This window comes from Coccinella septempunctata, chromosome 4 (assembly GCF_907165205.1).
Source record: "Coccinella septempunctata chromosome 4, icCocSept1.1, whole genome shotgun sequence".
NCBI lineage: Eukaryota > Metazoa > Arthropoda > Insecta > Coleoptera > Coccinellidae > Coccinella > Coccinella septempunctata.
The window spans coordinates 34824678-34965993 of record NC_058192.1 but is presented as its reverse complement, the minus strand read 5'-3'; the positions used below and the strand labels follow the sequence as shown (position 1 = coordinate 34965993).

The 141316-nt window shown below is 36.5% G+C and overlaps 4 protein-coding genes and 1 long non-coding RNA gene across 6 annotated transcripts; 4 read left to right on the top strand and 1 right to left on the bottom strand.

Annotated features, from left to right (window-relative positions):
* The first annotated feature begins 12715 nt into the window (after positions 1–12715).
* LOC123311668 lies at positions 12716–15502 on the top strand. Its single transcript, XM_044895735.1, has one exon. It carries the CDS (start codon positions 12716–12718, stop codon positions 15500–15502), a length of 2787 nt encoding a protein of 928 aa, XP_044751670.1.
* A 10686-nt stretch (positions 15503–26188) lies between these two features.
* Positions 26189–27854, top strand: LOC123311830. The gene is made up of 4 exons (XR_006537523.1): positions 26189–26322; positions 26459–26632; positions 26744–26911; positions 27012–27854. It is a non-coding gene; the product is annotated as an uncharacterized LOC123311830 (long non-coding RNA).
* A 955-nt stretch (positions 27855–28809) lies between these two features.
* LOC123311824 lies at positions 28810–32836 on the top strand. The gene is made up of 3 exons (XM_044895933.1): positions 28810–28839; positions 28892–29280; positions 32804–32836. The coding sequence occupies exons 2-3, from the start codon at positions 28963–28965 to the stop codon at positions 32819–32821; spliced, it is 336 nt and encodes a 111-aa protein (XP_044751868.1). The 5' UTR covers positions 28810–28839; positions 28892–28962; the 3' UTR covers positions 32822–32836.
* A 31522-nt stretch (positions 32837–64358) lies between these two features.
* On the bottom strand, positions 64359–141046 carry LOC123311815 (lysine--tRNA ligase). 2 transcript variants are annotated; one of them, XM_044895920.1, is made up of 5 exons: positions 140930–141046; positions 140272–140708; positions 105143–105964; positions 88844–89193; positions 64359–64494 (listed from the first exon to the last, which is right to left on the bottom strand). In XM_044895920.1, exons 1-5 carry the CDS (start codon positions 140968–140970, stop codon positions 64414–64416), a joined length of 1731 nt encoding a protein of 576 aa, XP_044751855.1. In that variant the 5' UTR covers positions 140971–141046; the 3' UTR covers positions 64359–64413. The 2 variants fall into 2 exon arrangements, with proteins under 2 accessions (XP_044751855.1, XP_044751854.1); XM_044895919.1 differs by lacking the exon at positions 140930–141046 and adding an exon at positions 140757–140923.
* Positions 64904–66471, top strand: LOC123311820. The gene is made up of 2 exons (XM_044895929.1): positions 64904–66257; positions 66316–66471. Exon 1 carries the CDS (start codon positions 64941–64943, stop codon positions 65964–65966), a length of 1026 nt encoding a protein of 341 aa, XP_044751864.1. The 5' UTR covers positions 64904–64940; the 3' UTR covers positions 65967–66257; positions 66316–66471.
* Positions 141047–141316: the final 270 nt, after the last annotated feature.

The window sequence follows — 141316 nt, the reverse complement described above, 5'->3', positions numbered from 1 at the left end:
TTCTACAAGCATTACGTTTGGAAGTTGAAGACAAAAAGAAGGTCATAATGTCATAAAGTCGGCACATAAACTTCATCCTCTCCTGCACCCGATCGTTTGAATTCCAATACTTTTTTGAATTTCCGTCGGAAACCACCACGAAGGGTGTTAATTTTTGATTTTACAGATTCAATTGTTGCGGATTTTTCAACCTCTTTCGACTTAGCAAGTAAGACATTATATGCGTAATTCTTCTTCGATCGGTCCATATATTCTTTCGATTTTGTTTTCCACAAAGATGGGAAGGACCTATAAATTTCTATGAACTCCGAAAGGAATTCGCTGGAGAGATTTCTCAGGTCCGACATCGTCCTTGGTATATTTCGAGCCGAAACATTACTGAAGCCTGAAGCTGCAGCTGCTCGATTCGATTTGCTGTATGTAAATTGACTACTGCACTGGTGTAGAAGTCCGTTCGTGCATAAAATCGGCCACACACGGGAGTTCATGCTACGCGCATCATGCAAGTTTTCAGGATGGTTCGGAAGAGATGAATGACGGACAACATGCAACATTCATGCCCACACACGAGCGTTGATGGTTGTCATTCTTTGCATGTTGCATGTTGCACGCCGTCTTCTCTCTGTGTCTGTGGCCGGCTTAACGATCGCCGAGTCTGAATGTGAATGAATGATCTTTGTTTTACATTTGGGTTCTTTTTATACCATTTTCGGGACATTTTCCCCGCACCAATGAAATTGTACGACGAAGGAGGAGTGGTTTTCTATGTTTCTCCGTTTTGATTTTATCGTCGAATTTGTTGTAGGAATTCGGCATGTGAATTTATTTTCGTTCGAGGAAATTATTACATTTCCTACACGAGGTTACAGTCCTGATGGAATATGATGATATTGTGGTTTTTCTAGTTTTCACAACCAGTTTTTAAACAAATCAGCAAATAAAAGCATTCAAGTGCTTATCAGCCTACAAATGCTCGCATTATATCTGGGTTTTGCTGTTTGAAACAAAATATTCTGTGAGAAGTTCTTCACAAAAGGGTCAGTACAGATGAATTGGTGGTGTACATGTAAAGAATGGAATAATGACCATTTTATGATAAAATGCTGCTATGAGGATTGTGAAATATATTGGATCCGATCCATGCGGAAAGTGTTGGGCTGACCATTGTTCCTGACCATTCGTTCAGCAGCGTTTGTACAAGCAATTTACACATGGATCGAATATTTTTTTGAAAATTTATATTGTAACGTTTTCTTTGCTGAATTAAAACGTCCAACTGATTAATTAAAATTATTTATTTACACTTAATAAACTTATAACTCACAAACTAACTCTTTCACTACTATTTATTTCCACTAGTCGCTTGCACTGTAACTGTACTTGTACTTGTCTACCTGCTCCTCCGCTGGGCTTATATAGGCGCCGGAAACATTCAGGAACCATCGTGGTTGTTCTAGAACCTCGCGACCGCTCTGGTTCTCGAAAGGTCCGACCGCAAGGGCCGGACTGGTTACACTGTCCCCTCCTTAAGCCTGTTCTGTCCCAGAACAGATTTAGTGAATCGAGGACCGTGGCGAAACTTGCACTCATCACCATTCCTACAGTAGCCATTCTGATGGAAGTAGCACTCCACAGTTTTTCCAGGCTCCCTGGCCTGCTTCGGGTTGAAACTGTACACCAGGATCCGTATACCAGTCCCCTGAAATACCACCTCCAGCATGCTTCGTACAACTCGCCAATTCAGCTGGTCCAATCCACAACCGAGCTTGGGAACAGCTAATTTCCTAACTCCAAATCGTTGAAGGTCTTCTTTCAAGCTATGCAGTGCCGCCCATAGATTCTGATAGGTTGGCTTCTGATAGGAATGTTGCTTGGTGACTAGGTAATAAATGAACCGATCTTCAGGCTTCAATTTCAAAACTTTTCCGATTCTTGGCTGCTGTCGCAATAGTTCTTCCTGACGTCCAAATTTATTTCTGAATACTCTTGCTATTCCTTTGCTCATACGAAGGTCATTCGCTACGCAATGAGCGAGAGAGTATTCCTCAGACACGGTAAAGAGATCTTGATGTACTTCCTGTGTAACACCGAACCGTGCAACGCGTGTATCACCATAACAATCCATAAACTTCTGGTGATCGCTGCTACCTTGCATCGGGGCTTCCACAAGACGTACGTCTTCTTTGTCCTGCGCGTACGGGGCTAATCGGTTGAAATGGACGACCTTCGGTTTTCCTCTGGGGAGCTTCCTTATCCGGTAAACTACATCATTTATCCTATTGATTATTTCATACGGCCCTCCCACTGTCTCTGCAGCTTTGGTGAAAAACCTTTCCTCCTCTGTGGATTATGTAGCCACACCAGATCTCCAGTGGTGAATCCACCTTCAATGGCCTTGATGTCGTAGCGCATTTTCATTCGGTCACTTGCTTGCTGCATTTGATTGCGTACCTTGTCATGAATGTAATCCAGCTTGTTCCTTAATTTACTAACGTAGTCCTCCCCAGCTACGTCTTCTCCAGGCTTACATCCAAACTCTAAGTCGCAAGGCCGCCGAACATTATACTGGATGGCGTTTCTTTGGTAGATTCTTGAACCGAAAGATCTATATGCCATGGTGAATAGATGTAAATATTCATCCCAATCCCGCTGGTGATCATAAACTACTTTGGCTAGATGTTTTCCCATGGTCCGATTCATTCGTTCGACCATGCCGTCTGATTGTGGATGAAGAGGTGTAGTCCTTGTTTTGTGAATCCCCAATTTGCTGCATACTTCTTGGAATAACTTCGATTCAAAATTTCGGCCTTGATCACAATGCAGCTCCAGAGGTATTCCAAATCTGCAGAAGAATTCTCTGACCAATTTATCAGCTACTGTACAGGGTGGGCAAATTTCGATGTTTTAGCACTACAGCTTTTAAACCAGAAGAGATAGACAAAATCTGATACCCCATTCTCGTTCTCTTTTTCTGAGAAACTTACAATAGTAGTAGTGATTCTTGGCCACTTGCTTTTGTTTTCGAGTTATAAGCAAAAATTGGAAAAACGGCGATTTCGAAATAAATTTATATCTCCGCTAATTCTGATGATAGAGCTCTGAAATTGAAACATTATACAGGCACTTTTTTACGTAGAATCCAGTGGCGTGCTCGCCTTTTTAGCAGAATTTTTAATTACGAAGCTATGACCCAAAGTTATGTCTTCTTAAATGGGAACATAAGGTTTCTGTGCAATTTTTTGAAAGCTTAATTTTTACTGATTTCAAAAATATATAACATCATATGGTTTGTGTCAATATAAATAATAGAAAATGGTCAAAAACACTTTTTACCAATATTTCTATGGTTTCGACTTTTGACGAGCACAGAAAAATAGAGTTTCCTATAACAAAAGCAGTCTCCTTCCGGCAATGTCATTCTTTCTATGCTTTTTACCAATTTTCACAAAATTTTAATCAAGATATATTTCATGAATTTTCATAATAATGAAAGGACTTATAGAAGGAGACAGTGGTAATCATACGATGCTATATTTTTTTATGCTCATCAAAAGTTGAAACCATAGAAATATTGAGAAAAAGGGTTTTTGACCATTTTCTATTATTTAAATTGATACAAACCATATGATGTTATATATTTTTGAAATCAGTAAAAATTAAGCTTTCAAAAAATTGCACAGAAAACTAGTGTTCCCATTTAAAAAAATATAACTTTGGGTCATAGCTTCGTGATTTGAAATCCTGCTAAAAAGGCGAGCACGCCACTGGATTCTACGTAAAAAAGTGCCTGTATAATGTTTCAGTTTCAGAGCTCTATCATCAGTATTAGCGGAGATATAAAGTTATTTCGATATCGCCATTTTTCCAATTTTTGATTATAACTCGAAAACAAAAGAAAGTGGCCAAAAATGACTACTACTATTGTTAGTTTCTCAGAAAAAGAGAACGAGAATGGGGTATCAGATTTTGTCTATCTCCTCTGGTTTAAAAACTGTAGTGCTAAAACATCGAAATTTGCCCACCCTGTACTTGCCTCTTGATTAGGAATACCGTAGGCTTGTAACGTTAAATATCATGAATTCCAGGCGGTAATTGAACGCCCCTGTAGGCTTCGAAACTAGGCAATTAATAAAACATCTTCAATCTAACAAAAAAAGTTGTCCTCAAGTCCTCACTTCCGTGCGCCATATGAGTTCGAGAATTTTCGATTGTATTCACGTCTTCTTCTGAAACAAGTGTTTGAAATTTGACATTCAAGTTTGTGAAATTATAATCACACGATTCTTTCGGATATTTTGAATTGTTGAATTCATTGAATTCTGTTGATTTAATTTGGATTTTTTGGGAATCAAACAGAATTTCCGTTTCATACGGGATAGATATTCACTTACTGAAGAACATTCTAGAAAGCCGACCACCATCTTAGGTAACGTTATGAAAGTTATCGATTATATCCAAGATCGTTCAACAACTGACTCGATTTTAGGCTTTTATTAATATAGACCTTCAACATTTGGGCGTTTGGTATATGCAGCGAGAGCAATTAACAGAAAACAAGAACACGAACAACAACCATTTTTCAACATCTTCGAAAATCCAGTGACTTCAAGAATTTGAACAACCCTTGACTTCGTTTGGGAGATCACCCCTTGGAATTGACCTTGAGGCCTCTCCAGGGCAAGAATTGACACTGGATGAGTACAAATTTCTTTTCATTCTCTCCAGACGTTTTTTTCTTAAATTACAGTTACCAAATTTCAAGAACACTTATAATTGATATATTAAGAACTGGACCACCTATTAGTAAAATCTATCAAATTCATTATTTTCAATTCAAGTAGCGAATATTGGATTTTTATCACCTTGAAATAATTTCACCTGATTATTTTCATTCATTGTACTCAATACCTGTAAATGAAAGCCGGCCTTCATCTCCTCAGCTGAAATTGCCAGGTTGACTAATAATAACTAATGGTTTAACTTGATTATGAGATTCGTTTCTTGATAAATATTATTTCAATCATAAACTTTTGAATAAATACCAAAGATCTAATTTAGGAAGAAAAAAAAAGACTTTCATTGAACAGCTTTTTCTATTTTGTTAGTTTTGATCTTAAGTGAAAGTAACCAATTCGAAAGTAAATTTTAAAACTAACTGGCGCCCTCTATTTTTCAAGAAACCCACCCCCTTCTCCACTCAGAGCTAAGTCGCGAGCCCAGCCAATTTAATTTGTGTTACTGTTTCCGATAAAATTATCCGTAAATCAAAATCTATACGTAACAGGCTTCCACCCATTTCGTGAAATAGTCCATCGCTACCAAAATGTACTTGTTTCCATGGTCTGTTCCGGGAAAGGGGCCAGCGATGTCGATAGCTACTCTTTCCATGGGGATCCGACGTTATATTGCCTCATGGGTGCTTTTCCTTTACCATAAGGTCCGTTAGCCGCAGCACAAACCGTTCATCTTCTACACCCATCTTTAACGTCCTTCTTACAATTTAGCCTATAAAATCGCTGCCTGACTTTTTCCAATGTCTTAGTTATCCCGAAATGTCCACCTGAAGTTCCATTATGTAATCTGGTCAGAATGTCTGTCACACGGCTCTTCGGCACAATCAACTGAAGTCTCTGCTCAGTTCCATCTTCATTTTCCCAACAACGTTTCAGAGGACCTCCATCAATCTTCAACGTTTCCCATTGTGCCCAATACGACTTTATATTCTGGCTCAGTCTGGATACTTCTTCCCAAGTAGGTCGTCTACCGCTCTTCTTCCAACTCAGGATTATTTTCAAGTCGTTATCTTCCTCTTGTGTTCTTTGAATTTCTTCAGGTAGCCAGTCGTCTTCGATTACGGTGGTCCGCCTTAAATAGATCTTTTCTTCCAGGCGTGAACAATGGCTGCAATTCTCGGGACAAGGACTTCTTGATAACTCGTCTGCATTGCGATGGCTAGTCTCCGCTCTGTGTTCAGTGTCAAAGTCATACTCTTGCAGCCTCTCAATCCATCTAGCCACTTGTCCTTCCGATTTCTTAAATCTCAGGAGCCATTTCAGAGCAGCATGGTCCGTTCTTAGTAAGAATTTCTGTTACGGACGGCGAGTGAAAAAGAAGAACCAACTTACCTACCGAGATGGACGGCGAAAGAAAGTTTTGAAATTGTAAATATTGTGTAAATATACCCATGAAATATTAGAACTGTAAACCTATAGGTCAGCCGCCCCCACCAATACGGTGCCTCTGAGACCCTAAAAAGGGGCGCATATTGTATAAAGGGCGACGGTTTGAGATAGTCTGCAGGCGATTCCGTCTGTGGAGTTTTTGTAGGTTCTATATTTGTTATCGGAATTTTAATTCGTTAAAATTTCCAAAGTTGGTGTTCATCCTAAGTGTCCAGGGATTTTTTTTTTCTCGTTGGTACTGCAGAAAACATCAGGTGAGCTTATTTTTCGTATCTTTCTTTCTGATTTTTCTCATAGCGTAGAGAATTTTTGATGAGCCGTTTTGTTTTCATGCATGAGATACATTTTTCTTTTGTCTTGAAAAATTTTATTTCCAATTTCTTTGAGTAGCAAAGTAATTATTAATTAGATTCTAAAATGTCTGACCATTCGGACTGCGATTCCGTAATGGAAGAAGACGCGCCAGAAATCGCTAATGTCGTGTCCGAACACGATATTTTGAGAGAGGAGAACGCAAGTCTGAAAGCGAGGGTGAATGAGTTAGATAGATGCGTATCTAGCTTAGTTGCTGAGATTAAAAATCTCAGGGAGAGGCTCGAGTTGCAGGAGGGAAATAAGGGAAGTTACTCCAAAGCACTCAAGAAGAACATTATTTTGAAAAATGTCCAAGAAGTGAACTTACCGGTTCCAAAACAGAAGATGGAGGTGGTCAAAACCCCTCAAACCAAAATTTCCCCACCCGCCAAAAGAGTGAGAAAGGATAGCTCCTCGTCAAATGAAGATGCAAACAAGAAAAGAGTCTTGGAAACCCCAGACCAAGAGAAAACCACTCCAGTGGAGAGAAAAGAAAAAATCCCCCCTGTCACCCTGAGAGGTACGTCCGAATGGACTTCAATTTCGAACGCGTTAATGCGAAACGGTATTAAATACCAAAGAGCGACGACAGTAAAGGACGGTATAAGAATCGTCCCACAAAGCGCCGATGATCATAGAAGGATGACGGACTTCCTTCATAAAATAAATAGGGAGTTTTACACTCTTCAACGGGAGGAAGAAAAGAAAATATACGCGGTAGTGAGATACCTACCGCTGGATGCAGATATCCCGACGATCCTTGACGACCTCAAGGATCAAGGGATCGTCGATGCTGAGGTCATAAGGATGACCTCAAATAAAACAAAACAGCCGATGCCCTTATTGCTGGTTAAAACCCAGAATAAGGGTATCTTCGAGGTGAAAAGGCTCTACAACATGAACTGTGTTGTTGAACCTAAGAGAAGGACGATTGGGCCTGGACAATGTTACCGCTGTCAGCGATATGGACATGCCCAAAGTAAGTGCACTTTTCCATGGAGGTGCGTGAAATGCTCCGGTAATCACAGCTCCAAGGAGTGTACGCTTACCAGGGAGAACGAGGAGCGAAATGCCTCTTGTGTTCTCTGTGGAGAGCAAGGACATCCAGCTAGCTACAAGGGATGTAGCGAATGGAAATTGGTCACTAAAAAGACCAAGAGATCGCCAAGATCGAACCAGACCAGCTCGAGGCCAACACAAAATACACCGAGGCCATCCCAAAACTCTTCGGAAGTGAAGAAACCCCAGGAAACTGCAACCAAAGTGGTCAAAGAGACGAAGAAACCAGAGAAAAAGACGGAAAAGGCAAAAACCGTCAAAAAAGCCGAAACCAGAAAAGGAATTTCTGGAATCACTGAGGAACTGGATAAGTTCACGAAAAACCTCCTCAGCACGATGATGCAGAATCTGGAGAAAGAGATTGAGAAGAAGATGCAGCAAATTATTAAGAATATTTAATGGCTGACACGACGATAAAGAACAATCTCATAATCGTCTCTTGGAACGTCGAAGGATTGAGAGCCCGCAGATCAGAATTCGAAGAACTGATTGAAGAGAAGAGACCGGATGTCATAGCTCTCCAAGAAACGAGACTTAACCCCAACGTTCGGATAGCATTTCCCAATTACGATATTTACAGAAATGATAGACCTAACAGCACAGGTGGCGTTGCTATACTGGCTAGAAGGAATATGGATCACCATTTCGACCAAATATTCAATGGACAAGAAGTAGAAGCAATATCGATTATTGTGAATACTAATCGAGGGCAAGTGAAGATTATTTCAACTTATAAATCACCGGATAAGGACATGCTGGAAGAGGATCTAAAAATGCTACTAGAAGGAAGACACCCGAAAATCATAATTGGTGATCTTAACTGCAAATCGCAGGAATGGAACAGTAGGGTGGAAAATACAAACGGGAGAAGACTGAAGATTTATGCTGAAAAACTTAATGCAGTTGTGATAGGACCTGATATACCGACCTACATACCAAGAGTAAATGGACTACCCGATGTACTGGACATTGTCGTAATGAAAGACATCACTGAAGAAATCAGCATTGATACAATAGAAGACGGAACTTCAGACCACAATCCCATAGAATTCATAGTGGGACATGGCCCAAGAAACGAAGAAGAGACACAAACCAAGGATCGCACAGACTGGGAGAAATATAAGAATTTACTTCAGGAGAAAATCAGGGAAATTCCCCAAATAAACACCCAGGATGAATTAGATGAAGCAGTTGAAAAATTGGAAAATCATATAAAAGAAGCCTATGAAGAAAGCACCAAGAGAATAAGGAAACCAATTCCGAAACATTCACACGGAGATACGCCAAGGGATATAAAGGAACTTATAAAAAAGAACAGAAGACTCAGGAAAATCTACAGAACAACAAAAAGAGAAGAAGACAAGAAGAAACTGAATAAGCATAGTCAAATATTGAAAAATGCTTTAACAGAACTGCGTAATAACAGATGGAACCAGAGATTAAGGGAACTGAATACAATAGATCACTCGGCTTGGAAAATGCAAAAACGCTTACGACGAGAACAGACAGTTATACCTCCACTGCATGGAGCAAACGGAATGGTATATACGAGACTTGAAAAAGCCGAAGCACTTGCCGACACAATTGAGAGAGAAGCCAGAATAAATTACAGAAATGATGATGACAATGAAGATCTAGAAGAAGAAGTGGAGGCAAACGAAGAACTGATGACGGAACCACCGGAAACCGAAATCATTCCAAAACCGGCTTCACCAACAGAAATCAAAGAGATCATAATGAAACTGAAAAACCGGAAAGCACCGGGAGAAGATAGGATAACGAATTATATGTTGAAGAAATTGCCTAGAAAAGGAATAGCAGCCTTGACGAATATAACAAACGGAGTGATGAGGACCGAATACTACCCAAAGAGATGGAAAACTGCAGAAATGATAGTTTTCAACAAGCCTGGAAAGGAACGGAAATTTCCTCAAAATTATAGACCAATCAGCCTACTATCAGCACTAGGAAAAGTCGTCGAGAGGGTTATCGCCAAAAGGCTGAATGAGGAAACAGAAATGTTGAAGATAATCCCACCCGAACAATTTGGATTTCGACGACAACACTCGACTGAACTCCAATTACTACGGCTCATAGAATACGTCACCGAAGGAATGCAGACAAAACAGGCCACAGGATTAGTTCTGATGGATATCGAGAGAGCTTTTGATAGAGTATGGCACGAAGGCCTAATCTACAAGATGAAAAAAGCAGGATATTCGACCAAGCTATGCAAGATTATAAGGAACTATCTGAGGAATAGAAACTTTTATGTGAAGATAGATGGAGCAACCTCTCAAACCAGACAATTGGAAGCGGGAGTGCCTCAAGGATCGGTACTTGGACCTCTGCTTTACGTAATATACGTTTATGATATCCCGAAGAATGCTAGGAATATGCTCACCTTGTACGCAGATGACACAGGAATAGCGTTCAGACATCGACGCCCAGAGATCATACACCGGAGACTGCAGGAAGCCATAGATGAATTACTCAAATGGTGCATCAAATGGAAAATCCAAATCAATGGAAGAAAGACTCAAGCAATATTACTGCAAAAGAGAAGATTGAGGATGGAAGAAAACCTTGAAGTTGATGGACAAGAGGTTGAATGGAAAAATGAAGCAACATACCTAGGAGTGACGCTTGACAGAGGACTTACATGGAAAAACCACATCAAATGTGCTGTTGATAAAACAAAAGCCGCAATGAGTAAACTTTATCCACTCATAGGCAGAAGAAGTCATATGAATAAGAACATCAAGTTGACGATGATTAAAACTATTGCGCGACCACAACTCACATATGGATCGGCGGCATGGGGCTTCGCAGCCAAGACCCACATCAAGAGAATACAGGCCACTGAAAATAAACTCCTTAGAATGGCGATGGACGTACCCTGGTTTGTTAGGAACAAACAAATCTACAAGGACTTGGAATGGGAACCAGTTACAGAATTTATGAAGAGAAAGGCGGAAAGGATATTCGACAAAGCCAAACAACATCCAAATGAGGAACTACGAAGATTAGTTGACTACGATCCAACAGAAGAAGCTAGAAGGTCAAGAACCTACCACCGAAGACCGAGAGATCAGTTAAGGATTTAAATGTAACCAAAGAAGAGCTTAACCTATAAAAGCTATAGGCAGCAAACAACTATCAACACGACTATGATCGTGTGAGAGTCCAGAAACCATAAGAGTCAACTGGTTAATAGGCAAAATGCCCGGAACCTATGAAGAAGCAGTTAAGGGTTTTTAGTGGGTCTCGAGCTCAGAGAGTGAGAATCCCCACACTGTTCCCCCTCAGCAGAGGGTGTGTTCGTCTGTTTGCAGATTTTCCCCCTGCTACACCAAAAAAAAAAAAAAAAAAAAAAAAAAAAAAAAAAAAAAAAAAAAAAAAAGTCTGCAGTCTCCAGTCATCGTTTGCCCAAGTGTGTTGTAAATAAGAAACCGTTCTTTGATTCCACGACCCGAGAAACAAATACAGTCCACTACAGTCTGGTCCTTCAGCCGAATCAAGAAAACCATCGAAGATTTGAAGAACGAAAAGATCGAAGATTTGAAGAACGAAAAGATCTTTCAGAGCTGAGCGCGAGCGGATCAATTCACTCTGAAGTAACGAAAAAGATCTTTTCAGATCTAAAGGAACGAATAAGATCTTTTCAGATCTAAAGGAACGAAAAGATCTTCTCAGATCTGAAGTAACGGAAAGATCTTCTCAGATCTGAAGAAGCGAACAGATCTTTTCAGATCTGAAGAAACAATCGGATCTTTTCAGATCTACGCAACACGAAGAGGCGTCGGTCATTGACTGGAACTCGTATACACGCTGCGAAATGGTAATAACAAGAAGTCAGGTGGACGCAGCAGAGATGGAAGAAAAACGTCGTCTCCAAGCAATCGAGAGGGAACAACTGAGGAACGACTCCCTGGATCGGTTGAGGAACATTCCCCTAGATCAGCCGGCGTCACCATTGTCTGGGTTGGTAGAACCTAACATGGCTAGTGACAAAAGACGCGAGAGGTCGCCGGCAAAATCCAGCAGGTCACATCGATCGACAAACAGGTCACATCGATCGAATGTCAGTGTGACTACAAAAAGGCGGCTCGCAGAATTAGAGGCGGCGGAGAAACTGGCCGAAATTAAGAGACTCGAGCTCAAGATGGAAGCCGATCTCGTGAAGATGCGGTTGGCCGCAGAAGTAGCGGCAATTCAAGAGGATGAAAGTGGCGAAGAAGAGCAGCAGGCGGAGCCCCCTTTCAAAGAAGAACCACTCCAGAAAGTAAACGAGTGGCTGATACAAAACCCAGTCAGCCAACGGGGGGAGGGGCTACAACGAGAGGAACCAAGGCAGACGCGTCTCGAAGCAGGACGAGAAAGGTCACCAACTCCAACAAGGACGAGAAGTAGCATCGAACATATGGCAGCTACATTGGAGAAGATGGCACGACCAAGGACTGCGCCTCGCCGCGCAATCTACGAAGGAGAGGACGTACTGCACATTTACGAACGGGCCCATAGTGCTAACCCAGGCGAGAAGGAACTGCACGATCTCGTAGAAGCACACTTCAAGATCGAAGCACTGGGCGTACAAGGGAAGCCTAGAATGAGCGAGGCACACCAACGAGCCGTCACTATAGTCGAACGAACCATCAAGAAGACTGACGTCGGCTACGAGGTGGGGCTACCATGGCGTAGGGACAAGATGAAAATGCCGGCAAGTTACAATCAGGCCTTGCGTCGTCTCAAAAGGAAGGAAATACAGATGGACGCGGACCCGGTTTTCAAGATGGAATACACTCAGCAGATTGAAAATCTATTGAAAAAGGGTTACGCGACGCCATGTGACGGTTCGGAAGACGATAGCCCAGTGAAGTGGTTTCTGCCTCACTTTGCCGTGACGAATCCAAACAAACCGGGTTATCGATTGGTGTTCGACGCAGCGGCGAGAAACAATGGGGTGAGCCTAAACGACGAGTTACTGGAAGGACCTGATATGCTGTTGTCGTTGCCGGGCAAATATGCCCGGCATATATAGCGACGGCCCCTTCTCGAAATCTGAATAATAATTCAGATTTCGAGAAGGGGCCGTCGCTATCACGGCGGATATCCAAGAGATGTTCCTGCGAATCAAAGTACGACCCGAGGACCAACCAGCTCAACAGTTCCTGTGGAGGGGAGAAGACCGAGAAAGGCCTCCGAAGAAGTACAAGATGACCAGTGTTTTCTTCGGCGCAACAAGCTCTCCGTACATAGCTCACCATGTCCGTAATCACAATGCAGACATACACGGAAAGGAGTTCCCGCGTGCACTGGAAGCCATAAAGAACGCTCACTACATGGATGACTGGGTTGCGAGTTTCAAAGATGCGGAGGAAGCACGAAAGGCTGTCGAAGAAACGAGAGAAGTGCATGCTCGTGCTGGCTTCAATTTGAAGGGATGGAACTCTAGTGACCCAAACATTTTGAAAGGAATTCCCTCAGAGCTGCACGCAACAGCCCCTACGCAACTGGGGGGAGAACAGCCCGGAAGCAAGATACTTGGGTTGTATTGGAATGCTCAACGAGACGAGTTGGGATTCAACACCTGCATGAGCCGAGTTCCTGAAGATGTCAAAGCGGGGAAGCGAGCACCGACCAAGAGAGAAGCACTCAGCGCTGTCATGTCTGTGTACGACCCGCTGGGGCTATTGAGCCATTACACCATCCGCTCTAAGATCATCCTGCAGAGCTCATGGCGACTCCAGATGACATGGGACGAACCGATCCCGGCAGAAGAAAACGAGCTCTTTACATCCTGGCTGGCGCAACTTCCCGAGATCGCGATGCTACGACTGCCACGCTGCTACACGTTGAATGGGTATGAACGGATCGATCTTCATATACTGTGTGACGCAAGTGAGCAGGCATTTGCGACAACGGCATACTGGCGCATCACGAGAAACGACGGGACCATCGAAGTCGTCTTAATAGCGGCAAAGGCGAAGGTAGCGCCAAAGAAAGCGCTGACGATTCCCCGGTTGGAGCTCCAGGCAGCGGTGATAGGTGCTCGTCTCGCCGAAACCATCAAGAGGGAGCATCGCATGGAAGTAGACCAGACGACGTACTGGACGGACTCGTCGACGGTGGTCCATTGGGTCAGGAACGACATGCGACGATATACACCTTTCGTTGCACATAGACTCGGTGAGATTGCTGAGCTCACCCAAAAGGAAGAATGGAGATGGCTGCCGACCGACCACAACGTGGCTGACGATGCCACACGGTTGACCAATGCGCCCATCAGCTCGACGGACCGGTGGTTCCAGGGACCAGATTTCCTCTATCTACCTGAAGACCAGTGGCCCGGGAAGACGGCGTATGAAGAAACAGAAGAGGAAGTCCTACATGTGAGTGAGAATCCCAGAAGATCCAGCTGCGTACCTGATCCTGCCCGCTTCTCCAAATACGAAATTCTGGTGAGAACTATAGCAAGAGTCCTAGTCTTCGTGGATATCTGTCGACGACGAGCGATTAAACTGGAACATCGACACATCGAGCGCGCAGAAAAGGAGCTGATACGACGTGTTCAAGAAGACAGCTTCCAAGACGAGGTAGAGCGAATCCGGTCAGGTCGAACCATACCAAAGGCGAGCCGGCTCTACCGACTAGATCCCGTGATGGAGGATGGAATTCTGAGAGTAAGAGGCCGTATTGGAGCATCCGCCGCACCAAGTGACACGAAGAGACCTGTGATACTTGATGGTCGTCACCCAATCACAAAACTGCTCGTTCTACGGGAGCATTGCTCTGCGGGACATGCCAATAGAGAACGAGTGACCAACGATCTACGCCAACACTATTGGATCATTCACCTTCGACCCACGGTACGAGCCATAGAAAAGAACTGCGCCTTTTGTCGAAGAAGACGAGCAATGCCGACAACCCCAGCAACAGGAGACCTTCCACTTGCTCGCATGGACCCTTTTCACCGTCCCTTTACCAACTGTGGGGCGGACTACTTCGGGCCAATGATGATCAAGATAGGGCGCCGGCGAGAGAAGAGGTGGGGTGCACTTTTCACTTGCCTCACGTCACGCGCCGTACACATCGAGATCGTCGCGTCACTCTCAACGGACTCAACAATCATGGCATTGAGAAGGATGGCAGCACGCAGGGGTTGGCCGCGACTCATGTACTCAGACAACGGTACCAACTTCCGCGGGGCAGACCAAGAACTCCGTCTGGCTTATAAAGAATGGCTCCCAAAACTACAAGATGAAGGGTTGCTGCATCGCATGGAGTGGCGTTTTATACCACCTGGCGCGCCAAACCAAGGCGGCGCGTGGGAGAGGATGGTACGATCAGTGAAGACGGCACTCAGGGTGACACTGCGAGAGAAGGCGCCGACGGAAGAAGTACTGCGGACGCTCCTTACGGAGGCAGAATTCTCGATAAATGCCCGACCACTGACCCACGTGAGCGTGAATCCAGCAGATCCCGAAGCACTCACACCCAACCACTTCCTGATAGGATCATCGACCGGCATGCCAGCCACGGGGCCCTGTGATGAAGCCGATCGACGAACATGGCGAGCAAGTATGGCTCTCGCAGACCACTTTTGGAAGCGCTGGGTACGGGAGTACCTACCCACTTTAGTACCTCGAGGAGACTCCAGTAACAAGGCGCGTCCCCTGCGCATCGGAGATGTGGTCCTGATCGTTGACAGCACACTGCCAAGAAACACATGGCCGATGGGGTTAGTGAAGAGTACATATCCCGGACCAGATGGTGGCATCAGGGTCGCCGAAGTACGAACGAGAACCGGCGTTTTCCGACGACCAGTGAGTAAGCTCGCCGTCGTTTTGAAGGAAGAGGACTACGCAAGCTGCGCCGGGGGGAGGACTGTTACGGACGGCGAGTGAAAAAGAAGAACCAACTTACCTACCGAGATGGACGGCGAAAGAAAGTTTTGAAATTGTAAATATTGTGTAAATATACCCATGAAATATTAGAACTGTAAACCTATAGGTCAGCCGCCCCCACCAATACGGTGCCTCTGAGACCCTAAAAAGGGGCGCATATTGTATAAAGGGCGACGGTTTGAGATAGTCTGCAGTCTCCAGTCATCGTTTGCCCAAGTGTGTTGTAAATAAGAAACCGTTCTTTGATTCCACGACCCGAGAAACAAATACAGTCCACTACAATTTCCTTCCGTACAAATATTTGTAGAAATGTTCTACGGACTTGATGACTGCTAAAAGTTCTCTCCTGGTCACACAATAATTCCGTTCTGGTTTGGACAACACCTTGCTGAAGTACCTGATGACTCTTTCCTGTCCATCCTGGACTTGCGATAGAACGCACCCAATGGCTGTATTACTGGCATCGGTGTCGAGCACAAATTTACCTTCAGCCCTTGCGTAACTCAGAACTAGAGCTGTGACCAGAGCCCTTTTCAATGGTTCGAAGGCTTCAGCGCAATCATCGGACCATAAGTACTCCTGTCCATCTTCCGTCAATTTCGTCAGCGGCTTGGCAACGTTGGCAAAACCAGATACAAATCTTCTATAATAAGTGCAAAGGCCTAAGAAAATCCGCAACTCACTTTTGTCTTTCGGTATAGGCACTGCCTTGATCTTATCCGGGTCAACTTTCACACCTCCCCGTGAAACTACGTGTCCTAAATATTTCACTTCTGTTCGAAACAGATTACATTTTTTAGGACTTAGCTTTAGGTTGGCATCACGAAGTCGCTGGAAAACCTCGGATAGGTTGCGTAAGTGATCTTGGAATGATTTTCCCACTACTATCACATCATCCAGATACCACAGACCCGTTCCAATACTGCAGGCAGTCTTTTCTTTGTCTTTTGGATCCAAGCCAACCTGCCAATATCCACTCTTCAGATCCAAGGTGGAAAACCAACGTGATCCCGAGAGTGTATCCAGGGTATCATTAATTCTCGGTAAGGGATAGCTGTCTTTTTTCGTGGCCTGATTGAGCTGCCTATAGTCTACGCAGAATCTAGTGGTTCCATCCTTCTTCTTCACTAATACAACGGGAGATGTCCAGAGGCTATCGGACGGTTCGATTACACCCTCTCTCGCCATGTCTTCAATAATCCTTTCAGCTTCATCTCTTTTTGCCAGAGGGAGACGTCTAGGATGCTGTCGGATAGGTTGTGCATCACCAGTATTGATTTTATGCTGCACAACATCGGTCTTCCCTGCTCTTCCGTCAGTGGCAAAAACGTCGGAGAAGGTTTGAACCAATTTTCTCACTTCGAGTAGTTGGTATCGGTCAAGCTCTTGACACTTTGAAGTGAGGAGGGACACCAGTTCTTCAGAATTCCTTTGCGATTTTGAGACTTCTGTAGTACTTATCCCACCCGAAATATGGTACACAGGCACACCACGTCCAATCAAGGTATCCTTCTTCAGGGTGACTGGAAAACTGTTGACATTGAGCAATCGGATGGGAATACTGTCTCTCACTCTTACCTAGGTCTTCCCAAGTAATAGTCTTTTAGCTAAGGTTGTATCGTCACAGGGCTCAATTACTCTCACGCAGCCATTCCTCGTTACATCGTCACATCTACCAGTCACTATGCCTTCAGTTCGCCCTGGCAACGTGATGTCCTCGGTCAGTCGAATCCGATATATCTTGTCCTCCACATCATTGAATGGAATCTCTTCACTTCCTAGCCGAAGTACATCACTCTTCATATCCAATTGGCATCCAAGCTTCTTAACAAGGTCCAATCCCAGAATAACTTCTTCCGTGATTCCAGCTACCAGAACTTCGTGGCTAACAGTTGTGTTTCCCAATTCAATAGTGGAGATGATCGATCCATAAGTCGGTATTTCTTGTCCAGACGCAGTTCGAAGATTGATCCTAACTGGGCGAATCTTGAATCCTTCAGCAATTTCTGGACGCACAATTGTTTTGGTCGAGCCAGTGTCTACCAGTATTTTCACATTTCGGTCATTTATCTTTCCGGGGATAACTATGCTTGATAAATCCTTAGACATTATTCCCTGGATTATCACTTCGGGGGCATTTTTGGCTTGGGTCGATTTATGCCCCTTATCACCGACCCCTTTTAGTTTCCCTGCTGTGACTCTTTTTCCAATTCTGGACAGTTTCGCTTGAAATGCCCACTTTTGTTGCAGTTCCAGCACACAGTATCCTTTTTCCTAGTTTGTGATATTCTGCGGATTACTTCTCTGACAATGTCCTCAATAGATCGGTCTGTTTCTTGGACTTGTCTTACACGAAGGTGTCCTCTATGCGAAGCTTGCTTCGCTGCCTCTATTTCCAAAGCCTGGGCTTGTGATGTTCATGTTCCAATACAGCATCCGGATGGTAATTGTAATAAGGAACCTTTTTCGAACTTAGAAGTTGGTGTTTTAATGCCACTCTTGTACTCCGTGCCCGCGAACTTCTGACATCCCCTGATGATGTGCTGGATAGTTTCATGTGTCGCACAGCCATAATGACAGCTATTGTCCTTCACTGAGGGATCCTTGGCGATATATTTCATGTATTTCCTGGTCCTTATTGGCGAGCCCACTGTCTCGGGAAACAACCTTCCGGAAGCAGTTCGACGCAGATATGGTTTGCCAATTAGTTTCTGCATTTTACTTTCTGCAGATTGTTCGACAGCTTCCAAGTGGTCCTGTTGTAGCTTCAAGGGAGTAAAACTATCAGCAACACAAACTACTCGATGGAGTTCTGACGAAGCAGCCTATTACTATTCATATTATTTCCACGTAATAAATGAAATCTAGACTTTATTACCCTTTCAAACATTAATTTTGCCGGCCGGTGACCTATTTGTTGATGAATGAACCATACTTCTATATCTCTTCATAAACTTTTTAGGGTTTTCACTCCCAATCTCTGAAACAAAATCAATTAAAAATGAAATCAACGATTTGCTCCTGCGTAAATTCTTGCACTAATTTGTCAGGAGCAAATTAACTAGAAAAAATTGTTGCCTGACAATGAACTCAAAATAAATAACGTTGAAATAATTCTAAGTTGAAACGTTTCGGAGTCTATATCAGACTCCTTCATCAGACGAAAAATCTCTTTTTGAAAATCTTCTGAATTGTGGCTTTTGTTTGACATTAATTGTCAACACACAGAAACAGAGACTGCATAGAAACGTTGATTCATTTAATTTTGAAATTACCGGATGACAGTTCCTTCTTTAGTAAATTGATCCAAATATGATCTATTCCTACCGAACAATTTGCCAAATTATTATCTTGATCTAATAGAATACACGTAGACTCTTTAATTTTTCGTTTAAAATGGTCTGGTTCCGTCATTAAAATTTTAGTGTTGTCCCAATCCATCATGTGGTCTCCCGTATTAGAACAAATGTGATCTGCGATTTGTGATCGATTAATTTCTCTATTTTTAATATTATTTTTATGTTCGCGTTTTCTTATTTCTAGAGGTCTGGACGTTTCACCTGTATAAGTTTTACCACAAATACAGGGTATGTTGTAAATACAATTTTTTGATTTTTGTTTTTCGTTCAAAGGTTTAGTTTTTGTTAATATAGATCTTAAATCATTTTGCGTTTTAAAAACAGTCCGTATGTTGAACTTGGAACCGATTCTTCTTATTTTTTCTGAAAGGCCATTAACATAAGGAATTACATTCAACAAATTTGGTTGTTCTTGACGGTTTGTTGGTTGTTCCTGATCATTATTACGATTTTGGTTAGTCATTTTTCTCTCTAAATTTAATATTGTTTTTTCAATAAAATTTTTCGGGTATTGATTATCCCTAAGAAAATGTTTAATGAAGTCAACTTCATTATTTCTAATTTCGGGTGTAGATGAAATTAAATTAGCTCTATCATAAAGTGTTTTAATGATACCTCTTTTGACACTTACTTGGTGATTGGAATCAAAATTCAAATATCTATTAGTATGTGTCTTTTTTCGGTATACGCTCGTTTCAAAATAATTCGAAAACTTTTTTATTGAAACATCTAGGAATGAAATTTTGTTATCCTGCTCTAATTCCATTGTAAATTTTATTGTAGGTTCTTTCTTGTTAATATGATCGAAAAAATTCTCTAGTTCATCTCTTCCATGTTGCCAAATCACAAAAATATCGTCTACATATCGCCACCAAGTCTTTGGTTTTAGTGGGTATGTGTCTATATATTTTTGTTCGAAAGATTCCATGAATATGTTACTCATTACTGGAGATAAAGGAGAACCCATAGCCATACCAAATTTTTGTTTATAGAAAACATCATCTAATTGAAAATATGTGGAATTCAGGCAAACTTCTAATATTTCCATTATATCATCAATAGTCAATTTCGAATTTTCATAAATGGTTCTATCATTAATCAATTTTGTTCTCACTATTTCAAGAGTTTTAACAACTGGAACATTTGGAAAAAGATTTACTACATCAAAACTTACTAAGATGTCTGTTGCATTTAAATTAGAATTTCTTAATTTTTCAAGAAAGTGTTGAGTATTTTTCAAAAAACTAGTTGATTTTCCTGTTAATGAATTCAAAAATTGTAATATATATTTAGCAAAATTTTGACAGGGGGATCCGAGTGAAATTACTATTGGTCTCAAAGGAATAAAAGGTTTATGTATTTTAGGTAGGCCGTATAAATGTTGGGGTTTGCTATAAGATGGTGTGATAAATTTCTTTTGAGCATATGTGAATTTTTTGGAATTTTTTGAAATAATTTTCTTCACTTTATTCTCTGTGAGAGAAGTTGGATCTTTTTTGATTTTGGAATATTTATCGGTATCATCAATAATTTCTAAAAGTTTTCTTTTATATTCACCTGAATCCATAATAACTGTTGCATTTCCTTTATCGGCAGGTAGAATTTTAATGTTATTATCATTTTTCAATGAAGTTATAGTTTTATTCTCAATTTTATTTAGATTTGGTTTTATTTTAAAAGGTTTATCAAGTAACTATTTATTTAGTACTCTAAATTCATTCGATTTATCAAGCGGAAGTTTTTGGGCTGTTTTTACAATAGCTGTTATTATATCTAATGTTGGAATGTTTTTTGGAGTTATAGCAAAATTGAGTCCTTTTGATAATATTAATTTTTCATTTTCATTCAAATTTCGTGAAGATAATTTGATTACCGTTTCATTAATGAAGTTGTTACTGATTTTTGTATTGTTGAATTTTTGTTGGTTTTCTTCCATTAGTATATTAAATTTTTTGAAATTAGATCGTTTGCTCTTCTCATATTCATGGAAATACGAAATATTCACACAATGTAAAATATGTTCAAAGTCTTCCTTTGAAAGGTTACGGAAAATTTCTTCTTCTAACCTTAATATATTTTGTTGAAATCTTACCTTATTATATCTGAGAAAATTTATTCTTTCTCTTACCAACGCATAACCGAACTTGTTTTTAATCTTTTCCGAACCATTACTCCGAAATGGTAGCCTAATTCTCAGGAATTTTGGAATCAATCTATTATCTCTGCATCTACACATGAAGGTGAGACTGTTTTCCATTTCGGAGTAATGGTTCGGAAAAGATTAAAAACAAGTTCGGTTATGCGTTGGTAAGAGAAAGAATAAATTGATACCGATAAATATTCCAAAATCAAAAAAGATCCAACTTCTCTCACAGAGAATAAAGTGAAGAAAATTATTTCAAAAAATTCCAAAAAATTCACATATGCTCAAAAGAAATTTATCACACCATCTTATAGCAAACCCCCATATTTATACGGCCTACCTAAAATACATAAACCTCTTATTCCTTTGAGACCAATAGTAATTTCACTCGGATCCCCCTGTCAAAATTTTGCTAAATATATATTACAATTTTTGAACCCATTAACAGGAAAATCAACTAGTTTTTTGAAAAATACTCAACACTTTCTTGAAAAATTAAGAAATTCTAATTTAAATGCAACAGACATCTTAGTAAGTTTTGATGTAGTAAATCTTTTTCCAAATGTTCCAGTTGATAAAACTCTTGAAATAGTGAGAACAAAATTGATTAATGATAGAACCATTTATGAAAATTCGAAATTGACTATTGATGATATAATGGAGATTTTGCCTGAATTCCACATATTTTCAATTAGATGATGTTTTCTATAAACCAAAATTTGGTATGGCTATGGGTTCTCCTTTATCTCCAGTAATGAGTAACATATTCATGGAATCTTTCGAACAAAAATATATAGACACATACCCACTAAAACCAAAGACTTGGTGGCGATATGTAGACGATATTTTTGTGATTTGGCAACATGGTAGAGATGAACTAGAGAATTTTTTTGATCATATTAACAAGAAAGAACCTACAATAAAATTTAGAATGGAATTAGAGCAGGATAAAAAAATTTCATTCCTAGATGTTTCAATAAAAAAGTTTTCGAATTATTTTGAAACGAGCGTATACCGAAAAAAGACACATACGAATAGATATTTGAATTTTTATTCCAATCACCAATAATGAAGTTGACTTCATTAAACATTTTCTTAGGGATAATCAATACCCGAAAAATTTTATTGAAAAAACAATATTAAATTTAGAGAGAAAAATGACTAACCAAAATCGTAATAATGATCAGGAACAACCAACAAACCGTCAAGAACAACCAAATTTGTTGAATGTAATTCCTTATGTTAATGGCCTTTCAGAAAAAATAAGAAGAATCGGTTCCAAGTTCAACATACGAACTGTTTTTAAAACGCAAAATGATTTAAGATCTATATTAACAAAAACTAAACCTTTGAACGAAAAACAAAAATCAAAAAATTGTATTTACAACATACCCTGTATTTGTGGTAAAACTTATACAGGTGAAACGTCCAGACCTCTAGAAATAAGAAAACGCGAACATAAAAATAATATTAAAAATAGAGAAATTAATCGATCACAAATCGCAGATCACATTTGTTCTAATACGGGAGACCACATGATGGATTGGGACAACACTAAAATTTTAATGACGGAACCAGACCATTTTAAACGAAAAATTAAAGAGTCTATACGTGTATTCTATTAGATCAAGATAATAATTTGGCAAATTGTTCGGTAGGAATAGATCATATTTGGATCAATTTACTAAAGAAGGAACTGTCATCCGGTAATTTCAAAATTAAATGAATCAACGTTTCTATGCAGTCTCTGTTTCTGTGTGTTGACAATTAATGTCAAACAAAAACAAAAGCCACAATTCAGAAGATTTTCAAAAAGACTAAAAGAGATTTTTCGTCTGATGAAGGAGTCTGATATAGACTCCGAAACGTTACAACTTAGAATTATTTCAACGTTATTTATTTTGAGTTCATTGTCAGGCAACAATTTTTTCTAGTTTTTGCTCCTGACATATTAGTGCAAGAATATACGCAGGAGCAAATCGTTGATTTAATTTTTAATTGATTTTGTTTCAGAGATTGGGAGTGAAAACCCTAAAAAGTTTATGAAGAGATGCAGAATCCTCCCAGAATAAATTTCAATCGATACATACTTCTATAGTCAAATAGAAAGAGGTTAACGGCTGAACTGAGAGGTCTACCAGTTTTAACTATTTTTCTCACTTTAAATTTGAAGGTTTGAACAAAATTCACTGCAGCTCCATTTGTAGCTGGGTGATAAGGAGGTGAATAAGTAGTATGCACAACTCCTAAAAGACTTCATGTATTCTTCGAATCCTACACTCTTATATTGGGGACCATTGTCCGATACTAAATGATTACACAATCCAAATCACGCAAATATTGAATCAAAAACTTCAATTGTTTTTTTGTTGTTGTGATATTCTCTTTCATATCTTTAACTTCCGGCCACTTACTATGAGCATCGAATATAACGATAAGATAAACATGTGACTAGAGAAGGGACCTGAAAAATCTTCACTTTATTCGACTCAATTCTATTTCTCACACATGTTTCATAAGAATCAACTAGTTTCTCGATTTCTAAATCTATGCCTGGCCTCCAAAAAATGATCTAGCAATTTGTTTCATCCTGACAATTCCGAAATGAGATCCATACAATTGATTTAAAATCTGTTTTCTCAATTCACGTGGTACTATTACTCTAAAACCCCACAACACACACTCGTTCTCTACACACAATTCGTCTCGTCTATCATACAACACTTTTTCTTTGCCTTTCAAATCTGCAACATTCTCATTCCAACCAAATATCAACTTTCGAATGATTTTTGAAAGTGATTTATCCTTTTTAGTGAATTTCTTTATCATATTGATATCAATTAATTTGCAGTCCCTTTGAATAAAGCTTGAACTGTTAATTTCTTAATCAAAAACCTGAATAACATCTGAAACAGGCAATCTTGAAAGAGCGTCAGCCTTTTCATTTTTTACTGATAGAATAAACTCAATTTTGTAACGAAAACTTGACAAAAAATAAGACCAAGGCAACAGACGATGCTGAACAATCGTACTCACTTTCTAAGAATCACCAAAAATATATTTTAAGGCCTGACTGTCCGTTTTTAAGATCACTTCATTTCCAATCAAATAATGATATAATGTTTTGAATCCGAACACTTTGCACCTGATATGTGGGAGAAGGTGAGAGTTGATGGACAAAGGAAGTTGAAACATAATGCTGTTCCTACAATTTTTCCTTTCGTTCGCAATACTGAAGCAATATTTAATGAACCATTCAATTATGAAGGTAGGTTATAATTTAAAGAGCCTCTTTCAGGTGAATTGCTTTGAATATTTATTATTTTGAATAAAAATATCAACTTGCAAATTTTTTTCAATATTTAGGTATAATACCTTGAATTTTTGTCTGAATTAAGTGGTCAGACCACATAGTATGGTTGCACATGATGTTTTGGTATGTAAATGAATTACAAAGATTTATTTGCAGGTGTTCCTGAGGCTGATGTGATTTCATTGCAAGTATAACTGGTAAGCAGGAAACCATAGTTGAAGTATCAACGAAAAACATAACATCGGATAGCAGCAATGGTAACATTACCGTACCTGAAGCCAACATATGGAACAAAGGGATTTATTTGCTGGTGTTCCTGAGCCAGATGTAATTCCAAGTGTTCCTTGTAACCAGGAAACCATGGTTGAAGCATCAACTTCAAATACACCAATGGATAGCTGCAATGGTATAATTAGTGTACCTGAGGTCGATGTGGAAAAAAGAGAACTGATGCAGAAACTAGCCAAATATGAATTATTGTACCTAAGGGAACGAAAAAAATCTATTAAATATAAGAAAGAGTTGCGGCGAATAAAGATTAAGCTAGCTAGGATCAAACTGAAATGTAAAGAGAATACATTACTGAGTCAAATATACAATCCTGATCAGATTGAAGTATTGATCGCTAGAAGGAAAAACAAATCGACAAGGATGACAGAGAGTTTCTATCAGGATTTTTAGAGACTATTACCCCGAAGGTCCATATTTATGACGAAGTGAAAATTCCTGAAAATACCAAACCTAAAAATATACATTGGAGTGATAGTGAGCTCAACTCTTTTTATAACTCATGCGGATACCTCATAACCAGCTTCAAAAGAACCTCGAGAGTGTATAACACCTGCATCTCCTCTGTTGGATCACAAACTCCTATCATCAATGAAAGATATTCCAATTTCACAAAATTGAAAAGATTTAGTTCTCATGCATTGTTCTTTTGCAATGAAGCAACCTTAAATTTTTTTTTAGAATTAGAATCTATCTTTGTTCAATATATAAATGTTATTGAAAATCAACATATAGATCTAAAAAAGTTTTATGTTGATAAAATGTTAGCTGTTGGGTCAGATATTGTGAATAATTGTCATAATTCGAGACATAAAATTATAAAACGTTTTGTTGTCTACAGACTAAGAATAAGGTCTAAAAAAAACAACATCTTTCGAGAGTTATGGCCAGTAAGTCTATGGCTGGTCATTCAAGGTGAATTTATAAGAATTTTCTTCTTAATTGATAAAATCTTTGCTTGTGTATGTAGTTCTTGAGTTTTTTGTTATTATAATTTAAAAAGAATGATCATGCCTAATAACAGGGAGGCAATGAATACAATAATAAGGATCAATTCAGATGCATACAAATGAGACCAAAACCATGGTCAGCATCTCCTTTTCTTCGATGGAGCGTACTCCATTTGGGGCCTTGACGATGGCAAATTGGCTAGTTCAATTCAGATCGTAACACTTGTTGATATTCATATCGTCGGGTGGTATGCATCTGAATTTATCCTTATTATTATAATAGTAAGTTCACACATGCATGGATTTACCGGCGCCAGTCTTAACGCCAGTTCAACTTTCACGCCAGTAAGCGTTTACACGGTTTCCAGTGTTATGCACGCCAGTTGCTAGTATCAAAGATATTACACACCAAGATAGAGCATAGTGAGAGAGAAAACGTCCTCGAAATAAGATAGCTATATGTTGATATTTTGATCAAAACCAAAACAATAAACCACATACAGCGATTGGTTGAAAGAATCGTTTTCTCCGAAGCTATCCGAATGATGCCGAATTGGAATGGTCGACATGTTTACATATTCTTAAATCTAAATAAACCATTGAACTCTATGGGAGTTCAATGAAATAAACAGACGTTGTTATTAGGCGATTTATGTGAGAATGGTGGTAGGCAATGATTATTTGGAAGGATAAACTGCAAAAATGGTGAATTGCTGTGTGGTTTGCAAAAAAATCGGCAGTAAAGGCAGTGGGAAATCCATGCACTGGTAAGTAAACAATAACAAACGTTATTTTTCCATAGGCGTAGCTTGGGACAGAGACAACAGTTGTCTCTGGTTTGGGACTTAGCTCTTTTTATTAGTATTGTTTAACTCATCACCAAAGAATTTTTCCTCTCTTTAGAATGCCTAGTGATAGTGCTCGACAAAGATTGTGGATGGACCAGTTAAAACTGAAAATTACAAAATCTTCCAAATGTTTGCTCTGACCATTTCTATGAAGATTTCATCCTTATATTAGAAACAAAATGTTTGAAAACTGAAGCTATTCCATCCAGGATTTCATCGCCTGATCCCAGTGAGTGTACTGAATATTTTGAATGTATTAAGTAAAATCAATCATTTAAATAATGTTACTATTATAAATCTTGGGTAATAAGAACCCTAATATTTAATGTTTTGATTTCAGTTCAAGTAACACATTAGCAGCTTCAGACAAAAGTCCTATGACCCCCAGGACTCATCAGATGTTGGTACAGTTGGGGAGTCCTCAAAACCAAGTGGTTCTGAATTATCGAAAACTTCAGATACATAATGATTCCAAGCCTTAGAAGAAAAATACATTACATAGTACAAGGTTGGTCAAATGGCAGTACTTCAAACGGAAAAATTAATTATATTGAGCAAATTTTGAAATAAAAAATTGAATTTGTTGAATCTGACATTACAATTTTCAGCATCGAGAATAGATTTATATGCTATTTCACTGGAATAAGAAGGCAGCTGAATATGGAATGATGTGCTCCATTGGCAGATAATGCCAACAAACTGTTGAGAAGATATTTTAGGAATGTTACCTTTTTCTTGCATAAGATCAAGCTGTAGATGAAAAGGTGCTGCAAAGTCATTTATTCTATTTCATATTTGAATACAACAAAATAGTGGTATACAATTATGATTATTTTAAGACATGGATTGTTATTATTATTTTCTTTCAAAATTGCAATGATTGCACCAGTCTGTTGATACCCCTCATCAAAGAAACTACATGTATTTCCCTCATTTTCAAATTTGATAGTATCTGTCCATTGTCATGTTGTCAAACTTTCAGAATCCTATTGTTTCGTTTATATATTTTATTTTCTAGATCTATATGTACTAAAGATGATTGATAATTTTTATCTTGTAATAGTGTGGTACTCACCACATATTCAATTGTGCAATATAGTTGAAAACAAAATAATACTTGATTCAAGTTCAGCAATGAATTTAGTAATTTTCAACGAAATGAAAGAATTATGCTTTCTAATTAGTCCGTCTTATTATTAATGTTGCATATAAATGTTGAGCTACATGATTATTGTTTTTATAAAGGAATTTTTTGTCAGTATTAAGTTTTCAATCATTTAATAGGATATTCAATCACTTAAATTCTAAGTAAAATTTTGATAAAGATGCATTAACTATTTTGAGAATTGTCTGACTCTTAGTAAATTTCGTTACCTCCTTATTGACCTATTAATTAATGTCATTGAACTGTAATGTTTTTCTGGGTGGAGTTGTATTATTATTAAAAATTGTTCATATAGGATTTTGTTCATTTTTTCTATAGGAATATTTCTTCTATTCCTGTTCGACTATAAAAGCAAATAATGAATTATTGTAATTGTAATTAATTTCTAAATTAAACGTAGAACACAAAATTTAAGGCTATATTACATATTATTTACTACTGAAGTAATAGCTATCAACATGATCGAATCTTTATTTTTGGTATTATTGAAAAAATAAATTTTTCCTCACATAATTGGTTTAGCAATTCTTTAATTGGGAATCTACCTTTATCAAAAAATTTCCCTTGACACAAGAAGCGAACGGCCTAGTGTGAAACCTGAAATACGTCGATGTATGGCAATATTATGGACCATACTAAACAAAATTTTTTTTTTTTTAAGAAATGCCAATCTGAGTCCCGGAGTTTTTTCACGTAATATGAATTTTGAATAGTCGACAATAATTTGTGAGAATATTTCGTTTTCACACCCGTAAAAACTTAGGAGATATATCGGAAAAACTTCGGGCCTCAGATTGGTAACCCGAATTGATATCCCAGGATTGAATAGGGGCAGTCTGCAAGCAGTAAAATAAACTTTTTTACGAAATATCTCAACCATTTGTACGAAAATTTCCTTAAAACTTTGGAGTTATATCGAAAAAAATTCGTGCCTCTGGTCATTTCAGTTCAATTTAAGGAGAAATTATATAAAACAATTTTATTTTTCAAACGAATTGATGGAATTATCGAATTCATATATACCCATCATTAATATTCTTCACACCGCTATAATCAAAGATATTACATATTATTATTTACAACTTTTCAACTACGCCACTGGTTTCTGTTTACTGTTGACGCGTTTGTTTGTAAACATCCAGTGTTTATTATGAGGACAAAACATTCTATGCATTCATGGATGCTCCATCTTGGTGTGTAATATCTTTGGCTAGTATCGATACTCTCGATACTATGAAGTAGGTACCTACATCATGTCAGGAAAGGAGCTTGTAAGAAATTGTCGAAAAATTGCAAAATCGATAATTGATAGTATGATTGAAGATTTGGAACGGAAGAAACGACATCAAAGAAAAGGTCGCTTATGGGTGCGCAATTGGATTTCCCAGAGACCAATGATAGGTGCTTCATATTCTCTTTCAAAAGAACTTTCAATGGAAGACCCCCAAAGCTTTCGAAATCATTTAAGTATGACAGAAGAAGGATTTAATTTTCTTTTACAACGTGTCACACCACTAATTGAGAAAAAAGACACCCATATGAGAGATGCTTTCTGTGCTAGACTTGAACTTCAAATCACTCTAAGGTATTTAGCCAATGGTGACTCCTTTGCTTCCTTGCAATATTTATATCGTGTCCCAAAATGTACCACATCGAAGTTTCTGCCAGACGTCTGTGAAGCTATTAATATTTCTTTGGAAGAAAATATTAAGGTGAGCTGTTTTAAACCATGGTAACATTGATGTTTATAGCTGTAATAAATCGGAATAAGAGAATTCGAATTAATTTGGGATAATTGAAACGAGGTATCGCTGGAACCTTCATACATTGTTGCAGCCGTGCTGCAGAGGCAATTTTTAGTTGGAAATATGACACTTTGAGGCGCTTGAGATCAGGCGGTATCGAGTCGCGGGAATTTAAATAATAATCAGTTCGATAAGAGTTGAAAGAGTTAGTGTCACTCAGTCAGAAAATCGGCAGATATTGATACCCTACGTTTTCAGAGAGCAACCGGCGATCGGCGGCCTATGTAATTGATTCCAATATCCGGTGATAGGGACTTCGGAACAAGCGAAAATGGTTAGTCATGTAGATTAAGAAAGATTTATTAGTCTGGAGACTCTGAGAGGAAAACAGTTCTCAGAATTCGAAGTACCCGAAATTTTCTTGTAACCGCCGAGCTTGGAAACGCTGTTTTTTCAACTCAGCAAGAATGATCGTCCAATGATTTCGATTTTGGGACGTTTTGGTACCACCCATAGCGTGGGAGAGAAAGACCGGGGAAAGTACCTCGGAAAAAGTCAGTCAGTCGATCCGGGGACGTGATCTGTAAAATATCGAAAAAATATACCCCTTCGAGTAGGTACGGAATAGTAGAGAAGTTATAAGTCTTTTGTAAAGTCAGTCAGTAAGGAAAGAGTATAGGGACTTAGAGTAATTAGGTTGGCACGAAGTAAGAGAAAAACTAGAGGTAGATCACGGAATAGAATCGGAGACTCGGTCGGCTCATAAATTTGGAAAAGTTGCGTATAAAGAAAAGTCCAGTCCTTTGTTTTTGTTGATTTTGTTCAAGTAGAAACGGAATATCGGGAAATAGGTAGTTGAAGAGAACGGAAATAATTTGGAGCTAAAGTCAGTTTTATCGGGAATCAGTAAAGTAGTAGTCGAGGAGTGATCGTTGATTTTTGATTTGTAGTAAGACCATATATAGAATTGTGTTGGAATTTGGATAGGGAAACTCAAAGGGAAAAACGTTTGCGACGGAAAAGTGCGGGAAGTTCGGTTAAGTGCCGATTGGTGCGGGTAAAGTTCTTCATAGGCAGCGTCCATAGACCTAATAAAATATGGACAGGCCCTGAGAGAGAGAGGTCACGAGTAGTACGTTAGAAAGAGATGGACATATGGTAGAAAACGTCAAAATCATATGTTTATTGTTTACTGTTCAGCTACTGTGTTTTCAATCGATATTTCATTCTCCTCACAAGCAATAAGCAATTTAGCAGAAAACTAGGTTTTTAGAATCGACTGCTACATGCTAATAAAGCGAAAGAGATTTATTTTTGGAAATAATAGACCAATATAGGAGTTTCTTTGTTATTTCATATACATATACATATAAGACATAATTTACAAACAATCACAAGGAATATACCTAGACTTCCTATATTTCATAAGGCCACAGCAAGAATTTGTAGAGGTGACTTGAATTTCGTGATAGTATATATTATTGAATATTATAAAGAATGTTGTTCTAAACGAAGTGGTTACATATCTACCATCACATTCTATTTCAAGGCATGTCCGAAGAAAATACTAAACTCCAATCTGGATTTAATATTAGAAAGAGAAGAGATGTGAATCATGTTGATATTCAGTAAGCTCTGTGACATCGGCAAACTCAAAACTCAATATTTTCTGTTGATCAGTGTAACAGAAATCTAACACTGTAAAGCCACACGATAAAGAAACAGGAGCAGTAAAATATTAATGCCAGGAGTGCCAGAGAAGAGCAACTAAACCACCTGATGGAGAACCTATCAAAATAATTGAAAAAAAATTGTGAATGATTAATCATCATATAAATATTTCCCCAGCAGGAAATTTTATATTATTTGTGAAAGTATCAATAAACACACTTAAAATTATTGCCCTTTTCTCTATACCACACATGTTTTTGCTCAAGGAAGGTGAAATGCTTAAAAAAATTCACTTCAACGATTAATTTTTCTCTGTGTAGCCAGAAAAGGAAGGGGTCCTTTTATCTTCCCAAATCACGAGTAATTTTAGTGTATATAAAATCATACCCTGGCGAATGAGATAATATTGTTGTTTTATACAACTCTCAAGTTTTTCTACATCAATGAAAATCAGAAAAAAAAATTTCAGGTAGTATTTTTTTTTAATAAACTTTTTAGGGTTTTCACTCCCAATCTCTGAAACTATTATTTTATCAGCACTTAAAAGTTTCAATACGAGAAAAATATAGTTGATTTGATAACATTTTCGAAGTTGATTTCAGTACAAAAATTGCTACAAATCAATAGAAAATCTATAAATCTACCGACAACCACCCGAAAATGCAACATGGAGGATCAGCGGACTGGTAGAATTCCTGAGTTTACTCGATAACTTGGTTGAAGCGGCAACGTTGATTTATTCTCTACCAGCTACCAGCTTGACGTTTACTACCAGGGACTGCTGTTATCTCTCTTTTCTACCACCCCCCTCTCTCTCGTGGGAATTCCTCGATGCGGTGAACGGGAAAACCACGTGAAGCGTGAAGGCCTGTCCATGTATTATAGGTCTATGGCAGCGTCAGACAAACAATAGTCGCAGAAAAGGTAGAAAGTTCCAATTTTATTTGTCCAGATTCCTGAAAGCTCCTCTAAAAAATTCATTGATTAAGTATTGATTAATATTGCGCGCTAAGTTGGGAAGTTGAATTTTAACCCAAGATTTTTGGTTGCGAAAAATATGTTTTATGGTTTTGCACTCATTGCATAGGTTTAAGAAATTGAAGTTTTTTGTTGGTCATCTTCGACCGAGTACGTATTTGTAGAGAAGAACCAAAATTGTTTTATTTGAGAAGTTGATTTTTAAAGTTTTAGTTGTTTCTGGAGCGAGTCGAGATAAAATCCAATAATTCAGTCGGCGCTATTGTAGAAGTATTGAGAGAATTTTGTTTTAAAAATTTTGTGGTTGATTAAGGGTTGATTGATGGATTTAGTTGAGAGTATATCAATGAAATTTGAGGACTTTCGAATGAAGGAACTCTGAGTTATTTCTATTGCCAAGAATAAGTTCAGTTGCGTCGAGTTTTGTTTATTTCAAGAGAATAATCGAGTTATTTTGTGAAAAGTGATAAGTAGAGTTGTGAACAGAAATTTTTGTTTTCGTTAAAGTCTAGCTGCCGTGATATTAGAGAAAGTTGAGTAGAGTTGGAAATAGTTTGTTATTTACTCTTCGTTGTGGTGGATCCGAATTTTATTTCAAAAATCGGATAAGTTATCAAGTTTTTAATCGGGAAATAGTTGGAAAAACTTTTGTGAAGAGCGTTGGTGTTCAATAATTTGTGAAAGAATTAATTTATCGATTGATGGAAACGTTAAGAAAAATTGATAGAGAAGTTGATCAGTATTGAAGATTTGAATTTAATTTTTCGCGATAATTTTATTGTTTTGAGGGTGCATTCTTGGCTGATGGTGAAAGATATTTTTTTTCTTTTATTGTTTTCAGGTGAATTATTTTTTTTAAAGTGTATATTACTGTGTGTTTCTGAAAATTTTGATTTTGTAGGAATTTGATGGTTTTGAAGTGAATAATTTTTGAAATTTTTTTTGATGAGTATCAATTACGTAGGATTTTGCACGCAAAGTTGTGTGCGCGGATTTATTGAATTTGGACTTGTAGTTTTCGGAATTTTAGAAGGAAAGTCGTCAATTTTTTTTTTTTTTGCGAGCATAGTAATTCATTTTGTGTTTATTGATGACTAGTTGAATGACCGGCTATTTCGTTACAAAAAAAAAGTGGATTTAAGAATCAGTTAGTTTCATTCAAGTATTTTTTTTTGCGAAATTAAAATCAATTCAGGGAAAGCAGATAATTAAAATTAAGACGTTTGTTAATGTTGTTTCATCAAAATTTGAACACGGATTTAAGGGTGAAATCAGTTGAATTATTATATAATAAAATAATTTTGAATTTCGGTCATTTGAATTTAATTGTTTCAATTAAGTGAAATTTGGAATTTTGGTAATTTCAAGTTAAGTGTTTTGATCAAGTGAACGTCAGAATATTTCGTCAGTTGGATGTAATTTTTGGATCGGTTTGATTTACAGAATAATTCGGAAAGGTAGGACAAGATAGGGGTTGCAGGTTTTTTTTTCAGGACATTGTTTAATGAATTTTATTTTTGCTCTTGAGATATAATTTTGTTTCAGGTCGTTGTTTATTTTTGGGACAACAGTTGCGTTCAGAATAGTATTTTTTTTGTGTGATATAATTTTTCTTCCAGGACGTTTCCATATAAGGTGGATATAATTTGAATAGAGAGAGTATTTGGCGTTTATAGTTCGATTAATTCTATCGTGTGTGCGCAGCGTATTTTGGGTTTCGAAATAGGGATACTAGATTCATACTTTGAAATATCGGAAACCTGATATAATTGTTTGGTTTTGCTCGTTTAATTTGCGGAGTTTAAAGATAGTTTTCGGATTCAATTGTTCTTGAGGTTGTTCACAAGGTTTTGAAAATGTTGCCGGCGGCTAGTGCTAGTACTACCACCCCTGCGGTGGCTGAGAAAGATGTTAAGAGGTTTCATTTTATGTATTCGTTGGGGATGATTGCGACAACCCTTGATGGTTTTTCGGGAAAAGACGCAAAGCGGTACTTCGACAAATTAGAGTTGATGTCGAAATTGGACGGATGGAGTGAGGAAGAAACCCTTACTCTATTGAAATTAAAACTGATAGGCGCGGCGTACGAGAGAATTTTACGAAAAATAGAATACAGAGAACTACACCCCCAGGAGGAGGGGGTGAAGCAAATATGGCCTGGGGTCAACGTGAAAGCAAGGAAATGGGAAGAAATGTAGATAAGAAAGGGGGGCGAAATACGGGAGCTATTCCTAAACGATCGTCTCCATTTTCGAGGGGGTCTCAGTCGAAGAGACAAGAAGATTTAAACAGGGAGGGCCAAAATCCAACTGCCGGGATAGTGGCCGGAAATTTTTAAAAGGGCAGGTTTATTCGGGGATGCCAGAGGGGCATGTATATAAGGGGGAAAGTAAGAATCGTTCGGTAATGGTGATCCCGGAAGTGAATTCCGGAGGGTTATTTGGTGCACCTCACATGATTAAATTAAACATAAATGGAAGGACGAGGCGTTGTTTGGTAGATACGGGAGCCGCGGTGTAAATAGGGGTATAATAAGATGGAATAAATAGAGAGGAGGTCGACTATCGGTTGACGAGTGTAACAGGTCATAGTTTACGTATCTGGGGTACGGCCAATATTTTGGTGGGACCTGTGGGAGAAAAGTTAGGTACAACTTGGACGGCTATTTTGTGTGATGACGCTATGTTAGGAAACGTCCAAGTTATTTTAGGGAGAGATTTTCTCAGTGCAAATGAGGCACTTGTTAGTTATGAGGGGGAGCCGTCCGTTATGATGTGGGGTAGGAGATTCGAATTTTTGAATAAACGGGATATAGAAAGCGAATTATGTGTAGAAGATGAAGATAGGGAAAGATTTACCGGAACGATTCAGGTCAACGGAAACTTCAGGGAAGTTGTTCGTAGGAAAACCGGGTTTTAGAGGAACGCCGGGAAAATTGTATTGGAGGAAGTCGTACGCGGAAGATAATGTCAAAAGTGACACAAATGGGGAATGGTTAAGGAAACCAAAGGAAAATGTAGAAATTAGGACACATTTTAAGGAGTCCGGTACGCAGACGGAAAGTTTCGAGGGTATAAAGCCAAAGGTGAAATTATTTAAGGATGCTAGTGCCCAAGTCGGAGCTAAGGGTAAAACGGAAAATGAACAGAATAACAAGGGAATCGTTGACGGAATTGATAGGTTAGTCGGTACAGGAACAGGTGGTTGGGTCTTACCAGCTAGTTCCGCGGTAGGAATTGCGGAAGGAAATCAAGAGAATTTAGGAATTCGTAATGAAAAAGTCAGGAGGAGACCGGAACAGGACTTGGAAAAAATACTTCCAAATAAAAATATTATGAATGATAGTAATGGAGCGAGAAATACGGAAATGGCTGGGAATAACATTGGGAACCAACGTGAAAAGGGGTCAAGGAATAGCGAACGCGTGCCAAGGACGGTCGCGACGGAGGAATGCCAGTCGACAGAATCAATTGATAAGGAAGAACAGATGATCGACGTAGGTCAGGAGCGTAACTGGGAAACGGATGTATTAATAGAGAATGGGGTAACAATACCTGCCCGTTCGGAAGCGTTAGTAAGGGCTAAGTTAGTGGGAAATATTGAAGGGGCAGTTATGGTATGTGAGCCCACACCCTTGGGAAACGAAAATATTCTCGTCTCAAATTGTTTGATGGAGAACGCGCAGAAAATATGGATTCGGGTTGTAAATGTATCGCGCAGTGAAGTAAGACTGGTGAAAAGACAAAAGATCGCCAAAGCGGTCTCCGGCGAAGTCGTAGATAGGGGTCAGGAAAATTACGAAATCGGAAGAATTGATCTGGAACGTGGAGATTGGAACGAAATTGGTTTTAGTGTAGATCATTTAAAGGAAAATATTCGGAAAAAATTGAAAAAGTTGATACAGGAATATCAGGATTTATTTCTAGAAGAAGATGAAAAAATGACCAGTACGACGAAGGTGAAACATTCCATTACGTTGGAACCTGGAACGCAACCTGTTTGTAAAGCACCGTATAGAATTCCTTATCATCAGCGGGAAGTATTAAGAAAAGAAATTGATAGATTATTGGAGGCTGGGGTGATTCGGCCCTCTTTTAGTCCATGGTCTGCTCCGGTGGTAGGGGAGACTAGGGAGCATTGATACATGGGGAGGCTTGATACAGGCTTATATCCGCGGTCTGTAGCCGTTTTCAAAAGTATTACACTAGTGAACACTATTCTTTGGCAGAGGGCATTGCGTGACGTTAATATGTAAGGCTAACAGTAGTTTGTTTGTGAAATATTAAACAAAGAGTGTTTCGAGGTGAGAAATTGTAAGTTTTAACTCAATTTACAGTTTTATTCGGTTTTCAAAATATATGAGTGTAAGATGATAACATAAATCACTTTAAAAATTGCTTTCAGGGAGGTTTGAGACATTTCTCGTGGGGAGGCTTGATACATGTATCATCTTCAAAAAATATTCCGTAGCTAGTTGGATAGGCCTACATATGTAGGCGTTTTCACCATCCAACATATCAAGGGGATTTTTAACAACTGGAATTTATCCGTACAATCCCCATGTATTTAACGAGGCCGACTTTTCTTGTGCGGAAGTGACTAACCGACCATTTCCTGATTTTTCTACACCTATGGGTCCAAAGCAAGCCAGTATCATTGCTGACCTACCTACTGAGCTAAATAATCCTAGTACATCCAGCAGCATACATAGCCGAGGCAGAACAAGAACCAAGAAAATCAATCAAAAGAGGTATACGAAGGAAAGAGTATGTAGACCGGGGTATTTCGGACAATGAGGATGACACAGTTGAAGAATATGACTGAGTGGGCGAAGATGTAGCCTATATATATATTGCAATGGTTCATTTTCATCCTCTAGATCAAACGAATTCTGGATCAGGTGTCAGGTGTGCTCGCAATGGCGCGCCGAAGAATTTGCCGGAGTTAGAAAAGGCACAAAAATGTTTATATGTGACATTTGCAAGTGATGCCAATGGAACTTATATTTTCAATTTGTGTCTCATACCTCCCAGTACATCGTATCAATCCTCCCATATGTGGGGAGGCTTGAGACAGTTTGCATGTTTTTGTGTTCAACGTTCTGTACAGAATGAGATGTTTATGTTTTGAGACTTCTATATTTATTTTGTTGAACGATTAATTGAAGAATTATATAATATAAGAAATTTCCTGTTACTTCATATAATTCAGTTTCCAAAATAAAAATTCCAAAAAACGTATCAACCCTCCCCAGTCTTCCCTACTTTTATTACCAAACGGTTGCCTAATGGGGAGGATAAAATACGAATGTGCATCGATTATAGGGGACTTAACAACGTGACAAAAACGGAATATTACCCCTTACCCAACATTGCGGACTTGATTCAGGGATATAGTGCAGGAAATAAGACACTATTTTCGGTGATTGATGTGGCGGAAGCATATCACCAGATTGATATGGACTATGGAGGAGAAGGATATTCCACTGACTGGGTTCAGTACCTTCCAGGGACATTTTGAATATCTAAAGATGCCTTTCGGATTGAAGAACGCGCCCTCGACCTTTCAACGTTTTATGAATTTGACATTAGCAGGACTGACCGGACAATCTTGCATGGTTTATTTGGATGATATAATTATTTTTAATTCGGATGGGGAAGAGGATCATATTGAAAAGTTAAGGGGTGTTTTCGATCGACTTCGTGAAGCCAATGTTAAACTCAAACCAAAAAAGTGCAAATTTATGATGATGGAAGTTAAATATTTGGGTCGCATAATCACACAAGAGGGGGTCCTTCCGGATCCGGAAAAAATCGAGGCGATACAAAATTTTCCTATACCCAAAAATGTAAGAGGAGTCCGTTCTTTCCTGGGAATAGTTAACTGGTATAGAAGGTTCATTCCTAATGCGGCTGACTTAGCAACTCCGTTAACAAATTCAACAAAGAAAGAGGTAAAATTTGAAATAACTGCGGAAGTATTGGAGTCAATAAGGAAGTTGAAGTCGATATTGACTTCAGATAAGGTTTTTGTTTATCCGGATTTTAGCCAACCTTTTATTGTGGCTACGGACGCGTCAGGACTAGGGGTTGGGGCTGTATTGAGCCAAGTGCGAGAAGGTTATGAGCGTCCCATAGCATATGCGAGTAGGAGTTTTAAAAAGGCCGAGTTAAATTATTCGACAACAGAAAAGGAATTGTTGGGGGTTGTTTTCGGAGTAAAAACGTTTAGGTGCTATCTTTATGGGAAGAAATTTACTGTCGTGACGGATCACCGCCCGTTGAAATGGTTGCTTAGTTTGAAGGATCCGGGATCTAGACTCGCTAGATGGGCCATGTCCCTAGCCGATTATGATTTTACCGTAATAGATCGAAAAGGGAGGCTTCACGGGAACGCCGACGCACTGAGTAGGAAATACAATAGGGAAGACCACTTTATTGATATGGAGTTCGAGGAGTTTCACGAATATCGGAAGGTTCATCAAGTACCGGAAATGCCTACATTATGTTCGAAAAAGGGAAATATTTTTTTCTACAAGCGTGCGCGTTCAACCTTTTTCCCGCACGCATTCCAAGTTGCAAAGAGTCACTTTCCCAAAGCGTGCGGGAAAAACGCCTGCTATTTCTTTCCCGCACGCAAATGCGTGCGGGATTAGCAGGGGTTTTTCCCGCACGCAAATATTATAGAGTACATTAAATTCTATCATATCTCTATGCACCGAACGCCAACGATGAGAAAGCCATGGTGACGACATGCAGAATTACGTCTGTCATTATATATGAATTAATCAAATTAATGAGATATGATCTTTTTCGTGAAATGGTAAATGGATATATTTATATATTTCAAGCGCTCGTAGAAAAAATATTGTTCCTAACTCTTGCGGAAAGTGTCTTGCCGCACTCAACTGCTTACCCGAACTCTGCTTCGCATCGTTCGGGCAACGGCAGTTTCGTGCGGGCAAGTATCACTTTCCGCACTTGATAGGAAAATAACCATTACAGCACCGGAGTCATGGGCTCTAGCCCATTGTGTGTCAGAGGATTTAGCTATGGGAGCAGGGATAGCACTGCAGTTCAAAAATATATATGGATCAGTAGATAAATTACGTCAGCAAGGAAACTGAATTTGCCAGAAAGGAACATTTATTATCTGGTAACGAAAGTTAATTATTTTGATAAACCAGTGTATAGGGGTATGTGGAATACTATGAGGAGTTTGAGAGCATGTTGTGAGAAAAATCGGGATAGTGTATTAGCCATGCCCAGGATAGGGTGTGGGCTAGATAAGTTAGACTGGGAAAGGGTTCTAGAAATGATTAAATTCATATTCCATGACTTGGACATTAAAATTGTAATTTAAGAATTGGATTCGGCACTGGTATCTTCAGTGGAAATTCATGAGCAGGGTTTAGACGGGATGGAACCGGAATGGGATAGAGAAAATTTAAAAGGCGCGCAGAAGAACGATCCCTACTGCAAGACGATTATTGAGACGATACAGGCTGGTGGGGAATTTACGGAACCCTATTATCTATCTAGGGATGGGGTACTATATTTTTGTGAAGACGGAAACGATAAATTAGTGGTGCCCCGGGTGTATGTACCAAAGGTAATACATGATTTTCACGATTCGCTAATGGCAGGACATCCTGGCCAACAGAAGACTCTCGCCAGTCTAAAACGAAGGTTTTACTGGCCAAAAATGCGGACGGACGTTATCAAGAATTGTACCAGCTGCGATGCTTGTAATAGAAGGAAGACGTCGCCTCACCAGAAGAAAGCGCCACTGCAACGGTTCACTTCAACGACCGAACCCTGGGAATTGACATCGATTGATATTGTAGGGCCATTAATAACATCTTTTAATGGGAACCGTTATATTCTTACCTTCCAGGATTACTTTACAAAGTATGTAGAGGCAATAGCAGTACCGGATCAGAAGGCGGATACAATAGCTCGAGCTTTTGTGGAAAATGTCATCGTTCGACATGGCGCCCCGCAGAAATTATTAACTGATAGGGGGACAAATTTTATGTTCAGTTTATTTAAGGAAGTATGCGGCATTTTAGGGATACGAAAAATTCAAACTTCGAGTTACTTGTAATGGACAAATCGAGAGGATGCATAGGGTATTAAAGGATATTATCATTATCATTATATATAGATTAACGATATAGGGGTTAATTGTGATTTGCTGATGGATAATTTTAAATATCATCCATAAAGAATATCGGGAACAGATGGAATGAGAAAGAAATAATCCTCGACGGAAAAGGATTATGAAGAAGCGTTGTGGTCACCCTTTAACGTGAGCACAACGTTCTGCATGCTTTTACGATAAGGTCGAGTTTTGTTGATATAGTTATGATAGGTAGTTTTATGATTATTGTTTTCTCCATGATTAAATTGCATGCTCATGGGAGATGAATTGTTTTGTACGTTAAAGAGATTTTTCAGCTTGGAAAGAAGGCTTAGCTCATCTCCAGTTCTCAAGGAACAATATATATATTGTTCCCTGAGAGAAAAAAAGCATTGTGGCAATTAAAAAATTTAATAAATATAGCCTCAAGTAGCTAAGTTAATAGAACCAACTGAATAATTGTCATTGCTTTCAAACTATTGAGACAATAAATTTTTTTAGTTGTATCAATTCAATTTTATTTGATTATATGTATTACTTCATTACTTTATTACAACTAATTCGGTTTATTTGACCTTACTAAAATAGTTTAATTATTAGAACCATCTTTCCTCTTCCATCAAATAATTCATTTGATTATCACAATGAAACCACTTATTTGCATCGGAGACTGCATTCAATTATCACAATAGAATCCCTGTATTACTCCAATGCAATTTGTTATGTTTGCGATAGGGGTGGTAGACAAAAAATTGATTTATGAAAAATTATAATATTTATTGAAAATAAAATACATAAGGAATGTTCAAAACAATGAAAAACTCAAACTATCCTCCAATAAATAATCTATAATACATATATATGTTAGCAAATGTTAATTTGACCCCCCTTAAAATATACTGATAATGTCCGACGACGAATGTCGAAGGAAGAATAAGAGCTAGAACCTATGCTCTGTGAACTCTGTGCTCCAATGTTACCTGCTTTCTCTTGGCACAGGCCGAGCACATAATTTGGCGAACTTCCCTGTCCAGCGGTACGCTTTTACCTGACCCTTTTGTTAGTGCACCTAAACGTGTTAGATAACCGACCGCCATTTTACCTTGTGAATAAAAAGTACCAACCACGTGTTTTACTTAATTCTAACATCAGAAGTGGGATTAAATTTCTTCTTTCGAGAAAAGAAATTGAGGATCCTATTTTGTGAGTGAAAATCGTTTGTGTTTTGTGAGAATCTACAAGAATAAGCCGAAATGGACCAGCAAAATCTCAACAAAGCTCCCGAAGAAAGTGAAGCCATTTCGGTAATGCGGATAATGGAGAACCAGGCCCAACTTCAAATGAAGATGATGGAGTTGCTAGCCAACATGTTTAGTTTAAGGAACGACACCGACCACGTGGTGACCGCATAATTATCGTTAGCCCAGTTTGACCCCGACGATACATCCTTTTCAACCAAAGAGTGGATTGAGGAAGTTGATCAAATTAAATTCGTAAACAGGTACGTCTGATACTGTTGTGGGCAAGCCCTGAAAGGCCGTGCAGCCAAAATTTATCAAAATTGGAAACCGATAGTTAGAAATTGGTCAACATTTTCTAGGAATTTAGAGATAGCGTTCCCTGAGAAATGAACTCAGGCCACGAGGCTTAAAGCTAGCATGTTGATAAGTAGTGCAAATTTTAGTTCGTTAGTAGAGTATGCTCATGCCAAGTTGAATTCGATCAGGAAACTTTGTGAAAAGTTTCCGTGGGAAATAGTGTTGAGCTTGATAGCACATGATATCACAAATGTAGAAGTTTAGAATAGATTATTAGTGCAAGAATCTAAGAATGAAATGCAGCAGCTGAAATTGCCTTCTTCATAGGATTCCGACGCTCCATATTAGTGGATAATAGTAGAAAACTAGAAAAATGAAGCAGCTACTGAACACAGAATCAGACAAAACCTTTCATGGGAATTGTAGGAACTGTGAAAAATTTAGGCATAGAAAGTTAGATTATTGTAAAGAAACGTTGTTTTAATTCTAATCCTGAAAATTCCAGTCTTGAATGTAATTTCTGTGATAGAAAGGGACATACTGCAGATTTTTATTTTGTTAAGAAAAAGAGAGAAACAAGTTCAGTCAAACTCTAGTTACCCAGTGTTCGTAACAATCGATTAGCACATTAGATTAGAATCTAGACTTGTCAGGATTGGACGAGCGATTAGTAAAGTATTGAATAAATCGAATGTTGTCAAATAACAAAAATATCAAGCATGTCGACTAACTTAGTCGAAACATACCTAGTGAAAATAAGATACTGGCGCTTTGTTATGTTTCAGGAAAATCAAAACCAATTGCAAAAGTTTGATCTGTTTTGTACGTGAATTCTTATGAAGATTTACACAAGACAAGCGCTCTCAAGAATGTAAAATGTTCCCGTTGAGCAATCCAGGAGTATAGTATAACGCTGGCAGGTCTCGAACATCAGGTTAGGTTACCGATTGATGTTAATCAGAAAATTCCCATGAAGGTGACATCTATCGAATGAAGAAAAACTGAAGCCAACATTTATTGGACCTTTCGAAGTGCAAGCAGTCCTACCAAACGATCTATATGCCTTGAGAAGAGTAGGAGTCCAGAATAGAACCAATGAGATCTTGGCCTAAAAAAAGCAAATAGTGATGAGTGAGTGCTAGTTTCAATGATGCGCCATGATGAAGTGAAATATTCTCACGTCCATCAGATTTTATGTCCTATACTGTTCCTTATGAGATTCTTATTGTTATGTTATGATCCATTGTATTGTCTCATGTTCATTTTATGTTGAATGTTTTCCAAAGCACTTGCAATTCCATGATAAGTTTTCGGTACTTTAAATACGAATATGTAAAATTGACAAGTAAGGCCCAGACGGGATGTCGCTAGTGAGGCTAACTCTGTGCAATTGACCAGTAAGGTCCGGACGGGAGTCCCTAGTTGAGGCTAACCTCTGTGCAATTTCACAGTTGTGATATTGACAAGTAAGGCCTAGACGGGAGGTCGCTAGTGAGGCTAACTTCTGTGCAATTGACAAGTAAGGTCCGGACGGGAGTCCCTAGTAGAGGCTAACTTCTGTGTAATTTTATAGTAGTGATATTGACAAGTAAGGCCCAGACGGGATGTCGCTAGTGAGGCTAACTCTGTGCAATTGACAAGTAAGGTCCGGACGGGAGTCCCTAGTTGAGGCTAACCTCTGTTCAATTTCACAGTTGTGATATTGACAAGTAAGGCCTAGACGGGAGGTCGCTAGTGAGGCTAACTTCTGTGCAATTGACAAGTAAGGCCCGGACGGGAGTCCCTAGTAGAGGCTAACTTACATATGTGCAATGTCACAAACCTAATTTAACAGTTTATATGTTGTAAATGACAATTTTATCAACTTTTGAAATTCCAAGTGTTTTGCTGACCTGATTTGTAAACAGTAAGCGGTGGTGGTTTTTTTCTCGCTTGGCCCTTTTTTCCACCTATAATAATTCTCTTGGCACAGGCCGAGCACATAATTTGGCGAACTTCCCTGTCCAGCGGTACGCTTTTACCTGACCCTTTTGTTAGTGCACCTAAACGTGTTAGATAACCGACCGCCATTTTACCTTGTGAATAAAAAGTACCAACCACGTGTCTTACTTAATTCTAACATATATATAATATGGATAATGAGGTTGTTTCCCTCAATATAATCATATATAATTATACATGAGTATATTTATTTATAAATCAAAATGTGAAAGGTGAAACGTTATATAGCAGTTTGGTCAATCAAAATGAAGTTTCCACTAATGAAGTAAGAATCACGTCCCTGGTTGTTCATGCTGAGTATATTTACAGGAGCTAGGACAGGTGATGTAGAAGAACAAGACTAAGTTGAACTAATGCCGTATATTCTAACTTTTTCAAGGCTATATACAAAAAAGATGCAATCATAATGACAGCAAATAACAATGATAAATTACATACATTCAAAATGATAGAACAATTATCAACCAACAAACATGATAAATAGACAACAACATTAGTTTTCACTAATACTGTTTTCGTTCAAGTCAGTAGGATAAAACGAAACATTTTTTTTCTGATAAATTCACGAATTCATCAAATTCAATCCAGTAAATAATAACTCTCACCTTTCAATTATAATTTTTAAGCAACCATTGCACAATAAGATAATTTGAAATCAGTTCCTTCAGTCTGCTCATCCAGTAAATCGAAGGTAGTGTCATCAATACATTTATCTGTAAAAAAAATCACTTATGAAAAACTTCTATAACAAATATAGGTAATATTCAGACAAACCAGCTCGATAGTGAAATAGCTCTTTTCGTGATATTTGATGCAACATCGGAAAATATTTTTTTCAAAACCAAAACCATGCACCTGTTAAAATTGATACAGTCAACTCACCTTCAAATCGTTTAATGAGAAGAAGAAAATAAAATTTCTTTGACTTCTCACTCATTATATATAGTCACTAGTTTTTCACATATTTCCGCGTATCGCATGTCGCATATACTAATCTGGCAGGAGTCTGGATCACTTCTTAACGTAGGGTGTAGGTTTGTCTAAGCAAGTGGACCGTTAAATTCGTTCTGTGCGAGCAGAGGGGATGGTGTAATAAAACCGATTATTTGGAAGAAATGTTCTATTTGATTATTGTAACTCTTTGTTTCATAACTGGGAAAATAATACGTATTGGATGAATGAACCTATGTGTTCGAAATAACTAACCAACTATATTTTTCAGTTCCTCATCACCACAACGAAAAAGATGAGTTGTCAATATTGCATGAAGCTTATTGTAATAATTAACTGATCGAAAAAAAATTGATGTATTGAACGAACCATTCGAAATTTTAGGTTCAATGGAACATTTAATCGAACAGAAAAACATTTTAATTGACACAATGCGTGTTGAATTAGATTCGATAATGACAAAATATAAATCAAGTAGGAAGTTTGGTCAGCTTTCAGAAAAAGATCAAGTTTGCTTTTTTGACATCAGTCAATAATAAAAATATAAAATAAATGTTGCTGAATAAATAGAGTTACGAACTTGTGAATCTTTTTTATTAAATACAGAGTGAAGCAAATATTAAAATATAACAGGTTATGGGGCCCAGAAGCACCAGTGATTGAAATATGATAAGTGGACAATCTCAAATTTCGTAAAAAGAAAGTGAAGAAGTGCGCAGTATCATATAATAATTTAAAAAAAAAACAGTGGGCAGTAAAACAAGTAAAACTATGGCTTTCAATGACGATTCTAATGAAATATCAAATATCACAAAACTCAAGGATTCATCGACGTTTTCAATGTGGGAATTTGAAATTAACATTCTGTTTGAAGCAAAGAACATAAAAGATATCGTAGATGGATTAGAAGAAAAACCAAATGACTCAGAAAAACTGAAGAAATGGAAGGTTAGAGATGCTCAAGTCAAAAATTACATCTTGAAAACAGTCGACAAGAGTGTGAAGACTCATCTTTTCACTTGTGATTCTTCTGAAAGTATGTTCGAAAATCTTAGCAAGATATACAAAAGAAACACCAATCAACAGAAGTGTAGTCTCCTACAAGATTTCCATACTTTCAAATTCGAGAAGAACAAAAATGTAGCTAGTAATATAAGTAGCTTGCTTACTATTTCTCACAAACTAAAAAGTATGAATGAGGAAATCAAAGATATTATGTTGATAGCAAAAATAATGTCAGTGTTACCTGAAGAATATAGACATTTCAGTAGTGCTTGGGATTCTGTAGCTGATTCAGAGAAAACTTTAGAAAATCTTCAAGCACGTCTTACTGCTGAAGAAGAGAAATTGAAAGAAGGAAACAAAGAAAATGTGGCTTTCAAGGCTTTCATGAACAATTCAAGAAGTAATATTGTTGCAGGAAAATTCCAAGGAAAATGTTTCAAATGTAATAAAATAGGACATATGGCTAATAAATGCCGAATGTTGAAATGCAGAATTTGCAGAAAAACTAATCATGAAGAAAAAGACTGCTACTTCAGAGATGAAAAACTTAAACAAAGTAAAACGTTCAAATGTAATATTTGCAGAAAAGACAATCATGAAGAAAAAGACTGTTTCAATAATAATAATACAGTGTTGACTGTAACCAAAGAAGATACTCCAGAAGAATCATTATATACAAACGAGGACAAAGATGATATATTCATTGTTGATAGTGGATGTACAAATCATATGGTTAATGATCAATTTATGCTCACCAATATTAAAAAGGAGAAAAACATGGTAAAAAGTGCCAAGAAGGGGGCATGCATGAATACAATTGCTGTTGGTGAATATCAATCCAGTAAAATTGAATTGAAAAATGTGTCTGTGGTGCCAGAATTAAGTAAAAACTTGATGTCAGTTAATGCCATAACTAACAATGGTGGAGAAGTATGTTTCTCGGAGTATACAGTGAAAATACTCAAGAACGATGTCGTGGTCCTGGAAGGATGGAAAAATGAAAATGGATTATATGAAGTGTGTCTCAGTAAATGTCGAGAAGCTCTCCTGACTCAGTCTGACATAACAATGGAATGGCATAAGAAGTTAGGACATATTAGTTTTGACAACCTTAAAAAAATCTCCAAAATATGTGATGACGTTCCTGAATTCAACAATATAAAAGAAGTGTGTGAAATATGTATGACCTCTCCCCAAAATAGACTGGCATTTCGAGAAATAAGGGAAAGAGCTACAAGACCGTTACAGATCATACATACAGATTTGTGTGGTCCGATCGATCCTTCTACTCATGATGATAAACATTATTTTATGACAGTTGTGGATGACTTCACTCATTTTACTTCAGTATATTTACTGAAGTACAAAAATGAAGCAGAAAGCTATTTGAAGGAGTATATTAATAGAGCAGAAACACATTTCAATCTAAAAGTGTCAAAAATAAGGTGTGATAATGGTGGTGAATTCAAAAGTAACGACCTGAAGGAGTGGACAAGACGGAAAGGAATCATGATAAACTTTACCATTCCTCATACTCCACAATTAAATGGAACGTGTGAAAGAATGCATCAGACAATCATGAACAAAGCGAGGGCTCCGTTGTTTGACTCACAACTAGATAAAGAGATGTGGGGAGAAGCAGTGTACACAGCAACATATCTTATAAACCGTAGTCCAACAACTACAACAAATTTTCTTCCTTCTGAAAAATGGTATGGAAAGAAACCTAATATGTCGAGACTCAGAATTTTTGGTAATATTGCCTATGCAAAAGTACTAGGACCTCTAAAGAAATTGGACCAAAGAAGTAAGAAATACGTTTTTGTTGGATATGCCGACAATGGTTATCGATTGTGGGATCCAGCAACGAGAAGAATATCTATTCACAGGGATGTGGTCATTACTACAGGAACTCCTATTCAAGAAGAAGACAATGATGAAATATTTGTGAGAATAAATGAAGAAAATTTTCAAGAAGATAAAAATGAGAATCAAGATACTGTAAGTCAAGAAGAAGAACTAGTTGAAGATAATCAAGATGAAGATAACCATTATGATGAAGCGAATGAACATTAAAACCAAAATGAATGTAATAGCAGACTGAGAGACAGAAGAAACATAAAGAAACCCACAAAATATGATGACTATTTGATGGAATCAGATGATGAAGAAAGTTTTTTGACATATCAGGACTGTATCAATGATGAAAATAAAGATAAGTGGTTGCAAGCAATAAATGATGAAAAAAATCGCTTAAGGAGAATAACACATGGAATTTTGTTGATGAAAATCAAGCAGAAGATAAAGAAATTTTAACCAGTAGATGGATTTTCAAAGTCAAAGATGATGGAAGATATAAAGCAAGATTAGTTGTCAGAGGATGTCAACAAAAATCAAAATTGGATTTCAAAGACATTTTCAGTCTTGTGGTGGAAAGTAGTTCGCTAAGATTGTTATTAGCAATTGCAGCTCAAAATAATCTTCAAATTCAGACATTCGATGTGAGAACTGCATTTCTAAATGGAAAAATTGACAATGAAGTTTATATGAAAGTTCCAGAAGGATATGATATGCCAGGGAAAGTGTGTTTACTTAATAAAGCACTTTATGGATTGAAACAAGCTCCATTACAGTGGAACAAAAGGTTAACTTCTTTCCTAAAAAATGAAGGAATGATTCAGTTGAAATCTGATCAGTGCTTATTCAAGAAGAAAAATAATAACCTATATTTGGCAATCCATGTAGATGATGGAATGATGGTTGGTCAAAATGATGAAATACAAAATTTTATAAAAAAATTGAGTCAAGAATTTAAAATAGTTATAACAGATTTTAAAAATTATTTGGGCATGGAAATAAAGAAGAATGAAGATGGAATACAACTATGTCAAGCTGAATATGCTAAGAAAATTTTGAACAAATTCCGAATGGATAAAGCGAAACCAATGAAAATCCCTCTCGTTGTTCAAGGACATGCAGAAGATGAAGGTTCTTGTGAAAATAAATTTCAATACAATGAAGCAATAGGGAGTTTGCTGTATTTGACATGTAAAACAAGACCAGATATATCTTATGCAGTAAATTATGAAAGTCGTGCTACTGCAAATCCAAGCAATGAAGATTTTCAGAATGTGAAAAGAACAATGAGATATTTGAGAGGAACTATTAACACAGCCCCAGCAGACACAATTGCAAAACATCAACGTATCATACATATTGCAACGTTCCGTGTTACATAGCAAAGTTCCGTACACGATCTATCCGTTATCTGTTCAACGAGAGCTCTATGTCCGTCTTTCGCTATGTATACTGTAACGAAACTGCAATATTACATGTTCGGTACACATATAGGTACTTTGTACCTTACATGCTATGTGCAAAGGATGATAGCTCTGGTACAGAACATCTGCTACCAATTTGAAATATAACCTCAATAAATACAAGGACATCCAAAATTCAATGGATCGCCATATTTGATGAAATACGTACTTATTTTGGGCAAAAACTGTACCAAAACGATAATTTATTGTTGCACCTGATTGATTGTCAGTATTCATACTTGAGACTTCTTTAGTAACCTATGTCTACGATCCGTGGTTGTCTCCCGCTCCGACTTAAAATTCCTTCTCATTCCGGGCTCGAACCTGCTTACGTTTCGACATCTTGTGTTTCTGAGTGGTTCCTCCAACCTATCTAGCTATGGAAACATGTGACTATTTATATAACTGCACCATATTAACTGTATGAAATTAAAATTGCTTCTTATATCAATGCGGAAACCAAATAATTCTCAAAACTCGAACTAAAATCGCATTTATGTTTTAAAAAATAACTCGATTATTTGCTTTTCATTTGTCACACAAAAGCATCAGATATACACAATATTGTATCTCTGACGAATGGAATCAGGTTTACTATCCTTGCAAATATTATAATATATATATATATTTTTTTTTTTTTTTTTTTTTTTCTTCACCATTCCGGGTTATTTTCTGGAAACAACCGGGTCTGTAGGACCAAGGTTGTTTCAGGAAGCTAGGTAGTGGTCATGAACATGCGAACAATTCGTGTGGTCCATAGTATGACCTCCTTCTGTGCTTGACTGATGAGTTGCTGGTCCAGTTCGAGATGTTTTACGTTTTCTACTAGGTGTGTCTCTACCAGTCCATTTGAGGAGATAATCAAAGGCAGAATTGAAATCGATCTCAGGTGGTAGATTTCCTTCATTTCGAAGGCCAGGTCATGGTACTTCAGCAACTTCTCAGAGTAGGCTCTAGCAATGTTATCATCCGCCGGCACAGTTATGTCGATGATCGTTGCCTTGCGGTTGGTTTTGTCGATTACTACGATATCAGGCCTGTTGTGTGGTATCATTCTGTCCGTTAGGATGCGTTCGTCCCAGTATATTTTGACACTGGAATTTTCCAGTAAAGGCTTTGGGACGTATTCGTGGATCTTTTTGACGGTGGTTAAGAGTCCGGTTTTATTGGCAATTGCTTGATGGAATACTTTTGCCATCGCGTTATGCCGGTGAGTATATTCTCTAGGTGCCAGGATGGAGCAGGAGGATGTTACATGTTGTATCGTCTCGAGAGCTTGGGAGCATTTACGGCATTTGTCAGTTGGGATATATATATATATATATATATATATATATATATATATATATATATATATATATATATATATATATATATATATATATATATAACAATAATAACCGATAGGCCGGTACAGCACAACAGACCCGATATCGTCCTGTTGGATCGTGAAAAGAGTGAGGTCAAGATCATCGATGTAACAATCCCCGCGGATGATAATATGGAGAGAGCGTACACCGATAAACTTACCAAGTATCATGACCTTGCATTTGAGATGAAGGAGATATATAGGCTAAAAACAACATCTGTCATCCCCCTAATTCTGTCTGTGAATGGGTTGGTCGAATCACATCTACCGGAAAACACCCTAAGGCTAGGACTCGAAGAGAAACTCGTCAGCCTAGCTCAAAAGGAAGTCATCCTGGGAACGGCCAGAACAGTGAGGAAGTTCCTGACAAGCCTGTGAGAGTATCTTGGCATCTGTGCTCGGCACTCTCACTTACCAACCCGTGTAGGCGGTGAAAAAAAAAAAAAAAAAAAAAAAAAAAAAAAAAAAAAAAAAAATATATATATATATATATATATATATATATATATATATATATATATATATATATAATAAATTTGTCATACTGATGCATGAATGTGAACATTTAGAATAATCACACAACCCTTCTTTTTCCTCCGAACGTCAATAATTGAGGTTATGAAAGTTGAGTTATCAAAAATCAAAGTTCATTTATAATTCGCCTATTTTGGCGGATTCTATCCGCTAGTAGTATTATAGTTAATAATAATAATAGTTAATAATTATAGTTAATAAGAAATTGAATAAAACAGTTTCGATAACAGCTACTTTCAGTACTGATGTTTGTACTTTTTTACGATTCAATAAATCATACCGTAAGTTTCATTGTCGGGATGTTTGCTGAAAAATTAATACTTATAAGTATATGTTATGTGTATACTCTCATATCGTAATAATATGGATTTAATGCTCTGATTGCTACATAAAATTAACAGAACATTTGAATGAAAATTGTGCATTTATAAATTAATATACCATATACATAACATTCTCATTCAAAATGATACATATCATAGATAATAAGAAATTGATATACCATATACTTTTCATGAAAAACATAACAAATTGATGTATATGATACATAAATATTATATTATGTTTGATATGTATCACGTGAAATGAGAACGTTATATATATATGGAATATTTATTTATAAATCCACAGTTGTGTTTCAAATGTTCTGTTTATGTTATGTAGCACCCTTATGCATGTAACATGTTGGTTTGCTGGGGCAATTCATTACTCATCGAAAAGAACAGAAGACAATATAAAAATACAAGCTTATTGCGATGCAGATTATGCTGGTGATAAAAGAGACAGAAAAAGTACAACAGGATATGTAATCATGTTTGCTGGTGGACCAATATCATGGTGCTCGAGAAAACATAGTATTGTGGCTTTATCAACTACAGAAGCGGAGTACATCGCTGCTGCAGAGTGCTGCAAAGAAGTCAAATATCTAAAAACAGTCATAGAAGAATTATTGAACACAGATATGCAAGTCATAATGCATGTCGATAATCAAAGCGCAATAAAACTAATTAAATCTGGTCAAATGAGTCGCAATAGTAAACATATAGATGTACGTTATCATTTCATTAGTGAACAATTCAAAGAAGGATGGTTTCAAATAAAATATTGCAGTACAGAAGAACAAGTTGCTGATATCATGACAAAACCTCTGATGAGTACCAAGTTTGACTACTTCAAGAGAAAGATTGTATTCGCCATTATTATGAATTGAGGAAATTTGTTTCTATTTCAATAATTTTATATTTGAGTATTTTGTCATTAAGGGAGAGTGTTGAATTAGATTCGATAATGACAAAATATAAATCAAGTAGGAAGTTTGGTCAGCTTTCAGAAAAAGATCAAGTTTGCTTTTTTGACATCAGTCAATAATAAAAATATAAAATAAATGTTGCTGAATAAATAGAGTTACGAACTTGTGAATCTTTTTTATTAAATACAGAGTGAAGCAAATATTAGGTAGGTAGCGGGTAGATACTCATCTATGATCCCGATAGTTGACAGATCTACTTCAGGAATGCGCTCCTGCCTACGCGAGCCTTGGTTTCATCCCTGATACCGAATAGGGAAACCATTGTCCTATCCCTCAATTCCCGAGTTCAAACCTATTTTTCCCTCTCCACATCCTACCCAATCTTCCAAGACGTTTGGCCAACGTGGAAGATTATGGCTAAAACCCCTAACATGGCGAATTTTAAAACGAAAACGGTAAGTGTACCCCAGGTGGGTGGAACAAATGTCAACTCCCACACCTTGAAAAAGGTCTGCCTCGAGGATTCTGGGGGAGGCAAAAATTCGTATCATCCAATCAAAACGAACAGAAAACGTTTCCAAAAATCACAGCTGCTCTATATTGCGACATACAATGCCAAGACACTGTCAACAGACGAAAAACTTCTGGAACTAGAGGAAGAACTGAAAAATGTGAAATGGGACATAATAGGCATAAGTGAGGCCTGCCGGATAGGAGAGGGCGAAGTTGTTTTACAATCTGGGAATACATTATGCTATTCAGGTGAAGAAACTGCCTTAAGGGGCGTTGGAATATTAGTTCACAAGAGACATAGAGATAAGATTTTAGATGTCAAATCAATAAGCTCACGAGTCTTGTGTTTGATACTCCAGATAAATCGAAAATACTCTTTGAAAATTATTCAGGCCTATGCACCGACCATCGCATCTACTGATGACGAGTTGGATATCTTCTACGAAGATATATCCACAGCCCTACTATACGGAAAAACATACTTCACTCTGTTAATTGGAGATTTGAATGCCAAAGTTGGTAGTAAACAAGATAAAATGGAAACTGCAGTCAGCTATCATGGACTGGGAAGTCGGAATGAAAGAGGTAACGCACTTATAGATTTTGCCCACCACAATAACTTATATATAATGAACACCTTCTTTAAGAAAAGAGACAATAAAAATTGGACGTGGGCTAGTCCAGATGGCAAAACCAGAAATGCAATAGATTTCATAATCAGCTGCAGAAAGGACATAATCAACGACATTGATGTCTTGAACAGGTTTTCGACAGGAAGCGACCACCGTATGGTGAGAGCCGAAATAAAATTGAACATAAAAAAGGAAAGAGCCAATATGGTACTCAAAAGAAAAAGCAAGAAATGGGTAACCCCCAAGAATACAGATTCCTATATAAATTGTATATCTTCAAATCTGAATTATGAGGATAATATGCCAATGGACGAAATATATGAGAACATAAGAGAGTCGATAAAAACGGCGATTGAACAATTTTGCCCGAAAGAAGTAAAAGAACAGAAACTAAACCAGAAAATAAAACATCTAATGAAACAAAGAAGAGACATGGAAGACAAGACCACACAGGAATATAGAATCCTCAACAGAAAAATATCTAGAGAAATGAGAAAGCAAAAAAGACAACTGAATGCTGAAAAAATAAAGAGTGTTATAGAGGAGAATAAAAGTTTTAAGCTGCTGAGGAAGACTACGATGGGGAAAAGGGAGATACAGAAGATCAAGGATAGACACGGAAACGTCGTGACTCGAAAACAGGAAATTTTAAAGTCTATAAAACTTTTCTACCAAGAATTATATACATCCAAGCAACAAGTGATCGAAGCCGATATCCCAAAGATACAAAACCAGGGATCAGAAGACATTCCGGAAATAACCGGTGATGAAATAAGGAGTGCTTTGAGAGATATGAAAAATAATAGAGCTCCCGGTGACGATGAACTAGTTATAGAGTCGATCAAAGAAGGAGGCCCAAAAATCATCGAGGCTATAAAGGTTCTATTCAATAAGTGCCTCGAGGAAGGAACTACACCATCACAATGGAATAACGTAACCATTGTTGTTCTACACAAAAAAGGGGACGTAACAGATCTTAAGAACTACAGACCGATCAGCCTCCTCAACCACATTTATAAATTGTTCACCAAAATACTCGCGAAGCGTTTGACAAATAAAATAGATTTCTTCCTTTCGAGAGAGCAGGCGGGATTCAGATCAGGTTACGGAACTAATGACCATCTTCTGACAATTAGAGTTCTAATAGAGAAATGTATCGAGTACAACAGACCACTAATGCTCGTGTTTGTGGATTTTGAGAAGGCCTTTGATTCGGTGGATCAACGAAGACTTCTAGAGACACTTGTGGAGTGCCGCATCGATCATAGATACTCAAGAATTATCGAACATATATATAATAACGCCACGGCAAACGTTAAAGTATCGATAAATCGGAGCACTGATAAGTTTGATATCGATCGAGGGGTAAGACAAGGCGACACACTTTCACCTAAATTGTTTGTTGCATTGATACAGAGTATACTGAAGAGAGCAAACTGGAGTACAACAGGAGTAAACATCGATGGTGAGAAGATAAACCATCTCTGCTTTGCAGATGATATTGTGCTCATAACTGACAACATACGAGAGGCGCAGTACATGTTGGATATGCTTAACGATATCTTGAAGGATTTCGGTTTGAAAATGAATCTATCGAAGACTCAATACATGACAAATTTGGTACTGAGTAGCCCTCTAAAAGTCAACAACATTAACTTAGAGCAAGTGCATATCTACAAATATTTGGGCCATGAAATCGGCATCAGGAGAGATAACCAGACTCACGAAATCCAACGAAGAATAGGTTTGACGTGGGCGGCTTTCGGTAGACTCAAACATGTACTGAGAGCAGCTGATGTCCCAATATGTTTGAAGAGGAGGGTATTCAATCAATGTATTTTGCCTGTTCTCACGTATGGAGCTGAGACACTTACATTGACCAAAAGGAACATCTGCAAAATACAAGTGATGCAACGGAGAATGGAAAGATCAATGTTAGGAGTTACCCTTAGAGATAGAAAACCAAACCGAACAATAAGAAACCGAACAGGAGTACAGGACGCAGTTGAGACTATCGTACAGCTCAAGTGGAATTGGGCTGGACATGTGGCGAGAATGAGTGATGGAAGATGGACGAAGAGACTTGTGGAATGGAGGCCCAGACATGAAGCATATAGAAGTAGAGGTCGACCTCCTAGTCGGTGGACGGATGATATAAAAAGAGTAGTTGGAAACTGGATTCAGGTGGCACAGGACCGAAAAAGATGGCTAGAGTTGAGGGAGGCTTTCGTTCAGCAGTGGACAGGATAAGCTTTATGATGAAGCAAATATTAAAATATAACAATGCGCACCCTCCAACTAACAAATTTCAATTGAAATCTTTTTTCTCAGTGTATAGCGCTATCATTTCAGATTACCTTCAACAAGGTCATATGAATAAAATATGTTTAGTCGATGATGATAGATTTCAAGACATAAGAAATCATCCGCATTATATAATCGCACATCATCCAATTTTTAAAGATAGTGTGTCCACTCCTGTTCGAATGGGGTATTTTCCTAAAACTCAAAAAAAGAATTAAAAATTATTTTTGGAAACCATTTTCCATTGGTTAGTCACCACATAAAAGGTTCCACTCAAAATTCAGTAGGAAAAAAAATATATATATTTTTTTTTTTCAAAGGCTATAGCCTTTGAAAAAAAATACGTGAGAGCTTGTGACGTAGAATGCCTTTACTAGAGTCTAGTAATTTTTGTGAATTCGACAACATCGGAACTGATCAAGAGGATATTATATAGAACTTGGAACATAAATGCATTTATGTATTTATGTTCCAAGATACAGAATTATATCTTCCTGAAACCGATGACAGTTTCTGACATTGTTTTAAACGTTCTTGTCAGATTGTTATAACTTGTGGAAATGGAGTCGAATTTTTCAAAAGCAAGCAGTGAAAATTTACCACCTGTAAACTTTTTCATATTGATGACTTTAGGAACCTATAAAATATATCAGCAATGCCTTCTTTCATCAACAATAACAGCCCAAGGAAGATCGAATATTAACTGACAATAAACAACCATAGACTCAATAATATATTATCAAGTCTATGGAGATCAGAAAACATTGATGAGAGTCATTGATGGCAATACACAACCATAGACGCAATAATATATGGAGATCAGAAAATTGGATGAGAAAAATTGATGAGTGTTCCAACGATGCCGGATTGTAAAAGTGACGTAGAATGTTTCTGGGAGAATGCCTCCGCGATGTGAATTTCCGTAATTAAAAACAGGCTAAATACAACTGTTAAAATAGAAAAAAAATACTTTTTCATATATTTGAGATATGAGGATTTCGTTGATATATATTTTGAAATTTAGGAAAATACCCCATTGTTTTTGATGCCAGTGCAAAAACTACACCCTCATCTCTTTCATTAAATGATTGTTTGCACACGGGATCTAAATTACAGGTGGACATAGTTCAAATGTTCCTCAATTTTAGATTGTTTTCTATTGTCCTTATCGCGGACATTTGTCAAATGTATCGTCAGATAGAAATTTCTGAACAAGATCGCGTCTTTCAATTAATTTTATGGCGATTTTCTCCCAATCAAGCTTTTGATGTTCATCAAATCAATAGAGTGGCATTTGGTATAAGATCATCTCCATTTTTGAGTCTCAGAGTAGTTAGACAATTATGTCACGACGAAGCTCATAATTTTCCATATGCTTCGAAAATAGTTTTGAACGATATGTATGTTGATGATTAAGATGTCTAAAAACATGGTGTATGCACTGATTAGATTTTGTTTTTCCCGCTTCGAAAATAAGAGATAAGTTTCGTTTTTCCCACTGTAGGTAGTGCCGTTTAGGAATTGACAGTTGTCAAATGATATTTGAAAATAATTTGAATGCATTCCTACGACTTGCGAATGTGCTGTATTTATGAGCGATTATTGGTGTGTGAAAATGTATTACTTTCGAGAAAGGTCGTACAACATTCATTTATTCGACATGTCGTTCAGTTTTCTGTATGGACAATCAAGAACTACAGCTAAGAATTCGGTGTTGTTGGGCTATCGCCCTTTGTTGTTGGAAATTGAGGCAGATCCAAATCAGATGAACATTCGGGACGGATAGAGCTAACAGTTTTATGGCAACTTCAGCAATATTTAAGCAATAAAGGAACTGTATTGAACAAATGTAATGTGAATTGTGAGCATGTATTAAGAAACAGAAATATGTTAATCTGTTCGAGTCTGTTCTTCAAATATTCTTCACAAGTATAGTGAAAATTGCGTTTCAGTCAACTGAATATATTGAATATTTCGCCAATCAACTGTGTTTTATTGAAATCATATTGAATTGCCTTCCTCACGAATACAATTTGTCAAATAAAAATTATCTTGAAGAAAAATAGAAGTACTCCCTCGAATCCTTCTATAGTGTTGAAATATCTGCAGATTCGTTTTTACAACGAAAATACAAGTGTAAATCACAAATATTCGTTAACAGCTGATTTTTTGATGGATCAGGAACACAGAGGTGACTGTAATCTGTGATCGATATAAACGCAGAAAAAAATAAAGCGAGAGAGTATCATTAGATTTTCTTTCATAGAACAAGGATAGAACATGGTGGCGCCGCCACGAAACGAATCTCTTATTTTCGATTTAGTCTAATGTCATTCCATTCAAAAATTGACGAGTGCATACACCATATTTTTAGACATCTTGTTGATGATCTAGTAACCAGCGTTGATTGTATCGTTGAGGCAAAAACGCTATTCTTTGAACTGACAAAATTGTTCGAATCTGGCGGATTTGAAATCAAAAAATGGTACACAAATTCTCCGCAATTATTGTCATGCATACCCTCCGAGAAACATTCTCCTGAGATAATTAATTTTGAAAAAGATTTCTTTCCTGTATTAGGAATACAGTGGAAATCTGAATCGGATGTACTTTCATTCGATGTAGCATTAATTTCTCAAAGTAATCAAAAATATAAAACGAGAAATATTTTATCACAGATTAGCAAAACCTATGATCCTTTGAGTATCTTAGGTCCTGTAGTATTGTACGCGAAATTGTTTATTCGTAAACTCTGGTCCATTAAATTAGAATGGGACTCTGACCCTCCAGTTGAACTTGTTAACAGCTGGAAAGATTTTGAAAATGAATTGCCTCTTCTTACTCAGGTGAAAGTTCCTAGATGGCTAGGAGCTCATGCAAATTCGCCTATAACCTTAATAGGTTTTTCCGACGCAAGTCAAACTAGTTATGCCGCTGCTGTTTATATGAAAACTGTTTCAAACGGTAAATCCTGCATAAATTTGATATGTTCTAAATCTAAAATTGCTCCACTTAAAGTTGTGTCTATACCCCGCTTAGAACTTTGTGCTGCCCTGCTCTTATCGAAATTACTTAAATATGTAATTTCTGTTTATTCCACTCGTTGCCAAATAGATAATATTTTTGCTTGTACTGACTCGATGATTGTGTTAGGATGGATAGCGCAGTCTCCGCACAAGTGGAAGACTTTTATAGCTATATAACCGCGTTTCTCAAATTCGGTCTAATTTGCCTATAGAAAATTGGTGTTTCGTTCAAGGAACACAAAATAGCGCTGATATTGTTTCACAAGGAGTCACACCCTCCAAATTTCTTTTGAATATTGAACGTTGGCTTCACGGCCCCTTGTGGTTAGAAAAGGATGAAAGTTTTTGGCCTTTGAAATCAATACATAAAATGTAAATCTGTCGGAAGTAAGATGTCTAAAACACTGTTGTGTGCACTTGTCACTTTTTGCAAGCATCAACATTTCAGAAAATCGGGGATATGGGATCAGTTTCGTGGCGGCGCCACCATGTCATTTGCTTCGTTCTATCCTTGTTCTACCGAAGAAAGTCCAATGATCTCTCGTTTTATTTTGTTTTGCGTTGATATATCGAATATCGATCAACGAGTTCAAAATATGAACTGGCCCATTTTGTCAGCTGTTAAGGATTATTTGTGATTTACACTTTAATTTTCTTTGTAAAAACAAATCTGTCAATATTTTCAACACTATCGAATAAGTGTTCGGAGGAGTATTTACTATTTTTCTTCAAGATAATTTCCGTTTGAAAAATTTAATTCGTGAGGGGGATAATTCAATATGATATTAATAAAACACAGTTGATTGGTGAAATATCCAATATATTCAGTTGACGGAAAGGGAATTTTCACTATATCTACTCAGGAAGAATATTTTAAATAACAGACTCGAATAGATTTATGTATTTCTGATTCTCAATACATGCTCACAATTCACATTACGTATTTCCAATACAGTTTCTTTGAAACATTGCTGAAGTTTCCATAAAACTTAGCTATATCGGTCCCGAATGTTCGTTCATCTCATTTGGTTCTGCTTCAAATTCCAACAACACCGAATTCTTAGTTGTAGTTCTTGATTGTCCATACAGAAAACTGAACGACATGTTGAATGAATGAATGTTCTACATCCCTTTCTCGAAACTAATACATTTTCACACACCAATAATCGTGAGTCGTAGGAAGTATTCAAATTATTTTCAAATATCAATTGACAATGCTCTGTCAAATTCCAAACAGCGCTACCTACAGTGGGAAAAACGAAACTGATCCCATATCCCCACGAAATTAAAAACAAAATCGAATCAGTGAATACACCAGAGTTTTAGACATTTAGTCGGAAGATTTACCTGAAGCACAAACTATTTCAATGGTTGTCACAACAATTGACGAGTTATATTCTTTCATATCAAAATTTTCCAATTTCACTAAATTCCTTAGAAGCATGATATATGTTTTGAAATTTGGTCGCATACTTTCACTATCCGATGAAGTCAGCATTTCTAATCTTGAAATTTCCGAAAATTATTTAATAAAATAGTTCAACATTTTCATTTTATCGAATTGTTCAATTCATTGGAAAGAAATAAAAATGTTCCCTCATCTTTCAGACAATTTTATCCATTTCTAGATGAATTTGGCCTCATTCGGGTAGGAGGTAGGCTTATCAATGCCTCTGTTGGTTTTGATTACAAACATCAAATACTCCTTCCAAAAAATTCACATTTTGTTACTCTTTTAGTTGAGTATATGCATAAAAAACATATACACGCAGGTCCGCATTTACTTCATTCAATTTTAATGAGTAAATATTGGATAATCTTCGCTCGAAAAATTATAAGACAAACAGTACGTTCTTGCAATCATTGCTTTCGATTGAAACCTAGACCTAATTTCCCTTTGATGGGAAATCTTCCTGCACCGCGTGTAACGACTCAACTCAAGGCCTTCATAGATGTAGGTGTTGATTACGCCGGACCTTTCAAAATTTCTTTAACTAGACATAGAGGAGTCAAAACACAAAAGGCATATGTATGTCTGTTCATATGTCTCGCAACAAAATGTATTCACTTAGAGTTAGCTTCTGACTTAACAACTGACACCTTTTTAGATGCTTTAAAGAGATTTATCAGTCGTAGAGGTCCAGTGAAAGCGCTTTATTCGGATCAAGGAACCAATTTTATTGGCGCCTCTAGATATCTGAACGATTTACAAAAATTCATAGTTTCATCAGAATATAGTGGTGCTCTGAAAGAAGAACTATTGAATAATCAAATTCAATGGAAATTTAATGCGCCTCTCTAACCACATATGGGTGGTTTGTGGGAGAGTAACATAAAGAGCATGAAGAAATTTTTGGTCAAGTCGATAGGTGAGCAGATTCTTTCATATGAAGAGTTTTACACCGTATTAACACAAATAGAAGCTCTCCTCAATAGTCGTCCTCTTTGTTCGTACATCAGTAATGATCCTTCTGATCCGACTATGTTAACATCTCTACAACATTTTCCTGCTTCTGATGTTTCTAAAATAGAAATAAATAGGCTGATTAGAAAACAACTATTAGACAAAATAGTCCAATCTTATTGGAGAAGATGGAAAGATGAATATCTTCATCAATTGCAAACACGCTCTGATATCATCTTTTTTTATTCCTGCTGGGAAAAAACATCTGTATTGAAGAAAACCGTTGAAAGTGGATAATATATGCATGCATAATTCTGATAAAAATAATTATCATTGAGAACACCTTCAGTTGTAGAATAAATTTGAGATTTCCATAATGTGCGTTAATTTTTTTGCGCAGTGTATTAGGCAAGTTTGAAAAATAAATATGGAATAAATTATTGGATTTAACAATTTCTTTTTTTCTGAACAGTGGTTATTCTATAAAGAAATATCTATTGACACCACTACTGAATCCTAACTCAAGAGCAGAACATCTTTACAATGAAGCCCATATAAGGACCCGAAATACCATAGAACGGTGCTTTGGTATATGGAAAAGACGGTTTCCAATCCTAGAATATGGCTGTAGGCCTAAAATGGGAACAACTATGGTATGGCAATTATTATAGCCACAGCCATACTACATAATTTTGCAAGAGGATTAGGTGAAAGTGAACCAGATATTGATGAAGAATTTGACGTGGAGGAATTAAATCAGATGAATAGAAACGGGAATCTCCCAAATGTTCCCGAGAGCACTGCAACAGCGAGCAATATTTTAATTCGTACAAGGCTCATCCAAGACTACTTTGGGAATTTATGATTTTACTCTTGGAAATTTAATAAATTGAATCAATTTATTCAGGTTTACTCGTTTTTTTTTTTATTTCTACAAAAAATCAACAAGTATTGTTCAATAATTCTAGATTTTTCAATTTCTTTAGCTGCAAGTCCTTAATTTCCAAGTCCCTCTGTTTCATTCGAAGCTGATGCTCAGCCTACCGTCTTTCCTTTTAAATCTCTTCATTTCATTTTCCAAATAAGCTTTTTTTAAATCCGCCACTTCATGATATTTTCTTGATAAGTCACTTGTATGTACAGCTTTTACTACACCAGGACGTCTTCTGAAAATCCACTTTCCAGTTTTCTCAGAATCTTTTTGTTTCTGAGAGTTCTTTGTAAAGAGGAGTTCTTAAATTCTGAGCAGTGTGATGACCCCAGTCGATAGATTCCTGAAAAAAAATTACATCATGAAATTATATCATTAAATATGCTAGAAATGCCAACAATGAAATCGTACCTCCTATTGATTCTCCAATTCCTCGCGGTGTATTGTGACAACTTCTTCTTCCAGTTCTGCGCACGGATCATCTATTTTCATAGCTCCTCCCTCTCTGTGGCCATACAATTTCTTTTTTGTGTTGCCACAAGCTTCTTCACTTCTTTCTTTTTATTTTTATGAAACTTTTTTAAAGATTCTTTGCAGCGAAATATCTTCATTGGAGACATATGCTATTGAACTGCCGAGTAATTTTTTCCCAAGCACCAACTTTTTCTCTCCAGGATTGCGCATCTGTCTTTTTATTTTCTATTATATGTTTTCCGCCACTCAATAATTGTAACAGCAACTGTTTCTCCGCGAGCGAATAATTTATACCTCGAAACCGTTTATTTTCAATCTCCATTTCCAAAATCTTCTCAGAAGGCTTTATATTTTTGTAAGCTGCGAGAACCGTAGATAACTAATAACTATCTATCGTTTGAATTTTGCCGTTATGAGCAGGCTGAACAGAGAATTTCATATAAAAACTCATTTTTCTTCATCTTAAATGGGAAATATGGCCTATTCTATGGTGGATTGCAACTTCGCACTCGAAATCTTATACCGTGCTATGGTTTAGTCAAGCGCCATTTAATTTTCTACGGTGCACTTCAACTTAAAATATAAGTGAAACTTGGCTAAGCTCCACTTAGAAATATGTACGGTGCAGTCGGCCCTGAGGAAATCCGAGTCCAACTTTTTTCATATATCCAAACTAACCCCTGCACTTGAAACAAAAACTACATGAATAATGAATACTTTCTTCCCCAGGGGTGTGATGTTAAAAAGAATCAATATCTTAAGTTTGATTATTATGAATGGGTCAGTTCAGTTCATTAGTGGATGATTGTGTATGTTTTTTTTCTATGATTATTATCAACTCGTTCTTTTTCTTCTTCAATACTTTACTATCTACTGGGTCATTAAACTCGTTCTATACTATCCCTGTTCTAAAACTTTCAGATCGTAAGAAATTGGAAACTTTGTAATTAATAGCATTGAATGTCGTATCTTTTTTACAGAAAAAGATTTTTGTACATAATGTTATTATATCCCATGAATAATGTGAATAATAAAAACAAAAATCTTTTTTACAGAGAAACTAAGTTGGGTTTTTAATCTGCAGTGTCAACTTATTTTGAATTATTAACCCTAATTTTCATTATTTTTTATATGAAATATGTTCAAAGAAGATACGAAAGAATCTATTATACATTAATATTTTCACCTTTCACTTTTTTGTATTCAGAGGAAAACTTCATATTTCGTCTGAAGTTACCCAATAGACGGTACTACTTCAAAATTAGCTTGACTTGGAATTTCACTCTTCTTTCCACAATCTATGAATTTCGTAATTGATGATTTCAGAATTATCATATAAATGTATGAAACACGTATCTCATAAATAAACGTATCTTGATTTATATGATTTATACTCGTATCTCGTATAAGGTTGAAAAGTAAAACGCTTTCATTGAATATTTGATACTTAAAAACCATGTGCAACAAGAATTCGATCAAAATTATTTATGATAACCTCTAAAACACTCTTATTTTTGAATAAATAAGCAAAACGGTATTAAACAAAGCTCATCTCATATCGAACACTTACATATTTAAATGAGAAATTTCCTCCGTAATTTATTTAGAACCCGGAGAACGAGAAAACACACATTGTACCAAAACTGTGTTCACTGTGCAGGAGTAGCTGAGATAGGAGTAAATATTTTTGACGAAATTCCGCTAAACCATCATTGATATGGACATCAGTTTTTTCACGGTATGCAGGAACCTCCCAAATTCAACATTTTGGTTTTGACTTTACTGCAACGATCTGTACTATGAATAGATCGGTCGTGAATCGTGTTATGTGTGCGTATATGCGTTTACAAAAACGGTTTCAACACGCTCGCTGTTTCCGTACTTTATTTGGACGGCAGGAAAATGCTTAGTGAGCTGCATTTTTGACATGGACCAGTAGAGGAATACCTGTATTCAAGGTGGAAAAAAATTGTGGAACTAATAAAAAAATATTACTACACTTGAAGTAAAGTTTCATTTATTGTTTCAATGTTATGAAAGAATTCAATTTTTTTGTGGTTACTCAGGTAGACCATTTAATTCTTGCTTGATTTTTTTAGATGGATCATCAGGTTTCATCATTGGAAAGAGAAGTACCTCCTAAAAGAATTAACACGATTTTAATAAACACGTAATATGCACACACACACTCACACGCACGCACGCACGCACGCACGCACGCACGCACGCACGCACGCACGCACGCACGCACGCACGCACGCACGCACGCACGCACGCACGCACGCACGCACGCACGCACGCACGCACGCACACACACACACACACACACACACACACACACACACACACATATATATATATATATATATATATATTGTGAAGACCTAGATGCCCAATCAATTCAAACTCAACATATATATATATATATATATATATATATATATATATATATATCGAAGAGGTTAAGGGTGTTTCGACTTTTGGGCAGTTAGTTAAAGTCAATTTGTATTAACAGCTCTATATTTCGTCCGAACTTTGTGGACTTCTTCAGGAGCATACTGTAAAAAATTTTGGCAAAGATAGCAATGTCAACCCTAATTAAGACCCAGCTCAGAAGGCTTTCCTTTACACCATCATTCCTCTGCCAATATGTAGACGACCTGATAATATCCATGCCCGGTGACCGCGAAACAGAAGTTTTGGAGATATTCAACAATTTTGACGACCACATACAGTTCACAATAGAAAGAGAATCAAATAGAAGCGTGCCTTTTCTAGATACCAAACTGATCAGGCAAGAAGATAATACTATAAAATTGGACTGGTACCAGAAGCCAAGCAGTTCCGGCAGATATATCAATGCGTCGTCATACCACAACATCAAAATAAAAGTGAACACCATCTTAGGCCTAAAGAAAAGAATCGAAGACATCACACATCCCACATTGACAAAAGGAGCACTAGGAAGGCTATTCCAACTAATGAAAGACAATGGGTACTCCAACCAACTACTTAAAAAACTACTATACAGCACAACACGCCCTCCAGAGCCAACCCTGACGGCTGAAAATGGGGGCAATGATGATGACATTCAAGACCGAATCACCTTCGCAAAGTTACCATACATCAAAGAGTTGACATTCGAGCTAACCAAACTATTCAAAAAATACATGAACATAAAAGTCGCAAGATACACCCTAGTGGCCACCAAATCATTTTTCAGCAACACAAAGGAAAAATTAAAAAACTCGTTTAAACGAAACGTAGTCTACCAGATAAAGTGCAAACATTGCCCCCAGGTGTACATAGGACAGACTTCACAAGCCCTAGCAAAAAGAATTTCCCTGCACAAAAGCGATTCCACCATTCGCCCAGACCGATGTGCACTAGGCCAACACATTAGAAACACAGGTCACAACGCAGATTTCGATAACGTAATGGTATTAGAACAAGAAGACAACTATAACAAACGCTTATTCCTCGAGATGTGCCATATACAACAAAATAACACAATGAATACGAAATCAGATACAAGCAATCTCAGCAGTATATATAGTTTTCTCCTAAGATGTGATCAATATGGACGAAACCCGCAGGATCTTACAGAGTGAATATTCCCACATAAAAAGGTGGTTTTAAAATAAAATAATAATTAAGAAACAAAATCATCCCTGTCAAGAAAAACAATCCATGTCATATGTTGTTCTATGTTCCTGTTCTGTGTTCGTCACGTCACTTACTTCATTTTGTTATGCGCCGCTATATTTTCGAGATAATTAGGAAAAATAATATTAACATCGTACAATACCCCATAAAATTTGTTATTATGATAATGTGGACTGACAGCCTTCAGCAATTGTGCCTTTTTCTTGAAGCTGTGCCCCTGTTTATGTCTTAGTATTGTAAGTCCACTGTCATGTATGCACATTAGAACATAAGATAAAGTTCCTTTTTTTACAGTATGCTCCTGAAGAAGTCCACAAAGTTCGGACGAAATATAGAGCTGTTAATACAAATTGACTTTAACTAACTGCCCAAAAGTCGAAACACCCTTAACCTCTTCGATATCTCCTGACGACTAGTATCTCACCTCGATTATATATATATATATATATAAACATATGTTACGGGCAATGAACATAATTGGGCATTGTTTATAATGCCCGGTCAATTTGAAAAGTGCCCAAAAGGATATGACAAAATGATAAATTATTTTGCAAATATTACATCGCCCGGTCATTATGTATAATGCTAAAAGTAAAGTGGGCAATTTGAAAATCATTTTTATTCATATTTCTTATAAAAAATGACAAATTTTTACATACCTAACTGATAAAGTAACAAACAAAAAATACCAAATAAAATTCCACATGCTCACAAACAAACGGGTGGCGATGAAATAAGTACAAACAAAACTTAAGTCCAAATAAAAATAATGTATTACATATGTACGCACTTACAAATTTATATTTACACAAAATGTCAATATGAAGCAATACATAGAGGGTCTATTTATTAGAGCAGCTCCCACTTTGGTGACATTTCGAGTTACATAGCTTTTTTTCTTTACGACACTTGCACTTGTCGGATTTACAGCCACCTTTACAGCTACATCGACTATAGCCTTGGCCCCCTGTCTTGGATGACAATCTTACACATTCTCTTAGTGAAATCTCTGTCTGTGGAATATCTTCGCCATATATAAACTTCTCATTACATATTGTAAATTGGTTCCTGGCATAAAGTTGATTTAGAATTTCGTGTTTCGTGCCTAATTTATACAGATTAGTATCTGTTACTATATATATGTAAGCCGGCTCAAAACGTTCTACGTCGTTTTCCGACACCCAATCTCCACTCCTCTCTATTTGTCCACAAATCCTCAGGTATGTCTCTATCTCTTAGTTCTCTGTCAATTCCCTCTCTCCAGCTCAGCCTTGGTCTACCTCTTCTATTTCTCCCTAGTGGTTTCCACAGCAATGTCTGTTTGGGTATTCTGTCTTCTGGCATTCGTTGGACATGCCCAAACCATACCAATTGTTTTGTTCTGATGTCGTCCACAATTGTGTGTTTTATACCCATGATGTCTCTTATTCTTTCATTCCTTATCCTTTCAGTCCTAGATCTTCCTGCTGCCCTCCTCCAAAAATGCATCTCGGTCGCCAACAGTACATTCTCCATTCTTTTTTTCAACCGCCAAACTTCACTTCTATAGGTTATCATACTTCTTACAATGGTATTATATATTCTCTTTTTGTTGTCTTTGGATATTCTTTGATCCCATAAAACTCCATTCAACATTGATATCGCCTTCCTGCCCAGAACTACCCGTTCCTTTATACCCTCATCCATCAATCCATCTCTAGTTATTTTCAATCCTAGGTACTTATATTCCTCACAATCTTTAATTACTCGTCCATCTTCCAGTACGACATCTTCTCTAGTTCCTCCTATGCTCATTCTTTGGGTTTTCGCAATATTAAGTTCTAGCCCCCATTTCTCATACTCTTCAATGAGTTTTCTTGTCATGTACTCGAGGTCTTGTTGGTCTTGGGCTAGTAGTATTTGGTCGTCCGCAAAAAACAATGTGTATAGGGTTTTCTCGTCATTTAGGGGGATTCCCATTGCTCCACATTTCTTTCTCCATAGTTGTAAGGCCTTTTGAAGATATATCTTGAAGAGCACTGGGGAGAGGCAACATCCCTGTCGTAGTCCTTTTGTGATGTGTATATAATTTGAGAGTGTATTCTTTATCTTGACTCTGGCAGTGGAGTTCTTATAAAGATTCTTGATGGCTCTTATCATGTTAACGTTCAAGTTAGTTTCTTCCAGCGCATCCCATAATTTTGTCAAGGGTATACTGTCGTAGGCTTTTTGGAGGTCCACAAATAATAAATATAATTCCAGGTCTTTTGCCGTTTTCTTTTTTATTATCTGGGTCAGCGTAAAAAGATGGTCTACGGTCGATCTTCCCGCTCTAAAACCCGCTTGCTCTTCCATTTCCATCTCCTGATACTCGCTTTCAATTCTCCTCTTCAATATTTTTCCATACACTAGGCTCAGAGTGCTTGTAACTGCCAGGCCTCTGTAATTTGAACAGTCATCACGTTTTCCTTTTTTGAAGATTGTAGACATGTATGCCGTTTTCCAGTCGTTCGGGATCTCAGCGCCATTAACACACATCTGAAACAATTTTTGTAGGTGTCTAAATAAGTCTCTTGTTCCATGTTTTATTAATTCTCCTGGTATATCTCCCGGTCCGGATGATTTTCCATTTTTCAGTTGTTTGCATGCTTCCTTCACCTCCTGGAAGCTCAATCTTATTGGAGATGCGGTAATAGTTATTTGTTGTGATATTTCATTGTTCGATTTGAATTGTTGTCTATTTTCAGTTAGTAGGCTTCCAAAATATGATTCCCATTTGCTCATTGGGATAGTAGATATGATGTCTTTATCTTGATTTTGTCTTAATTGTTTCAATAATCTCCAGCTTTCTGTACTTCTTCATCCGCCAAGAAAAGTGTTAATGTGTATCTGTTACTTCAAGAACAAATGCCAAAATATTTCTTCCATCGGTGCGACCTCTGTCGACATCTGGGACTCGAACTCTAACTGTGTCACCTTTTTTAGCATCAGGGTATTTTGAGTTAGAAGTTTGAACCATTTTTTCAGCTTGTTTTTTTAGATTGTTTGCTGATATCTGCCTAATTTTCAATATGTCGGCTTTCCTTTTTTTCACATAGGGTTCCTCCGAGGAATCTTCATGCCCGAAAGATTCTTGAAATTCTTTATTATGTAAATCAGGACTTGGTTTAGCTAGCAAAGGTGAAGTTCGAACATAACTATCTAGAGAAAGTTCTTCCTCCTCATCATGTTGACTTGGACCCGGTAGCTTCGCAAACACATGTGATTCAGGTTTATTTTGCAGTGGACCTTCTTCTACAGACTGTAAATTGTTCTGATCTTTTACAAGAACTTCTAAGTACTCTTCACAATTTATATTATGCAGAACATCTGTGGGTAAAAAACTTTTTAGGCCAAATTTTAACTTTGTTCCAAACATGGCCTCATACGGAGTACAGTTGATGCCACTATGATGAGCTCTGTTCTTCATTAGCTGTACAAAACGTAAGCCTTCTGACCATTTACTGGTGATATTGTCTTCTAGCCACGAACAAAGCATATTTTCCACGTCCCGATTCGCACGTTCTACGGAACCCTGACTTTGAGAGTGTCTGGGCTTCCCATGCACCATCTTCAACTCGGGCCACATGCTACATAGTTAGCAAATTCTCTCCCATTATCACTTTGCAAAATACTGGGCGCACCAAAAATTGAAAAAATATCCAAAAGCACATAAGCTACTTCTTCTGCTCTTTTGCTTTTAAGAGGTCGAAGTTGAATAAATTTAGTAAGATGGTCTTGGTATACAAGTATGAATTTATATTGATCATCTGCTTGTGACTGCATGTCAATTAAATCGACTTGACATCTTGAATTCCTATTCTTACTTAGTATCGGTCTAACAACTAAGCCTTTTTTTGGCACACTGTGTTTTTTTTCGCAGGTCATACATAAATTTAGGTATGTAACAATCATTTCCCTTGTAATGTTTTTATACTTTGAATTTAGCTCTTTTTCCATACGGTTTCGCCCACCGTGCCCAATTGCTATATGTGCATCATGAGTTGAAATATCTCTTCCCTATGTACGTGAAATCTTATCTGTTCTTTACCTTCCTCTACAGGAACTATCAACTTTTCCTTCTCTCCAATGGTCATTACGTCAAATCTACGTAAACGCTGATAATCCTCGGGTTTTTTATTTACCACTTTGCTCCTAGATGTTTTAACCTTTTCTATTAACTCCAAGTATTGTGGCTTTGTGAGAATTTGTGTATTCTGAGCTTTTGACGAACATAATTCATCAAGACGTTCATTAAAACGATGCTTCATGTCACTGACATCAGTTACTAACTGTTCCTGCATTTTATTTTATAGAAAAATCACTAACACTAAATAAACAGAACCCAAAGTCAGTTTAAGACATACATCAATAAGCATTGGTCGCACATAAGCTAAATAATATTCAAAAACAAAAATAAAGCGACGCAAGCCACAGGTACTGGCGCAGGCGACAGCCGATTGAAAGAGCAAGCGCAAATAGATTGTCGCTACCCTAAAATGCAATAGCGCTTGCTCTGTACAGTTCACAACCGTTGCAAACCACTCTACGAACAAACCTAATGAATGCCGATTGGCCAGCCAGAATCACACCACACGCACGTGGTTGTCCCATTGCTGTCAATTAATCAAAGTGCCCAAAGAAGTAATAGCGGTATTTATAATGACCGGGCAATGTGAGAAATTATCGTAAAGTAATTCAAATTTATCAAATTGCCAACTTTAATGGTCATTATTCATAATAACCAAGCAGTATGAATACTGACCTAAATAATTACATTGTAATTCTTTGCTGTTACGTGAATTATAACGATTTTTATTAGTGGGATAGCAGCAATTTTGACTCAGAATGTCAGTTGACAATATATCATTTCACAATTTAGATACCTACTGTAATTAGAATTTTTTTAAATATTGGTACTATTTGAGTGATTTGAATCGAAATGAATGAAATAAGAAAACATGGAACTGAGACCACCTATATCTCTTCTTGAGATCATACTATTTGAATTTTGTGAAATTCTAACCATTTCAAGAAAATTTCTCTTTGTTGGATTTTTTTTCAGAATCTAATATTCCTACATTATCAAAATTTGGTTCATTTTGTTCCTCTAGAAAATGAACAGCAAGAGCACATGTATTCTTGTTAGTCCCGATATTATTTATATGTAGAGCAATCCTTTGTTTTAATTTTGTTGTAGTTTGGCCGATATAACATTGATCGCAATTTAAACAATTAATTTTGTATATAACGTAGGATCTATTATTGTTCTAAAGTTTATCTTTCAATTTTGTATAAATTTTCCTCAGAGGTTTGACATTTTTAATCGCAATTTTGAATTTTTCTCTAGGTACCAATGCTTTGATTCTATTGGTAAGTTGTTCATGGAAAGGTAAAACTAGATAATTACGTTCTTCTTCAACCAATATGTTGTATATGTAAATCTTCTAGGTTATTGGGTATACCCATACAGCACATGACGACGTCCAATGGACGTCCATTTTATATCCAAATGAAGTACAAACGTCCACGGACATTATATGGAAGTCCAATGGATTGTACATTTCTGGACATTTACTGTACGTTCATAAATGGACGTTTTATGGATGTCCATTGTACTTTAAATAAGAGATGTTGGACAAACATCCATATACGTCCCTTATTGGACATCCTATGGATATACAAATCTGGATCTTAATTGTACTATCAGAAATTGTACGTTAGTGTACGTCCATTCAACGTACATTTTTGGATCAACGTGAATTATCCAAGAATGTACATCTTTTGGATGTTCGGATCCGGATATAAATATGTACTTCCGGAAATTGTACTTTTCTGTACGACAACTGGATGTATCATTTTCTAGTATCTATAATTATTCATTTCTCAACATTCATAGGATGTACATTTCTGGACATTTACTCTACGTTCAAAAATCGACGTTTTATGGATGTCCATTGTACTTTGAATAAGGGATGTTGGACAAACATCCATATACGTCCCTTATTGGACATCCTCTGGATATACAAATCTGGATCTTAATTGTACTATCAGAAATTGTACGTTAGTGTACGTCCATTCAACGTACGTTTTTGGATCAACGTGAATTATCCATGAATGTACATCTTTTGGATGTTCGGATCTGGATATAAATATATACTTCCAGAAATTGTACTTTTCTGTAAGCCAATGTGTCATTTCGTGTATCCATAATTATTCATTTTTCAACATTCGTAGGATACATTTATGGACATTTACTGTACTTTCAAAAATGGACATTTTATGGATGTCCATTGCACTTTAAATAAGGGATATTGGAAATAACAGAAATGCGTATGCAAAGATATACTCTTCAAAGATTATAGAGTTACTCTATAATCTTTGATACCCTTGTATTGCTGCCATGTCGGTATCGGCTCTCATTGAGAGTAGGTACATACTGACTGTGACGTTGAAACCCAGAAGTTCCGCCCTCTCATAATTATTCCCTTTTTTACTCTGGAACTTTCGTCCCAAAGACCGAAACATTTATTTTTTTGAGTGACACACAGTTGAACTACTTTTGAAGTATAGCGTCAAGTTCTAGTTCCAGTGTGTGGTGCATATATTTGATAGTAACGAGGTGAGTCTAAGGTTTTATTCTTGAGGGAAGTGGCAAATTTACGTGTAGATAGAAAATTATAATCTAATGGGTAGAAATGTTGAAAGAATTGAATGTTGAATGCTTATACGAACCACGTTAATGTTGATTTGTCATGTCTTGTTAATTTGATGATTTCATTAGTTATAATTATTCATACTATCGTAAAAAATATATAGTTGTCTTTTCACAACCATGAATATTTATTATTTGGTAGGGGAACAATAATTAATAAGAATATGAAACGGAATTTCGAGAAAATATCCAGAGATTCAATTTTCAATAGATATTATCACCATACTATTATAGTATGATGTACTGATATATGATATGACAACAGCAAAATTTCAATGAAATAAATTTACAGAAACGGCCATACACTCCAGTAAAGGGGACAGGAAGGAGATAGAAGAGGCTATTTCTAAATGGCTTCGAGGAGCCAACGATAGAAAATCATAAGTGTTTCCTTTTCAGTGAATATCTATGTATGTATCTGCTTCTTTGTTATTCAGTTTTTTTGTAGTTTAGTTTTTTTTCGCTTAGGGGCAATAGTCCAATGTTCAAATTATACCTACTTTTTATTTATTATTTTATTTAAATTTTTCACATAAAAATGTAGAACATTTTCAGGCATTTCATTTTTCAATAATCCCAATTTCCTTATAATTATCAATAAATATATGTGTCGATAGGTGGGATTTTAAAATATGTACCTTTTTCGAATCAAACTTAAAAAATGCTAACCCCAATAAAATGGGCATTTGAGACGACCAAATAATGTCCACTTATGTACACTGAATTGTCCAGAAAATGTCCGAACCTCACTGGATTTAACATCCTATGGACATACCTACAGGATGTACAATGGACGTACCTGTATGTTCGTCCATTGTACATCTTGTATGTACGTCCAATGTACATCTTGTATGTACGTCCAATGTACATCCTATATGTACGTCCACTGGACTCCTGTATGTACGTCCAATGTACATCCTGTATGTACGTCCAATGTACATCCTGTATGTACGTCCAATGTACATCCTGTATGTACGTCCAATGTACATCCTGTCTGTACGTCCATTGTACATCCTGTATGTACGTCCAATGTACATCCTGTCTGTACATCCATTTTACATCCTATATGTAAGTCCATAGGATGTTAAATCCAGTGAGGTTCGGACGTTTTATGGACCAAACATTGTACATAACTGGACGTACAATGGATGTCCGTCATGTCCATTTTGTACGTCCAATGGACATTCAATGGATATACATGTGCTGTATGGGTATTGAAAAGAATTTTGTTTAACCATTTTTTAGGATATCCATTTTTTAGTAATAGTTCTTCTAAGATTTTTAAATTGTTCAATTGGAATTTATGTGAAATTCTAGACATTCGTATTTTCAAATTACGAATCATATTAATATTTTGTGTTATTGGTTGAAAAGAATGCCAGTGAATAAATCTTCCCGAAGACATTGGTTTTCTGTGCTAATCTGTAGTCTATTTCCTTCTCTGATTACCAAAATATCGAGAAAGGGTATAGAATCATTACATTCTCTTTCCACTGTAAAATGAATTTTCTCATTAAATTGATTAATAATTTGGAGAGATTCTTCTATCATATGTTTCGGTACGGCTGTAATTATTTCATCCATGAACTTCTTTATGAACGGTACTTCAAAAGTAAAAGAGAAAAGAGTAGTTTCAAAAATGAATTTTATTATTTTAATGAATTCTTTTTTGTTAACCGGACAATTTTCTTGTATTCTGATCCAATTATTGTTTATACATACTTCGGCCAATTCGAATGATATAATGAAATGATGTCCCAACTCACTAAAACATAATCTTCACGTATAATTTTGTTGTAAATGAATTCTGCAAATTGAAAAGAGTCCGATACATAGAATTAATTATTAAAATCATACGATTTAGTTGAAATTTCTTTTGCGAATTCTGCTAATTTATTAAAAAACAATTTCTAATTACAGTAGGTATTTAAATTGTGAAATGATATATTATCAACTGACATTCTGAGTCAAAATTGAAAATCTGAAAACTGCTGATGATCTTCCATATATTTATACACTATTCCATCTCTAACTGATATATTCTCAATTTCGTAAGCTTTTTATAATATTCATTTATGTCTTTTTCACTAACGTTACTGTATTGTAGTTCTCCTGACGAAGAGATAAAAAATAAATTATCCCGAAAGCTCGAGCAAGAAAAAAAGAGTTCACAATTTAATTAAATATTGCTGCTATCCCATTAATGAAAATCGTACATATATATATATATATACTCTGATATAATCACAGTCTTACTATATGTGAACATCAATAGATTATATATATATATATATATATATATACGGAAAAGGGGAATGATATCACCAAGGTCCCCAACAGCTGAGCACCCCTAATTGTTTACCCTCTATATATATATATATATTAGACTGATTCAAAAAAATCGACTTTCTTCTTCTTCTTCAGGGCATTGAAAAATGATGTCTGTGAAAATATTAGGCGAAAATATTGTTATTGGGAGGTCGCTCATCGAGGATTTCTATTTTCCCTACTAATAGCAGGGAAAAAAAATTTATTTCTAGTTAAAAAATTCCAGTTCGCAAACCAATGGACGGATTCCATTGAGCGATATATTTTTATGTAGGAAATCAGGTGCTCTACAAAAACTGTATCATACAATTTTTCCGTTAAACGGCTTTTCGAAAAGTTATTAGAGCTTGAAATGAAATCTTTATCGAAGTAGCTGCTTTTACTCGGATATCGGGAAGAAATTATTGGAATTCACTTTGAAAATCAGTAAATCGTTCTCGAAAGTTACAATTAATCAATTAATATGATTTTATTTAGATTTAAATCATTTATGAGATCCCCAAATTGTCAACCTCAAGAATTGTTAGAGAGTTAGTTTTATAATCTTCAGAATCAAATTATTTAGCATCTCTTATTTCTCATTCACTTGGGTCAGAAAGAATGATTGGTTTTGTGCCCTCTTTCAGATTAGTGTTTGATCTTAAACTCGGTACTTGTCTTCAGTTTAAGTCATAATACAATTTTGTGTATTCAACAAAACAGTGAACTATCAATTTTTCAACAAATGTCTCGATATTTGTGGGATTGGTAGGTTTAATGATAGTAGAAATTAATCGCATATAAAAAGCATGGTAACATTTATTCGGTTGTAAAAAATTATATTGGTGTTGGTATATTCTAACTTTCAGCATCTATAGTGTATAATATGTTCTGAACAGGTAACTTCAAATTTTTTTGTTGCAATCCGGAAAACGATGACGATATTCGTTGATCAATTGTAAAAGAAATTGTAACTGTTCCTCATTCTTCTTCTCTTCTTCTTTTAGTAGTTATTGCATTCTTCAATTAAACCAAACCAAATACTCGCTCCGCTGAATCGTTAACAACAGAAAGATCTTTAAAGAAATCAAAATTCTCTATGTTACTTTCACTACGTAATGTCTTCTCCAATGAAATCATATAGCGAGTTTTCTGACAGCGGCCATTTTGGGTTTGCAAAAATACTGAATACACAAAATTGTATTATGAATGAAACTGAAGACAAGTACCGAGTTTAAGATCAAACACTAATCTGAAAGAGGGCACAAAACCAATCATTCTTTCTGACCCAAGTGAATAAGAAAACAAAGAGATGCTTAATAATTTGATTCTGAAGAGTATAAAACTCTAACTCTCTAACAATTGTTGAGGTTGACAATTTGCCCAGCAAACCAACATGTTACATGAGGGTCAGTTCAGCGCCAGCTCTCATGGTGAACACATCTGTGCACTTATCAGTGAATATAATTGCGTTTTTATTGAAGATAATTCGCCGCGAATATATCAAAAATGGCAGACGATGCCGACGAAGACGATTCCATGGACTTTAGAGTCGTTACAAATAAAAGAAAACGTTTTGGAAAAAAATACTCCCAAAAAGAATTGAATCAAATTATGGGTACAACAACTGCGTCCGATTCAGAAACAGCAGATGGAAACCAAAAAAATAAAATTCAGAGACAACATTCGAATCCAAATAAAAACACTGATAACAACAAATCATATGCCACAAGACAAGTCCAAGATAACAACTTCAAAACAAAACCTGCCATCAGGTCGACGACCTTTACTTTCAAGAAGTATAAATATTTATTTTATATCAACATGGTCAACATAAACATCACAAGAATTGAAGTAGCAGACATATGGCAAACAAAATTTCCAAACTCCCTAGACTGCATCATTAAAACTTAAACTTGTTTTCTGGTGAAAAGCGATACGGAAAAACAGAAAATTATCGACGCACTGGACAATCTGAAGAAAGAAAACGTCGTTGCTAACTACAAGGAAACTACATTTAATGCACAACACACAAAACGATCAGTGGAACCCTCCTACTCTGTTGTTATTGGCCAAATAGAATTGAATATTCAAGATAAAGATATTAGTGAACACCTCAAAAACAAAAATTTGGAACACAGATATTGTCAGAGAATAAAATCCCGTGCAACTGGAAAAATGACACATTTGATAAGAATCATTACAGCACATGAAAAAACAACTGAATATTTGTTGGGAAATGGTTTGTTTTATAAAAATTGTCACTACCCTGTTTACTCTAGTTTAGCACCAACTGCTGCTCCTAAACCATGTACCAAGTGCCAAAAATTCACGCATACAACAGAAGAATGCCAGGAAAACATTCAATGCAATAAATGCTTTGGACCTCATCGTACCTTCAAGTGTACATCAACTCTGCAACCCAAATGCAAAGCCTGCCAAGCGGAAGATCATGAAGCCTGGTCCTTCAAATGCCCCAAACGACCAACCAAACCAATGGAAGGAATCCCTAATATTCCAGTGAAACCAATAAATGAAAAAACAATACACCAAGGAAAACGACCCCAACTTTTCACTAGAACACTACAACAACATAGAAAAATGGATGGAAATTTTCAAAAATCAGAAAGTGGTAAAACAAGAGCAAACTATAGATCCCGACACATACTTCAGAATCTTGAAAAAGGGCAAAAACACATCTCCTGGTCATGACCATATCACAAAAGACATACTGAGAAAACTAGACCAAGAAGTACACGATTTCATCATCAAAATATACGAGTACTGCCTTTCAAATCACTACTTTCCAAAGGAATGGAAGACAGGGACTATCATCACAATACCTAAGAAACAATCTGATCAAACCAAATTATCAAACTACAGACCAATCACTCTACTTTCGAACTTGGGCAAAAACTTAAAAAAAATAATTTTAGGTAGATTGAAAACAACTATGGGCAATAAAATTCCTGACTATCAGTTCGGCTTTAAAGACCATCACTCAACCATACACCCTTTGATAGTCCTAAGTAACAATCTACAAGCAACGAGACAAAAAGGAGGGAAAAGTGCAGCACTCTTTTTGGACATCAACAAAGCATTCGACAGTGTATGGCATTCAGGTCTGATTTACAAACTCTATACCTTCGATGCTCCTGACTACCTCACACGTATAATAATGAATATGCTTGAGAATAGATCTCTGAGAGTGAAGATCGACGACCAACTATCAGGCGAGTTCACACCAGAAAGAGGACTACCACAAGGTTCTCCATTATCCCCTACTCTCTATAACTTATATTGTGCTGATATTTTCAACAGCGATCCCAAATATATTAACCGAAGATGCTATATGTTACAATTTGCAGATGATACAGTGTTGGTAAGTCATGCCAACAATATAAAAGATGCCATGGAACAACTACAAGCTTTAACAGACAAGACATCCTTATGGTTTAATAAATGGAGACTCCGTCCCAATCCATCAAAAAGCCATTTCCTGATCTGCAATCATAGATTGAGAGGTACCTCTCCGAATATAACACTATACAATCAAACAATCCAACCCAAAAATAGTGTCAAATATCTTGGAATCAATCTCGACAGTAAACTCAATTTCAACCTCCACACAGGATTAATCAAAAAAGCCACGGTTTCCAGAGCAACCCAATTCAGAGGACTCACGTATAAACAAAAGGGCATAAACCATAATACAGCTAGCAAAATATATAAAATGATCTGTAGACCTCTTGTTGAATATGGACACATACTATTCCTCAACAGCAGAAATCCAGTACAAAAAAAGTTACAAGTGACAGAAACAACAGCACTGAGAAAACTCACAAAGCTGAGGCACCCATCAAACCCTCTCTATAATCCGTCCAACAACCTCTTATATGAGACTACCAAAATTACTCCAATAGATCAAAGACTACAACTACTAGCTAAGAAATTCTGCAGGAATAAGAAAAACTTCAGCATTTTAAAACAGTTCTGCATTCAACGCGAAGAAAATCACAACAGATTCAGATACCCTGCTATGACTCTTTGGGAGACACTGCAACAGATCAACAACGAAGACACCACAAATTAGCAACAAAAACTTTCTCAATTATATCTAAGGCTGTAATTTCACTCAATTAATTGTTAAAAAAAAAGTATAATTGACTCACAGGCTGAAGGACCTCGGTCGATGGCCATTTGTAACAATGTTTACAATAAACCACTTTTATTATTATTATTATTATTATTACATGAGGGTGCTACATATCATAAACAGAACATTTGAAACAAAACTGTGGATTTATAAATAAATATTCCATATACATAACGTTCCCATTTCAGATGATACATATCAAACATAATATAATATTTATGTATCACATACATTAATTTGTTATGTTTTTCATGAAAAGAATATGGTATATCAATTTCGTATTATCTGTGATATGTATCATTGTGAATGAGAATGTTAGCCCGAGTGTCCATTGGAAGCGTTTTCGTGCGGCTATACAATCTCGCGAAACGAGCGTTTGTAGCCGCCACAAAACAGGCAGCGCGGAGCTATAGAGGTTGTCCACTGGAAGCGGCTTCGTGCGTTCAATTCAGTGTTGGAACGGATGCAACGATGACGTAAGGATCGTTCTCCATCTAGTATTGCTTGTGGTTTGTGATGGCTGCAATTTTTATAGCCAAAATCAAATCGAGAATTCAACCATTTCTACTATCAACCGAAGAACGGACTTTATATATTTCCCAACTACTAGTGGATGAATCGAATTTCCTCCTCAGAGAGTTAAGATAATATTTTGATGGCCAAAAGGAGTGTTTTCGTTTTGTTTTTCGGTTTTATCTCCCCTGGAAAACTGAATATAAACAAAGCTCTAGTTTTTTCATTGTAGATCACTAAATTCTCGAATGAGGCTGCATTCCTCAACCCGTTTCTATATTAGAGTATATCAAAGTTGAGCCAATTTCAGAGATGTTGTTGACTATCCGTGACCACGAAATGGTCTGTGACGTTTTAAATCTGAAATATTAACGAAAAACTTGTATTTGTGTGTATATGTTTTTCATTAGTCCAAATTCAGAGTTCTCTAGCATGGTGCTCAAAAAAAAAAAATGAACGCGTGCTTTAATTCTTTACAACTTCTATATGCGTCACTTTCCTTTCCTCATATATAAGCTGCTTTTAAAGATTTTTCCTCGAAATCAATATGAAACAACATTTTAGAGTGTTTCTGGAAATTGTCCCAACTTCGGAAGAGAAAAAGTGTGAGTGAGAAAAAGTACACAATTGATCTCATTCGACATAGAATTCAGTGCTCTATAGCTTTTCGCCCAAGTAACTAGTCGATATCCGTATTTCCTGAGGACATATGATTGAAAAACTACAAAAACAAACATTTCAGGGCACATTTCTTAGCCGCCAAAAGTTCTGCTCTATTCCTTTAAAGAAAAAAACCCCAGATGATTTAATTCGGTCACTGATGAAGCCATTTAACACGTTGACTGTCCCATGCATCACATATGATTCATAAAGATTTTCGCCAGGAGTCCATGAGTCGTATGTGATTCATTGATTCATTCGACGCTCAAGATAAATATGATTACTTTTCATGAACGCTGCACTGTGGTCGGTTCATATGGGCTGAACGTCTTGTAGAAATATGTATTGATAACCTCAATCATAATTAATCATACATGATTCAAGAAACATCAGCATCAAGCCTTCCATTGGACTTGAAAATTTTGAACATGAACAGTTCCTTAAATGGCTGCAGAATTAATTTTTTCATAGAATATATATTTTATCACTCAAAAGCAACCCTTATCTTGGGATAAATGTGTTGGACGTGGGAGGTGAAAAAAAAAATTAGAATGGGGACAGTCAACGTGTTGATACAATTGATTGACAATAGAAATCTTTTATAGGCAAAAAATCCTTACTGAATCTCAATTCAAACGGACTGAAATGGATGAGCTCTACGGGCGTGCACGCGCTACAGATCCCATTTCAGGCGGATCGCGCGAACGAGCTCGTAGCCGCTTGAAAACGCCCGCTCGAAGTCGCCTGCAGTGGACAACGCTGTATTGAAATAAACTGCGCAAAAAAATTAACGCACATTCTGAAAATCTCAATTTTAATGAAAGTTAACTCTACATTGACTTTATAACTTATTTTTTATGTTCTCTCGGGAAGGTTTTGAACGAAACAAGACACATTAAATGGAAGAAAAATTCAGGATTTCACCGAATCTTATGTGAAAGAAGAGAAATGAACTATTTTCAAAATACTGAAATGCTGATAAGTGATTTAATACTTGGTATTTCCACCCCTTGCGTTAATTACAGCTCGGCAACGACGGTTCATACTCAAAATGAGTGATCTTAAAATGTTGTGATCTAATCCTTCCCACATTTCTCCGAGTTGGATTCCTAAGTCATTAAGAGTAGCTGGATGATTTTCTGAACTTCTCAGCCTTCTATTGAGGTTGTCCCAAACCTGCTCAATCGGATTGAGATCTGGACTTCTTGCTGGCCATTCCAACCTCTTCAAGTTACTCCTGAACGATGCGCGCACGATGGGGTCTGGCATTATCGTCTATAAAAATGAAATTTTCACCAATGTATGGGGCAAATGGCACTACATGATCTTCAAGAATGTTCCTTATATACTTACCAGCATTCATAGCTCCATTATCAACGACCACTAAGTCTGTGCGAGCAGTCAAAGATATTCCACCCCATACCATAATCGATCCTCCCCCGAAACCAGTAGTATTCAGGAAATGGCACTGAGCATATCTTTCATGTGGACGTCTGTATACAAGGGAACGTGTATCACAATGGTAGAGGCAGAATCTAGACTCATCTGTGAAGAGAACTCTTTCCCAATCGGCCTCTTCCCAATGGATATGCTCTCTCGCAAAATCCAAACGCGCCCTTCGATGGGCTGGGGTAAGAGCTGGGCCTCTTGCCGCGACACGAGGCCTTAAATCATATTCTCTGAGGCGATTACTTATTGTCTGAGTGCTAATTTGCACCTCATGAGTTTGCTCAAGCTGAATGTGAAGGAGGCGAGCGGTTGCAAACCGTTGTCTAAACGAAGAAACTCTCAAGTAACGTTCTTGAATACAACCCGTGGTCTACCCTGTCCTGGTCTTCGGACATTCATACCTGTCTCCCTGAATCGCTGTAACATTCTGGACACACTTGTATGGGAAACTCCAAACCTTTCTGCAATTCTTGTGTATGTCCACCCTTCTTCTCGCAAAACTACCGCTTGGGTACATTCCTCTTGGGTCAAATTGCGTGTTTCGCGTTGCATAGCGATCGAGTGTAGAAAATCAAACGAAAGAAAAACTATTGATCACTAGAATTGATCGAGAACAACTGATTTTAGAATGGAGCCAATACATTCGCAATCTGATAATATCATCTTTTTTTATTCCTGCTGGGAAAAAACATCTGTATTGAAGAAAACCGTTGAAAGTGCACATATGCATGCATAATTCTGACAAAAATAATTATTATTGAGAACACCTTCAGTTGTAGAATAAATTTGAGATTTCCATATGTGCGTTAATTTTTTTGCGCAGTGTACGTTACTTGGGATCTGTAGCGGCTTGCCGCAAATTCACGCTCGTTTCGCGTAAGCGCGTAGCCGCTCGAATACGCTTGCAGTGGACACCCGGGCTTATGTATATGGTATATTTATTTATAAATGCACAATTTTCTTTCAAATGTTCTGTTAATGTTATATAGCAATCAGAGCATTAGATCCATATTATTCCGATATGAGAGTATATATGTCGCAGGCTTATCATAATATCAGTCTTATTATAATACGCCTAGGCTTTTTCAATATGACTAGGCGAATTGTAAAACTAACAAAGTAAATGAAAATCGGACAATATGACTGATTATTTAAGACGTGCATGTTATAATACGCCTGACGCTTCTTAGTCTTATTGTTATAGTACGTGATGTTTTTAGAATTTGACTGTATAAAATACGTCGTATTATAATACGACAGGCAGTGTACCAGGCAAATCATAGAAATCCCTTATGGGACAAAAAAATAAATAATTATAGATTTTGATCATTTATTACAACATGGTCCACCCTTATCACATTTGCTTGTATATTTCATAAGGGATTTGATTTGGTTTGCGAGAACACTCTTTGAATCCCTGTCCTTCGAATTTTGGAAATAATCTTAAAACTTCCCTTGAGGAATTTACCCTATTCTCTGGAATATTAATCACTTCATTACTGTGGCAATCTCATCCCTCGAAACCATCGGTTTAACAGTCCATGGATGGTACCAATATGGTGAACATCATTGGAGATTTTTACTATGGTTCCTAAGATATTTTTGGAATCCAGAGGTCCTCTATCTACTTTAGGAACTTCGATTACTATCTCAAGAAGTTTCAATTTCTCATTACTCACGTTCAGTATTTTTTCTGCTGTCTTTTTTGGCCCATTCCCATTACATTACACTACTACTACTCTTTTTTTGGTCATTATCACTATTTCTTCATTTTTGCATAATTGCACAATTAGCATGACAAGCCGTCAGTCCTTTTACCATACGACGAATATAATCAATCAGAATCAAAAGTATTCGCGCGTTTTTGAATTTTTACAATAATAAGCCTAATGAGCAGCAGGCGTATTATAATACGCCTCAAATTGTCAGTCAAACTGTGAGATCCTGGATTATTGCTGTGATATTGCAATATGCCTAGTCATATTGAAAAAGCCTAGGCGTATTATAATATGACTGATTTTACAATAAGACTACGACATATACATAACATATACTTATAATAATTTTTCAGTAGTCGTCCCGACAATGAAACTTACGGTATGATTTATTGAATCGTACAAACATCAGTACCTACATAAAGTAGCTGTTTTCGAAACTGTTTCATTCACTTTCTTACTACTAGTTCTTACTACTAGCGGAAAGAATCCGCCAAAGTAGGCGAATTATATGTGAACTTTCATAACCTCAATTATTGACGAAGGGTTGTGTGATTATGCTGAATAAAATAGCATCATTATGAAAAATTCATTATGTTTATTCGAAATACTAATCGACATTCATGTTCTTTCTACATCTGCAATATGCATTTATGGAAATAATATGTGTTAAAAATTGAGCGAAGCCCCCCTCCGACCTCTCTCTAGTCGACGCACCTGACCAGCTCCGGTGGCCACGTATGGTACCCCGATTCGGCGGTGCGCTGGTTGATCGACGCAGCGGCCCCACTTTCCGTGTTTTTCAGGAATGAAAAACCACACATTTATTCACATTTTTCTTAAGAATTCTCTTTGTTAGCACCGTAGTAGTAACCTCTCTCTGCTATCATTGTGATTTTGTAACACCTCATTTTTAAGTTCACCTCTTCTAGCTCTCAATTTTCAAGTCTTCTCGCAAAATCCTGGTGCTAAATTGTTCTTCTCATAAGGTAAAGTACTCTCAGACTGCTCAAAATTATGAATTACACCATTTTCATGATAATTTCATTGTAATGAAATTAGTCCACGTGCAAGAGATTCAGAATCTAGAAATAGATTCCTAATCCTTGCTAGCACTGCTCAACTGAAACGTCCACTCAAGACAAATCGAACCATTGTCGTCTCAGAACTATATATTTTATTATATTTCATAATTTATATAGATTTTCAGACTTCCCTAGATCTTCTCACATGAAAATGGGTATGTAGCACCAGGATTGAAACTTCTCAAGTCCATCTCAATAAAAATGATTACTGATTCATTGTCTGCTCATAATATTCCTTATTATTAAAATCAGTTTAATCATTTTTAAGACAACTCTTATGATCACCTCGATGTACATATGACTAATTACTGTTGTTGAGTTTCAGATGAATGAATCCTCATATTCTCCAGGGTGGACCCTGGATGTAGCTGTTTTCTTCAGAACAGGATGTGAACACCTCAACTTTAGTTAAGCGATCAATGATATTGCTCGATACACCTCGACCTAGGCTCCACCCTGGAAAGTCTGCTCGAATACTCATGTCTACTCATTTGGTATGGTCTACTCTTTATAATATGTACTCTCATTGGTTCTTTTCTATATTCATTCATCGGACTCAACATACATGTTAGTTTTCTCAGCCTTCAGCACATCTCAAAATCTACGATTAGAGATTTATTTAACTCAGTACTCTCATGACTTCTCTTAATTTATCAATTGTTTCTTCTGTTTTTCTGATGAACGTTCTAATCGTGCTTACTTGTAAGCAGTTCGTCTCTGTAAATGTTGAATGATAAATTTTTGCACTCTTCAAGATCATCTCAATGTATATGAATTATACTATGTTCTTCTCAGATTAATTATGATTGTCCTTTTCATTTAATTAATTATTATTGAACTTCTCATTTAATTAGAATTTATTGCCCTTTTCATATTATTTTTAATATTCTAGTGCTTCTCAAATTCATTAATTCTGTGCTTCTCAAATTCATTAATTCTGTGCTTCTCATTTAACTTGTGCGACTCTTGTTCTGCTCATACTTACATTAACATTATTGATCAACTCAAATTTAATGTATAGATTTCTCGTTGATGATCAGACTTAGACATTGCAGTTTCACCTCTGGCCTATTTCTCTGTACTCTCGCGTTTCTCCTTAAAATTCAGTATTCTAACCTTCGCGTTTTCTGATAGAATAAAGAGGCTCTCGCAATCAATTTTCAATTGATTGCTCTATCACTGTGTAACCGTTGTGTTGATATTGAATTTATTGAACTCCTCAACGTCTAAGTCTGACATCAAGTGACTTCTCATTTGAACTGCTCTGGACCATCTCTTGTTTTTAGTTGGATATTGTCTCTCTGAGTTTATAGATGTGGTTAATATTAGTTGCTTTACTGTATTAGCTTCATGCAGGTGACATATTCATTTTATGATTGTGAACGATACTCGATAAATGTTTTTATACCATCTCCAACTCAATTATCTTTTCATACAGTCCACTACTCTTTAATTACAAAATCATAACACCCTCGATTTTGAACAATATGGGATTTGCAAGTATTATAATCCTGGTTGTCTCTAATACTGTATCCATTTGTACATCCATTCAGAGACACAATATTGATAACCATAATATCGAAATAAATTTTTGAACTATTTTATGCGTTTCAGTGTGTTCTGATGATTTTGTGTGACGAATGAAAATCAAATACTCGTGTTATTTTTTAAAACATAAAGAAAGTGATTTCAGTTCGAGTTTTGAAACTTATTTGGTTTCCGCATTGATATAAGAATCAATTTTTATTCAATACAGTTAATATGGTGCACTTATATGAATTAGTCACATGTTTCCATAGCTAGATAGGTTGGAGAGACCACTCAGGAACACAAGACGTTGAATATTAAGCAGGTTCAAGCCCGGAGCCCGGAATGAGAAGGAATTTTAGGTTGGAGTGGAAGACAACCACGGTTCGTAGAAATAGGTACAAAAGAAGCCTATCGTATAAATACTGACAATCAATCAGGTACCACGAAAAATTATCGTTTTGGTACAGTTTTTGCTCAAAATATTGAATAAATTTTGGAAGTCCTTGTATTTATTGAGGTTATGTTTCAAATTAGTAGCAGATGTTCTGTACCAGAGCTATCATCTTTTGCACATAGCATGTAAGGTACATCTAAGGTACAAAGTACCTATATGTACCGAACATGTAATATTGCAGTTTCGTTACAGTATACGCAGCGAAAGGCGGACATAGAGCCCTCGTTGGACAGTTAACGGATAGATCGTGTACGGCACTTTGCTATGTAACACAGAACGTTGCAATATGTATGATACGTTGATGTTATGCAATTGTGTTTGCTGGGTGGGGATGTCATAAATTATTTAAATCTGAATAAAATCACATTAATTGTAACTTTCGAGAATGATTTCCTGAGTTTCAAAGTAAATAGTAATAATTTCTCCCCGATATCAGGTAAAAACAGCTACTTCGACAAAAATTTCATTTCAAGCTCTAATAACTTTTCGAAAAGCCGTTTTATGGAAAAATTGTATGGGACAGTTTTTGTAGAGCACCTAATTCCCTACATAAAAATATATCGCTCAATGGAATCCGTCCATTGGATTGCGAACTGAAATTTTTATATTATAAATAAATTTTTTCCCCTGATATTAGTAGGGAAAATAGAAATCCTCGATGAACGACCTCTAAATAATAATACTTTCACAGACGTCATTTTTCAATACCATGAAGATAATAAAGGGGGAGTTTCTCGAAAAAAAAAAAAAAAAAGAAAGTCTATTTTTTTGGATCAGTCTAATATACAGGGTGTGACGTAATGAATGGATAATATGGAGCCTGCGGGTAGAGGACTCTATGGCGGTTCAGAAAAATATATTTTACGTCTAGTAAAAGTGCCTTGGTTTTCGAGCTACCGGAGATTTTCGAAAATTCAAGAGAATTACACCCTTCGCCCTTCGTTTTGCAGGCAAGACTCCAAATGAAGGAATTTTTTCAAACTGTTTTTTGGACGGTATTCCTGGATAGATGCTCTACTTATGTAATGCATTATTTTTGGGGCACATGAATAGTTGTTTAATGTAAACACTGTTTCTAAAATTTTTAGCAGTTAAAATGAGAAATGCAAGCAGAATAAAGCAATCATCTATAAGCGGGTATAGAGCATGTACTGAAGCTCATGGTGGCCTCTTAGAGCATCTTTTGTGAAATTTACTTCAATGAAACGATACTCATTTTAAAATTGTTGATATGCCATAAAGCTATATTTCATTAGAAAGTGTAGACTGTAGAGCATGTATCAGAACTCTTTGTGGCCAATTTAGACATCATTTGTGAAACTTTATTCAATGAAACGATATTTTAAAATAGTAATTTTTTCTCGGTTTCTTTTATTATTGAACCCCAACGTTGTGAAATCATTTTCAAGTTAATTTCGAGTTATGAATTAAATTTCAGCATTTTTGTAACTCAATGTATTGGAAATTAATTTTTGGCTTTTTTTCTTAATTACAAAAGTGCTAAAATTCACTTCGTTACTTGAAAAAAACCAATTTTGAAATATCGTTTAATCGAATCGAGTTTTACAAAAAGTGTTCAAAGTGGGCATCAGGAGCTCTACTAGACGCTTTACAACTTCTTATGAATTATAGCTTTATTCTGCTTGCAACTATCATTTCAGTTGCTAAAAATTAAAGAAAAAGGCTTACATCAAACTCTGCTTTGACTCATTGTAATAGAAATTTATTTTGTATTTAATGCTGGAAATAGAGTGAATTATACCATTTCAGAATCTCAGTGAAACAGGCATGTTTCCTCTTGCTTTGGCACTCAGGTAACCATATTATTTTTTACACAACGCTGGGTTGAACTCAGGAAAAAAATAAGCAAAACGGAAAATTTGAGTTAGATCTTTTTTTTATGAAAAACTATTCATGCGCCCTAAAAATAAGAATTTACATTCGATAGAGCATCTATCCAGGAATACCGTCCAAAAAACAGTTTGAAAAAATTCCTTCATTTGGAGTCTTGCCTTCAAAACGAGTGGCGAAGGGTGTAATTTTCTTGAATTTTCGAAAATCTCCAATATCTCGAAAACCAAGGCACTTTCACATAAAATATATTTTTCTGAACCGCCATAAGGTCCTCTACCCGCAGGCACCATATTATCCATTCATTACGCCACACCCTGTATATACTGAATATAATAATTTCGTGAAACCTTCGTTCAATTGAATTACCTTAATATTGTTATTGTCGGTGAGGAACATAGTCAAACGATCTACTCCAAGCCCCCAACCTCCGGTAGGTGGCAGACCATATTCCAAAGCTGTGCAGAAGTTTTCGTCAATTAACTGGATCTCGTCATCACCTGCTGCCTTTTGTTTTGCTTGTTCATCAAACCTTTCGCGCTGTACCATTGGATCGTTGAGTTCAGTGTATGCATTGCATATTTCTTTTTTTGCTACAAACAGTTCAAATCTCTCCGTCAAACCTGTAACTGATCTGTGATATTTGGCTAAGGGACTCATGACCTGGGGATGTCCAACAATGAAAGTTGGATTGATGCATTCAATTTCCAAGAATTCGCCTTGAAAATAAGAAAAATTGTCAGTACATTTATACTTCTTTTGTGATTTGAAAAAAAAAAACACAATAATGAGGAAAAGAAAATGTGTGGAGATTTATTCTTGTCAGAGCTTGGTATAGTTCAGGCGATAATTTATACAAAATGATATCAGAGATCAAGACCATTTTTATGCCATCTTCCAGATGAAAACCTGAGTTCTTCTTAAAATGGAAGAAACTGAAAATATTGTTTTTTGGTTCCTATTTTACTGGAAGGTGATTCAGAATACGAGTAAATGATGAAGCGTCTGATCTTTATCCTTCCAATTACAAGGATGCGTAATAGATAGTCATGCCAGGAAATGGGGCATGGGAATTTTTGCAGATGCTTATAAAATTCTTCTGCTCAAGATATACTCAATAGACTACCAAACTCATCTCTATAAATTGGATTGCCTAGATTAGTGGTTTATGAAATAAATATATACTATACAGGGTGAGTCTTTGTCTCGTACAAATATTTTAAGATTTTTTGGGATTCTTGAGGTCAAAAGAAACACTTTTTTCTATATCATTTTTTCCGATTTGCCCCTGATAAAAATATTTTATGTTTTCATAATGAGCTGTGCCGCACCTGAAAAAGCAAAATTAACTTCTTAACGTCTCAAAATCTTTGAACCCTTAGTTTACAAATATATTGCAAATCATGTGAAGAATTCAATTTTAGAGAATCAGCACGGTTTCATAAAGGGTCGTAGCCTGGAAACGAACCTAATTAGCTTGGTGGAATATGTTTATGAGGTATTTGAGTGACAACATCAGACGGACGTAATTTATACAGATTTAGGGAAGGCATTCGACAAAATTAATCACTCTATTCTCTTGCGTCGACTTGCAGAAGTGGGAGTTTGTGGTGATCTACTCAGATGGATAGCATCTTATATTTCTAATAGATCGCAATTCGTGTGTGTTGACGGTCAGTGGTCAAGAAAGTTCTCCAGTACATCCGGAGTGCCTCAAGGTTCTCACCTTGGGTCTATATTTTTTATTATTTATTTGAATAATATATCCTCGTGCTTTCGTAATGCAAGGTTTCTGCTGTTTGCCGACGATCTGAAGATATTTTTGGAAATAAAAAGCATTGTTGACCATTATCTATTACAACAAGATTTGGACAGATTTAGCGATTACTGCAGGGAAAATTTCCTATTTCTGAATCTGGATAAATGCTTCAAGATTTCTTTCACAAGGAACATCAACACGTTCCAATTTCACTACTTGATTGACCGGATTCAACTGCGGCAAGTGAGTAGTATTCGCGACTTGGGAGTGACTCTGAATGCATTTAATTTCATCGAACATATTGATAACGTCCTTTCATCGGCGAATAAAATGCTTGGTATTGTCCTTCGACATAGTAAATTATTCAGAAAGAATGAAACTATGTTGACAACATTGCGTACAACATAAATTTTTGCGATGTTTGTCATATCGAAATAGTTTCCGAATTGTGGACCACCATTAATCCGAAGCTTATTTGAGATTTAATATGCTCACCTTGCAGAACTAGACCGCAGGAAAATTAACGATATGTGTCTGTTATATAAAATACTGAACGGTGTCCTTTCGGTCCCTTCTATTCTCCAATCAGTGTATTTTATTAAAGTTCCTGAGAGGAGACTCAGATCGAGGGAAATGTTTTTCGTTCCGTTTCGCAGATTGAATGTCACCAAGAATTCGCCAATGTGTAGGATTTTGACATAGTTCATCTCGAGCGCTGTCAATATAGACCCCTTCAATGTTTCCTTTGTGCAGTTTAAGAAAATGTTGAAACTTCATTATTATGCGAAGTTATGATTAAAGTTGTTTTTGTTTTCCTGTTATAATGGGGAATGGGGTTAAAATGGGGATTTTCCACTATATTGTTTCTTCCAATTTTATCACTGAATACTGGGTTTGAGTTTTTTTGTATGTTATTGCAACTTTTCCATGTGACATGTGAATTCCTATGAAAACAGATTCGCCAGTTCTAAAGATAAAAAAAAGGTTATTCAAGTATCTGAGATCTTCATCTAACATGGTGGGCATTCCTTTGGTCAGGAACGGTTGTAATTCTTTATGCCAGAATGATATCGAAACTGGAGATGTATTGATTGAAATTTATTCTGGGAGGATTCTGCGTTTCTTCATAAACATAGAATTATAATTTCAACGTTTTTTATTTTCAGTTCATTGTCAGGCAACAATTTTTTCTAGTTAATTTGCTCTTGACAAATTAGTGCAAGAATTTACGCAGGAGCAAATCGTTGATTTAATTTTTAATTGATTTTGTTTCAGAGATTGGGAGTGAAAACCCTAAAAAGTTTATGAAGAAATGGAGATGTATTCTCGGAGATATTTTCTGCTGCGTTTACTGACGAACCTACAGACCCAATACCTACTCCGTAAACATCACGTGTAGCCTCAGAACTGAATAACTGCCTGTTAGTGAAGACCTTATCAAAAAACATCTTTCGAAACTGAAACCTTCTTCAGAACCTGGTCCGGATGGCATATCCTCGTTTCAGCTCAAACAGTGCGCGGGAGCACTTGCACTTCCAGAGAGAGAGAGAGAGAGAGAGAGAAAATAACTTTATTGAATGCTATTCAAAGGGCTAACGACCGAGGTCTTCCTGCCCATGTACTGTTTCATATATATAGTATATGTTAGGCTGAGGCCATTTTAAGTTAGAGTAAGGTATATGTGTCAACGGTGTCCGGTGACAAGTGACTACGACAGAAACGTCACGTAGAAATTTAGCATGTAGAAGGGATTACTAACCGATGAATAAAATTGATGTAACTCAGTGCCTATTATTTTTATTCAACGATTGAGCCCTCATCCAGACAAACAAGTATAAAACATGGTGTCAGGTGTAGCTGTAAAATCTGGCTAGTAGAAGATTTTTACGGTAATTATACAGATAAGACGCAGTGAGGTTGGGTTTACATGTGCCACGTGCCTTGGAAAGAGAATATTGGAAATATTAACAATCTAGTTAGAATGGAGAATTATTTCAAGCCTCCAGACTCCCTCAATTTAGATGGAAACATTGCAGAAAGTTGGCGGAAGTTCCACCAGAAATTCAAGTATTTTATGGATGCATGTGGTCTTATTGAGGAGTCCGAAGAAAGAAAGATTGCAATTCTTTTGAATGTGATAGGAGATGATGGTCTCGATTTGTTCAACACTTTTCCACCGCTCTCAGATAATAGAACTCTGGAAGGTGTGCTTAAGCAGTTCAAGGAACATTGTGAACCGAAAAAGAATGAAATATATGAAAGGTTCTTATTCAATAGTATTGTTCAAAAAGATGGGCAAAGTTTTGATAGCTTTCTCACAGATTTAAAAACTGCAGTGAAGACTACTGGATACACGAAACCAGAGGAAATGATAAGAGACAGAATTGTCTTTGGAATATATGACAAAGTTATACAAGAAAAGTTATTACGAGAACCTGATTTAGTTCTCAACAAAGCCATCGATATATGTAAGGCGAGGGAAGTCAGCAAGCAACAGTTGAAGGTGCTACAAAGTGAGAATCGAGGTGAGAATAGTCCAATCAGTGCAGTGAAAGCAAGTAGGAAAAATTGTGACTATTGCGGTTATAAACATGAAAAGAAAAAGTGTCCGGCATTCAAAAAAACGTGTGCAAAGTGCCATGGAAAGAATCATTTTGCTCGAGTGTGCAAAAGTGATGCTTATGACACAAGGAAGAACAAGAAGGTACATGAAGTAGTTCAAGAAACTGAAGGAAGTGACGATGAATTCTTCATCAACGCTGTAAGGAAGAAAAATCAACTAAGACAAGAAAGAAGCTGGACCAAGGCAGTAATTATCAATAATAGTTGTATAGATTTTAAGTTAGACACAGGCGCTGAAGTATCAATAATTCCATACAATATTCTGAAATCAATTGACTCGATAAGAGAATTGGACAGGTCTAGCATATCATTGATTTCTTATGGCAGTTCAAACTTTAAATTAGAAACAGTTGGTGAGGTTGAACTCACTTGTAAGATAGGGAATGTAATGAAAAAAGTTTATATTTGTAATAGTAGAAGCAAAAAATCAAGTTCCTCTTCTAGGATTGCAGGACTGTATTCGCTTCAATTTAGTTAAACGAGTTGATCAGGTTAGATTTGAAGGGGCACAAAAGAAAGTGCTCAAAAGTGTAGAAGATGCGGTGGGGGAATTTCCCCAAGTCTTTGAAGGATTGGGTAGGTTTCCCTCTCGTCATCACATTTCATTAAAGTCAAATGCTATACCTAAAGTTGTGCCAATAAGAAGAATTCCACAAATACTGAACAATAAGTTAAAGGAAAAACTCACTGAACTTGAAAATAAAGGTATAATTAAAAAATTAGATAAGCCGACAGATTGGCTGAGTTCACTGGTTATTGTTGAAAAAAGTAATGGTGATATTAGATTATGTTTAGATCCTAAGCATCTTAATGAAGCGATCAAAAGGGAACATTTTTTGATTCCTTCAGTTGAGGAAATATCATCAAAATTATCGGGAAAAAAATATTTTACAGTTCTTGATATGCGTGATGGCTATTGGCAAATTGAGTTGGATTCAGACAGTGCTGATTTATGTAGTTTTGGTACTCCTTTTGGGAGATATCAGTTTTTGAGGATGCCCTTTGGCATATCATCCGCTCCGGAAGTATTTCAAAAAAAGAATTACGAATTATTTGGAGACATAAACGGCGTTGGTCTTTATTTTGATGACTTGATAGTAACGGGAGAAACCGAAGAAGAGCATGATCGGAATTTGAGAATAGTACTGAGTAGAGCTGTTAAATATAATGTTAAATTTAATAAAGCTAAAATACAATTTAAACAACAATCTGTTAGGTTTTTAGGACAAGTCTTTTCGCGGGATGGAATACGTATGAATAACATTTATATCAAGTCAATATTGAACATGAAAAATCCTGTAGATAAAAAACAGTTAATGAGATTTTTAGGAATGGTGAAATTTGTGGGTAAATTCATTCCAAATTTATCAGCGATCACAGCGCCATTAAGGAACTTGACTCGAGAAGATGTTCAGTGGCACTGGAACCCAAATCATGATTCCGCCATGAAACAGTTAAAGTCATTGCTTACTAATCCTCCTGTACTTCAATTTTTTAATCCGGAAAAAGAGGTCACATTAGAAGTTGACGCATCAAAAGATGGCCTAGGTGCTTGCCTATTGCAAGAAGGTCGTGTTGTTGCTTTTGCATCACGCAGTCTAACAATTACAGAACAAAATTACGCACAAATTGAGAAGGAAATGTTGGCGATACTGTTTGGAGTAAAGAAATTCCATTTGTTTGTGTATGGCTTAAAAATAAGAGTATTCAGTGATCATAAACCGTTGGAACGAATTTTCACTAAAGAACTTCAAGCACTGTCGCCAAGAATACAAAGAATGCGCTTAAAACTTTTGAATTATGACTTAGATGTACAATACAAGCCGGGTAAAAAAATGTACATTTCTGACACTTTGTCAAGAGCGTTTTTTGAGGAACAAAATGAAAGTACTGACTGTGGAATAGACTATGTAGTTCATTCAATTGATAGATCTATACCCATGTCAGAAGAACGCAAAGCAGAATTTAGAATTGAAACTTCAAGGGATCCACAACTCAGCCTGGTCATTGAATTTATAAATGGAAGTTGGCCGGCTAGAAGGCATAAAGTTCCTGAAGTTGTAAAAAATTATTATAAACTCAGAGAAAAAATTTTATATAGTGATGGTTTGTTGTTTTTAGAACATAAACTCATTGTGCCACTAGTAATGAGAAACAAAATGCTAAAAATTATTCATGAGGGTCACTTAGGCATAGAGAAAACCAAAGCTAGGGCTAGATTAATTTTCTATTGGCCAGGTCAAGCAGCTGATATAGAATCGTTCATTAAATGCTGTAAAATTTGTGAAAAATATTCAAGAAAACAATGTAAAGAATCACTTAAACAATGGCCCTTAACTACTCGACCGTGGGAAATAATTGGTACAGATATTTTTACTTATGGTGATAAGTCTTATTTAACTATGTATGACTCATACTCTAATTGGTTGGAACTTTTATTCTTAAGAGACAAGAGTGCTGAATCAGTTATAACAAAAATGAAAGAAGTATTTGCACGTTTTGGCACTCCAGATATTGTAATAGCAGATAATGTACCGTTTAACAGTAAGAAATGCATTGATTTTTCCAAACAATGGAACTTTACTCTCGCATTCAGAAGTCCAAATTATCCAAGATCAAATGGATTGGCTGAGAGATCAGTTGGGATTGCAAAAAGTATGCTAAAAAAATCTTTAGAGGAAGGAAATGATGTGTATTCAGCTTTGATGAATTATAGAAACTCACCCCTCAAGCACATGGACTACACTCCATCTCAATTATTGAATTCTAGAGTATGCAAGACTAAGGTTCCTACTTCAACTAAATTGCTGCAACCGCAGATTTGTAAAAATGTAGTTAATAAACTCAAGGCAAAACGATATCAAACTAAACAATATTATGATAAAAATGCTAAAGATTTAGAGCCATTAGACAGAGACCAGAATATTTCTATGTACAATCATGTTAGGAAAACTTGGGAATCGGCCAGAATTTTGAATCAGGATGAAAACCCACGATCTTATAATGTAATAGATAGTGCTGGTAATGTAGTGAGGAGAAACAGAGTTGACCTAAAGCCATCAGAAAATGAATATGAAAATAACTATGATCAAAATATAAATCAAACTTTTCAAAGATCTGCTTTGGATCAAACTGTTTCAGAATCACTTGAAAATAATCATGACATTGAAATTTGTAATGGATCAAACTTAATGACTAAATCTAGATATGGCCGAATTATTAAAAAACCAGATAGGTTTAATCCTTAAAAAGGAAGGATGTTTCATATATATAGTATATGTTAGGCTGAGGCCATTTTAAGTTAGAGTAAGGTATATGTGTCAACGGTGTCCGGTGACAAGTGACTACGACAGAAACGTCACGTAGAAATTTAGCATGTAGAAGGGATTACTAACCGATGAATAAAATTGATGTAACTCAGTGCCTATTATTTTTATTTAACGATTGAGCCCTCATCCAGACAAACAAGTATAAAACATGTACAATTTATATTTTACAATATAATGATATGTGATTTGTATGTGAGTCTGTACAATATAAAATGTCTAGGATATTAAAGTAGGCTAAGTAGGTATTGAAATATAGGTTGTTCTGGTAATTTTCTTTTGGGTCTTTCGAGGTGAGATATGCTATGTGATAGTAGTTCTATTGTATCAATGTTATGTTGTTGACTGATGAATTTCTTGTTTAGTTTATGTATTCTGCTGCTTATTGGTTCTATTTTCGTTTTCTCATAAAGATATTCGTTGGCTGGGTTATATAGTGGATTGTTCGGATGTCTTATTTTGGTGATCTTTCTCAGATTAGTGCGTTCAGCCACTTCAATCATTTTGATCGCACTTTTATTGCATTGTCCCAGGATTTGGTGACCATATTCTAGCAGAGGTCTGCAGATCATCTTATAAATTTTGCTGGCTGTCTCTGTGCTGATACCTTCATTTTTGTATGTTTTCTGAAATGGTCAGCTCTGTTGATAGTTGCTTGTTTAGTTGATTTAATATGCATTTTAAAATTCAATTTGTGATCAATTATCATTCCAAGATATCTGCAATTTGTGCTTAGTGGTGTTGTCCAAGGTTAGAGTCGGTGAGTTTTGGTTGCTTTTATGGTGAAAGAGCAAAAATTTTGATTTTTTTTGGGTTGAGTTTTATTCTCCATTTTCTTAACCATATAACCAAGGTGTTCTTCAATTGTTCCAATCTATTCATTGTTTCTTGTGTACTTTTACCATGAGCAATAAGTGTGGTGTCATCTGCAAACTGTAAAATATAACTGCTTTTGTTTGTAGGATGTTCTGGTAAGATATCCGAGCAATACAGGTTGTACAGAAATGGTGATAGAGGAGAGCCTTGTGGAAGTCCTTGTCTGGGGGTGAATTTGTTGGAAAGCGAGTTCTTGACTTTTACCTGAATTGACCTGTCTGTGAGGAATTCTTTAATAAATCTTGTCAGATATATGGGACAGCCCAAGCTATGTAGCTTATAAATCAGTCCAGCATGCCAAACACTGTCAAATGCTTTTTGAATATCCACAAATATTGCTGCAGTATGATTTCCCTCTTTTCTTTTACACTGTACATTCTGTGTGAGTATAATCAGTGGATGGATAGTTGATGTTTTCTGTTTGAAACCGAATTGGAATTTTGTGGTTTAGTATCTTCATCATCCTGGATTTGATTATTTTCTCGAGGTTCTTTCCTATCACTGGAAGTTGGGTAATTGGTCTATAGTTTTCTAGCTTCTTGGTGTCAGCTCTTGATTTAGGAATTGTTATTAATATGCCTCTTTTCCAAATATTGTGAAAACCGGATTCTCGGATACAATAGTTGTAGATTCGTATTATTTCAAGGTGTATTGGTAGGTCCAGCCTTTTTAGAATACTTCTGGGAATATTGTCATGTCCTGGAGCAGTGTTCTTACCATGATTAAGGGCTTCAAAGTATTCATTTTGATCAATTGGTGTGACATCAACTTCATTTCGCAAGGTAGGAAAAATGTTCTTGTACCAATTTTCAGTTAATTCCCTGTGATCAGCCTCAAATGACGGATCCTCACTTACACCAAAAACGTTCTGAAAGTGTGTCCATAATATTCCGGAAATCATTTACTTCCTCAAAACTACCATCAGCTTGGTTGTCCGCCTCCATCACTCCCATATTCAAAAAAGGAGATAAACTCGATCCGAAAAATTACAGACCTTTCAGTCTAACATCAGCAGCTTGTGAGGTGATGGAAAGTGTTGTTTGTAATGCAGTTCTCACATTTGCAGTTGCTCATAAAATTATCCCTAAGGAACAGCATGGGTTTTTACCTGGACGGTATATCCTAACCAATCTTCTACCCTGAGTTGATGATTGGACCAAGGCTTGGGACTCTGATGTTCCTGTGGATATCATCTACCTAGACTTCGCGAAAGCGTTCGATCGTGTGCCACATCTTCATCTCATGGCTAAGCTCGAGCATGTGGGTATAAGGGGTGCTTGTCTATCCTGGATATAGTCCTTTCTTTTCAATCGGACGTTTCGTGTTAGAGTTAGGGATAGTACGTTATCATCCGACTACCGAGTCACCAGCGGTATTCCACAGGGTACAGTACTCGGTCCTATTCTTTTTCTTTTATACACATCTGACGTCCTTCCTTCTATCCATTCAAGATATGCATTATTTGCTGACGACACGAAATTGTAAAACTATCCCCTCGTTTGTGCTGATATACTCAAGAGTGACCTCAATACTATAAATCACTGGTGTGAGCTATGGATGCTGCCTCTCAATCTGGACAAATGCTGCGTTCTCCATATGGGCAAGAAAATCCCAAAACCGAATACTACATCGGCAATAGGTTGCTAAAGAGTGTTGAAGAGCACTCTGATTTGGGTATAACAGTGACGACAGATCTCTCCTGGTCCAGCCATGTAACATCCACATGCAATAGAGCTAAACAGCTATGCTACTCACTTTTCATGGATGCAGCTTACAGACATGCAAGCTTCTGTACCTTTCGTATGTTCGCCCGATACTAGAGTTTGCTGGACCCGCTTGGTGGCCTTCACTGAGGGGAGATGGATGCATTGGAGGCTATTCAACGTACTTGAACTCGGCTCCCATATGGTCGTGCTCGCCCGGACTATGATGCACGACTCCACCTGCTGAATATCCCCAGATTTGAGCATCGACGTGAACGAGGGGATTTTATTTTTGCCTACCGATCTATCCACGGTCATGCTGATGACGACCTGCAGCTGATGTTCAGGAGAAACCAAAATCATTTGCGTGGGCACCCTTATAAACGACGATGAAAATTGGTCATACGGTGACTGGTGAACGACTAAGAAACATATTTTCGCCTCAATCGCTTTAGTTAGGCAACCCAACATTCTCGCCTTACCAATGATTGTATTATTTTTCTTGGAATAAAGTCATTATTATTATTATTACAAAGAATTCTACAAGTTTAAGTGTTTTCAAAAAACACCAAAACATCAACATCAAAATACAAAGGTCGAAGGCTTCTTAGGACTTCTCTGAGTTCATTTTTTTTTTCAGAGAAATTAATGTTACTGAATTTTGATATAGTAAGTAGGTATTTATGTTTTGTATTTTGCTTTGGATATTGTATGTGTGTATTTCTTTTGCTTCTGGAATGTTCAAATTGCGAATGAATAAACACTCTATTATTATTATTAGGTGCGCAACTAAATTTCCGCTGTTTCTCAATAGAGGGTTCCAGCAGTAGTGCTGGTCGATTTTGACATATCCGAAACGTCTTGAACTAAGCTTAGGCATATGGCAAACAAACTGCTTCAAAAAGGGTCTACACCGTTTAAGTGGTCAGTTTAAAAGGAGGAAATGAATATCTTACTTCAGAAACCACTAATTATTATGGGGTTTTCATTATAATTCAATTCAATCAGTTGGTCAACTCGGAAATTCAGAAATAATTTTTTTCGTCAAACGGAAAAAAAAATAAAAGAATTTTTTCATTGAAGAACAAATATTCGTTCTTGTTATTAACTTTCCGATGTTCAATTATCTCTTCTATGAATTTCCACATGAAAAAAATTCTCTCGAAAAGTCTCGCCATTGGCTACAATTCGTATCCTGGTGAATTGAAAAAAAGACGTTCGTTAAGTGCTGCCGTCATTTTGACGAAAGTGGAAACTATTGTAATATTCGTAACTTCTACTTAGCGTTCAAGTGTTCCAGGAACACCCCACATTCTGGTAATCTTTCCCCCTTTACGCCTCATACGGATGGCGAGAAAGTCCCGTGGTATAAACTCCTCTATATATCAGTGATTTTGTTTTGGCGTCATATACTTTTGGTTGTGTTAATGTGTCTGATTTTATGCCAAATAATCGTCATTTGCGGGAACTGCCGATTTTCCTGTTTCATTCGTTGCTTCAAAGACGGTGATTTCGATGTTAACGACCGTCCGTGTTAAGACACGCCAAAAACCTTCAAAGGCGCTAAATTGGAGGTATTGCTCGATGAGGATCCATGCCAAACGCTAGAAGAGCTTTCTTCAGCATTAGTTCCCCGCCAAGCCATTTCTAAGCGACTCCCTGCGTTGGGAATGATTCAAAAATAAGGAACTTGGGTTCCTTATGAATTGTAGCCAAGGGACTTTGAACGTCGTTTTTTGCCTGAGTAACTGCTTCAGAGGCAAAAAAGGAAGGGTTTTCTTCATCGCATCGTGACGAGCGATGAAAAATGGATCTATTACAGTAAAAGAAAGTCATGGGGATTCGCCCGGTCATGCTTCTACTTCATCGCCTAATTCAAGCTGCGAAAGTTATGCCGTTTATTTGGTGAGACCAGCTCGGTGTTATTTATTATGAGCTGTTGGAACCGAGTGAAACCATTACTGAGGAACGGTATCGACTTCAATTGATGCGATTGAGCCGAACACTGCGCGAAAAACGGCCACAATACGAGCAGAGGCACGATAAATCGATTGCACAGCACGACAACGCTCAGCATCACGTTGATAAACCTGTTAAAACCTATCTGGAAACGCTCAAATGGGACGTCCTATCCCACCCGCTGTATTCCCCCGATATTGCGCCAGATTATTACTTGTTTCGGTCGATGGCACATGGTCTGACTCATCACCATTTTCACTCATATGAGTATATCAAAAAATAGCTTGATTCGTAGATAACATCAAAAGATGAATACTTTTACAACGGTATTCGAGCTCTACCAGAAAGATATGAAAAAGTTTTAGCCAAAAATGGGCAATACTTTGACTGATTCATTTGTAACCATTTTTTCACAATAAAGTTGAAGCTTAGTTGGGGGGCCTCATATTATATTATCATTATTATTTGGAGAATCCACGAAGAAATTGGAAAGCGAAAGCGAAATTTCCATTTCAGTTCGCCTCAGAATGCAGTTGATCTCCTAAGCACGAATGTACCTAATGAAGAGATACCTCTATCCACAAACAGAGGGAAGCCTGTTTGCGATCCAGGAGGATTGTGCCCATAAGGAATTACTGCAAATTCATCTTGAAAAAGCAATTGAAAAATACCAAAATGTAGATTGTGAAACGGTGCTGGGGAAAGGGTAAATATATTTCCTCCGGATGTTCGGCAATTGCAGGCACCAAATATAGGTCCTGGCATGATAACATAGGAAAATCGGGTAGAGGACAACAGGAAAATCACATTAGTTTTAACTGAAAAATGAAATAAATATAAAGAACATTAGGTCTCATCTGAATTTAAAATAACAATTCTCTCCAAAAAAAAATGGCGAGCATAACCTCACAAGCAATTTCTAACCAAAACGGTTTTCTTCTTGAAAATCCTGACTTACCGTCAATGAAAAATGTAATTAATCCAAATCAATACAATTATAATATTCAATATTCTCGAATTCGTTCTTTATCATATTTACGTGGAGATTAACGACGGCTGATTGTAAAAATTGGTGCGTGCGTGATATAGTCAGCTTCAGGCACGATGTTTGAAGTGAGGCGGGAAATTTAATTTTGAATATGATCTAGGAGATCATCAGGGTTGGAGTCGAAGGGCTGCAGACATTTAAAGAAATTGGGATATGAAAATTATTTCGTCTCGTTCAGTAGATAAGTGCTGTCAAGGAAAATTGAATTAAGAATTTGGTTTAATGTCTGAAAATAATAATCAAGCAAAATTGGCGGCATGAGACAAATTATTGAATTCTGAATAAGTATACCTCCGGGCAAGACTCGAATCCGCGACCCCTTGAGATTACCGGTAAAGTGCTCCTACTAATCGCGCCCCCAGAGTACACGAACTTCCATCTGCGTTGGGAGGTATACTGAACCAGAATCCAATTGTTAGTAGGGTTCTCCTTACGAACATTTTGAATGTTCGCAAAGTTGCCAGATTTGCCACTTTTCGAACACTAAAATCATTAGCGTAACAATAGAGAGATATGGAAGCATCTTTAACGTCATGCGGTAACAACGTAAAGCGCTATTAAGGTTACGACGCATTCGTATTTCCATTTTCATAATAACGGGCGGTATTAACGTTACCGCATCCCATAATTTACGAGTGGATAACGTAGCACGTTATCGTAATTAACGTTGTTTTTTTGCCTTGCGCATTTCTATTTTTCCATTTCTTTTGACAGAAATAGGTTATTTTTTGAAACAGGGGCCTCTTAATTGACATTGAATCATGTATATCTTCAATTAATGGGTCACATGAAAGGAAGAGTCGAATGAAAATAGTAATTTCCATCCTAGTGTTCAATTCTGAGTACCTATTTAAATCCCATATTGATGATTATGAACTATGTAACTTGTTTTCAATGGGAAATAAAAGGCTTCAATTCGAGCTTTTTTTTATTAAAACTCATAAAAGTAGAAATATCTAGATTGGACATTGGCTTATGGCATTATGCCAGTAAAGCATACACAAATAAATAATTCTACGTTATCTCTACATATCCTCCAGGTGATGTTCCAATTTTTTCTTGGTGCTATAGTCTATAGTGGCCACTTATAGGTCCATGTCCATAAATTTTAAAATTATGAAAGCATCACTATGAAGAGGTATTTTTCAATACAGTTTAATCCATTTCCACAAACAAAAATTCCTGTATATATGCATCCATGTAAACGCACATAATGCACAAAAACAGCATAAAATCAACTCAAAAAGCATTAGAAACCTATATCGACAACAAACTTCGACATTTCCGATCATCTGTTGCTTACGCTAATAACGTAAATTCGTATCTTCCATACGACTAAAATCCGAGCCAGATAGCGCAAGACGTTATTCCATTACCGCATAACGGTAATTTGTGACATGTTTTCATTTTGTTATCTGTATGATGATAATTCAGAAAATAAAATGACTTTAGCCTTGCGGCTTTCACACTCCTCTCCAGAGGAAAATTCACTTATCCCAGATATCTCAGATATCAAAAGGATTAAGCTCTGTTGGAGCCCTTTCCAGGTTTTCGGGCTCGTGGTGGTGGTCGGGTTCGGGTCGCTCCTCGGCTCCCTGCTGTAGGTTGGATTCCTGCTCCACCCGCTCTTCCTGTCGGAGCAGAGGTATTCCTCTGAATTTCCCATGTACTTGCGTACAGTTCTCGCCGTTCCCAGCAGTACCGCCTTCTGCATGACTCTATAGATATTTTCGTCCAACTGAAGTTTCCTCAAGTTCTCTAGTAGTTTCTTCGGTATCAGGCCTGTAGATGATATGACAATAGGGATAGTTTTGACATCTTTCAGCCTCCACTGTCTCCTGGTTTGCTCCTCGAGATCTCTGTACTTTGAAATTTTTTCAGTGTGCCTATCTAGAAGATTGTTATTATTTGGAATCGCCTCATCGATGAATAGTGTTCTGTCCTCATCCTTATTGAGCAATATTAGGTCTGGTCTATTGTGGGTTATTTTCCGGTCTGTGAGAACCGTGCGATCCCAGTATAGCTTGTGATGTTCATTTTCCAATACAGCATCCGGATGGTAATTGTAATAAGGAACCTTTTTGGAACTTTATTATTATTATTATTATTAACGTTATTAGCGTACGTCGGCGTTATACGCTTCTTTCATATCTCTCTAATGATTATTACTTTCCAATAGTTTTTAGTGAGCATTATGTTAAATTTTTGTTAAACAAAATTGTATTTAACCCTCTAATGCCCAAGTCTTTTTTCATTTTTAAAATTATTTCCGTATAGTTTCAAGAAAAAAAAATCCAAAAAATTTTTTTTTTAAATTTAAAAAAATTTTTTTTTGGAAATTTTCGAAATTTTTGAAATTTTTTTTGGATTTTTTTTTTCGATAATTAATCTTTAAAAAACACAAAATTGAGTAAAAAGTGAAAAAAAATTAAATTATTGATTTTTAAAAAGATTAGGTCAAGTTTAAGGAACAAAAACCTTGTTCCCTTAATTTTTTCAAAATTTCAATCAATCGGTCCAGGAAAACCGCTGAACCGATCAATCTACTGATTTAGGGGGGGCCTTTGGGATACATTAGACTGTAGAATTCTCTTCTAACCTAAGCTTTCCCCCCAATATTGACAAAGATATAGGCGATTAACGAAAAAAAGGAAAAATGGCATTTTTTTGCTCTTTTTTCACGTTAACGTAACAGGTGAAAAAAAAATTTTTTGTGGGAAATTTTCTGCAGAAAAAGACGACGCCTGGAAGCTCGCTGGGCGACCAGTAGTTCCAGAGATGTTGGCAGTTGAGTGAAAAAGGATCCTTTTGCATTCAAAATTTGATATCTCAAGGACAAATGGTCGTATCTGAAGCCCGTAAAAAGCAAATTGAAGCTGAATAAAGAGGCTATGCGACCTATGCATTGGTCTAGCTGAAAATTTTTCCATGCCAATAGAGCAAAAAAAAATGTGACAAATTTTGAAAATTTTTTCTTCGTACTTAATCTAAGGATTGCATGGCTACCGGTGCTCCGAAAAATTTTTGACCAATGAATTCAAAAACTAGAGTCTTCAAGCTTCAAAAGCCTTTTTTTTCAATTTCCTGTACGACCATTTTTCATTGAAATACAGCCTGTTGAAAATCACCAAAAAATTCCGAAAATTTTTTTGTTCCTTTAATTTTTGGGAAGTGTAGTTCTATATTACAATTTTCTGATTTTGCTATTTTCACTTTTCTATCAAAATATTTATATATTCATGTGTATGCAATTGAAAAATAATAATTCTAGTTCAGAAAATGTATAAATAAATTTTTTAAATGAAAGGTTCTAAATCTAATGCTTTGTTAAATTAAAAGAAGAATATCTTAATAGAATAATGTATATCAGCTTACCTATCAGCTTATCAAATGCTCTAGCATTAGTATGGGGAGGGCTAAATTCTATATTGTGTCTATTTATCTGTTCCAGAAGAAATTTATTCATTTCATCAGATTCATAAGCTACCTTAGGCATTTTAACATTCAAAGCCTTTTCCAGGCCAGCAATTATGTCAATTCTTTCAAAGGGAGGTGTGAAGTCGAGTTCAAGTTCTTCACCTTCTGGTCCATCCGGGTGATATTTAATTTTGTATGTACCATGAATGCTATGCACCATTCCAGAAAGCATTGTTTCTGTTATCGACATGAGATCGTTATAATCAGCATATGCCATATAAAACTCACAAGTTGTGAACTCAGGATTGTGTGTTAGGTCTATACCTTCGTTCCTGAATTGTCGTCCGATTTCATAAACACGATCTAATCCACCTACTACCAGCATTTTCAGGTAGAGTTCAGGGGCTATTCTCATGAAAAGATCCATATTTAACTCATTATGATGGGTTATGAAAGGTTTGGCAGTTGCGCCTCCAGCAATCATGTTCATCAGAGGTGTTTCTACTTCTAAAAACCCCATTTCATCTAAAAATTTTCTTACATATGAAATTATTTTGGTCCTAGTGATAAAGATATCTCGAACTCTTTTGTTCATGAGTAGGTCCAGATATCTTTGTCTAAATCTTGTTTCTTTATCTTTTAGACCATAATGAAGATGTGGTAACATGTGAAGGCAAGGTGACAATAATTTGATACTTTGGGGTCGTACAGAGAGTTCACCTTTCTTAGTCTTCGTTGGTACCCCCTCTACACCAATGATGTCTCCTCTCCTTATCTTTTCTGAAATTAACATAAAAGTATTATAATACTTTATGTACGAGGTGTTTATAAATTATTGTAATATCGCAGTTGGTTTTGAATTATTCTGTGTTTCATCTTACTAAATGCTTTTTAACTTAATATAAGACAATTCCAAAATTGACGCGCACACTGCGATGATGCAATTTATTTATTTTTTTTTATTTATTGAGAAATGGGATACAAACAGGTTACACCCAAAATAGCATCCACAAAAAAATAGAATACAAAAATATATAAACGTCTACAAAAGTACCCACGGTTATCCGGGAAACCAATCATGTACATTCCAAGAAAAAAAACGAAATAATCAGTATGCACTTTCTTTCTTACCAACAGAAAATTTTCTTACATTTCATCTTGAAGAAGAACAAGGACATAATGAAAATATTTAAATTAATGACATATTTATTAAAATGTTCACACATTCCGGTACCAGGGGAATTCCTACCCACGTTTGTCCTGAAACCTCTGTTATGAAAAAGATTTTAATTAAAATTAACTAGTTTTATTCTTCTCTTACACCATACATCGACCATTTCTACTATAACTACTGCGCAGACCTGATGGCTGTCTCAGGCCGGCAACATAAACATAAAAATATATTCTTATAAACTTCATTGTTTACAACACAAAGGAATACAGAGATTTCACCGCCGCTTCGTCCTGAAAGTCCTTGCATATTCTACATAAAAAACCTAATGGCTTATTAGAAGTAGACATATGACAAGATCGAAATGAGCATGAAAAGTCAGTTTTGAGTCGAATAGTATGCCAAAGTATCTAACTTGCTCTACCCTGATCACTATTCTGTTCCAGATGGTATTGAAAGTTAATCCAATAATTCTTTCTTGTAAAAGTAAAACATGCACAACATATCATAATTGAGCTTAAGTTTATTTTTGTAACAGTACACCAAAAATCTTTGAAGATCTTCCAGTATTTTGTACCAATCCTGGAGAGATATTATTCTACTAAAAATTTTGAGGTCTTCGGCGTATAAGAGGATAAGACAATGCTTGAAGCATTCATTAATGTCATTGATGAAAATAAACAACAATGAGGGGCCAAGATGTGAACCCTGGGGGACACCTGAAGTGACTACGAACGCCGAAGATAAATAGCCATTCAGACTGACAAGCTGACTACGACAATGAATATATGTCTTTGTCAAATGCTTTACTGAAGTCAGAGTATACTGAGTCCACCTTAACTCCACCATCTAAAGCCCTACAAATGGATGGAACGCCCCGAGAAAAAACCATGTTGACATTCAATGGAAACCCCGGAAAATTGAAGTCTCCAAATATAATAACCGGATCACCCCCAACTTTTCCGATGTTGTTTGGAAGTAAAACATGACGTTGCGTAGTCATCTCTAGATGGCAGATATACGCAACACAAATGAACCTTCATATTCCCATCTCTATTGAAAACGGTGACCCACAGGTCCTCGGCGTCACTTTGGAACGATACCTGGTGCACAACATACAACCGACACCGAACAGCAATCAACACTCCACCCCAGTTTACTTGTTTTTAATATTAGCGGCACTTTCCCGGTCAAGAAGAAAAACCCTGTCCACAGACAGATCACAAACCTCTGCATCCGAGACATCACTACCAAGATTAGTTTCAGTTATCAGGTAAAGGTCTGCAATCATGTTTAAAACATTCAATTTGAAAGTTGTCAACTTGGAACCAGTGGCGGCTCGTGATCTAGTTCACTAGGGGGCTGCTTTTAGAATAATAATAAAAATATGAAATTTTAAAACCAGTTTTCCGCAAAATTTGATGCAATTTATAATGCTTTTTAAAACATACCTGTTCTTATCTACTTGCTCGTTGTGCTTAATAATATTATTCCGGTAAGCTGAATCTAATTGAGCAGCGATATTAGTCGTAACCAGAAAAGCTAATTCTGTCGAACAATTTACATGCTTGGCAGATAGCTCATGCTTCTTAATTTTTTTCATTAAGCTGCTTCAAATCTCTAAATCCCGCCCTTGCCCATACGTTATCACTTGTTATACACTTGTCTTGAGAATCGTCTTGCGTAAGAAGTTTTTGGAGTTTTATCTGCCTGGGTTAAATTTAAATCGGGAGTCGGTCTACCCAGCAGTTTAATACGGCTTTTTTCCGCCAGCGAAAGCCTCTCGAGATCAGTTTAAAAAAATATTTTGAACACTATTTTGTCCGCCATGATTTCAAAACGTAAACAAATACGAACACACGCTAGGTTGTCTATACGCTAGCGGGCAGCGGCTAGACTGAAGCGGTTGATAGGGGCGACTTTTATCGTAGCCCTTTTACTTTTACTTTTTACTTTTACTTTACAGGAGTCGCATGAAAGTTTCACATTAATGAATTATATAAATAACCGTGTAATGTAATATTTTCATTAAAAATCGTATGGGAAGGTAAATAACATAAAAGGATTGATTTCTTGTGATTTCGTGTATGGGGGGCTGTAGCCCTATAGCCCTCACAGACCAGCCGCCACTGCTTGGAACGCAGACCATTAACATTCTGTCCATATATCAACAACCTATCCATAAAGTGAGACCGGCTAGGTAGTGAACTAACATTGCGATGTGAAACAATCCTACAACTTCTCTAACGAGTCCTGGTTCTTGATGAAGAAAATCTTAGAGGAATCGGTTTTCCTGCAGAATATAAAACCATTCTTAGCCCTGACATATATACAGTAGAATCCGATTATTATGACGCCGGCTATATTGACCAATCGCTTATGATGACGAAATTGCACTGTTAAGTTTGGTTTCATTCAAAACTGCTTTCAATAAGATTCGGATTTAATGACTTCGCTTATAACGACATGTCGGTTACAATGACATGATTTCAGATACAACAACATTATTTGTAGAAAATTCCTCCGGTTATAGTGACATCTCGATCGCTACCCCACCCCTTTTCATGCGACGAGGTTTGATACGATACGAGGTATATCTGATTTTTTTTGTGAAATCGAAAAAGTTCTTGATATTTAGTTGTTTTTGTGAAAGAAGCTGTTAATTTTAAATTTTTTCAATAAAGGAAACATATAATTTGTCGTTTTTCTCTCAAATTGAATCCATAAAAAATATCATCAATTTTGCTTTTTGTGACTTCCGGTTATTATGACGTGTTTTTCATTTCCCCTCAATGTCATTATAAGCGGATTCTACTGTATACTGCCATCAGAAAACGGTCTCTTTCCTTCCTAGAATTAAATTTGACGATATATACTATTATATATTATACTATATTATATACTAAATCGAACCATGACAATAAAAATATCATTTCCTTATTTGGTCTTAAATGGATTCGCGAAGTCCTCGGCTGTTGCACCGTTTTCCTTCCAGTCAGCAGATTTCGGTTAGTGGCGTGATCCACTTCGATTGTTCATCAATTTAAGTTCTAATGGAATTTTCCAGCGGAAATGAATATCGGAATGAATAATTTGAAATAATGTTCAAATTTCGAACACTGCACATCTTCGGTGGAAACAGCAAACAGTATATAATACTCTCCAGCATTAACATTCCAAAAAGTGTGAAAAATTTTTTCATAAGAATTCCAATAATTTACATGCCATACTGTTGAAATTGCAATCAATTTAACGATGCAAAGATAAACTGGGTGTGTCATTTGAAATAGCAAAGTTGCGTACTTCCTTGCGTATTTCCGCAGTTACAGTTAATTTATGTTTTTCTTTATTCATTAATACATAAATTTTCATTCCAAATATTCTAAGCTTCTTTCAGTATTCAGTTTCCCCAAAACAATCGAAAAGGCCATTCACTCCCTATTATGTCATAAAAAACTTTCCTAATAAATTTCATCATAATATAATATGTACTACATATTTTCATTGTCGATCATCCGAATATTACATCCATTTTATGTAAATCTTGTATTGTAATGTTACATTTCCTAGAAATCAATTTGTAACTTTGGATAGAGTCAGTCAATCTTTATGGAACATACCCAGTTTTAAGATTAAATTTGCAGATATGGCCCGTTGAAATTTTATGATAGTATATGTACAGGGTGTCCCAAATTCGATTTCCAGCACACCAATCACTGGCTGAGATTATCTAGATCTATGGCTGATTTCAGGGTCATTGTGAACTCCGGAGCTCTCTTACAAGAACTCTACATCATCAATGAAACACTCGCTTTGCTTAGAGGAGGACGAAACCATGGAGCATATCCTCAGTTACTGGCTAGCGGCAGACAAGGTTCGCTCAGGCTGGTTCTAGGGCAACTCATTAACTACTCCCCCTCTGACATAATCTATTCCCTTAGGAAGATGGCACTGGAGGTAAAAGTTTAGCTCCATGGGCTGGTTTGTGTGCCACAACAGACCGCTTTGATCGCGGTAGCAGGTCTGGGGGATCCGACCAATACGCCCAACAAACTGTAACTGTAATTCTTCGATACAATGGATATACTTTCCTCGAATGCAGGAAGACAGGGGTTTAAAAGTTTGCAATACCAACATAGTACACAAAAGTTGGAAATGGAATAAGATTATTGAGAAGAGAAGAGAAGCTAATATCCGACATATCAATTGATCATAAGCTAGTAGGAAAATCTATTATGCCAGCAGAACAAAGGATATTAGAAAGTCAGATAAGACAAGCAAAACTGAAGTTTTTAGTCGAATATCATATGAGTAAACATCAGCACTTTATATATTTCCAGAGATTGAAGGACCATCACTTGCTGGATAAATCATCTTCTGCTTTTCTGAAGTCGGCTGAGCTGATGTCGGAAACGGAAGGATTTGTTCATCAAGATGGAGTGATACTAGATACTAGAATACCAGGTGGTATAAGAAGAATATAATGCAAGTGGTCACCTCAACATCTTGCAGGCTTGCAACTCTTATGCACATTCTGTCCGCTTGCAGAATTCATACTATATCAGGGTATATAGAGAGACACAATGCGAATTCCTTACTTCCATCTTAGAGAAGTTTATGGTATAGACAAATAATAATAATAATATCTTTATTCCACTGAATATACGGTGACAGCAACTTGAAAAGTTTTATAGTGAACAGAAAAAAAGAGTAAAAAACAAGTGAACAATAAAGTCAAAAATACAAATACTCAAATACATGTAAAACAAAAAATTATAGGACCCTCATTGCCGAGACGAACTCACTCACGCTATAATAAGAGCCATTGGCGAGAATCGATCTCAGTTCACGCCTGAACTCCGAAGGACGTTTTTCAATTAAATACTTCGGTAGGAACATCATATATCTGAATACCCGATATCATCGGAGATTTCTCATGAAATGCATGGTTCAAGCCCGAGTGGTAGAATCTTCGACATCCGCGAGAATGGTGGTCACAGAGTCTAGGAATCCTGAATCTCATGTCATGAATATAAATCATGAGGTGGTAAACATACATGGATGGAAGTGTCAGGAGTCCACGGGAACGAAAGTACTCCCTACACGAGGTTTGGGGATCGAGCCCAAACAACGCGCGAATAATACGCTTCTGCAAAACAAATGCTCGGTGAGATCCCGCAGTACGCCCCCAAACCAGCAGACTATATCGCAGTACTGAGGCGATGTTTGAGTGATAGAAAGTCAGAGCACAACGAAAGCCAACATGTCTTTTTAGATGACATAGGGTATAGTAACATCTATTCAACCTAGCGCAAACGTTGTCGATCTCAGATGTCCAGCGCAAATGTTTGTCAAAAGCGCAGCCAAGAAGCATCACCTGATCTGACAGCCTTAGAACAGCACCTCCGAAAACAAGACGAGGTTGGCAAGGCTCCCTATAAAGGCTGTGAAACTCGATACAAACAGTCTTTTCATTATTTATAATCAAATGGTTGTTATCGCACCACTTTGAGAACTGGTCGAGCACAGCGTCGCACTTCTCCTTCAATACTTTGGGGGGATGGATCACTTACCACAACACCAGTGTCATCAGCATAGAGAAATACCTCTCCATCAAGTATGTATTCAGGTAGATCGTTAATGAATAGGAGGAATAGCAACGGTCCCAATGAACTTCCCTGTGGGACTCCGAATAAGATGTCAAATTCTCTTGAAATAGAATCCTCAACCCTTACGCCAAATCGCCTATTGCGCAAGAAGGATATGAGCCAATCATTCAGCTTGCCGCGAATTCCCAAGCGATACAATTTTCTCGAAAGAAACAGCGGATCAACACAATCGAACGCCTTACGCAAGTCGAAATTAATCATTGTGACATAATGACCGTCATCCAGCCTTTTGGAGATGGACTGCACCATACTACAGATGGCAGTTGTAGTGGATCGGCCAGCGCGGAAACCATGCTGACACTCGGTGAACAAATCGTGACCCTCAATGAAATCAACCAATCGTGTATAAAATGTCTTTTCAAAAATCTTAGAAAAAACACTCAGCATAGTGATTGGTCTATAATTATCGACTAAGCCACGATCACCCTTTTTAAAGATCGGGACGGTCAAACCCATTTTCAACGTGTCAGGAAATGATCCGTTCGAAACAGAAAAGTTTATTGTATCTGCCAAAATATCGCAGACATGCGGGGCAGATTGTTTCACAACTCGAGCTGGAATGTCGTCCCAGCCTGCTGTTGAACGATTTGGTAATGATGCTATTATACGTTCAACTTCCTCTGGTGTAACAGGATGGAAAAACATAGAATTTGAGATGTTTTTGGACGTGGTGGAGCACTCAACCGAAAGAGAAGCTGGAGGGAAACGACAAGTAATAAGCCCCTGGGCAGCCGAACTGAAATATCGACCAAAGAGGTCGCACAATATTTTAGATCCGATATTTCCCGATCACCCTCGTACAATATGAAGCTCCACGGGAAACACATTTATGATCTAACAAAAATCACACTACCACCGTGGATGTGATCTTTCCTACAGTATTCAGCCACTCGGGTGTAACCGCTCAAATTAAAAAAATCTCTATCGTGCATTTCAGTGATCCAATGTTCCGTAAGACAAACAAAATCTGGGAAATCATTTCTGAGTAATAAAACGTCAATTAATGGGTACTTTTTAGAGATACATTGAGTATTAAGATGCAAAACTTTTAGGTGAATTAGGTTTACTTGCGTACCAGAGCTCTCATTTGCACCTCCTAAGACCAGAACAGTTGTTGAGAATGATAAAGGCGGAAACACATTATTAAAACGCGACGCGAGCTGACGCGTCTGGAACTGGAGAAGTGTATGCGCGTGGCGTCGCGACGGATGTTCATAGTATGATTCTGGTCTATAGAAAACAATACATTTTGATTCGACTCAACACGCATCACGTTTCATCGGGTCGCGTTTTAATAATGTGGAATTAGGCTTTTCCAACAACTTGGTATATCCACGTAATAAAGCTCGATAAAGTTCTGCCAGAAAAAGAGCTCAAAGAATTTTTTGTCGTCGTATTCTCTTCGCTGCCGAAAATAATGTAATAGTGAACGAAGAACAGAAAAGTGAAAAATACAAAGTATCAATGTTCGAACTGGGGACTCCATACCCAGGGCATAAGTTGGAATGGTAGTTCTGATTGAAGAATTTTTAGATATAAGAACTAACTACGTTACTGAATTGGAGATTATTCTGGCCTGCAGATCTCTGGCTGAGGTATTGGCGTGCAGAATGCAGAAAGCAGTGTTGCTCGGGTAACTTTTCTTAAGAGACGCTGTAAGGGCAGGATGAAGAACTATCTCAAGAACGTGGGGGCAACACCTGGTTCTGTCAATAGAGCAATAAAAGGCGTTCTGGACGTGACAATGGTCAACGCAGCTTCCAGAAAAAGTATTATAGCTTGGGAAATGATGACCAAACCATCAATCTCTGACCATAGGATAATCGAATATAGAATAACGGAAGAGGAACTGATCTACCTCGACGATTTCAAAATCTTTCGTAATATAGGCTCTATTGAAGAATGTGTTTGCCTACAGCGTGCTTGGGACTCATTGTTGATTGGGTGTGGCAAAAATCTACTACCATTAAGCATTTCTAAGTTCTAGTTATAGTCTTAATGGCAACGTCCTGAGCAGAAAAACGGAGATAAGGGATCTATATCTATAATATAAGAGAGATAAGGGGCATTGTTTTGATCAAAGTTTTACATTTGTTTCTCACGTTAATCATTTACTTTGTACGACGCCAAGAATGTAGTATTCATCGTGCTTAGTAGCAGATATTTTTCTGATCCGGAAACCATGATTTTGCTGTTCCAAGGCATTTGTGTGGAGCAAACTGGAGTTTGGATGTATTGCTTGGAACCCAATATACGATTGCCATACACATCAAAATGACATGTAGTCCGAGAGCTGGCGACGAAAATCGGCAAGAGTTTTGTAATGGCTCATAATTAAATATGAGTTAGTTTTGGTGGTGTACATGAGTCAGCACCCCCTCTCAAGGTCAGGTAGTAGAACATAAGGCGACGCTCTTTGATTTATATAAAAGTACAATATCCGTACTTAGGGTGACTGCTGACTGCCTCTGTTCTATTGATATGTGGTCTGAATATTTTATTCTCAATATATATGATATTTGAGCACTAATAAGCAGTAAATGCATTTTCAGCCAAAACAAATCTCTTGAAACAACATGGTTAAGACTGCAACTTATGTGGGGTACTGTCTCACCGCGTTTCACTAAAATGAGGTCTGATCACTTTCTCAAGTTTTCTGTTCTATAAACTAGTTTAGTGACAATTTTTAATCATTACAAAATACTTGTAGAGTATGTTGTAATTTCATATACCTACATCGAAGCGCGCTGTCGCTAGGTGTTCCACAACCTGACCTTGAGAGTGGATGCCTGGATGTTGACTAATGTATACCCTCAATACTAAATCACATTTAATTATGCGCCATTACAAAACTTTTGCCGATTTTCGTTGCCAGCTCTCGGACTAATGGAGGATGTTCAGAGAAGTTATTTCGAATAAGATCATGCTGTTTTGTTGAATAAATTCGGTGCAGTTAAGCTTGATGTCAGGAGTGGCGTTGCTTCTTTGAGGTTCCTTCATGGACCCTTGAATGGCACATCTACTCGCTAGAGTAGGATTTCATGTACGAAGCCCAAGTTCTAGACCCGTACGCTTGTTCAAACTTGCTACGCCCAGAACAAATATATTGTTACAGTCACCTTTGTATATGATTTGTTCTAAATTCAATCAGGTCTCGCATCCCTGTGATATTCACTTTGACAGACAGTCCTTATTAATTAATATATTACAAGGACACTACATATATACCAGAGTTTACATAATTTATAGAACTTTTTAATTTTGGTGGTAATGTCACTTCTAATCCCACAGCACTCAGAATACAACAGGGCATGGCAAAATGAGTAATCAACCCCACAATATCGCTCAATAAGCCAGACGGATAATTCACCGAAGGAGAACAGGAACGATCTCTAAGTTTTCCCAAAACAACCTTCACAGGTAGTACACCCATAACTAGAATCGATACAGCAATATAGACCAAGAATCCTCGTAAGGAAGATTGGGATATTTAAAAGACGATGCTTGGAGTGGGCAATGAACACCTTTCAACTATATAGATCACCAGAAGTGTAAAGAATAATCCTAGAAGAGATTCTTCTTCATCTTCTGAAGATAACCAGAAGCTGCTTATAATGAGTCATATACACAGAAAATGGAGAAGGGAAAAAGTTCCCTTTACACCAAAATTGTCGCGAGCAGCAAAAATGTGAATTTTCACTTGTGTAAAATAATAATGTATTAGAAATTCTCCAAACATTACATAGCTCTCAATAAATTTTATAAAAATATTAGGTATATGATATCTGATATCAATGGAATATGGAACTGCTTTGAAATACGCTGTTTCCATTTAAATCCAGAATCCAAAAATTCAGTCCTAGAAGAGAACATTATACTTCTCAAGGAGAAAATCGAAATTTTGAGTGAAAAATTAAAAATATCGGATAATCAACAACAAAAAACACTTAATATAAGGAATGATAATAAAGACGTTCATTCATACTCCAGTGTAGTAGTGAGAGACAGAGTTAATACATACGATACAAGTTCGATTGAACGAAATCAGAATCGTCAAACGGAACAGATTACAACTCATAACCTCAAGATAAGAGATAATAACAAATCAACTCTTTTCCGAAATGATCAAGTTAAAGCAGCAATAGAGGAAGCTCAATTGATTAATCGCATGAAGGAGATTTCAAACACAAACATAAGCCAAACTAACAATGATTGGCAGTACGTAAAACATATTAGAAATCGTCGTATTATGGTCGGTCGCAATGATAATTTAGGGAATATCCAAACAGTTCCCAAGTTTGTGTCCCTGCATGTAACCAGGCTACATCCAAAAACTACACCAAATGATTTACTGGGTATTTTGAAAGATCAATTTCCTGATGTCAGTTGTGAGAATCATGAATCCAGACATCCTGACAAATATGTTTCAATGAAAGTTAATATTCGCCAAGAAAATCTGAAAGATGCTTGGAAAAAAGAAGTCTGGCCCATGGGTTCTGTGGTTTCGAAGTTTTTTACCAAGAACAGGGTACTATGACAATAGGTGGACCCTCAAGAAAAGAATCCCACAATACACTGCGAAAAGTAAGCATAATACATCAAAATGTGCAGTCGCTGGGAAACAGTATCGACAAGATGGAACAACTTCTCATGGATATCTCGGATTGTATTATATTATGTATCACAGAACACTGGAAATCGCAGGAGCAACTCTGTCTGATGGCATTGGAAGGTTTTCAGCAGTGCTGCTGAATTTTTTCTGAATAAGACGAAAATCATGGTTCTTTCGGTTTACAGACCTCCCAAGGGAAACATTGAGGTATTTTTCGATTTAATGGAAAATATACTATCTGAAAAAATTTCACTATATTTATAGCGGGTGATTTCAATATTGAAATGAAGGAAGATAACCATGTTAAAAATAGATTTTTCACACTCTTAAATCATTTTGACGTAAAAGCTCAAATTCATGAATACACCAGAACAACTGAACACTCAAAGAGTTGTCTAGATAATATCCTCACGAATTTGACTAGTAATTTGACATCAAAAGTTCTAGAACATCATATATCTGATCATAAGGCCCAAATATGTAGCTTCTTTATTAACATCAACAATAAAAAAGAATTAATTCGTGAAAGATTCTTCAATGAGAAAAATAAGGCAGATTTCTTAAAAAAGTTGAATACAAAAACTTGGGATAATGTTCATTTTGTATGTAAATCTAGTGTAAATGAACAGTGGCATATTTTTATTAATGAATTATTGTATTTGTTCAATGAATGTTTTCCACTGACAACTGTTTACAAAAATTCGAAAAAGACAGTTTTTCGAAATAATAAGGAAATACTGAGGATGAAAACACAATTAGATAATTTGTTGCTTTTATCACAAGGTGATGCTAGGTATAAAAATCAGTACAGTAAAGTGAAAAAAGATTATGATGAATTGATTAGAGTAGAAAAATGTAAATTATATCACGAAAGAATTGAAAAATCTGATTGTAAAATGAAATTAATGTGGGCAATATGTAATGAAATGACGGGAAAGAATATAAGCCACGAAAAATTTATTTGTGATGATGCATTGAAACTATCAAATGACTTCAATAAATATCTGTTAGAAATTGTACACAATATTCAGGACAGTCAATGTTATATGCCGTTTGTTAGTAGAATCCCAAAAAATGATAGATCAATGTTTCTGAGACCTATAAATGTTACCGAACTACAGCAATTGACTGATCAATTGAAAAATAAACACTGTCGAGGATATGATGATATTCCTGTTAGTATTATGAAATCTTCAATCAGAGTAATACCAACTGTTCTCTGCTATATTATAAACAATTCTATGAGGTACTCAGTATTTCCTGATCAGCTAAAGCATGCAATAATCAAACCCATTTTCAAAAAAGGCGATCCAGAAGATCTTGGAAATTATAGACCTATAAGCTTGTTACCGGCATTCTCAAAAATTTTTGAACTGGTTATGACTTCGAGATTGCTTCAGTTTATGAATCAGCAAAACCTTTTCTCCCAGTTCCAACATGGCTATTTGCAAGGTAGATCTACTAATTCTGCCATTTTTCAGTTTATAACGGCAATATTGGAGTATTTAGAAAACAAAAATTTGGCTTTGGGACTTTTTATTGATCTTACCAAAGCTTACGACTGTGTGAATCATGATATTTTGCTATCGAAACTGAAGAGTTACGGAGGAAGAGGAAACGCCAACGAATGGATTCGTTCCTACTTATCTAATAGGCAGCAACAAGTTATTGTTAATGGAGCTAAATCCAATATACAATTTGTAGAAACTGGTATCGCACAGGGCAGCATCGCAGGACCGATTCTGTTCATAATTTATATTAATGATCTCCCATTAACATTTAATAATTTCTTCATCACAAACTATGTTGATGACACCAACATATTAATTCCAGGTACCAACTCAACAGAAATAATTGAAAAAACACAGCAATGTTTTTCGGAAGCTAGTAAGTGGTTTTCCATGAATAAATTAGTAATAAACCAATCAAAAACGAATGTATTGTTGTTTCGTACTCAACAAATACAAGTTTCTACTAGCATAGATATACACATAAATAAAGTTTGTTTGAAGCTGTCCAGTGTTGGCTTTGGAATAATAGTATCTAAATATATGAATACTGATACTATTAAAATCTTATATCACGCAAATTGTGAATCAGTTATGAGATTTGGTATTATTTTTTGGGGGGGGGAATTCTAAGATCCAGTCAGTCTTTGTAGCACAAAAGAGAATTATAAGGACCATATGTAAAATGAGCTGCAGAGAATCTTGCAGAGGCAAATTTAGGAATTTAGACATAATGACTGTATATGCATTATATATTTATGAATGTTTGTTATTTGTGTTCAAGAATAGAGAGAAGTTTGATAATGGAGAAAGACATAATTATAATACCAGAACTGAAGACCTGCTATATCCACACCATAGGTTAACTCTGAGTGAAAAAGGTCCATATTACATGTGTATCAAAGTTTTCAATAAATTACCTAACCATTTCAAATCTTGTAAAAGTCTTCCTAGATTTAAAAAGGATGTAAAAGGGATGTTGATTACGCTAGAACCTTATAGCTTAGGGGATTACTTAAATGAGGGAATTTAAATTGGTTTTTTGTTGACGTCATTTCATTTCTTATGTAGTTTATGTAAAATTTGAAATAAAGAAGATTATCTATCTATCTATCTATCAAATCCCACATCACATCGCTGTTATTTAAAACGAATTTTTATCGTATTTGTTAATTTTTATAAACGTGAGTGCTGAATATATAATACTAATGAAATTCCGACAATTTTTTAAGAACTTTTCAAAGAATAAAGACCAAAACTATGATGAAAGTTGATATTGTTGGCTCAATACTTCGCACGGTGTAGGACATGTAGGTCCGGCAGGCAGCGACCCTGCCGACCCTAGATTGCCTCTCTTCGGTAACTCGAAGAACGATCGTTCGGGATATCTCGATTCTATCGTTTGCGCTCGAGGTGATGTTAATTTCTCGCAATTCTCAATTCCGTTAGAATGCACTTTTGTTTGTTTTTCCAATTTTATTTTATGGATAAGCATTTTTATAGTATTTTTATTTGTTATATATATTTTCGGTCCTTATTTTCATATTTGTTCCGAAATCATGTTTATTTTTCAAGTGGTATGCAGGGCTGAAATAGTTATTTCTCAATCATTTTTTATTTTCCGGATTATCTTCAGAGATTATTGAAACAAAAATTTTGGCGAAACTTCACTATGAAAAACTAACGCACCGAGTGCAGTATCCCATGGTGATGTGGAAACCTGCATAATACACATATATATATATATATATATATATATAGATTTAATTTGTGAATAAGGGTATAACGACTACTTTTGTAGGGAGAATTTAAGAAAAACTCTTCATTCTATGCCGAGCTTTCGAATTTGATTTAATTCTTCTTCAGGGCTTCTGGAAATACAATAATTTACATTTTCAGTTTAATTAATAATAATTTAAGTTCCGCAAGGCCATAAACATTTCTCGTCAATAAATTTAAAATAAAGTTTTTGGGACATCACATTTCATTCGACTACAATGTTCAAACAATTTAAAAAAATTTTTGTTTATTACAAATGTGATTTCAACGATGTTTTCTTAAAGTTGTTTTTTACGTGGAATATTTGACTCTAATTAAATATTATTTTTTGACATTGCCATACGATTAATTTTTCTTTGTGTTCTCATTCACTGACTGGACCGTCGTAAAATATCAAGTTTTCTTTAGATTTTTCTAACAAATACCTATATATGTTACTTAACTTATTAGTGTCTGTTTTTTTGTTCATAACATTTGTCTGTTCATTAATTTCGACCATTTCTAACACCAATCTCTTCTGATAATAACACATCTTCAGTATAAACATGAAAATTAATGTAATAAAACAGATGAAGAAAAGAATAAGTAGAATATGTCACGAATCACATGTGAAAGAGGGAATAAGAAAACTATTTACAATTTTTGAAGAAAATGGGTACCCATGCGGAATGTTGAATAAACTACTTTTCTCTAGCCACGAAACAGAAGACCAACGCCCAGAAATTGTCGATACACCAGAACAAACCCATTACGCTTCATACCCCAACATAAATGGATTAACAAATAAACTGAAAAACATATTTAAACAGGACAACATCAAAATTGCTGTGTACAACAAAAAAACTGTAGGAGAATTATATACAAAACTTAAAGATCCAATTCCAACAAAACTAAAGAGCAACGTAGTATATGAGTTGAAATGTGAAGATTGTGAAAATAAATATATAGGACAGACATCCCAGTGGTTGAAGAGTAGATTGGCATTACATAAATCTGACATCACTAAACACCACGAAAGATGCGCACTGGCAACCCATGCATACACCTGGATCATAAAATAAATTTTGAAGAAGTAAATGTGTTACAAATAGAAAGAAATTATCAGAAGAGATTGGTGTTAGAAATGATCGAAATTAATAAACAGACAAATGTTATGAACAAAAAAACAGACACTAATAAGTTAAGTAACATATATAGGTATTTGTTAGAAAAATCTAAATGTCAAAAAATAATATTTAATTAGAGTCAAATATTCCACGTAAAAAACAACTTTAAGAAAACATCGTTGAAATCACATTAGTAATAAACAAAAATTTTTGTAAATTGTTTGAACATTGTAGTCGAATGAAATGTGATGTCCCAAAAACTTTATTTTAAATTTATTGACGAGAAATGTTTATGGCCTTGCGGAACTTCTTTAAATAACCTCATATTCAGTAAGTCATCAGAGGTTAATATTAAACTGAAAATGTAAATTATTGTATTTCCAGAATCCCTGAAGAAGAATTAAATTAAATTCGAAAGCTTGGCATAGAATGAAGAGTTTTTCTTAAATTCTCCCTACAAAAGTAGTCGTTATACCCTTATTCACAAATTAAATCCATAATTTTAAAGACTATTAAATATTGAAACTTCTATATATATATATATATATATATATATATATTATTTTTTTTTTATTTTTTTTCTTTTAAATTTCACACTTTCGTGGTTGTATCAGATTGTCCGGGCACAAGTGCCAAGGAGTCAATCTTCCGTCGATAAGGATAGACCACCTGCCGTACGATATTCACTGTACCCAAGATAACAGCCTTCTGCATCCAACATATTGTGTTTGGGGGTAGTTGGAGTTCCTGTAGATGTTGTACAGTTTTCTTATGGATAAGCCCATTGCAGCTGACGACTAGAGGCTTTATTTCAACTCTTTGCAGTTTCCAGATGTTCTTTATTTGCCGCGACAGCGCCTCATACCTTAAGATTTTCTCATTATATGCTTTCGCCAAATTCTGATCGAGAGGCACTGAAAAGTCAATAATAATGGCATTGTTTTTCCTCCTATTCCATACCAGCATGTCGGGTCGGTTGTGTTCCACTCCCTGGTCGGTAGTAATCGGTAAGTCCCAGTACACTTTGATGTTGTTGTTTTCCATCAGCCCCTGGGGATTGTAAGCGTGGTGTGGGGTGAAGTGCTGGATAAGTCCCTCCTTTAAGCAAAGCAGCTGGTGCACAACCTTACCCATATTATTGTGTCGGCTGAGGTATTTTGTTCCGGCTATAGCTGAGCAGCCCGATGAGAGGTGTTGGACTGATTCCTCTTCTTGATTGCTGAGTCTACATTTAGTGGTTTCAACATTCTGTTTAAGTATATGTTTTGTGTATACTCTTGTTGGCACTACCTGGTCTTGTATGGCCAAAATGGTTCCTTCTGTCTGGGGGAAAAGGTATCCTTGTTTCAGGTAAGTTGTTGAATTCTGTATATCGACTTCCGGTTGATGTAGACTCGCATAAAACCGTCCATGTAGCGGTTTCGATTGCCAGATTTGTCTCCACAATTCATATGGGCTTCCTATTTCAGGTTCTGTGCTCTGGGTTTCTGAAGTTGCCCCAGGAAAACAGAGGTTAGACACCAGGCGCTGCAGAGGTAAGTTTCCCCGAGAGAAGTAATTTTTCAGTTTACGTTCTTCTCTCAGGTAAGAATGCTCTATGTTGCCCAATCCCCGCCCGCCCTCATTACGTGGTAAGTATATTCTCTCGATTGCAGATCTCGGATGCAACATGCCACTTTTTGTGAGCGCAGCCCTTATGCGTCTGTCCAATCTTTCCAGATCAGTTTTGGACCAGGAAAGTACCCCAGCTGTGTACATAAATGTCGGTAGTGCCCAGATATTTATGGCCATTATTTTATTTTTGGCTGATAGCTGAGTGCTTAGGATTTTTCGCACCCTCTTCATCATCTCCTCCTCCACTTCGGCTTTGTTTTCTTGCTGTTTGATTTCGTAGGTTTGTTGGATACCCAGGTACTTGTATCTTTCCTCTGATCCCAATCTACCTATAATTTGACCATCCGATAAAACAACATCCTCCCCTCGGTCCAGTCTACCTCTTGTTACATCCACCATCGCACATTTTTCTATGCCAAACCTCATGCCAATATCCTTGCTGAATTGTCTCACTAGTTCCAGTTGTCCCTCCAGGTATTTTCGACCCCTAGCGAAGAGTTTGAGGTCGTCCATAAAGAATAGGTGTGTGACCTTATTAATTTGATCTATGGAGTAGCCATATGCCGATCTATTTAGCATAGTACTTAGCGGATTGAGAGCAAGGCAAAACCATAATGGACTCAGGCTATCTCCCTGGAATATTCCTCTTCTAATTTTTATTAGCACTTCATTTTGCAAGGTTGATGTTGAATTACCTATCTTGAGTGAGGTTCGCCATGTGGACATCAAGTTTGTAAGGAGACTTATCACCTTTGGGTGTATTTTGTAAATTTCCAACACCTCCAGGAGCCATGTGTGAGGGACACTATCGAATGCCTTCTGATAATCGATCCAAGCTATCGAGATATTCTTTTGTTTTCTTTTTGCTTGCTTGGTGATGGCATTATCTATGACGAGCAGTTCTTTACTTCCTCGTCCTCTCTTTCGGCATCCATTTTGTTCCCAGGCCATTATGTTGTTGTTCTTCAGGTGATCTTCGATTTTGTGGGCAATTATCGATGTGAGGACTTTATAAGCCGATGGAAGACAGGTAATCGGTCTGTAGTTTTCAGGACGGCCTAGGTCACCTTTTTTGGGTATCAAGAGCGTCGAGCCTTTTGTAAAGTATTCGGGGATATCAGAAGGATTTTCTATAGCATTCTGGATGAATAGGGCAAGCATTTTGTGAGTGGCTGTCAATGTCTTCCACCAATAGTTGTGGATTCCGTCACCTCCTGGGGTCGTCCAATTTTTTAATCTCTTAACAGTGGCCTTCACATCTTCCTCTGTCACAATTATCTCAGACATCTCTCCAACATTTTCCCTATCTCTTGTTTCAAGGTCTATCCATGTTGCCTTCCGGTTATGGCTTTCGTCCTTGGACCATATACTGGACCAATACTTGTTTACTTCGTCCAAGTTAGGCACGGGTGTTTGTTCATTATGTTGGTTTGTTCCCTCGAGCTGTCTGAAGAAATTTCTTTGGCTGTTATTGAAGAGGTTGTTTTCTTTGTACCTTTTCGTTCTTTTATGGTACCTCCTTAGCCTGTTTCCCAGAGCTGCTATCTTCTGCTTAAGTGACTCTACATGTATTTTTAGGTGTTGTAAGTATTCTGTGTCGCTTGGTTTGAGCTTCATTTTTCGGGCGTAGGCAAGTGCTTTTTCCTTAACTTTTCTGCTGGGATTTTGATCTTCTAGATAGGTGTGTAGAATCCCTATTTCCCTGCGGAGGGCACTTATCCGTCCCTCTATACGTTCTTCCCAGGGTGGTTTCTTATGGTCAGTTTTCCGTGTACCGGTCTTTGCTTTGTTTTTTGTTGGCTGGATGTTGTTAGCAGTGACAGCGGCGCAATACACCATGTGGCACAGTTCTTCGAAATTAGTTGACTCCTCAAACTTCTCTCTCAGAGCGTTATTAATTGCCTGCATCAATGTTTTAGCTTCCTTGTTTTGATTCAGCTTCTGTATTTTGGGCCTGTTCTCCATTTCAACTCCCCCCCATTTTTGGTTCTCCTCATGAAAGATTTCTAGGATCTCCTTTGTTATCGTCTCTGGTTGTATTGTTTGTTCCCTTTCGCCTTCTTCCCTTGTTTCCGTTCTGATTTGACCTTGTATGCTAGTCCTGTGGATGCTTCTTCTTAGGTTTTCAATTCTCTTTGCTGGGGATTTTTGTATTGCCATAGTCTTAATGCTTTCTATTTCGTCTGGCGAAAGCAGTTTTCTGGTCTTAATATTTTTCACTTGTGCAATCAGGTGCTTCCCAGTGAACCGCATTTCGGGGTACGTTTGTAACCACTTGTCTGCCAGCTTGTTGGCGTATTTCTTTGTTTGGGTCTCTCCTTGAGTGACGTGGAAATATGCACTGATAAGACATACGTTCATCTCCCGTCATATATATATATATATATATATATATATATATATATATATATATATATATATATATATATAATGTAATCTGATTAACGGGATTGTTGGAAATGAAAGGGCTGATTCTGAATACTACATTTATTCCCAGTCGAATAACGGGATTGTTGGAAATGAAAGGGCTGATTCTGAATACTACATTTATTCCCAGTCGCCCCTTGACCTAAGTGAGGATGGATCACCAACAGAAGAACCAGCAACAACAGCCCAGAACGAACCCATCAAATATGTATCCCTACCCCTCCTCCCATCCTTAACGAGAAAATTGACCAATATCTTAAAAGATGTCAAAAACATAAAAATTGCAAAATATAACCCACTGACAGTGGGAAGAATCTTCAGCCATGTGAAGGACAGAATCCCCATAATGTCCAAGTCAGACGTGGTGTATCGCATCTCATGTGGGAACTGTAACTCTGTATATATTGGTCAAACTTCTCAATGCCTAAAAAAGCGTATTGCCATCCACAAAAGTGATGCCAAGCTACGACCAGACACATGCGCATTGGCTAACCACGCATCATCATTGGGCCACAAATTCAAATTCGATGAAGCCGAAATATTGTGTCTCAACTCAGACTACAATAAAAGAACATTTTTGGAAATGTGTTTTATCAACGAAAACGAAAACAACATTAACAGGAAGACTGATCTCGGAAACCTCAGCGCGATATATAGTTACATGTTATCCTTGGACAAACGTCCAGCCGATGACCATACTGTCGATGTCATTACTTGATTATTTATGTTCTGTGTTTTACTGTGTTCTGTGACATTAACCTACAATTGCAATTTTGCTTCAAACCAACTTGCTTTATTATTTGATGCAAACAACCTGCTTTATAAATTTGAGTTTAAATTAATCATATATATAATGTTTCTCCAAAAATCTCTCTGTAAATTTAAACAATAATCTTGTCGGACGTAAGTAAATGTTAGAAGTTTGTTTTTATGTGTATCCACTTATTATGTTATTTTAGCATCCTGAAGAAGAACCACAAGAGGTTCGAAATATAGATGTTATGACACCTGATTGTTGATAATTGCCCAACCAATAATTGCCGAATACCCAAATTAGCTATTTTTCCCTGTTTTCTCTGGCAAACGATCAATTACAATATATATATATATATATATATATATATTCATATACATATATAAATATATATATATATATATATATATATATATATATATATATATATATATATATATATATATATAGATTTGTTCGACCGCATATACAGACCCAAAACGGTATACTCGACCGACTTTTCAGTCCAAAAGTGACGTTGTCAGACCCGGCTCCGGGTCTGGTAACGTTCGACCATAGAATCGTTATAAGGGGGGTTGGGGGATGCTAGGGGTGAATTTTCAGGTGGGTCTGAAAAGTCGGTTATACTCGTTATTATATACAGAAAACTTCAGAGTTTGGCCAGTGCGAGGGCGCTTCGAGCGACATGAACTTGATGTATATAATCCGCATAGTTGACCGACGCATCTAGTCCGAAAATTTGGCAACGCTGCAGTTGAAGAGCTTGAGAATTTATTTTGTCATCTTTTCGATTTATACACCTCAAATGTACTATAAGAAAACTTATACGATCCCGGTATGATGAACAGTCGTCATGAGAAATATTCAATAACAATATTTTGAATTGAATTGAAGTGGTTTTATTGGATTCTTTTCGTATACGAACTATAATAGCACACGTATGGAAACTTATACAAGCCCGATTAAGTGAAGTGAGTCGACCTAATTTCAGGAGCACTGGCACGTTTAGGATCCTATGCACAAAAATTGTATTTTCACCACACCCTACTTGACCCTCTGTCGTGTTTACGAATTTACGAATTTCCTGAACATCATTGTAGTTATATTTGGTTGCCTTGACAGGAGCTCTTTTCCAGAAATTTTTCAGAAGATCAATATACAAAAGCAATGGAGACTTTTTACTCCTACAACAGTTATAAAAAGGTTTCTTCAGTATGAAGTCCTTATATTCTTGAAAAACTCTTCTTGAAAAACTATTCTTGAAAACTCTATCTCTGGTACAAGTATTCTTCAGCAACTTCATTTTTGTTTGAATCATAGAGATGAAATATTGGAAATTACTCGAGTATCCCGAACTAACAATTGGAAATTTTCAGTTCAGGAGGTGGAAGGGTATTCCTCAGTCAAACTTTCAATTTAATCATTTATAAAAATACACATAAAAATCATTATCAATTCAGAGGACTTTCAATTACACGATTGGTTTTCGCCTATAGGTACAAGTTAATTTACAGAGTGATGTGATACCTAATATAAGTTTAATATAGATATTTGAATTAGCTTGAGCTGAAATGAACAGATGATATAATATACCAAAATAAATAAAAACACCTAAAAACTGTCTCTCACCAATTTATTCTACAAGAACTACCGGTTTCGGGATGACTAATCGCATCCCATCTTCAGGTTCCAACACCAGAAACGCTGTTATGAGCCTCTGGACTTTAAAAACCTACTAGGATATCAATAATTCTGGAAAAGACCATAGTGATTTTTGAAATTTTGACATTTAAATTGACATTTTCTGGAACTCATCTATGTCTTGAAATTTTTACTTCTCGTAACTAGTAAATTATTCCGCAACTGTTGCGATAAACTAAAATTAAATACCTTCAGTGACGACTGAGACGATTTAAAAGGAATCTGCGAGGAACGTTTGACTATTGACGGCAGAGGGTAGAGTAGGGTAAAGTTAAAATTAATTTTTTTTTGGCGAAGATCCTGACTTCATCGGACGTTTATAGTTTTGCGGACGTGTGATAATCTAGTTTGCTTACGAAAAGAATTCGATAACACCACTCAGATTCTAATCAAAATATTGTGATAACTTTTTCTTTCAAGGTGTTCCAGACATAAAAATCCAAAATCGTAAGGTCGGGGCTTCTTGTTGGCCATCTTACCGGACTGTACCTTCCAATCCATTGCACCCCAAAATATTGATTTATTTAGTCCCGTACATTCCGGCTATTATGAGCTGGGCAGCCATTCATTTGAAACCAGACATTTTCTCCAATATGTCTGTCAAGATGCTTTGGATCAATCGGATCGGGAAATATTACTCGTCCGAAAAGTCCACCTCTCATGACTGCCAACCACACGTTGACCCTCAACCCATGTATGGAAAAGAGAAAACTCCCATGCGACCATGGTTTCTCATTTTCAACATGAGTTGAGGGTCAACGTAAGATGGCCACAAAGAGGCTCCGACCTTACGCCTTTGGATTTTTATGTCTGAAACACCTTGAAAGAAAAAGTTTATTAAATTAGCGTTCAGACTCGAGAGGTCCTGATCGAAAGAATAACATTGTGTTATGCTGAAATGCGTCAGAAACTCCGCAGGGTTGCAGATTCACTACAAAAACGATGTATAAAATGTATTGAACAAGGCGGTGGACATTTCGAGCAATTATTACGAGTATAAGTAATAGTAGTAATTTGTTTTCTTTACATGTTTTCATAAAATCTATATCATTAAAATTTAGTTTATTCCATGTGAATAATTTTAATATTGAATCATTCAATCAAATTAAGGTTTGGAATCTGTTTTTCGTTGTTATCTTGTTAGCCATTATATTCATATGTTAACACTTTCTCCTTAACCGTATATTTCACAACTGGAACCGTCTCCCTGAATGCGTAGTGCGATCGACCTCGGTGAACGGTTTCAAAAACATTTATGACAGGTAGAAGTCCTCTCTGTGAGGAACTGTGGTGTTATATCTAATTTTTTTTTCTTTTTTGTATATGATATTTCAGTTTTGTATTTTTCGCTTTCATTTTCGTTTATCCACACTGTTTATGTATGCATGTATGTAATCTACAACCTTCGAGTTTATAGGCTTGTCCTCTACTGGAAACAATTACGTAATAAATAAATATAATGGAAGAAGACTAGCAGCAAGAATAAAAGCTTATATGTCTTTCGGAAGCAATCTAAATGGGGTATTTTTTGTTGAAAAGAAAACATATCCATAACTAATAATTTTTCATTGATAAAACCATTGGAAAAATAGGCTTAATTTTGTTCACTTCAGAATCATGATATTCATCCCATCCCCTTACCAAGCCCGCAATAAGGAATTTTTTCGTACACACGAATTCTCATCATGTAGCAGATTTATTTCTATTTCCAGATATGTGGTCAAATTTAATTAGGCTACGAGATAACTGTAGTGTGATTGATACTATTAGAAAAACTGGGAATATTTCGTGAAATCAAAAAATGTTATATTAAAGAATGACCGATAACATTTCGATTATGTGTTATATGACATTTTTCGTTCCAAATCAATTTCAACCAATCACAAACCTTCTTTGTATATGAGAATCTGCAGTGATGATGATGATGCTCAGTTCACTGAAGATCATGCGTTTAATACTCCAGAGATCGAATAGTATCATCGTGCAAGTTTATATTTCTTCCGAGAAAGTATCGAATGTATCGAAACTTTGCAGGCGATTTTTTCTCCCGAATCGAATAGGAATCCATAAGAGAATTTTGTTTTTTGAATATCTATCCCACGAAAAAAATTTTTGAAGGAAAATCATAAAGGGTTGTTATGTTCAACCCTCAATAATGAAATTATGCGATCTAAAAAATTGTGTGAGTAATAATATATACTTAGTGCTTCATATTATGTATAGTTTTATGACTCAGTGTTTTTTAGAACCTGAAAAAAATCGCCTTCCAAAGGCTGTATCTTGGATGGGAGGTCCATTTCGAAAAAAATTCATAGGAACTACCCCTGCTTATTTTCATCGAGGAATCATCTCCCTTAGTCCTTTGCATTTTTATAATAATAACTTTCCACAAAATATTTCTCCTGGCATGCCACAGGGCATAAAATTCGGAGAAACACATTTTCAAAGTAAGGAATGGCCTGGACAATACCTATCCAATTAAATGAATTGGTCCAGGAGGCCCAACTGGGAACCATGACCTTATAGATTACCAGATCTGAACCTTCTATACAATTCTTTGTGGGTAAAATTGAAGGAGGTTTATGAGGAGGATATCCAGACGACGAGAAACCAATTGAATGCATTCAATTGAATGATGAATTTTTGTGATCTATTAAGAAACAATGGCAAAATGGATCGAAAGGCTTTATCGCATAGGAGAATTCAACGTGACAGATGTGTACAAACAAACGGTTCTCATGTCGCAAAACTTTCAAAATAATATTGACGGAATTTGAACGTCAGTAATCAATTTTTTCATTTTTGTTTGTGTGATTTCATTTCAGTGTTTCGCATTAATGAATGATTGTACCTATCGAGGAAAGCTTTTACGATTATTCTGGTCGTTTTAAAGCTTGTTATGGAATATTTCACATCTCATAACTATTCATTGACGCGATATTTATAGGAATTAATTAGATTTTGCTTCTTTTTTTTATTTCAATTTGGAAAATACATTAGAGGAATTCTGGGCTTGGCATGGACTTCTTGGAAAGTGAAACAATTATTTTCAATTCGACATACAGGATGATATGATAAAACTGAACACATTGAATTAGTTCATAAATTTTTTAGGGTTTTCACTCCCTAAAAAGTTTATGAAGAGATGCAGAATCCTCCCAGAATAAATTTCAATCGATACATTGAATTAGGTGTGATGAGTCTAGCTCTGGAATATTAAAACAATTCATATTTCGCTCTCTAGATCTCAATTTTTTTCAACAGTGTTCTAATAAATTTTGTTGATTTTTGTCTCATGATTATGATAGTTGGAGTACTTGCAAGAATTTCAGGAACCCCCTTGTAGATTTCAGAAGGAAGCTAAAAATTAATTTTTCATATTTTATTACAATCATTTTATGTATACCTCTCAAGGTTATGTTATTAATGGATCAAAATTTGAGAAGAATCTGTTAAAAAGGAATTTGCTTCATGAGAATATTGAGAAAATACTTCTTTCCCAACAAACTCACACATATATGAATTTCTACCGTAACACCTACTTTTTCGCGTCATTTTATACATCGAAATTGTCGGTTCCAGTCCCGTCAAACTGGCAACAGCGCCGGGATCGTGAACGTTGGCCATATTTACCGCTGGAATATATGTGGGATTGTAAAGTTGGTGCAATGTCTCGGGTTTGGAAAATATTATCGATTATGCTACTTTTTCAAATGAAGGAATTCTTTTCCCCTCTAAGTGTGCCTAAGGAGTTATAATTCTCATTAACGTTATTTCATCATATATACTCGAAGAAAACATTCGGATCACGTGGGTCTCAGGTCGCCTTAGAAACGTATCGGGACTGGAAACGTCTATTGGACAAATATATATATATATATATATATATATATATATTTCAATTCATTTTTACCTAGTTATTTATATATCAACGTGTTCGACTTTATTTGTTGGGTGTCTAGGTTATAGTTGAAAAACGTGAAATAATTTATTCGTACAAACGTTTCGGCGCATCCGCCTTCTTCGGTGTAAAATACATCATAATGGACTTAAAACATTAATTGTATAGGGCTCAACAATGACAATTAATGTTTTAAGTCCATTATGATGTATTTTACACTGAAGAAGGCGGATGCGCCGAAACGTTTGTACGAATAAATTATTTCACGTTTTTCAACTATAACCTAGACACCCAACAAATAAAGTCAAACACGTTGATATATATATATATATATATATATATATATATATTGTTACGATTCGTTTTATTACCTTTTATTTTTTTTATTATAAATTAATTTGTAATTCAAATCAACGGAATCGCAACTTAAAAAACTATTCAATTCTCAACTATAATAAGTGACTTTTTTCCTAAATTATTCTGACTGACAATCCTTCTCTTTTTTTTTATATGTCTCCATGCCTACCCAAAATTTCCTAACACAGCAAACTAAACGAAATTATTTTTAGAAAACTTAAACCATAACAAAATCCCCAAAATTAAAATATTTATTCCCCAAATTGAAAATTTTGGGAATAAACATTTTAAATTTAACAAACTGAATTTTACACAAAAAAAAATTCATTAATTATTAACCTAAATCTTTTTTTTTAAACTTTTTATGATTTCTCCATTTTTTTCTCTTTTTCCTCCTTAAATAATTTTCTCCAATCCATTCCATTTTTTCTCTCACTCTTTGGATGACATTCTCCCATTTTCTGTTACTTGTGTAATTCCACTTTCTTATATATGCTCCTTCTTCATCATTGAACCATGACAATGCTCGATTTACCAATTCCTCAACATTCCTAATTAATGGCACCAGTGCAGTATATTTTCCTTTTACCTTTCCATTGAAATTCCATTCTTGATCCCCCAAATTTGAATTTTCTTTGTACATGACTACTTCTGATGTTTCATTTTGTTTGTCTAAGTTCTCTTTAATTTTATCTCGAATTTTATTTATATCCGTATCTAATTTCTCTCTCACCTCCTTTCGAATGTTATTTTCCGTTGTTTCCAAATGTTCCTGACATTGTTTCATCATCATACCAATTTTCCTGTCTATTTTCTCTTCTGTTTTATTGACTCGTTCATTAAAAATTTCATTATTTTTAATGAAACCTTCTTCCATTCTATTTTCAAATCTTTTTTTTATATCTTCCAATCTTTCTGCTGTTACTTTTATTGCTCTCGAATTTTCTTCCATTTTATTTTCCATTCTTTCCTCAAACTCTTTGAAATCTTCTTTCATCTTCATTAAAAAATCAAGTATAGTAGAATTATTATTTTCTTGTGCTCCAGCTGAACTCTTGTTTCTGGATTCAATATTTTGAGTTTTTCCCTCACTCAACTTGCCACACGTTGGTTGCGCCATTTTGTTACGATCCGTTTAATATACTTTTATTTTATATTATAAATTAATTTGTTATACATATTAACGGAATCGCAACTTATCGAAAAATATTTAATTCTAAACTGAAACCAGTGACTTTCCTCAAAAAAATATTCTGACTGACCATCCTTATCTTTTTTTTTATGTCTCCATGCCTACCCAAAATTTCCTAACACAGCAAACTAAACGAAATTATTTTTAGAAAACTTAAACCATAACAATATATATATATATATATATATATATATAAACATATGTTTCAGGGAATAGAGGCTCACTTTTGATAGGAAAAAATGTGGTACTCTTTTTTCTAAACCAAGCTTTCGCAATACTTTATTGCTTCTTCAGGGTGTCTAAAATAAACAGATACAAACATTAATACATTACACGTAAATTAAAATCATCTCGTACATTACCGAATTTGAGGTTATTTAATGACAATTGTAACTGGTGTAACATTATATGGAAAAATTTTTGGTTTTTAAAATACAATTTGGTATGTTCATTGCATGAATTCTTAACTTAAAAAGCACTATAATATATTCTCTCAACTGGGTCGTATTTCTTGAAGTAATGTCATCTGTCCTTCTGTCCAATCACTCATCGAGTGGGCCGTCATAGAATTCAGTTTCTTTTTTTAACAGATAGCTGTATATATTACTTAGTTTTTTGGTGTCAGATTTTTTATTTATAGAGTTTTCTCTTTTATTTATTTGGATCATCTCGTGGATAAGTCTCTTGTGGTAATTGTTTTCAGTTTTTAAAATTTCTACGTTTTCAAAGTCAATTTGATGGTCCAGGTTATGCGCATGTGTCGCCAATGCACATCTATCTTTATAGTTTTTAATGTCTGATCTGTGTAGACTTATTCTGTTTTTCACCCATTGGGAAGTTTGGCCAACATAAATACCATGACAATCTTGACAACTTAGTTGATACACGACATTGCTTTTTAATGTCTTCTGTATAGGGTCCTTGAGTACGCTGTATAATGATTTGACGGTTTTTTGGTTGTAAGTTGTTATTAACACTTCCTCATCTCTAAAAATGGATTTGATTTTCGATGTCAGCCCCTTGATATCCGGAAAGGAGGCATTACCAATTTCACCCACGAAAACAACAAATCGGATACATTCATTCAAAAATGGTACAAGGACACAAAAAAATTTTTGAAAGATAACGATGATATTATAGTATTAGATAGTGATAAAGGAGGTGTGACAGTGTTAATGGAAAAAACCGAATATGAAAATAAAATACAATCTCTACTTGATTCGAAAGATTTCAAAAAATTACCCAGGGATCCAACACAAAGTATACAACAAAAATGCAATAAATACGTATCGAAAATGCATGACAAGGGGTACATTACAGAACAACAAGCTAAAAAACTCAAAACATACAATTCCACATGTCCTAGAATATACGGAAACCCGAAAGTGCATAAGCCAGAAAACCCATTAAGACCAATAATATCCAGTGTGAATAGTCCCATGACAAAACTGTCGGAACTTATGGCAGACATCTTAAAGTCAGCATACAATACAGAAAATGATTACTATATTAAAGATACATTCGATTTTGCAACACAAATAAATAATTTTCAACTACCTAATAATCATAAAATAGTATCATTTGATGTTGTAAATCTATTCGGAAACCTAGATAAAAACAACATAATTAGAATTTTGGATAAAAAGTGGGAAACAATTCAACATCATACAAAGATGGATAAAGATCTGTTCTTAGAAATAATTCAATATATCCTGGAAAATAATTATTGCACTTTCCGAGGAAAATTTTATCAGCAGATTTTTGGCTGTGCTATGGGGTCCAAATTGAGCCCGATATTATCGTTATATGTTATGGATGATCTACTGGATGAGTGCACAAAAAAATTAAACTTCAAAGTTCCATTCTTGAAAAAATTTGTGGATGACATCATTGCAGCAATACCTGAAGATCAAATTGAACAAACCCTTGAATGCTTCAACGCCTACAACAAAGATTTACAGTTCACAATCGAGAAGGAAGACAATGATCAAGGAGTTCCATTCCTAGATACCAAGGTACACAGACATGAAAATATTGTAAAATTAAATTGGTACAGAAAAACCACCTCATCAAATAAATTCATAAACTACCTATCAAATCACAATATAAATATAAAAATAAATTTCATAAAAGAAATGAAAGAGAGAATAAACAAAATATGCCATGAAAGCTACAGACAAGATGGACTAAAGAGATTATTCGAGATATTAAAACAGAATGGATATCCAACATCAATGATCAATAAATTGATTTATGCGTCAAATGAAACACCTAGATCGAACGAACAAAATCAAGAAAGAAATGAACCAACAGACAAAACAGACAAACGTTATGCCTCCTTTCCGGATATCAAGGGGCTGACATCGAAAATCAAATCCATTTTTAGAGATGAGGAAGTGTTAATAACAACTTACAACCAAAAAACCGTCAAATCATTATACAGCGTACTCAAGGACCCTATACAGAAGACATTAAAAAGCAATGTCGTGTATCAACTAAGTTGTCAAGATTGTCATGGTATTTATGTTGGCCAAACTTCCCAATGGGTGAAAAACAGAATAAGTCTACACAGATCAGACATTAAAAACTATAAAGATAGATGTGCATTGGCGACACATGCGCATAACCTGGACCATCAAATTGACTTTGAAAACGTAGAAATTTTAAAAACTGAAAACAATTACCACAAGAGACTTATCCACGAGATGATCCAAATAAATAAAAGAGAAAACTCTATAAATAAAAAATCTGACACCAAAAAACTAAGTAATATATACAGCTATCTGTTAAAAAAAGAAACTGAATTCTATGACGGCCCACTCGATGAGTGATTGGACAGAAGGACAGATGACATTACTTCAAGAAATACGACCCAGTTGAGAGAATATATTATAGTGCTTTTTAAGTTAAGAATTCATGCAATGAACATACCAAATTGTATTTTAAAAACCAAAAATTTTTCCATATAATGTTACACCAGTTACAATTGTCATTAAATAACCTCAAATTCGGTAATGTACGAGATGATTTTAATTTACGTGTAATGTATTAATGTTTGTATCTGTTTATTTTAGACACCCTGAAGAAGCAATAAAGTATTGCGAAAGCTTGGTTTAGAAAAAAGAGTACCACATTTTTTCCTATCAAAAGTGAGCCTCTATTCCCTGAAACATATGTTTATAGTTCAAAAAGGCTCTTACCTCAGACTACTATATATATATATATATATATATATATATATATATATTTAAACCACCATCTAATGCTTCCGGGAGCTTCAGCGCCAAGGTGGAGTCCTACGACAGACCTTGTAAGAATTTTCTCACCGTACGAACAGTGCCCAGTATAACCTGCTTCTAGGCAGAGGATATTATGGCTCGGTCTAGCCCTAGCTTCTCTGTGTTCCCAACCAGGTGCTGTTCCACCAGACCGTTAACGCTCATAACAAGAGGTATCACATTTATGGACTCCAATTTATGAAGCTCTCTCAGCTGGAAGGCTAGATCTGCGTATTTAGTTATTTTCTCCGTATAGGCCTTGGAGAGATTCTCATCTGCTGGTATGGTGAAGTCGAGCAGGAGACAAGATGCGCGCGTTGTATCAAAGATGACTACATCCAGTCGGTTGTGAGCAACCCCTCTCTCAGTGACCATCGTGACATCCCAGTATAGCTTGTGTCGGTCATTCTGCAGCAGGCTTTTAGGTATGTATAGATGTTGTTCGACTTCACGTTTTAGTAGGCCCAGAGTGAGGGTTATCTGTTGATGGTAAATTCGTGCCATTGAGTTGTGTCTTTCCAGGTATTCCGTTGGTGCCATAATGGGGCATGCTGATGTTATGTGCTGGATAGTTTCAGCCCCCACCAAACATCTTCTGCACCGGTCAGAAGGGATATCAATCTTCGCTATATGCCTCAAGTACATGCGGGTTGGTACCACCTGGTCTTGTATGGCAAGCAGTCGCCCTTCAGTTTCTGGGAAGAGGTACCCTGCACGAAGGTAAGTCAAGGACTCCACCTTATTTACTTCTTTTTTCTCCAGGTATCTACCATGAAGTGCTTTACTCTTCCATTCCTCCATCATTTCTTCGGCTGAGTGCTCCTGCCTTCGATGTTCGGTTTGGTTTCCGATAGCCCCAGCGCCGAGAGGACATCGTCAGCTTCCCGCAGCGCGATAAAAAAAAAGTGTGCTCTTCTTTAGAAAATATCTTCTCAAGGCATCAACTTCTCTCTCATGTGCGATCTCCAAACTTATCAAACCTCTTCCACCTATATGTCGCGGAAGATACAATCGTGTTGTGGACGAGTGCGGATGATGCATTCCATATTTGGTCAGCATAGTTCTTACACTCCTATCGATTTCTCGGAGATCAGTAGGCGACCACGTCAAGATCCCAAACGAGTACGTAATACTAGGTATCGCCCACATGTTGATGGCCCTGAATAGGGACCTCGCATTCAGCTTTGATTTAAGAAGTAAGCTCATTCTGCTCAGCAATCTCTCTTTAAATTGTTTTTTCATTTCCGAGGTCTTAATGTCCAGTGCTTGTTTTACTCCAAGATATTTATAGGTCTCTTGCGCCGCAAGGGTGGGTATTGTTTCGTTGTTCATCAACTTAATTGGCTCATCAGTATTTATTATTTTTCCTCTTTTCACCTCCAGTGTCGCACTCTTATTCATCCCCATCTGCATTTTAACAGATTGACTGAAAGCCGATACAATCTCCAATTGTCTCTTCAGCTGGTCAAAGTTGGCTGCGTATAGTTTCAAGTCGTCCATATATAAATGGTGACTAATTCGCACGTTCTTTTGTTTGTCTATCACATAGCCATAATTCGTATTTTTGAGAAGTATACTCAGAGGATTGAGTGCGAGGCAGAACCATAGCGGGCTCAGGGTGTCACCCTGAAATATTCCTCGGTTGGCTGTCTCACCCAAAATGGGATGCACTGTACATATTCATAAAGCCCTAGGCAACAATATTTCGAGAGCTTTTTCATTTGCAGAACTTTAAAGGGTGAATTTCATCCATATATCTCAGAATCGCAAAAAAATCAAAACTAGGTCTCAAAAATGAATAATTGGTGTGAAATTCGGTGTACACGATTATAAAGCCGTAGACAACGATATTCCGAGAGCTTCTTCATTAGAAGAAGGGAAAATTGCAATTGTGTTGGGGTGCATGAAAAATAGGAAATGATTATGTAAGGATTTTCAGAAAAATAGGAGATGACATTGTTTCAGGTCATCTATTATTTAGTACTGATCATAAATACTACATTTATGAGCTTCTATCTTGTCTTGAGCTCTGTATTCTTCTCATGCTAAAAAATCTACTACAATTGTCATACTATAGGTAATAATTTTTTTATAAATTTTCGGGCAAATGAATAGTGCAATCAGAGCAACTATTCCTACTTCTTTAAATTTTCCAGTACTATTGCAGATGAATGTTGATCTAGAAATCTATCAGTATCAAAAAATATAAATAATTCGTGTCTGATTGTTTTCCGCTAAGGTTAAGAATTCTAGTGGTGTCCTTCTATATCAGATATGAATTGTCTACTACCTACTACCTCATATTATAAATACATATTTATCATTTATTTTGAGATTATATCGCCCTGTAACACGAGAACGAAGCAATATATTCGAAAAAAAAAAAGAGAAATATCTTTTATATTCTCGAGATGCTCCTATGAAGTGAGCATCAAATGTATCCCCCAGTACAGCTTTTAATGTTTAATGACCAGAAAGTTTGTCTTGAACAGGAGTTCTGGGAGTTTTCAAAATAAGTGAGACTTATCTTTATTACCTCGAATTCAGTATTTTTGTTCTATCGAAAATATTATTTCATCAAGTGGATATAAAAATTTTGTGAAATTCCGTTTTCAACATATCGTGAAAACTTGAAAACCATAAAAAATTTGTATGAGATCTTTCCTCAAATCTCTCCGTTCTTTTCAGATCTCTTTTCGAATTTTTCTTCAACTCTTATAGCGAGTGCTGTTTCTCACCTAAAGCATGTTTGTTTACAGAATTCTCTACAGAATTTTAGCAAGAAAACGGCGGAAATTATTTCGTAAGAAATTTGCGGTTTAGTTATTGGATATGTATGCAACTGAACAGTGAATTCTACCGAAAGTACGTATGTAACTACGGAGAATTTTGGTGCATGAACTCACGAGTGAATTCTCCAGAGAATTTTCGGCTAGTGCGAAGCGGCTTTACAGACAAATTGAAATTTTTTTATAAGGGCCTGTAATTTCTTTTCTTGAGCTGTTAGAAAATATGTATAGTAAGATTGTGAAAAATCACCAAAAAATTGGCCATATCGAGGCTTCACAATAATATACTATGCCAAACACCCGCGCGAATATATAAACTGACTTCTCTTTATCGGTTGAGTATCAACAATTCTTTTGAGTATGACTAATGAGAAATGAGAGTATGTACCTATTCGGACTTTGAAAGAAATTTCGATAATGAAAATGCAGTTAGATCCATCCTGGGGCATATCATTCAATCTAAGAATAAGAAACCAAACCATTATTTTGATCGGAATCAGAATAAACCCAAAGCCTCCCAAGCAGAATGAGGTGGTTCATACATGGGCGTGACATTCTTATTGAATGAATAAGTCAACACAATCAAACTTTTGAAAGTTTCGTGTCATTCTCGAATTTTCATAGTACCTTATTAAAATGAATTTGAGAAAACCACCGTTTTGCAATGAACTCCTGACAGATAACTAGCGAAAGTTTGAACGGGGGGATGGCATATGGTAATTATAGATGGTTTGCCCAAGTGGTTGCTATCTTCACACTGTTACATGTCATAAATATAGTGGTAGAGAAGCTATGGATTATTTCAAACAACTGTACAAAGATCAAGATAATAAGGCATTTCCAGTCATTAACTGGGAAGCACTGCTCCTAATTTACACCATTCCAGTACGCTGAACATCAGGTCCTAGGATTTTCTCCCCTCTACCCTGATGCTCCTCCTGAATTTCTAGGGCTTCACGCACTGACAGCTGTAGAACTCGTGATTTGTCATATTTGCTGAGGTTAGGTAAGTTTAATTTGATAGTTAATATTAGGAGTTCGCGTCAAAGCAAGAGTGTGAAGCTCCCGTGCGTCAAGCCCCAGAGTTTCGCGCACCTGACTGGAAAGCAGCCAATATATCCTTTCTCAGAACTAAGCCCTTAGAACAAGAACTAATGGAGAATATTGTGTTAGTTCCTACTTCTAAAAGGACCGGATGAATCCACAATATAATTAAGGAAGTGACAAACCTGTATCTTCAAAAAACTTGTTTTCATCAGGATAACATGCTGCAGTAGCCATAACTTGTAGTTTAGTCCCTTCAGCTCTCAAATCGTAAAATATCAATTTAGCTCCTGATTCACGAATAGCATGAACTCTTCCTGCTACACTGACTTTTTCAGATTCAACATCACCATCATTTAGATGAGAATATTTATCAATGAAATCTTGAAGAGAAATTGATACATGGAACTTATGAGGGTAAGGATGGCTTTCACCCCCGAGACCTTTAAGCTTCATGATGGCCCCTGTTCTCAACTTGAAATATTCGTTGGGTGATATATCTTCATCTTCCTTTTTATGTTTGGGTTTCAAAACTTGAATGGCTTGATTAGCCAGTTTTTCAGCTTCTTTTTGAACTTGTTTCTGTTGTTTCTCTAAAGCTTTTTGTCGGCGTTTCAATTCACTGAAATGGAATAGTGTTAAAATTAATAATTCTGGTAATTCAACATACCTCTCAAACAAATTTCTTGCATTTGCCTTCTCACAAGAAAAAGAACCAATAACCCTTAGACTTGGTTTTGAATTAATTTGTGTAACCAGCATAAGCACATTGGCTTTGAACATTGTTAAAGGAATCAGCTTAAAAGTCATTATTGTAATATTTTTTTCGCGAAGATAACTTACTTTTTTGAAATATTTTGGTCACTCATCGTGAGATTAATCATTCAACCCAGTCTAGCTCCAAAGAATTTGTCACAATTTCACAGATACAGATAAGCAGCAAAGATCACAGAACACACCGATATAGAAGGGAAACTCCCCTACTAAGAAGTGGGGTCAAGTTTCAGCGCCCCCATGCGGTGGTTCGAGGAAATAAAAGCGCCGTCTTGCGGCCGGAATTCGAAACAAATGAGCGGGAAAATTTGAAATGCTTCCTATTTAAAATCATTTGATTTTAATTTTGAAGTTCGGGATTGAAAAAACGTACTGGAATGAGTTAATATAGCATGTCAAGATGCTATATTACCATTCCAGTACGAGTTGTTTCAAATCCAATGTTCTCAGAAGCTT

What these genes read in the sequence shown, in the direction of transcription:
- LOC123311668 (XM_044895735.1), top strand. Translation starts at nt 12,716, where the DNA reads ATGTTCCTGCGAATCAAAGTACGACCCGAGGACCAACCAGCTCAACAG.
- LOC123311815 (XM_044895919.1), bottom strand. Translation starts at nt 140,896, where the DNA reads ATGACTTTTAAGCTGATTCCTTTAACAATGTTCAAAGCCAATGTGCTT. An exon ending in CAAGTTTTTTGAAGATACAG is followed by an intron (nt 105,965 to 140,271) that starts GTTTGTCACTTC and finishes TGTTAATTTCAG; the next exon opens with AAAAGATAAGGAGAGGAGAC. An exon ending in CCGACAATAACAATATTAAG is followed by an intron (nt 64,495 to 88,843) that starts GTAATTCAATTG and finishes TAATTCTTTTAG; the next exon opens with GAGGTACTTCTCTTTCCAAT.
- LOC123311820 (XM_044895929.1), top strand. Translation starts at nt 64,941, where the DNA reads ATGTCAACCCTAATTAAGACCCAGCTCAGAAGGCTTTCCTTTACACCA.
- LOC123311824 (XM_044895933.1), top strand. Translation starts at nt 28,963, where the DNA reads ATGATAGGTGCTTCATATTCTCTTTCAAAAGAACTTTCAATGGAAGAC.